Here is a 144,179-nt window from a genome sequence, read left to right on the forward strand (position 1 = left end):
GCATCAAAATAGGTATTACTATTTCTTTTACATTTAATTAGCATGATTTTCCCTCAGCGCGATAGGGAATAAAGCTCTCCGACCTTTCCAGCTTGAAAACTGCCCAGCTGGTCAAAGAACCTGCCGAACGCAATGTGCTGAAGAAAACGCCCTGGAGATGCTGGTGCCATTATTTGAAGAAACAAAAAGAAAAAAAACTACGTAAGAGCGTTGATATATACACGTCTTTGCAAAAAATAAATACCAGTAAAGCTACAAAACAATACAGAAGCGTTCGCGGGCTGGCTTGTTTCGCACGTGTCGTTCCCTCTTCAAGTACCGTCTTGTTTGTTACCATAGCAATGGCGTCCTTCTTATGCTGTAAATGATTCTTGAAAGAGCGAAAAAAACATAAAAGTGAGCTGCGTAAATGTCTGCATCACGTTGCGACACCAGTGACACCTTATAACGCAAGACGTATCAGGCAATATGTCATGCGAGCTTCCTGTACGGTAGAGCTTTCAGTTCATTTCATTGGGCAGCCTTCCGACGTCAAGAGGGCAAGAGAAACCCTGTAAGGTGAGCCCGTGAAAAGTGAGTTGATGGTAAGCAATCATTTTATTGTATTTCGATATCTCTATGCTGACTGGCTTTGCACTGCGTGGCCCTATCAATGCTGTTTTTGCGGCACTTATCTCTTAAGCAGTCAGTGTACGCAACCAGCTAGACAAACATGTAAAACTATGAAGCCATCGAAAGTGTTAGACAGCCCCTTTAACACAGTGAAAAGAACGTTTTTGAAAAACCTCAAGCAGTGTGATTGAAACGGTATGACTCTACGAACCTCGATGAGCTATGGCTCAACAAGCATCGCTGCGTCGCCATGTTTTTTCAACAACACATATTCCTCTTCCGTAACTTCTTGCAAACAATGCAGACTATATGCGTATCGCATGTTTGATGGCACGGTGCTGTTTAAGTGGGTTGGCGGTGGTATCAGATGGAATTTTTTTATGCCGTATGATGCAACATATTATTCTTTTATTCTTGACAAAGTACCGGCTGTGTTCTGCCTATTCCCCCTAGTTTCCAATGCCGTCTGCCTATTCATAAATTCTGCCTATTCCCCCTGGTTTCCACTGCATGCCGTCTGCCTATTCATAAATCTATCAAACACGCAAAATTTGGTTTAGTGAGCTGTCTGATGCTGCGCGACAAAAACAAGAGCAGAACCTTTTCTTCTCGCCCATTTGCCTATGCACAAGGACGCCTCTGTTTTGAATCATACGTTTAGAAAAAAGATGAATAGGGTGAATCGATACGTAGTACTGCATTTGAATATGTCACAATATAGCCAGCTTTCGACGTTACACGCTGGCATCGTATCAGCGAGCGGCCACATTCGACCGCAGAAGCGGCTGAGAACTACGTGCTTCGATCGCCAGGGCGGTGCTGTACGAACCACGATAAATATAGCGCTGAAGCTATGGCACACGTGCAAGGAAGAAGCAGACATTGGCTGAGCTCAGAGGTCAACCACATGCAAAATGTTGTTTTCTGTGCTGGTACTGCGAGGAGTAGAGTGGTCGCTCTACCATTCTCGCCCAAGGAGTGCTCGAATATCATGTGATCCGAATGAAAACACTGAAAGTGCATTTGACCAGAGAGAAAGATTTAATGGCGTATTGACAAAAGTTTTATTTGGATCAGGCTACTAAGAATAAGATGAAACATGCAATGTTGCTTGTAACGAATCCATGAGTATGGAAACGTAAAACTATTACGAGCAAATAGTAATGCACAGAACGTTCAGTACATAGGACGAGATAGCTATAAGTACTCAATATTTGAATGTTTATTTGTTCCAGGTGAATGCTTTCTTTTGCTCCATAAGCAAGAGACGTGTCGTGGATTTGATATTGTTCGAAAAAAAAGGCCTTTTTAAAGCACCGATACCTTAAAGCAATTGTGATCAATAATGCATGCTTCAACTTGCAACTGCTTTACTGTGTACGCTAGTCTACACTTGTGTTGATTAAGCCCCAAAACCAAAGAATGATTCATGACTGAATCGCTGTGTTGACTCGTCAAACACAATGTGCGACATAAAAAGCTTGTTATAGTAAAAAATGTCTTTTCGCACACAATTGATGGATTTTCTTGTTAAGGGTATATCGCTAAAGCATCGCCAGACAGAATGTGCTTTCCAATTCATTTGATGAATGCTGGGGAATCGCTGTCCGTAAAAGAAATTCAATTGCACTGTCTTGCAGTTCCTAATTGTCCCCTGCTATCTCTCGCCACTTAACTACACTGTAACACCGATTATTCAAATTGGCTAATGATTCTCACATATTTTATTAAGAATACTGATGGACACTGTAAATTTCAAAATGAGTTCGGTGAAAGCCTCTGGCTATTCAACTGACTATTCCACCTCTTTTTTGTTTTTATTTGTTATATTTCTTGTTTTTGTTTCTCTTCCTCTATTACACTCTCAACAACAACGTAACTGCTGAAAGAGTGTGATGGTGAGAGGCCACAACTAGCACCGTTCCAGGGCATGGACGGACGGACACCGCCAGTATGAGACATTAAAGGCTTTCGCCTTAAAACCACGTTATTTGAGTATGGTCTGCTCGACTGCTGAAACTTGCGCGCACTTTTGGGGATGGCTAGAGCTATTCAATGCTGCATATAGAGGAAGGTTGTCAGACACGCTATCTAGATAGTGGGCTCCTTAAATAGGCTATTTTCTGAGGCATTTGAGACTAAGGCCGAGTAGGAAAACCTGGCACTGCGTAAGTGTTCAGAAAACATATTGAAGAAACAATTTTTGCATAGGCTTCCTCGAAGGGTCTTTACGACTGCCTTAGTTTCTCTTCAGATTTTGCCAGCATATATTACTGGGAATGATACCCGCCACATCATGAATCGCTACTCATAAGATCCTTTGGGTGTCGTTATCACCCTTTAAACTAACGTCAACAAATGGAAAGTTTCAAATTCGAATCCTTTAGGTGAGGTGGTAGAAAAATCTGAAGCTAAGACAGGATGCCGTTTGGTAGATTCTAGCTCGCGATAAGCAGAGAAATCGCACGTTTCGATTTCACTGATTAACCATACTGGGCTGTAATTCTTATTTAGTGACGTTCTGGAGTTTGGAATAGGTAATATTTGTTGCTGCGTTGACATGTTTCTAGTCTACAAAAGAATTAAATAACTCGCTGACGCACAGTATTTTATCCAGCACATCAATGATGTTCTGAGTTAAGAAAACGCAAGCTGAAGTGCCTAATAAGTATGCCACTCACCTAAAACGACGCCATCGAGATCGAAAATGACGTTCGTAACAGGCTTGAAGTTTGGTTGCTTGCTTGTCACCATGGTTGGTCGGTGAGTTCATCCTGGTAATGATGATGACGATTACCGGAAGGATGGCGCAACCCATCACAGGAAATCGGCCACCAGCCGTGTAGAAAAGTGGGACCTGTGACACAAGGAAAATAAGACAAAAGGAAAATAAAAACAGGAGAAGAGTGTGAGAGTGCAGGTAGGTTTGTGCTTCATGTTGAGCTAGCCAGGACGCTGGTTTCGTAGTGTTGTTTCTAAGCGCGTGCGCACCGCGACTGCACAGAAGCCGCACCTGATGTTTATTAAAGTGCACAAACGCAATGCTAATAATAATCAGAAATGCCCCAGTGATCACTCAAGCCTAATAAACTACTCTATCAGGAAGGCATGAATAGCTCAATAGCTAAAGTTAAATCACTGCTTAAAAAGCAGTGGTCCAGTTTTAATATCGACAATATAAGACCTATAACATTAACAACAAATGTAGTGACACTTGTTGAAAAAGCCTCTTGTGGTTATACAATAACATTTGTTAATGAACAACAGCTGCTGAGCCCCAGTCAAATTGGCTTTAGATCTGGATATTCAATATGGCATGCGCACGTAGACCACGAAAGTAAGCTACGCAATGTTCAGCATAAAAACAACAGTATGTCACTTTAGTTATATTATATATATGTAGAGCATACAATAGTGTCAACACAATCTATGTTAATAAATCATGGCACCACGGATTCCCTAGTTCTATTGAAGCATAGCTGACAGAATTTTTAAAAGAAAAAAACTTCACCGCATTGAAGATGACTTTCCTTCCTGCAAGCACAAACAGAGGCGAGGAGTGTCTGAGAGGTCAGTATATTCACCATCATTATTTAACACCTTGATGTGTACTATTCCTATTCGATCAGAGCTGCAGGCTTATATTTATGTGGATGACATTGCTTTTTTTTGCTATGGTTACGAACAAAACATCTTCACAGTATTTTGCAGTCGTACTTGAGTGTGCTAGAGAGTTGGCTTGATGGTCTACCGTTCAGTCTTAATACCAATAAGTGTGCTATTCTTGTTCTTTCCGTTAGCGACACGGTGAGACTATCTGTTACTTACAAGCTGCAGGACATCCAGCAAGTGGATTTCTTAAGTTACATCGGAGTTATATATAATAAACATACAAAGTGGCAATCTCATATTGTAACAAATGTAGCAGCCTCACAACAAAAATGTTCTATTTACACAGTTTATTAAGAGCGAACTTGTGCCCAAAGTGAACGACGCACAGCAATCAGGAAGATCCGAAGGTCGGTAGTCATCGTGATACCCTGCCTCGACCATCCTCGTTCTTCTTCTTCACGCGCGTTGGCTGTTCGGTGGAGTAACGTGCGCATGCAGGGCCTGCTCGTGCGTTGCGTCTGGCTTCATCACTCGTAGTCGTGCCGTTAGCGTTTCTCTTCGTTCCCGACGTCCGCATTGCACGGAGCAATGGCAATTTCTTGCGGCAATATTGAATATATCACAACAAACGGAGTGCAGGCAATGGTTGCCTTGCGCAGGCTGAGCAGCCAGGTGAGTGGCTCAGGTTCCCTCGGCATGGTTTGTCGACGACTGCGCCAGCTGGACGACGTATGCAACGTGATTGCGTTGGTTGGTTTGTTGTTTCTCAGAGTCCTGGCGCAACCCAATAAGGGGGATAGGCCGTAGAACGGACGGTACCTCATCTTTGAGATTTAATGTGTTACCAGCCGGGATGTTTAGATAGGTACGTTTTAACAAAAAAACAAATTGATAAACAATGAATTGGAAATAGAATAAAAAAGGCAATAAAAAAGAAACCCAGCAAGCTGTTATGGTTGAAAATAAAGTGAATTTATGCCTCAGCATAGCATTCTATTCATTTTGTTTCCTTTAAAAAATCAAACACAGCCTCGCAACCGTTCCTCTGGATAAATCCTTTTTGCGTTGCTCCGAGGGAAAGGTCAACCGGAAGGGATAAATTTAAAGCCAACCTACGGAGAGGTCTTTCATACAGTCATTTTCTTTGGTTCGTAAATAACCTGTATGTTAAGAAGAAATAATGCAGAGATTCACTCTCGTTGCAGTGGAGCCATAGGGGAGACTGTGCCAGACCAGACCTGTGTTGATAAAAATTTAGTGAGAGAGGGGGGGGGACTCGGCATCGTAGTCTTGTTATTGATATCTCCGCCATTCTAGAAGAGCACCTTCGATTTTTCCAAGGGTGGCACTTCAGATGAAAAAAATCAGATGTTGCCAAGTGAGATTTTTCGAAATTATCGAATATGATAATTTTTTCAAAGCGTGCCACGGGGATGAATGCCAGCGTCGGCAATATAGAAATCATGAAACAATTATGTGAGGCCACTGCGAGTTCATCTGCATATTCGTTGAGCGTCAAACCTTTAAGCCATGGTATCGACACCAACCGAATGACTCGTAAAAGTGTCGGGGCAAGGGCGTAAATCACTTCTTAAGCACTGTAGATATTAGCCGCCGTGAAGGACACGCACACAGGCAGTCTGTAAGAATGACAGCATTTGTTATAGATTGAAGCAATTTCTGTAATTCTAAGAAAACTGAAAATAATTCCGCTTGATAAATAGGTGTAAAATCAGGTAAACGAAATGAAAAAGACCAATCTAACACTGAAGATGCAATTCCGACTCCTGCCTTTTCTGAGAGATGCCATATGGGAGACGCCATAGTGGAGGGCTTCGAAAAATTTGACGATCTGATGTGCTTTATTGTCCAGTTTCATCGCACTGCACATGAGCCTCCAGCAATTCGCCTTCATCGAAATGCGACCGCTGCCGCCGGGATCGAACCTGCGACCTTCGGGTCAGCAGTCGAGCGCCCAGGTCTCTACATCACCGCGGTGTACGTGGTAATAAAAAAGTGTACTGATAATCACATATGTGTGCTATTGCAAAATGTTTCCTTGAGTAACATCCTTGTGAATATTGAAGGACCATTGTGAACCAGGTCATCCAAAGTGGTACCAACATATGATTAGCAGGTCAGGTTTTCTTGCCTATAAAGACTCTTATCTATGAAACTCAAAGCTGCCTTATTGTGTAAAAGCTGCAAGACTAACATGGCAACTTTGCTTATGCCTTAAACTCGCGCTATATGGCTGAGCAAGACGAATTGGCGGCTTCTTCCACAAATCGATGAGGCTCACTTTAGTTGTTGAATTTTAAACACGCAGTTTTAATACTGTGTGATCACCTGTTATATTGATCGACCTCACGTAGCAAAATTGTTCAAGATTTTCTTTCAACAGCGCTGTGATTTTCATCGTAACCCCCAATTAAGCCTTTACATTTGGACAAGAAGAGCACCTCACGATTGCCAATGTTGCGTTTCGAGCCTCGAGGCAAAGGCAACAAAATATTAAAAACAAAAGATGATGATATGGCCGCATTCAAACCTGTCCAGTGATTTCTGCTGTCGCACAAGTCATTCTTTTAATAAAAATAAACATTGAATTTCACTTCAACTCGTCGCTATGAAAGTGTCATAAAGCACTTATCAACGCACATCATTCGCCCATGGAATTATAGGTACAGGTCCTGCTACAATAGAGTGAGCCTCCATTGAAGCAGTAGTGCCTGTGATTTCACAGCCATTACACAGCCCTCGACCAATAGACTGTTGGTAGATAAGCAAATATCGCTTCAAAGAAAATTGAAAGCCTAAGTTTCGCACAGTAACTCAGCAGGCTACCAGATTGAAGGCATGAATATCGTAAGCTGCACCTTGAATAATATAGCTTTCACTGTGGGGCAGCGGTACGCCCAGATATCTCTCTTACCCTCAGGAGTGTAATTTGTTTGTCGCTCAGTCCCACCAGCGCCTCTTTGAGTAATCTTTCAACAGCCGCCCTTGGAATAACTAAACGCAGCAGACATTTATCTAGGGAAATCCTTGATTTACCAGACCAACCTCGCTTACAGCTGATGCTCTGTCTAGATAAAAGAGACTACAATCATTTATAACCAAGAGGTGAGATTTTTTGTGTCAGTCATCTCACCATGTCGAATCGTCTTGCTGGTGGCATTTTATGGCTTGTTCTTCGTTCACGGACAAGACAAAGTGAAACTCGTGGATCCTCAGAAGCCCGTGATGCCAGAAAATGTCAATATTCACTTGCTTTGTGAAGCAAGACTATATCTTCCTAAGGGGTTTCCACTTCCATTACACACGACCTCACAAGGTTCTTCCATGGTGCATGAACTGGAACCAATACGTCGACGGTCTTGCAGTGACATGTCTCTATGAAAAAGATATTCTGGTAGTGGTACCAAACAACCGCTGGAAACGCATCTTAGAAGAAACTACCGGCTTGCACGAGGCTATCTGCCCTCACGTCAAGTGTCTGTAACTGCCGACAATGAATGGGAAGAATTCATCCGAAGTAATACGAATCAAACAAAAATGAACTTTGTATTAAACATTATTAAACACCCTGAATCCAAAATGACAGCGAGCTACGACTCTCCCCTTTCCACGCAAGCATTTTCAGGGGGAGCGAGGTCCTGGACTCAGCTGTCGCGAAAAAAAGTGACAATAGGCTGCGTTGAGTACAATCATACAGGAGCTGTAAACTCTTGTGAGTCAATTGACGGGAACTCTTTTACACAGGCTCTTAATCAACTGAATGTCTCTTCTCACATTACGCTGGTGCAAAGAGGAGCTTTTGCGGCAGCCTTCGGAAAGAATAAAGCCGACATTGTGGTCATCGCAATGGGGCCTACCGAAGACCGCTACAAAGATTTCGACTTTAGCGTCAACAAGTTCGGGAAAGCTGTCTACTACGTACAAAAGAACTGGAAGCACCACGCTGACTTCTTTTTCAGCATTCTACCATGGGCCTCTCTGTTGGCCTTGTCGACTCTCTTGTGTGTAGGATCCTTTGCTCTCCTGAACCTGCGCCGAGGCAAACGTCCGATGAGTGACTTGGGCCCCGTAGTCCTCGCCCTCACTGCAACCACGATGTCCTTCACGTCGCTCGTATACTATGACCATGCGCGCAGTTCTAGCGGACGAGTGGTAATAGCCTTCTTGATGCTCGCCTGCTTCTCCCTAGCCACTTACACCAGGAGCCTTCTCACAGCCAGCCTCACGGCTAAACCTACTTGGTAGGCTGATGACACCTTCGAAGAAATGTTGCCCAAGCTAAAGCAAGGACGCTTAGTGCCCTGCGCTGAGAAGATCTCCTTCTTTCACGTGTTGCTCTGCATGGCCCCTGGTAACAGTAGCGATGTCGTTGACGTCATGGCATCAGCTGCAAGGCGTGGCAAGAACACCAACCAGGGCTACACGGCAGCTTTTAGGCGTGTCTTGAGAGGACGAGGAGGGGCACGCATGTTTTTTTTCCGAGGGCATTGATTTTTGCCAGTTTTCAAGGTATGAGGAGAATGTTGTAATTGGAGAGCAGCCCATTCGTAGCCTGATCGGTGGTTTTCCGATTAGGAGGGGTTACCCACTGCGTGCGGAGCTCATCATGCTGGCTCACAGAATTTTCGAAACTGGTTGGAACATCAAATTTAGCAGGTTACTCACCTGAAATTGCTCTGGGGTGGTCAAAAAAGACGAGGCAGATTTTGGCACTTCACATTTCTTTTATCTTTATGGCGCATTTTGTGCTGTAAGCGCTCTTTCTCTACTTCTTGAACTTTCTTACAAACGGCTCTTTCATGAGAAGAAAGAAACCAGCAGTAGTAGATGGGTAATCTCAACCGTTCCCTTGCTATGGAAATGCGGCAGTTATTTGTCCTCGTCGGAGGCGGCGCATAGGCCAGCGTGTTCTGCTACGCAGAGTAGGAACCCTTGATCGAATAGTTGAACATTCTATAACCCGAATTCCTCCTGCGCTGCTATAAAAAGAGACCCCAGTCAGCCGTGTCACGACTTACCGTGTAATTTGACAGCTCCGTCACTCCTTTGTTATATTGTCACAAAGACACAGGCACGCAGGTACAAAATAGGGCGTTTACTTTCGCAACCCAAGGGCCAGAAACGCGAACACCAGAGCACGCGCACACAGATTCACTTCATTGTCCTCTTCAGATGCTGGCTACTATAGTTGCCAGCCTACCTTGCGTCAATTCCCCCCTTTCAAGAGAGACCGTCCCGGTCGATTGATTGAGATGCTAGAGGAGGCCATGAAAGAAAAAAAATGATCACGTCAATGAAAAAAAAAAGCCCACGCTGTTGTGGATAATAAGGAAAAAGTTCGAAGTGTTCATAAGTCGCGGGCATGGTACGGTTTCATCCGTACTACATGGACTACTTCTGGACGTGGACGTCTTCGGTTTAAACTGGTGTCGGAGCTTTGGGGAACTACCTCGTAATTCACGTCACTGAGGCAGCGCACAACTTCGTAAGGGCCAAAGTAGCGCCGCAATAGCTTCTCCGAAAGCCCACGATGTCGAACTGGTGTCCACACCCATACATAGTCACCTGGTTGATAGTGGACGCTCCTTCGGCCTTGGTTGTAACGGCGAGCGTCGATATCTTGCTGCGCGCGAATGCGGTTCCGTGCAAGCTGGCGGGCTCCCTCGGCTTTCTCAACGAAGTCGTCAACGCTATCATTTCCGCTGTTGTCCTGGTCTACAGGGAGCATAGCGTCTAACGGTGTTGTGACGCGACGGCCATAAACAAGCTCGAATGGTGTTAGGTCTGTGGTCTCTTGCACAGCGGTGTTATAGGCAAACGTGACGTACGGCAAAATTTCATCCCACGTTTTGTGCTCTTTGTCAACATACATAGATAGCATGTCGGCCAATGTTTTGTTTAACCTCTCCGTCAAACCGTTTGTTTGGGGATGATAAGCTGTTGTTTTCCGGTGGTTGGTGTGCGTCAGCTTGGTGACTTGTTGCAATAACTCTGCCGTAAATGCTGCTCCGCGATCGGTTATGAGAACAGCAGGTGCACCATGGCGCAAAACAATGTCGTGGACAAAGAATCTGGCGACTTCAACTGCAGTTCCCTTAGGCACAGCTTTGGTTTCTGCATAGCGAGTCAGATAGTCGGTCGCGACAATTATCCACTTATTTTCTGAGGATGACGTAGGGAAGGGACCAAGAAGATCCATTCCTACTTGCTGAAATGGTGCTCGAGGTGGATCTAAAGGTTGGAGGAAACCGGCGGGCTTTGCGGGTGGAACTTTACGCCTCTGACAGTCACGGCAGGTGCGGACATAGCGCTGAACGGACGAATACAGCTGTGGCCAGTAGTACTTCTGTCGGATGCGCGCTAATGTCCGAGCAAAGCCTAAGTGACCGGCCGAAGGATCGTCGTGGCACGCGTGCAAAACTTCCTCACGCAGTGCCATTGGAACGGCGAGGAGGAAAGTTTCCTGGCTGCTCTCAAGATTTCTCTTGTAGAGAACATTGTTCCGCAGGCAATACGTAGCCAAACCACGCGAGAGTCGGCGTGGGACGACAACGTCTTCTCCTTGAAGATGCTGGATGACAGGAAGTAGCTCAGTGTCCTCACGTTGAAGCTCAGCCATCCGCACCATATCGACGATGCCAAGAAACGGTAAATCTTGTTCAGTGTCAGATGACGTCGGGGAAATAGGAGCACGAGACAGGCAGTCAGCATCTGTATGCTTATGTCCTGATCGGTAGACCACCGTTATGTCGTACTCTTGAAGGCGGAGGCTACAGCGGGCGAGGCGGCCTGATGGATCCCGTAGATTGGCAAGCCAACAGAGCGAATTGTGGTCCCTGACCGCTCGAAATGGCCGGCCGTATAGGTAGGGTCGAAACTTGCTAATGGCCCAAACGACTGCTAGGCACTCTTTTTCGGTGGTAGAGTAATTAGCCTCTGCTTTTGTGAGACTGCGGCTCGCGTAAGCGATCACACGCTCTGCGCCGTTCTGCCATTGAACTAGAATGGCTCCGATTCCCACGTTGCTGGCGTCTGTGTGGATCTCGATGTCGGCAGTGTCGTCGAAATGCGCCAGCACTGGAGCTGTCTGCAGTCGATTGCGCAGCTCTACGAAGGCTTGTTGTTGTTCTTCCGTCCATACGAAAGGTACATCTGGCCGTGTCAGTCTTGTAAGAGGTTCCGCAATTTTCGAAAATCCTTCGACAAAACGGCGGTAGTACGCACAGAGTCCGAGGAATCGCTGAACAGCCTTTTTGTCTCCCGGACGAGGGAAATCGGCAACGGCAGCCAACTTCTCCGGATCTGGTCGAACACCCCCCGGGCTAACCACGTGGCCGAGAAACTTGAGTTCCTGATAGCCGAAGTTGCACTTTTCGGGCTTGATGGTAAGGTTCGCTCTCCTTATTGCAGTGAGGACACTTTTTAGCCTTGAAATATGCTCGTCAAATGTGGTTTAAAACACAACGACATCATCCAAGTATACAAGACACGTCTGCCACTTTAGTCCAGCTAGTACAGTATCCATCATGCGTTGGAACGTGGCGGGAGCGGAACAGAGACCGAAAGGCAGCACTTTAAATTCGTACAGCCCGTCAGGCGTCACGAACGCGGTTTTCTCACGGTCGCCTTCGTCAACTTCAATTTGCCAGTACCCTGACTTGAGATCTAGTGATGTGAAGAACTGGGCGTGGCGTAGACGGTCTAAGGCGACATCAATCCGTGGCAGGGGGTAAACGTCGCGTTTCGTGACTTTGTTAAGCCGTCGATAATCAACGCAGAAGCGTAGCGTGTTGTCTTTTTTCTTTACTTATTTGCCTCAGCAATATTTGCCTCAGCAATGCCTTCATAGTCGTTGAATTCGTCGTAAACGTCGCAGGCTACCAAGGTGAACACGCTACTCTTCGGCGGTAACGTGACGTCATCGTCAACCATTCTCAGAGCATTGACGTAACTGCCGTGAGGGTTGCGCGCTAAAGCGTGTGCCGTAGAAAACGTCACTTGCGACTGTTGCAAATCAATCACGGCTCCATTATCACGCAGAAAGTCCAGTCCGAGAATTAGGTCCCTCGAGCAACTCGGCAGTATTATAAAATCTCCGAGATACGTAAATCCGTGAATACTGACTCGCGCTGTGCACCGCCCCACCGGAGTAAGAAGATGGCCCTCTGCCGTACGTATCTGCGACCCAGCCCACTGGGTGGAAACCTTCTTCAGCCTGCAGGCAAGACCCATGCTCATAACAGAGGTGTCTGCTCCAGTGTCAATTAGCGCCATTACTTCTTCGTCGTCCACAGTTACCGCAATGTTTGATGTCACCACTCTTCGCATCCCGTTTGACTGCGTCTGTACATCTTTTTGCTGTTGTCGCTGTCGTCGTAGTGGAGGATCTTCCGTAGAGTCAGCGTCAGCGGCCTCACCTCCGGAGGTCGCTGAACTCAGTTTTCCCGACTTGCAGGACTGGGTGAACGGCGTCTTGGAGCGCCGCGGGAATAGGCTGGGCTCGGTGACCTGTAGCGAGCAGGCGACGACGAGCGAGGCTCTTGTGACCGATGTTCAATACTGCGACGATTCGAGATGAAACTCTCTATTTCCTGTGGTCGCTGGCCAGGTCGTGGACGAGGGGCATTAGGCGAAAATCTACGGAGACCCACACGACGGTATGGACATGTCCGGTAGACGTGTCCGGCTTCCCCGCAGTGGAAGCAAAGGGGCCTGTGGTCGGGTGTACGCCAGACGTCACTCTTTCTCGGTCTTGCTTCGGCGATCAACGGTGAGCTGCGAGGGCGGAAGGCTACCTCCATTTGTTGAGCGTGTCGCTCATTGGGGTAACATACGCTGGTGGAACTGCACGATGGACGACGTCGCACTGCTTCCACGTAGCTCATCTCGACGCAGTGCCTCTGTTGTGGCGCCTCGGATGGTTGGGGAGCGTGAACGGCTTGCCGTAGCTCGGCGCGTACCATCTCCGCAACGGAGAGCTGCTCTGCAGGTGAAGCAGTCACCTGCATCTTTTGTAGCTCTTCCTTAATGAGAGCTCTGATAAGCTCTCGCAACGCGCTGATGTCATTGCCGAGAGTGACAGAAGTGACCTCACTTGGGTTTACACCACGGTTATACTGTCTGGCACGCTGTTGAAGGGCCCTCTCCATGGCAGTGGCTTCCTCATGGAACTCCGCAAGTGTCGCAGGCGGGTTTCGAATCAGGCCGGCAAAAATCTCTTCTTTAACACCACGCATTAGGTGGCGAACTTTCTTGGATTCAGACATGGAGGGCTCCGCACGCTTGAAAAGCCGATCCATGTCCTCTACGTAGGTCGTCACCCTTTCGTTAGGGCCTTGAACCTTTGCCTCTGTAGCACGCTCCGCTGCCTCCTTCCTGGCCTCTCGGGAAAATGCCTTGAGGAACTGCCGTTGAAACTCCTCCCATGACGTAAGCGCTGCTTCATGGTTCTCAAACCACGTTTTCGCGGAGTCCTCCAGGAAGCAGTACACATAGCGTAGCTTACGCTCTGGTGTCCAATCGTTGATGACGGCGACCCGGTTGAAATGCTCGAGCCAGTCGTCGGCATCTTCAAAAGCAGCTCCATGAAATGTCTTCGGCGTCTTGGGCTGGTTGATAACCAGGTGCGCTGGTGCTGGCGCGGTGACGTTAGGCGGGGTTTGATTCATAGCCCTCTGACGTTCAGGCAGCAAACCGTGCTGCGGCTCGAGTCCCTGGAGACGACGGCTGGAACGTACGTGCACAGGGGTAAGTTCGGCTGAGCTACTCGATGGACTTGCGTCAAGGGTGCTCTTAGGGGACCGTATCATCTACCGTGCCCAGCACTTCCGCCAGAAAATGTCACAAAGACACAGGCACGCAGGTACAAAATAGGGCGTTTACTTTCGCAACCCAAGGGCCAGAAACGCGAACACCAGAGCACGCGCACACAGATCTACTTCGTTGTCCTCTTCAGATGCTGGCTACTATAGTTGCCAGCCTACCTTGCGTCAATATTATGTTTGACCACCAGTTGTTGCCTCCGAAGGAGAGCTGATTGTGGTGGCGGTTCTTGATTGCTCATATCATTTGATTCTATTGAGGATGCGTGTCGTGGTCGTTTCTTTCCCGTACCTGGTTCCTTGGCGTCGTGCCACTCCATGGCACCACCCTGGGCAGGTTGTGGACAGTTTGAGTAGATGATTCGCTCTCATCTCTTGCAGCGGTTGCATCGTTTAAAACATCAATCTCCATTGCGCTCGTCAGTGATTCGGCGGCCGCTTGCATACACGCAGGTTCACTTGTTTTTCCTGCTTCTTTCACATCCATCACGCCTCCTGTACTGAATGTTTTTTTCCGCAGAAGTCCCCTGTGATTTCGACGATGCATCGGCGATAGGTTGCACTCCCCCACTGTCAGTAGACCTTGGCGGTTGTTTCTGCAATCGTGTCATGCCTGCTGCACTAGGTGTTTTTCCTTCACAAGCCATTTTTTATTTCACCGATTCTTCGGCTTCGGCCTCGTCCATAGTGAGCTTGGATTTATCCATGCTCCCGGTGCTCAGTGTAGCTGCTGCATTCGTCTTCGTGCAGTTCCCAGGGGCGTGTCCAGAACGCTTGCAAGTGTCACACCGTGGGACTCGACAGTCCTTCCTAATGTGGCCAATCTGCTGGCAGCGCCAACACCGCGGCGCTCTTTCGGTTGTCACAATAAGTGGGAGCTCTCCTCCAACTCGTAACTGGTGAGGTATATCGTCCAGCGTAACGTTAGCCTTTAGCCGGAGCATCACGGTTCTCGTCATGGTATTCTGCTGGGTGTAGCCGTCAATTCGCCACTTATCTATTCCTACGTCAAGCACCGTCCCTCAGGGGGTTAGTGCATTTCGCACGTCCTCTTCTCGTACGTGGTAGAGCAACCAATGCAGCTTCAGACGGTCGTCGCGGTGGCTTGGGTGAATTATCATGCATTTGAGGCCTTTCACTGTGAATTGCGGATCAGCTAAAAGTTTCTTTACACTGTAGTGCCATCATCATCGCCATCATTTCTTGATCACTGCGCCGCGCCTCTCGCGCAGCTGATGCTAGCTCGAGCTGCGCGAGGATTAGAACGAGCTTCTGGCCTGGCGGTTTGGGACGTGGACAGCCACCGCGGCTCCGCTTCAGGCCTGGAATAAAGTGGCGAGATCGGCACGGCCCTATCGGCCGCCTTCGACGTCATGTCACGTCTCTTCTTCTCTTGTCGCTACATTGGTGACCCGGAGAACACGCCCTTCACTGAGTGACCCGCGGCCATGTTCCCGCAACTCTGCCCGGCAGTGCCGCCGTTCCAATCGACCTACCCCAAGGTATGGTTCATGCAGCTCGATGCCGTTCTGGCGTCGAATGGCATCACGGACCAGCTGCTGATGCACGCCATTCTTCTAGACGCCCTTCCGGTAAAGTTGCGCCATCTCGCTGCCACTTCAAGCACCAGCCCGCAGCCTTACGATGCCCTCTGCACTGCGGTGCTCGCCCGCAACGCCAACACATACCGTCCGCTTCCGTTTACCCGCACCAGGCAGGTTTCTCAGGCGTCGCAGAGCAAGGTACGAACCGGTCCGCTGCCCTCCATTGACCGCTACCTCGGTACCCCGGCTTCGACTACTTCACCTGATCCGGTCGCAGAAACATCCACTCCTGCACCTGATCACGACCGCGAGGTAGAAGACTCCCCCACTGCGACTGACCTTCCCTCCGAGAGGTACATTCCCTCAGAGCCCCCGTGCGGAGCTTCATCACAAGTACCTGCCACCTGCACGTTTTCCACAAAAGCGACGACACGTGACACCGTGGCCCCACCAGACTCCATGACGACCTCGGCTGGGCCAGCTGACCTTCCTGCAGACTCCGCGCCGGTCCCGGCGCCTGTGGAGGCCCGCGGCACCACTCGCACTGTGGACCCAGAGCCCGCTGTGACACTCCACGCCATCAGTTTCCCCTGCACACCGGTGCCTGCTGCTCAAGGCCTCGTGGACTGCCGGCGCCTATTGACATCATCCTCGATGTGTCCTGCGGGGGTTCGGGCCCCTGGGCATGCACGGCTGGACGTGCGTGATGCTGTGGCGATGTCAGGGGGTCCCGAGGGCCGCACGCCTGGCTCACCGCGGGTGCAGCACACCGTGCGTGCCCCAACGGATGCACAGTTGGGCCATCCGCCTGCCACTGCGTGCGCGTGCTTGAGCATTTCGGCGCCGTCGACGGCCCATGACGGCTGTGACGCCGCATGCCTGCCACTCGGTCTCGCATCACCGGACGTCGGGTTTGGCTCGAACAGCGCGACGACTCATCGGCATACGCCTACGCGTCGCACGTCGTCAGAGGTCGGGGAAAGCGGTCTGTCAGTGCCCTCTGGGCCGGCTCATTGTCACTGTAAACCATGTCGCACTTCGTCGGTCCTGCGCGCACCGTTTCAGACTTATCTGCACCCTGCTCGGCCGACCAGGCGGCGGCCGCGGCCAGTGATGTGCCACCGGAAGCGACGGTACCGGCCCGGTGGGCGCACTGCCAGGGTGGACCGCACTCCCTGTCGTCGTTCCCACCAGCTCCAACTTGGAGGTAACGCTGGACCCTCTGGACTGGCCGTGCTGCGCTCATGCTGCAGTTCATTTTTTGAGCATCAGTGTCCGAGTGCGCGCGACAATCGGCCGCGCCGGGGCGGCCCGTGTGTGTTCTCGGCCCTTGGCCATTTTTCACCTTGTTGGTGCTCGCTGTCGACAAGGGTGTCCCTTCATCACGACCCTCGCCCGCTCCTTCCAACAGCGTGCCTACCTGGCCACCCTCGTCCGCTGCGCCATTCCCAGTGTCGCCCGCCAGAGACCGCTGCTTACCGATGGCCCTTCAACGTTGACAACCTGGACTTTCCAAATGAACACTTTATGGATTGTCGTTCATGTATATAGCTTTTGTCACTAATTTTTTCTTTTTTTTCATATGCCTTCGAATCGCGCAAAGCGCTAGGAAGGAGCCCTGTAGTGCCATCATCATCGCCATCATTTCTTGATCACTGCGCCGCGCCTCTCGCGCAGCTGATGCTAGCTCGAGCTGCGCGAGGATTAGAACGAGCTTCTGGCCTGGCGGTTTGGGACGTGGACAGCCACCGCGGCTCCGCTTCAGGCCTGGAATAGAGTGGCGAGATCGGCACGGCCCTATCGGCCGCCTTCGACGTCATCTCACGTCTCTTCTCTCGTCGCTACAACACCTTCAGTGCTTCTGCATGGCACTGCCCACGCGTGATTCATTTGATAAGCGCTGAGCGCAAGAACCTCGGTGGGCTGAACACGTCGAAAAAGTGGCTCGCGAAAGTTTTCCGCGTGATAAGGTCTTCCTTTTACATCCGCATGCAGAAAAACAGTGTTCTGAACCACATACCCTATGGGCAGAGGGGGCAAAATAACAGCATTTTCCTGGGGCATTTCAATCCTGGAACGGTAGCTAAGCTGATAAAAATCCTGCTTTTCGAAATTCCCATTCGAAATTCAAGAAAGAAAAATCACACACTACGTAGCGTCCTTTATCGCTGCTTGCTACACTTCTTTCAACAAGGCCTATTGACCGTCGTATGAAGAGCGCACACCTTCCTGATAAGCCATCAACATGGGATACACAGATGTTATACATTGAGCGAAAAGGTAACGTCATATCATCGGTATCTTTCTCTGTCGCTATTTTAGTTTCCTGCACAGCAATCACATCCACGTCATGCTCCGAAAACAGCCTACTCAACTGGTACTGCCGCCTTCTTGAAGCTCATCCACGTATGTACATTTAAGCTGGCAAAACGCATTGCTCTTCCGAGTTTCGGGCTCATTTTTTAAAATACAAGTAGCTGCCCACCATATCGTATTAGTATAACTCCGCCTATTTAGTCGTCTGGTGCACCTTCTTGGTAGAAGACGACACATAATGTGTTGTCAAGAGGCCAGTTTTCTCGCCCTGTTTTCCCCTTCTGTTATATTATGTTTGACCACCAGTCGTTGCCTCCGAAGGAGAGCTGCTGTCGGTGGCGGTTCCTGATTGCTCATATCAATTGATTCTATTGAGGCTGCGTCTCGTGGTCGTTTCCCTCCCGTACCTGGTTCCTCGGCGTCGTGCCACTACATGGCACCACCCTCGGCAGGTTTCTGGACAGTTTGAGTAGATGATTGGCTCTCATCTGTTGTCGCGGTTGCATCGTTTAAAACATCAGTCTCCATTGCGCTCGTCAATGATTCGGCGGCCGCTTGCATACACGCAGGTTCACTTGTTTTTCCTGCTTCTTTCACATCCATCACACCTCCTGTACTGAATGTTTTTTTCCGCAGAAGTCACCTGTGATTTCGCCGATGCATCCGCGACAGGTTGCACTCGCCCACTGTCAGTAGACCTTGGCGGTTCTTTCTGCAATCGCGTCATGCCTGCTGCACTATGTGTTTTTCCTTCACAAGCCGTTTTTGATTTCACCGATTCTCCTGCTTCAGCCTCGTCCATAGTGAGCTTGGATCCCGGTGTTCAGTGTAGCTGCTGCATACGTCTTCGTTCAGTTCCCAGGGGCGTGTCTAAAACGCTTGCAAGTGTCACACCGCGGGACTCGACAGTCCCTTCTAATGTGGCCAATCTGCTGGCAGCGCAAACACCGCGGCGCTCTTCCGGTTGCCACAACAAGTGTGAGCTCTCCTCCAACTCGTAACTGGTGAGGTATATTGTCCAGCGTAGCGTTAGCTTTTAGCCGGAGCGTCACGGTTGTCGTCATGGTCTTCTGCTGGGTGTAGCCGTCAATTCGCCACTTATCCATTCCTACATCAAGCGCCGTCCCGTAGGGGGTCAGTTCATTTCGTACGTCCTCTTCTCTTACGTGGTAGAGCAACCAATGCAGCTTCAGACGGACGTTGTGGTGGCTTGGCTCAATTAGCATGCATTTGAGGCCTTTCACTGTCAATTGCGGATCAGTTAAAAGTTTCTTTACTACTTCGGTGCTTCTGCACGTCACTGCCCACACGTGGTTCATTTGATAAGCGCGGAGCGCAAGAACCTCGGTGGGCTGAACACGTCTAAAAAGTGGTTCACGAAAGTCTTACGCGTGATAATGTCTTCCTTTTACATCCGCATGCAGAAAAACAGTGTCCTGAACCACATACCCAATCGGCATTGGGGGCAAAATAACAGCATAATCCTGGGGCATTTCAATCCTGGAACGGCGGCTAAGCTGAGCCGCCGATGCCACTCCTACGGAGCTCATGATACGCACGTCCACGCGCTTTCGCGACCGGAAGTGGAATCGGGCCACTCCGGAGAACGTTTTTCACCGTTCAAAGGGCAAGCTATTTATATATACCACTAACCGCTGCTGTATTTTTGGCATTACAAGAAAAGTGGCGCAATGAGCGCACGTCGCCACATCGCGCAGGGGTGCCCGTTCGGATTTCTTACGCGTACTTTGCGCGGTAGGAGAAGGGGATCGACGCACCTTCGCGCGCCCTATCTCGCAGTGACGAGGAGGGGAGGATCGTATGCCTTGGCAGGCCTCGAGCTTCACGTGGGACAATTCTGCTGTAGTTACCGGGCTCACAAAGGTCACTGCATTCATTGCAGTATGGCATACCATGATTATATGACGAACATATTTGACTAGTCTTAACATTAAAATCATGACAATTATGTCATAAATGTCATGATTTACATTTCATGGTCTTTGCTCTTGCGGTGGTTTCGTTTCCATGTCATCCCCGCCGTGGTGGACGCCAGGCACCTGTCCTGCCATATACTCGCAGCGTGCGCTGCGTTGCTGTGACGCATGCGCGTTTCAGAGCGTCCGGCGTCCATACGTCTCGAAAAGAGGCAGACGCAGTGCTGTCATGGTAACGCATTGGTGCCATATGCAGCATGTCGCAATTCGCCCCGGTCGCTGTCGGGCTGCGCTGACGGATGCTGGTCGCGCTGGTCGCGCTTGGCGTCAGAGTATAGAGTGCTTGTGTTTTGATAACGTAGTGTTGCTGTGAACGTGACGTTAGAGTATATTGGGCCCTTCCTGATGCACTCGAGGCCGTTTCGCTAGCTCCACATGTGCCAAATTTGGTGTTACGTGACGTCAACGGATGACGAAGGTATATGACTGGTGCAAAGATGATAATCATCAGACGCGTGTCATGTAAACATGATGACATACCACACTCATAGCGTGCTCGTGGTCGCTTCGCTTGCTCCACATATACAAAATTTATCATCACGTGACGTGAAAAGATGACGAAAGAAAACGACACATCCGAACATGATAATCATGACACGGAAGTCGTTTACTGCATAATTCACCTCTAGCTAGTAACGTTGTGGTGATTTGAAAGTGGCATATCAACCTTCCTCATTCGGGCTTCGCATATCATTGATTCCGACTGTACGTTAGATCTGCCAATTTTTTACTTTTGAATCACCATTGACCGCAACAAAACGCCAATTTTCGTAAGCACATCAAGGGTATACTTTTTATACTGAAAGAAAATGCGGGAGGGCTGTGTAAAAAAAAAACAGGCGAAAGCTCTTCCGACCACTTTGTACCACGAGTGGTTAATTCCCGTCTGTGAGGTGGACCGGACGACATTCTGATAAGCGTAAAATTATCTATATTAGAAGTTCACGTGTGTCTTGACGTCTTCATGCACAAAATTTTATTTTGGGGAAACCCTTTGCAAAAAATTGTTCTCACAAGAAACGAAAAAGTGGCTATCTTAGTTAAAAATGTTTCAGGTGGTCACCTGAGGTGACCACCACGCAGTATGGGTCTACTGACCACTTTCAGTGAAATAATAGCTCTTCATTTGTATAGTCCTTAGCGTTAGCTACTGGTATATCGTGCTTTTCTGTACTATACCATCATAGCAGAAACAGCACATACCCAAATCTCTATAAAAGTATCTCAGTTTGACATTATAGCGCGCCTTGAAGACGTCGTGTCACATGGACGTGCTTAGAAGTGCAAAAAAAAGCGCCATCTTCGTCAGGCTGCCAAGTTCTTTAGAATATCGCCCATTTAAAAATACGACACTCGAGGCTCACGTCTTTCAACAGGAAACAATAAAAACGTGGTTGTCTGAGCTGACCACCGTGCGGAAAAAAGATGAAAGGAAGCCATTTAACTGGCAAACCAGGAGCTACAAATACCATGGTTGATTTCTCCGTCGCAGTAATTGGTATAACACGAAAGCAAAATTTGTTTTTATAAAACTTGTTGTATGTGTACTGCACTTTAATAATAGAACGCTTGCCCACTATCTCCTAAAGTTTCAGGGCTAATTATTAAACGGGAGTGCATCGACGTGGAAACTTAGTGATACATTTTCATTTTGACGACTAATATCGCTGATCAACGATCAAACAAGCCCTTCTGGTCGTAGATATCTGTGGATGCTGTATCAGTTAACGGCGATAGGGTAATGAGAGGAAGCGGCGAGACAGCCAGGAGAGCCATCACTTAGGGCCCACTGTACTGGAGCCAAGGTCAACTACTCGCAGCATCTCAGAGTATTGCGCGTTCTCGCCAATAGAGTTCCATGCAATATTACCTAGACAGAAATCTGGTGCTGACATTGTGTACCCAATAAGAGTTATGGGAAGCACAGGCTTCGGATTGAATTTCGTTAGCTAGGGAACTGTATATAATTTCTTTTTTACAGTTTTAGTTTCGTTGGTGGCAAAGCGTGGGTAGTGGAGTGCGCTGCAAAGCACTGAAGAAGCGCCTTTGTTGTTCAAACAGTCTGAAGACAACTCAGTCTGAAATTAAATAAGGCTTTGGAACATTACAATACGTATTTCACTATTAAGGTGAAGCGTCGTCCACTCACCACAGCGCATAGATATAGCCACCCGACAGTGGAGCAGAGGGCGTGACGAAGCTCTTTGGGCTGCCTCAGCATTGTTGGTACCGACCGCCAGGGATACTAAAAAAAAAAAACAGAACGCTCGCTGAACACAGCGACACGCTGAAGTGTCACTGCCCTTTTTGGCACGTTTTCAAAAAACGCTTCCCGGGCGCTTACATAATCAGCCGTTACCCCTTGCTCACAATTTCAAAAGAAGTATATGCACGTGCAAGTTCGGTTTTGCTGCATCTACTCGCTAGGCTACGCATCGGAAGACTCGGTTTTGCTGCACCTACTCGCTAGGCTGTGTGTTCTGGCGCTACCATCAGATCTCGTAAACTGCATTGCTGGGAGCCTATTGCGCATTATGCCAATGGAGAATATTACAGTCAGTTCACGTTTTTTTTGTTAACGCGTCTTGCCTAAACTCATTTGAATTGACTGCAAAATGACGGCGAAGCTTAATAGACGCACTATCATACTCCTCTGACTCGACTTACAACGAAACGGGAGCTGCGTTCAAGGCAGATCGCTTCGTCAGACGCACCTGGCACTGCAGCAGACTACACGTACAGTGTTGACATTGATTCATATGTAGAATTTATTGTTTCAAAACCACCATATGATCATGAGAGAAGCCGTGGTGGAGGACTCCGACAATTTGAACCACTTGGGGCTTTTCAACCACCACCTTAATTTGAGCAAACTGGCCTACCGCGTTTTCGCCTTTATCAAAAATGCAGCTGCTGCAACTGGGATTCGATCCCGTGACCGGCAGGTAAGCAGCCTAGTACCTTAGCCACGAGACCACCGCAGCAGGATAATCCGTCAAGTGTTTCTCCCTTAATGCTGTACTGTTACTCAAATAAATGAGTTGTGCGCACTTTGGAGGGATAACAAGAATGTTTATTTTTAAATGTTGTAAAAAATAATTCATTATATATAAATGCCAAACATGGAACGCGAAGACGGAGCAACGCTATGCCCTGGAGGTTAAATTTGTCCAAGTTTCACTTCTACCTTATGATCGCGGGAATGTTTTCGGGGTGAAACTCCCTGTGCCGTGGGTCGTGCAACCACGATGCCATGGGTCGTCGTAGTAGTAGGTAGCCACCTCCACGGCCGGACTAGAGGCGCGGCACGCACGCACCTTTTTCAATTGAAGAGGAAAACCGCGAACATTATTAATAAATAAAAGGGCACTTGTTTCTGATGAAACGACCTACAGAGAGAAGTATTCCGGACTTAATTTTCAATAAAATTTGCCTTGAATTTGATGCTTACTAAAAAATAGTATGAAAAGGATGCACTTTGAGCAATATCTGACCCCAAAGGGTCGCCACGCTAAACTTGCTGGGTGTAACGTTATTGGTTTTAGCAAGGTTTAGCAGAGGTTTGACCACAGTGTCATGAATATGGTGAACTGGTATATAGCCATACACTAGAGGCGGTGAAAGGTTCGAAGTAGACGTGAAGCGCAGGCCGTAAGAAAGTGCGTTATTGATTGATCAATTGATTGATTGAAACCTTTATGGTACTACTTAAAATGTGCTCTCGCTTGTTGATTTGAGCACCATGGTAAAAAAAAAGTCGGGTGACCTCAAACTGATCAGCTTGTTACTGCTCAGCAGGGAATGGCGATCACGTGCAAGGCAGCACACCACAGGTTCAGCCTGGCTCTGCGTGAGTGCCACCTCTCATTGAGTCCTTGGAATGTCCGCTCGATGGCGGTCCTTCTACATGCTGAATATATGATGAAAAGATGCGAGATGGTGAACTTGGAGTGTTCAATAGATGGACCGACGAATTGACGGATGGGGATACAGACGGATGTACGGATGGACGCATGCACGGATAGACAGTCGCATGGACGCACGCAGAAACGGACGTGCGGATAAACGCAGAGACAGACGCACGGATGGACGCACAGATGGACGGACGCACGGATGAATGCACAGACGGACGGATGGACGCTTCGCCCTCTCATGAGCATGTACTCCGTGAATATGTGATTTTATGTTGAAAAAGTATTCGCACAAAAGGAAGCAAGTTTTAATAAGATACTACTTTATATTAATTTGTTTTAAATGCAAGAATAAGCGTCATGAATCCCAAGAACAGTAACTATCACAAGCGAGGTCTTTGCGTCCCATAGTGGCCTTGGGGGTCCAAGCACGACTGAAAGAGCCCGCGTAGACACTAGCGCCAGATTTCTCTATGAGTAATAATGTATGAAACTCTATGACATAGAGTTTCCAGAAACTATGTGCTCTGTGCCGTTGGCAAACTGGTAGAGAGAAGCGCAGCACGCGTCGTATTTATGGTGTTTTCCGGCCGCCAGTTCTCACGGGGCGAGCGTAATGAGAGAACGCGAAGTTACAGCCAGGTAACGCAGAGATATTTTTGTTTGGATTGGCGCTATGAGCGAAGGCGACGCTTAGGATATTGTCGCAACCTGGCACTGTGATAATGCATCGAAAAAGTTGCGTTTTTCTCATTGGAAACGTCCTGAATTGCACTGACGTGTAGAAATGACGCATTCAAGAAACAAAAGTGGATGTCATGGTCCCGAATTATTACCTTACTTTTCAATGAGCCCTGTGGAAGGACAGCAGTAGATATAAAAGACACGTTTGCAAAGCTTTTTGAGTACGCGTGTACGGCGCGGTAGGTAGCGTGCCAGGCGCATGTTTTGAACCGAAAGGGCGTTGGTTGAACTCCCGTGACCGCAACTTTTTGTCTTGTCCGATCGTTCATATTTTCAGACTTCATTTCTGTGGGAAGATATGCGTCACTGAAGTTTTGGTGGACCACGGCATGAAACACTTTCGTGTTAAAAAGAAAGTGCCGTCCACGCGAACCGCTTACAATACACGCTGCGGTATATGTAGAACAAAACATGATTTTCTGTCGGCCATGTTGTTTTGTGATGCCATGGGACTAAGGTAGTGAGAGTGTCGAGAGCATGCTTGCAAATATCAGCACCATACGAATTTCAAAGAAAACAGCACCTTTTACATCCCAAGAAAACAATGTACAATGCTACCAAAGCATTGAAGGAAGCTCTGTAACAGCCGAGACTTATTCCGAAGTGCGGCCAAGAGGTTGGCTTTGTCGATTTCTCCTCCGCTCATGGCAACAAAAGAATCGTCTCTCAAAGACGAACTCCTGAATTCAAAATATAATGTACTTGGGCACAACACAATCCACTAATCTTGAAATCATTGTGTTACGATAGTGAAATCGATAGTGTTGTACACTATCGTAGGCTTTTGCAATCTCTAACGTGACTAATACAGAAAGCTCACCAGATACTTTTGCAAGTTGAATTAGGCTTTCCAAGTCAACATGAGCTGACTATATATAGCACCCCTGTCTAAGTCCCACTTGCCTTGGCGAAAGGGTGCCTTGACGAGTGATGAATTAAATGAGCCTGCCATGAAGAATTTTTTGAATAATTTTAACTAAGTTATAAATAAAGAAATTCGGCGAATATAATCCACGACATATCCGAGGCTTTGATTTTTTCGCAGCAACACAACTTTAGCAATTTTCCATGCGCTTGGAATCCATATGTGCTGTAAGGAGCAGTTAACAATAGTCAAACGCTCATCGGGATGGGAAATAAATATCAATTTATTCATTGAGTTTGGAATCTGAACTGGACCGGGAGGAGCTTGATTTACAGCTAGTATGACATCTGCCAGTTCCGCCATAGCAATTTCTCGAAATCCCAAAGTTGAGCTTTTGAAAGTCATAGGTCTCAAGCATGACGGAATGAAACACGCTTCAAGTCCTTTCGCGATGCCCTACAAGAAATCGGTTGCCTCTTCAGGAGAGAGCACTACTGAATGCGAATATGCTGGTACCTGTGTCGATTTTTTGTTCCATAGAAACTTGCACAGGGCCGATCTTTTTTCAGGTTTCGTTAATCGCGAATGTAAATTATATTTGTGTTTATCTTTAGCTATAGCAACTCTACGCTTAAACAGTGCTGCGTGGAATTTATAGTTAACCCAATTTTTCGGAGTATGGTTGTGGCGTAAATGTTTCCAAGCAGCTTTACGTCGTCTATACGCAAGCTTACAATCTTCATTCCACCAAGCCGAATTTGCCGGTGTGCTGCTATACTTGACAGAAAACTCTGCTGGCTGAACAGAGTCACTTAGACACGCTACCACTGAAGCAGCTCGTTGCTGTCCGACACGTTTTCTCATTGACGAAAGCGCAGAATTTAAAACAGTTTTATAAATTTTATAGGGGATGAACCGTTATTGCCGGATACCAGAGGTGAGGTGTGGTAGCAATATTTAATAGGTAATCATTACATGATCACTTCTCGTCCCATTATCAAACGTTTCCCACGATGAAATAGAGATTGGCCCCACAAAATGTCAGGTCTAATGTAGATGAGCTCATCCCGCGTAGAAAGGTAACTTGTCCTGACCTATGACAACAAAAATTATTATCCTGCAACCAATTCCACAATCGTTTGCCACAGTCATCTGTTTTAAACCCCCAAGAAGTGTGATGAGAGTTAAAATTCTCTGCCAATAAAATTGATTTTGGAGAAGAATTCTTGATGACACAATCTAGGTGATATGTGCGTCTCACTCCATTTATAAAGTACGCTATTACCACTGTAATCCTGTTGGAATCAGGTAACAAACAATCTATTCCTAGCAATACACAATCCGGACAAATACGTTCAAAAGAGACAGCAACGTGATGATACATTTTTGAAGATATTAGGCCCAATAATCCACCTCCCCTACTTGACCGATCCAGTCTAAAAGATCGAAAATTATTCAGAGTAAATGTTTGGTTTACTCAAAGCCAAGACTCTTGAATTAAAATTATATTAGGATTTGTTTACTGTATGAGATAAATGAGATCTGTATAAGCGGAAGATACAGAACGAATATTATACCGGAGAACTTTTACAGGCACTATGATGGACTTAATATAGTTGACTCAACAGCAGAACGCAAAACGACCTGCTCGTTGTTGCTATCAGTGGCACCATTTTTAGGTTTCAACGTTGGCGAACTGATTAGAGACAATGGAGCACTGCGTCGTTTATGAATGATATTACCAAGCCTCATTTCACTAGTTAATCCGCTGGGCCCCTCAGGGGGTGGTGACTAAGAGCTGACGATTGTTGATGATGATGATGATGACGATGATGATGATGATCCTTGACACTCTGGCGCACACCCACAAAGGGGGATCGGCCAAGAACCGGGCGGCAGGATCTTAACTAAAAGGCTAATGGTTTTTCAAACAAAACGTAATTTTGGGCTGAAAAAAAATATAGAAAGAAAAGCCGAAAATCGAAAAAAGAGTATATCTGAGCAGGGAGCGATGCAGGCTATCAAATGCAATTCTGACGGAACATCTTCTTGACACCGATTGTTTTCTTCATTGTCGAGGTGCCCAGCTTCACCCAAGAAGCGGCCCTATTGAAACTTCTTTGTTCTCTTTCCCGTGTCGTTCTCCCACGTGAAGCCATGCGACAATATACAGTGATGAAGAGAACCACGATTACGGCAACAATGACTGCTTGAGCTGTTCGTGCCTAAATCTATCACGGGAATGGCAGACGTTTGAGCACTCGCAATGGTGCACTGCAATAGGTCCTTTGAGCCATCGACTGAGTTATGCCATAACTTTCTGCAAGGTGCATTTTTTTAGTGCGCCATCTATCCAGCGTTTTTTTTTCATATAGAGTATCTACTGACGGTATTGCAGTCACCATTTTGTTTTACTGCCATTTTCATCCTGACCTGGTCATTTTTAGAATAGTGAAGCTTCTAATTGTGCGACAAAGAGGCGCACGTTGATGTCACGCAAATGCAACCTGTACAGTACTACCACTGTTTTCGTGTAGCAGTGGTGTAGCGAGTGCTGGGTTGAAGAAACGAAGCTTTCTCCAGAAATCTACAAATTTTGTCTTCGAGCACATACACGCGCACTTAAAACCACATACGAAAACTTACACAAGCCGCCATGGAACCCACTATCGTTAATTAAAATGCTGGCTGCTTTCATGAATGGGAAAACAAGATCTTCCCTAAAGACAAAACTAGGTCTTGCGTCAATACTTTCCAATTTATTTGGGAACACATGACCCAAAATGTGTGAACACGTGTAGCTTATTATCAAAGAAAACTAAGCTGGTTTCGGCTGATTGGCGTGCGTAGTAATGTGTCGTTGTTTCACCTTTTTTTGTTATCGCATTAGAACATTTTTAAATCGCAGTTTTCGGTACCGCGGCCGGAATAAGGGTCCATTGCTAGTAATGATGAGGTAGCACTTTATCCACTAGAAAGTTGTGACGAGTCTAGAAAGATACAGCCATGCACTGCGCTGATTTACAGAAAGCTAGAAAATAAATGCATTGCAAAGAGACCGTGCTCGGCATCTGCCTTAAAAATAAAATTTGACGAGCGGGTAAGTTGGTGATTCATGATACAGCTCATTAGAGAATAAGTATGGCATCCAAGCTTGCTTGTGATCCTTGTTCTCTATCGCGCTGTTCATATGCAACAGCGACCCTATTTACGTGCAGCTACGAAGGCGTTACTATGTGGTCTCGTTCACGTTTGAAAGAGTACTGAAGTCGCTTCCTGCTTGGTCGGCACCAGTTGTTGCGTCACAGAAACTTCAGCTAATGCAACTGCAATTCCTGCGGAATACGCATGAAGCAAACGCTACACAATGACCCTAATTTTGCGCGGCTATGAATATGTCCACTTAGTAGGTGGTTTTGTTGACGTATGGAACAGTACCGATGTCCCCCCACCTCCCCTGCTTTGTTAGCAGCAGTTGTTGCTTCACAAAAACTGGAGAAAATACAACTGTAATGTGCCAACCACTCACACGCGTACGCATGCGCCTGCGCGTCAGAAGCGTCTAGTTGCCCCTGTGGAGGAAAAGGGCGCGCAACTACTGGCATGCATCCGAGACTGATGCACAGTGTTGCTTCTATTTTGGCTCAAGACAGCCTAAGTTCAGCACAGAACGACGCATTCTCAACTGGAGCGGGTTCGTACATTTTCAAAGATAAGATAGCATGTTAAAATATTGATTGTGCCTCCTTCGCCACATTCTTCATTATTTTAGAATTACGTGACATCGCAGTGACCAAAGTAACTAATGCGGTATGCACCGTAAATCAACATTATAGCATGCGCCACTCTCACGAACAAAACTACGCGCCCAGGATACTGCACGTCTATCATAGGCGTGCGCAGGTCTGTGGGGGCACTCAACGGAAGTGAGGGCACTCAACGAGCCTTCCCCACCTTTTAAAGTGGAGGGGAAGGTTCCTTTAGCGCCGCCACATCCGTATTATTTCAATGTATGGGCTGCCCTATAGCCCCCTTTCAACTATGTTAGTCTATGAAGTTGACATTGCGCACCCCCCTATTAAGTGATCAAGGGGGTGACTGCTCTCCTAATCATATTTATTAATCACCAGGTTTCTAGACCTACACTACCAAACTTCTTAATATTATTGTGAATATGCTGGTACACTCAGCACATTTACACTAATGCCTGAAACTACCTGATGTGACAGATTTAGGTCATCAGGCTACATTTTAGCCCTAAGTAGAAGGCTCTCGTATGATGTCTGCGGCAGAAACATTCTCTAATGCAGCAAACCACACTTAGCTCTTAATGATACAATAGAAATTGGTCATTATGTAGGAACCAAGACCGCATTTTTGTAGGTAAAATACGCTCCAACGCAAACAACTGTGCTTTACACTTCATTACGCGGCAGAAATTGGTCATAGGACCGCAACCTTATCTTGTATGGAAGACTTCTTGACGTTGTCTGTAGTCAAAGTATTCTCTAAAGTGACAAACTGAACCCAACAATTCATGAAGTCATATATATCAGTCATAAGATTGCGAATGAACCCTTTATGAAAGGCTTTTCAACGTAGTCTGCAGCTTAAATACTCTCTGAAGCAACAACCCACAACTTACACTTCACGAGGCAACAGATATCGGTCATAAGACTCCAAAAAAGGCCTGTGTGAAATGCTTTTGGTTGTTTTTTTATTTATTTTCAAGTACTGCAGCCTAATGCGCGGATAGTGCAGAAGTCGCGTTCACAAATACAAGATCAAAGAATTTAGGCAGTAATATCACAATAGGTGTGCCAATAGAAGTGAACACGCTCTGAAAAACGGAGGAAGTGTCAAAGCATTGAAGTGGAAACTTGGGATAGGCAAAAGTCGGATGTATGCACTAAGGGACAAAGAAGGCAAAATAACTACCAATATGGATAGGATAGTTAAAATAGTGGAGGAGTTTTACAGAGATCTGTACAGTAGCCGAGACAACTACGACCTTAATACTCTAAGAACTAGCAGTAACCCAGATTACACCCCACCAGTAATGATAGAAGAAGTCAGAAAAGCTTTGGAGAGCATGCAAAGGGGCAAAGCTGCTGATGAGGATCAGGTAACATCAGATCTGCTGAAAGATGGAGGACAGATTGTGTTAGAAAAACTAGACACCCTGTTTACGAGGTGTCTCCTGACGAGAAGAGTACCAGAGTCTTGGAAGAACGCTAACATCATCTTAATACATGAGAAAGAACATGACAAGGACTTGAAGAATTACAGGCCGATCAGCTTGCTCTCTGTAGTATACAAGCTATTTACAAAGGTAATTGCTAACACAGTAAAGAAAACGTTAGAATTCAATCAACCAAAGGAACAAGCAGAATTTCGAACAGGCTACTCAACAATTGACCACATTCATACTATCAATGAGGTAATAGAGAAATGCTCAGAGTATAACCAACCACTATACATAGCCTTCATAGATTACGAGAAGGCGTTTGATTCAGTAGAAATATCAGCCGTCATGCAAACACTGCAGAATCAGGGCGTAGATGAAGTATATATAAACATTCTGGAAGAAATCTACAGGGGATCAACTGCTACCATAGCGCTTCATAAAGAAAGCAACAGAATACCAAACAAGAAGGGTGTAAGGCAGGGGGACACAATCTCCCTTAGGCTACTTACCGCGTGCTTAGAGGAGGTTTTCAGAAGCCTAGAATGGGAACAGTTAGGGATAAGAGTCAATGGTGAATACCTTAGTAACCTGCGCTTTGCCGATGACATTGCATTGCTGAGTAACTCGGGGGACGAATTGCAACTCATGATTACGGAGTTAGACAAGGAGAGCAGAAAGGTGGGTCTTAAAATTAATCTGCAGAAAACGAATGTAATGTACAACAACCTCGGCAAGGAGCAGCACTTTGGGATAGGTAATAGTGCACTTGAAGTTGTAGAAGACTATGTCTACTTAGGGCAGGTAATGACCGCAGAGCCAAACCACGAGATTGAAGTAACTAGAAGAATAAGAATGGGGTGGAGCACATTCGGCAAGCACTCTCAAATTATGACAGGTAGATTGCCACTATCCCTCAAGAGGAAGGTATATAACAGCTGTATCTTGCCGGTACTTAGCTACGGAGCAGAATCCTGGAGACTTACAAAGAGGGTTCAGCTTAAATTGAGGACGACGCAGCGAGCAATGGAAAGAAAAATGGTAGGTGTAATCTTAAAAGACAAGAAGAGAACAGAGTGGATTAGGGAACAAACGGGGGTTAACGATATCATAGCTGAAATCAAGAAGAAGAAATGGACATGGGCAAGGCATGTAGCGCGTAGACAGGATAGCCGCTGGTCATTAAGGGTAACTGACTGGATTCCCAGAGAAGGGAAGCGAGTTAGGGGGAGACAGAAGGTTAGCTGGGCAGATGAGATTAAGAAGTTTGCGGGTATAAATTGGCAGCAGCAAGCACAGGACCGCGTTAACTGGCGGAACATGGGAGAGGCCTTTGTCCTGCAGTGGACGTAGTCAGGCTGATGATGAGGTGTGCCAACAGAAAACATATATTGCTACCTCCTGAGTGCCGTCAGGTAAGTAACTCAGAGAAATAGAACAATATTATCAAACAAGTGCCCCCAAAAAGTCAGACTGCTATCACGAAGCAAACAACCAAACCAAGTAGATAATTCTAGTGTTTCATAACTCTATTTGAATGCGTTAAAGAGCACTAAATAGGGCTCCAGTTAGATTGCGATTGCAGATAAGTGCTGTGTTGAAGGATTTTGGACTTTGTGGGCGTTTATTATTCCTTAGCATCTACAAAATGCCTCTGAAACTTCTTGATGTGACAGATGTTGGTTTTAAAATTAAAGCGAAGCACCGCATAGAAGGCTTTCACAAGTCGTCAGTATTGAAAATACTATGTAACGTAATAAAGCGTGCCCTAACTTTTATTATGCAATAGATGTGAGTTATAAGATTGCACCAGAACACAGCATAGAAGTTTTTGGTAAGTTTTTGAACAAAGCAAACTGAATATTCATATTTGAAGTATGCTCAAGTTAATGCATAGTCAAAAATAATGCAATACAAAAAATTGAACAGAAATGGAACAGCCTTTGTAAATTCTTAGAAAGACTTCATGTTTAAAACCATCTAATTTTTTTTCTTCATCTCATATCAGTCTAGAGGAACAAATGAAAACATGCACTGTTCTGAATGGTCTCAAATTTAGATGAAGCACTGTTTGCATTTCTTCTAAACAAAGCGCAGTAAAGTACCAGTGCACTTTCATTCATTCTGTACATGCATGTGCTCACACGCTTTTCTTATCCTACGATCCTGCCATCGTGCCACTGATTTCAACTCAGGTGCTTCTTACTCTCAAGGTTTGTAGCTATTCATTCGCACGGTTGTAAATAAAACGTGGGTTATACTATAGTAAACTGCTAAACAACAGATACGTGTCATTAATTGCGTAGCTTTGAGTATCACAACGGACTAGAAAGTATACGTGTCTAAGAGCGCTGCGAAACAACGTATGTGCTACCGATTGTGGCAAAAAAGCAGAACAAGAATAAGAGGTGAAATAGCAAGTAACATCCGCCGCACTTAATCATGCAAATTTCTTTTTCGATCACAACTGCAACGCATGTTCAAATCTCTATCTTATACATGAGTTGAAATGAGATCACTGACAGCTGAATGTGTCAGCGTCGCTAGTACCCGGCACGAAATCACATCACACTGCTGCCAATCAGCGCACGCTTGTTGTTAGCTTGACAACACCCGCAAACGATCTGCACAGTTGCCAACGTATGTTTCTGCGTGGTACAATCCGCAAGCACACTTACGTAAGTTCGTACGTTTTCACATCACCAAAATGTTGCGAGGTTCACTTTATGCGATGATGAATACCGGTGCTGCAAACAAGTACAGAGAGGATGAAAACTCCTCCGTATGCACTATGCGATGTTCAAGGCGTCGTATATAGTGTCTACTTTGTGACGGAAACTACCGTCGACTTTTTTCAACCAATGTTCCTCACATGACATAGTTCATACGAACTCGGCGGTAGGGGCTTGGCTGAGTGCAGACGACATCGCTCTGAATGGACTTCGCCGTAGGCGAGGGCTCATGTTCAAAGCTTCAAACCTCCGAAGCATGTTCACGCTCGTTTTAGCAGAAAAAATTGCAGATAAAAGCACAGGAACACCCACACGCTCTAGTAGTTTGTACGATGTTTTCACTTGGCCGATGATTGCACTCAGCACTAGTGGAAGGAGAGCCGGCCAGCATAGGCGGATTTTGGCGGCACCGTCAAACTCCGCACAAAACCACGTCACTGTGGTAGCACTCGCATTCGTTTGTCGTGTCGTTGTCGTTCTCATTGTAGGTGATTAGGTGGCCATTCAGGTACGTTTGGAGTAAGTTCCGTGTTTGCGCCCAGCACTAGGCTCAAGTTTACTAGAAGTGTAACTAGGGCGTGCCTTCGAAGCGGCGGCCATTAGGCACAGCATTCGTAGGCATCATGGCCTCTGGTTGGTTGGCGCCATCGTATGCATGGTGACGTCGGCAAAATTATCGAGCCTCGCTTTCTCTACCGCGCCTCGTCACGTATGCCTCTCCGACGCCGACGTCGAGTTGTTCCTTCGTCGTTTATGAGGCGCAGGCATGAGCATGCGCGTGCCAGTGGTTGGCTTTTATTCCTCGTGGAGAACGCACCCGGTGAACGCCACGCGCTTCACATTGTTCCAACGCTACTTATCATCAGAGAAAATAATAAAACTGCGTTGTGGTTTTCTTCATTCAAAAGAATAGCGGGATGCGTTTAGCGTCTGTAAATATATTGGGCATAAGCATTCTTTTCCCCTATTCGCGGTATCACTTTCTGTCCACTCTGACCAAAGAGAACGAAGTCATCAGAAGATGCAAGTCATAATCAAGTTCGATGTAAAGCCAGCTACGAACAACTACGCATATGATACTGTTGCCAGAAACAAACTAGCAATAAGAGTACTAGCCTTGACTAGATGACAACGGGAGGAAAAATCCGTCTAAGAGAGTTGTTTTACCAACGGTCGATGCGGGAGATCGATACTACATCCAAGCAAGTATCTGAGCATGTTCAATCTCACTGTAAAAAGAAGCTAGAATCGAGAACCCCACCTCGTAGTGGCGACATGCACAGCTTCACAAAAAATGTACTACTCCACAGAGTTACTAAATTATCGAAGGGCAACTTCGGCACCAGTCATAAAACACCCCAGTGTTATTTCGTTTTCATTTTACGTCTCACAAGCCAGGTTTATTCTACTGAGGGGCAAGTACGCCTACTATAACGAAATTCCGCTGTGTTCATACTCCGGGGCCTCTGAAGTCAACCGGAAAGCCACTTACAATATGCAATTTCTGAGCTTCTGTGCGGGAAAAGATGAGTGGCCCCATGTTTCCCTATTACACTCCGGGTGGACATTTTAGCCACACGCCTACTATTACTTCGTGAGCAAGCGCACTCGAGAATCAAGCAAACTGAGCGAACAATGCAAAAACATAAATAAAGGGCAACTAATGTTTGCAGGCGCAACGATGCTTCCTTGACACTGCTGATCTTAATGATATTCCATTGCGTTATTCTCTCAATGTGTTCATTCCACCCCGTTTCAAAGATTCTGTTCACCACTGTACGAATTGCTGTGCGAAGTGGGTGGTTCTTTCTAATAGAGAACCCACCGATAAGGCTCAGTACCAGCCTCTTTTCTACTGCAAGTGAATTCACAAAGCTTGCCTTGTTGCATAACTCCACACTTTCTGTGAGAAATACGTGTGTGCCTCGACTGGCACGTTTGAGGCAAGCCTCTCTGCTTCCTGAAATATCGGCTTGCTTGTGACCCCATCTCCGTGTGGCCATCGCCATGAAATCTATGACGTCGCCACCTCTTCCATCGACTCTCACAAGTAGGACATTCAAGAATGAGGTATTTGCAGCGCAAGGGAGCAGCCGACCGTACTGCAGCTTGGGCAGCATCTTGTCTAAGCTGTCATCAGCTTCCCACGTCTGTTTAGCCATAAGGCTAGCGGTTAAGAAACTCTTAGTGGAGGCAGTGGAGAAAAGCATGCCAGCATTCAGCAGGCCCTGATTACACGGCCACTCCTGCTTCAGGCATGCTCAGTGCGATTTGGAGGTGTGAGTGAGAGCGTAGTGGCCATGAGCGCGAACAGCACTTCACCCAGTCCCTTCTGGGGTGGTCTCCCTCGTTGGATGTTGAACACCACAAAACAGCTCGCAGAAGCAATCATACACTGAGCCAGCCGAAACAGCCACGGAAACACACCGTGCAAGAAAGCAGCCTGGTGCTTCCGCCTTTTCTTCACGCAGTAGACGGCTTGTCCAAATCGGTTAACGGCAAAGTGGAAGTGCTGGTACCGGTCGGGTTTAAGCCCAATTGAATGGTACAGGATATCAATTTCACTGTTTTAGGAGCTGACGTGAACATTCCAGGTCTAACCGGTGTCATGGGAAGAGTACTGTTGAGCGCAGACAGTGCTTGCGCCAAAGTATTGTTGTAGGTTGACGTGCACTCTTGAAAGGCGCTTTTATCCTAAAGAGCAATGCAGCCCACTGATGCCATTTGGCCCGAAAACAGAGTCCACAGTCTCCAGTGCGTCCAGTGTCTGTCATCAACGTTTTCCTTTACCTGCTGTCGGTCCTTTTGATTGGCAAGCGGCAGAGAGCCAGGCATTTGTGCAAGCAACATTCGGAGCGACCGTTGGGCTGCATGTTCGCCTTCGATGCTGATCCTCGTAACTAAAGGATTGCAGTCCTTGCTTAGCTGAGAAACTCCAAGAGTCATATGATGCCACTTCTCATCTGACACGGCAACCACGATCTGTTTCTGGTGAAGACACGCCAATGAGATCACTGTGTGGTATTCGTTCCACTTCAGACACCAGTACAGCACCTTCACCAGACCTTCTATATACAACTTTCGTTGAAAGTGAGATCCATTTTGGCACAAAAATTGCATGTCCAAGTTCTTGCGCATCAAGGGCTTCTGCATGCAAAGAGCACAAAAAACACTGCCATGGTGAACAAAAAGTGGGCAGTAGCTCAGCGCTACAATGAAGGCAAGCAGCTGAGTCGCAGAAAAAGTTACAGGCATTATGGGGAGCTCCGAGGAAGGCTTGCTTCCGAAGTGTTTGGTACGATCAAGTGCCGAACTGAAGACAAGCGTTGAATACAAAAGGTGTTTTAGGTGAGACGAAAGATTCTACCTGAATTGTATCGACGTTATTTTTGGCCTATATTCGTACGCTGCACTTCAGTGAAAAAAAAATGGTGAGCTTACCGCTGCATCGTAACGCGGTCACCAAATGCGCGCCTTTTAAGCACGAAAAGAAAATCTCTAAGTCAACGGTAACTTACGCCACGTGTGAGAACGAGAACGTTTCGCACTACCAAAGCTCAATGAAATTGCACCTTCAGAACGCGAAGTTACATGAAAAGAATCTTACTTAAGGACACCAGCTTATTAAATTGACATCAATCCGCACCTCTATAGCTGCCCTGGGTGTCTTAAGCCTTTGTCTTTTACAGCAACCTATCGATCGAGACTGTCACAAAATAAGCAGCACACTTGCACCACACCCATTGCTGCGATTTCTTATAGTCTCATGAGCGTGAACTTTGTGCATAAAGCACCGATAGTTCTTATTTAATGACTACTAGAATATGTACAGTCTGCAGAAGTGATCGTTGATGAAAACAATAAACGCTGCTCATTTTGGAGTACGCATAAATTAAGCTTTGTCGAACAACACTATCGTAATGCATCATGTGTGCTTAAGTGCGTCACGCTTACTGCTGCCTTTCAAACGCGCCATTATGTAGTTGCAACAATACCAGTTGTAGAAGCGTCCAAGAGTGTAAGTACCCTCCACGGCCTTGCGTATCTAATTAGTCAAAAATTGTTAGATCCCACGTATATTGAAAATCAATGATATGCGAGGCACGAATGAGTAAGGTTGAATTTTCACCTTAAAATAAGCACAACGCCACGAGGTAGAAGTAAATTATGTCGTACAAAGCTTTTATATCATAATTAATAAGCTTGTGCCGGGAAAATGGGCTCGTCGTCCATTCACGTCATGTAATACCAGATTTCGCATATGTGAAGCTAGCGAAACGACCAGTAGCGCGTTGTGAAGGTAGCATGTAGTCTTGTATTGCACAACATAGATGTCATGGTTATCGTGTTTAAATGTGTCACTTACAATCGTCGTCTGTTCGCGTCACCTAATACGAAAATTGTTTCATGTGAAGCAAGCGAAATGGCCTCGAGTGCATCATGAGCATGGCTCGTTGTCATGTTCATACATGACAGGCATGTCAGTATTGTCATGTTTGCACTTGTCACATATCTTCATCATTCATGTACGTCACGTAACACCAAATTTGGTACATGAGATGCGAGCGAAATGGCCGCGAGTGGTCTGTGAGGGTAGCATGTAGTCGTGTTTCACATCACACGCATGCAACGATTATCACGATTGCGCCAGTCGTATACCTTGACCATCCATTCACGTCACGTAATACCAGACTTCATATGTGTGAAGCTTGGCGAAACAACCGCGATGGCATCATTAGCGTGGCATGTAGTATTCTTCTTACATAAAACGCATGTCATGATTATCATGTTTGCACCAGTCATACACTTTCGTCATCAATTCACATCACGTACGTAATACCAAACTTGTTATATGTGAAGCTATTAAAACGGCCGCGAGAGCATCATGAGCGTGGCATGTAGTGATGTTCTTACATGATGCGAATGTAATGAATATTATGCTTGTACCAGTTATTAACCTCCGTCATCCATTCACATCACGTAATACCGAATTTGGTTTGTGTGAAGCTAACGAAACGACCACTAGTGCACCATGAACATGGCGTGTAGTCATGAACTACATGCATGTCACGATTTACACGTGAGGGCCTGTCACTTATGCTCACCATGTGGTCATGCCATACTAAATCATTTTAACTACATGTCATGTGACCGAAATCACTGAAGCCGCAACACCATGATATGCAAATCTGAACATTCATGGTATTCATGTCATGATTTTCATGTTGTGTCTAGTCAGTTGTGCTCGTCATGCAGTTATGTTACGCAATACAAGTTTTGGTAGAAAAACGATATTTCAAACGGCCAAGAGAGGTAAACGTCCCTAGCAGCTAGATAGATAGATAGATAGATAGATAGATAGATAGATAGATAGATAGATAGATAGATAGATAGATAGATAGATAGATAGATAGATAGATAGACAGATAGATAGATAGATAGATAGATAGATAGATAGATAGACAGATAGATAGATAGATAGATAGATAGATAGATAGATAGATAGATAGATAGATAGATAGATAGATAGACAGACAGACAGACAGACAGACAGACAGACAGACAGACAGACAGACAGACAGACAGACAGGCAGACAGACAGACAGACAGACAGATAGATAGATAGATAGATAGATAGATAGATAGATAGATAGATAGATAGATATATAGATAGATAGATAGATAGATAGATAGATAGATAGATAGATAGATAGATAGATAGATAGATAGATAGTAAGATAGATAGATAGATAGATAGATAGATAGATAGATAGATAGATAGATAGATAGATAGATAGACAGACAGACAGACAGACAGACAGATAGACAGATAGATAGATAGATAGATAGATAGATAGATAGATAGATAGATAGATAGATAGATAGATAGATAGATAGATAGATAGATAGATAGATAGATAGATAGATAGATAGATAGATAGATAGATAGATGGATAGGATTCCACAGAGTTTTACTATCATTCAGTGTTCAGGGCTCGCTTGACTTCTATAAATATTCGTGTGATCAAAATTTTTGGCAACATGATCTTCTTAAATTAGCTAACATGCCATTCCACTTGGAAGGCGTCGTGCAGACATGGTAAGAGCTACGAGCGCCAACAACCGCAGGACACACTTTGCTGAAATGGAGGAAGAACTTTCTCTAAACTTTCTCTAAAAACAGGTTTTAAAGTTAGGGCCATGTATTATACATTTCTGGCTAGGCTATCCAATACTTTTTTGAAAAATGAAGGCTTCTGCATGCCGCACATCCTGGTTTGTCCGACTCATAACTTGTTTTTCCGATCAAAATGAGACTTCCTCAATGCATGCACAATATGTTCAGCTTGCGAAACCTCAAATGCCCGAAGATGTACTACACATTATCAAGCTGTTGCTTCAGCAGCCTCAATCAGCGGCCACAGAAGTGAGCATGGCTGAAACGATTCGAGCACGTGGATGTTGTGATAGCCCAGCGAAGCGCACTCATCTGCGAAACGCAACAGGAACAAAAAAGCATACATTATTTAGGTAACATCGAGGATATATTGTCTCAAACACAATAAAATATTTTTCTCTCTCAGGGCTCCAAACGGGGCTACATGTCTATGCAACCTAATGAAAAGGACGTGAAAGCTATCGTTTACAGTGGGGCATACAATATTGTAAATAACATGAGCGTGATTCCAGACACTATAGTAAAAAAATATTGTCCTGTCATTGTGCACAGCTGTGAAAAAGAAACTAGTGACAAATCAATGAGCAGACATCCTTCATGCGTGTCAACAAAAGAGAACTATAGTAAAAACATTAGTCACTCACGGAGAAAGAAGAGTGTCGGCTGTCCCGTCAATTTATGCAAGAACTACGTTTGAGTTTCTATTGGGATGGAAAAGCTACCACGCAAATAACCATCAGCTGGTCCTCTTCACAGTCGTCGGCGATCGTCCCAGTAAGCTCGCGGCCGCAGAAGACATTGTTTGCATGTATCCCGAGTTAATTTGAATATACAAATAGTCAAAAGCAACGTCAAACCTTCAAGTTTAAGTTGAGCTCCGAAACATCTCAGTAGTGAAGCGGAAAGCGTGTAACATCTTCAGAAAAAAAAGCTATCTTTGAAGCGAGAGCTAAAGAAAATATTTGACGCCGGCGTCACACGGCCTTCTACGTCTCGTTTTGCTTCGCCAATAACCATCATGTCTAAAGAGGAGGTAACATTTCGTCTTTGCACCCACTGCAGACTGACAAACACAAAATGACCTGTTCCAATTACCAATGCCGCATATTGACAAAATTGGTTTTCGAACCGGAAGCTCCAATGTTTTTTTCTCTATCTTCAGCCTTGCAAAGACTTCTAGAAGATGTCTCTCCAAGAGGAAACAAAGAGGTTGTCAACTCGCAGTACACTCTTTGCCTGAAAACTATAGACTTCCGATCGGCTTTCCAAGCAAAAGTGCTTTGTAATTTCATTGTACGTAATTGGTGCATCCCGATTGGTATCCAACCCAGCAAGATGAGGTTGCCCTGTGGCAGTGCGGTCGGTAAGTGCGCATTTTTCCACCCCCACATCCGAAACTTAACCGACCGCAGGCGTTAACCCTACGCCTATTACAGACACACACGTACCCAAACCTTGCCACGCTTCACGTTTATTATCCCGATGCATACCCCAGCGACACATGCCCATCATGTGGACACACAGCGACACTCGAACACATGCTCTGGAAGTGTAGAACAACTCCTCCCGACTCTACCTCAAGCAAGTGGGAGAGGTCCCTCAGGAGCTCACTTCTCGCCGACCAGCGATGGGCCGTCCAGCAGGCCCACGAAGCGGCCGCCAGGTACTCCCTGTCGGTCCCTACGTGGGAGACGCCCGCTACGCGCTAAGCGCGTCCTGCAGGACCGAAATAAAGTTTTTTCATTCCATTCCATTCCGATTGGCTCGTAAAATTCTCCAGCCTGGTTTAAGAAGATGATGAACAGTGCTTCGAAGCCACAATTGAGAATCGTCTGTAAGGTTTTCATTGATGATATTCAATTGTACTCACGCTCGGAGGAGGAGCACTTCGAACACCCTGACCAAGTGCTACAAGCCCTGGGGACATGAACCTAAAAATAATTGAGAAGAATGAACTTAAAGTCTAATGTCGTTGTTCTAGGGAGATTGCTAAAAAGAACTATGAAAGTTCTGCACAGGAGTTCGTCCAAGGGATAATGATGCTTACAAAGTTACATGGTGATGTTACGGGGAGAATAACTTTACTGGACGGACACACAGAATAAACTTGGTGGTGGTTAAAATGGTGCCCACCTGGCAAGCAGATTTTATCCACCTCGCCTTCCTCCCTGTCCTCTTCATCATTCTCACTCGTCCGTTGCATGATTTTCCCGCCGGCAGGAGCACCGACCCGGTGCTAAGAAGAAGGTACCCGTGTGGTATGGCTTGAGTCACGTAACATGTACTATGTCAGTGTGAGAGTGAATCATGGCGGGGTTCGTAGAATTGATTTTCTAGGTGATGTCAGTCACTTGACGTAAGATGTGGTAGGGACCTGAATAGCGCGGGAGCACCTTCTCTGAAAGTTCAACGTGGAGTGTTGGGGACCAAAGTAGAGCGAGATTGCCAAGTGTGAAGTAGACGTCACGATGGCGGGTGTCAGATACGCTCTTCTGATTGACTTGTAAGTCCAGTCGTCGTCATCGAGCAACTTTGTGTACCACTCAAACCTTCATTATTGCATCTCTAGCATACTGAGACGTGCCATTTTGTCTGGTTGGTAGAAGCGTGTCGAAAGCTAGCGCATAGTCATGGCCGAGCACCAGAAAAAGGAAGCGAACACAGCGGGATCGTCTCTAGAGGAATACTAGGCGAATGTAACAAACGCTAACGTAGTGTCCCAGTCACGGTGATCGATAGAGACATACATGGAGAGCGTGTCGGTAAGAGTGTGGTTGGGCCACTCTTTTACATCACTTATTTGTAGATGGTAACCGATTGAAAGCTTGTGTTTAGCGGCGCAAGAGTGGAGAAGGGCATCAACTACTTTAGAAAGGGAGTGGCTACTTCGGTCGGTAAGGAGTTACCAAGGGGCGCCATGGTGTAGGGTCACGTCCTCCAAAAGAAAATCAGCAACATCATTTGCACAGCTGGTCGGAAGGTCTTAATAATTCGCGGATCAGGTAGCATAATCGGTTTCTACTGAAATACACTGATTACTCACAGCTGACGCAGAGAAAGGGCCAAACAGACCCACGCCGACACGGTAGAATGGGTCTCGTGGGATGTCCAGTTGCTGAAGGCGACTGGACAGAAGGAATATTTGTTTTTGTTTTATCATTGTTGACAATAGTCACATGCTGCAACATATCGGCAGACATCGCGGTACATGCCAGGCCATTCAAAGCGCCATCGAACTGTGCGTATGTCCATGAAAAGCTGACATGTTTTGCTATTGGTGCATACTGGAGCTGGGCAAGAACATTCTGACGCAGTTGGAGGGGAACGACAAGTATTCTTTCGAAGCCATCAGGACGCATAGCGCAATGGTACTATACACCATCATGTAACTCAAACATTCGAATGAAAGGGTAAGGCGTCACCGATGTTAGCCTTCGGATAGTACCATCCAAAAAGGTATACTATCGGTGCTCGATTACAATGTCGGGAAAAGCGGATAGAGAAAGATTGTTGTAGCGGATAGCAAGGGTGATCGTAGAGAACTCGCCATCTGGTAGATTAACTGGATATTGCGACAAGCAGTCAGCATCTTGATTCAAGTGGCCGGTTTTTCACAAGATTTAGTAGTCAAATTTTTGAAGGCACAGCGCCCAACGACCAAGACGGCCTAAAGGGTCTTTCAGGTACAAAAGCCAGCCCAAGGCATGATAATCAGTGATGAGTGTGCATGGCCGGCTTTACGAATACGGACAGAGTTTCCCGAATGCCCAAACAAGTGCCAAACATGCGCGTTTAGTAGTTGAATATTTTTTCTCCGCAGGCGAGAGAAGGCGGCTGGCATAGGCAACAACACGGTCACGACCTTGTTATTTCTGGGCCAGGACTGCACCGAAGACATATAGCCAGTTGCGTCGGAACGAACTTTTGTTGGAGCTTAGACGTCGATTGAGCCAAGACAGGAGGAGAAGTAAGCAGCCACACTACAATTCCGACCGCATCTGCATCAACAAGATGCCTGAGCACAGATAATTCACGACGGCCGAAGTGGCATTTTGTCGAATGGATTAGCAGTCTCAACGCACGAAAGCCATAAGATTTTCAATGGCCTTGGAAGGCGTGTTGAAAATTAAGGAGATAAACGACGACGTCGTCCAGGTATACCACAGACAGATGTACCACTTGAAGCCGTGCAGGAGGGCGTCCATCAGACGTTCGAACGGGGCGGGCGCATTGCATAAACCGAATGACATCACTCTAAACTAGTAAAGGCTAGCGGGAGTACTAAACGCCGTTCTTCCTATCGTTCGTGTCATTAACAGCAATTTGCAAGTACCCGAAGTGAAGGTCAACAGAGGAAAAATATTTCGCACCATAAAGGGAATCCAGGGTATCGTCTATGCGTGGCAAATGGTAGATATCCTTTTTCGCGATCTTGTTTAAATGACGATAATCGACGCAAAATCTCTAGCTGTTGTCCTTATTCTCTACAAGTGCATCAGGGGACGCCCATCGACTGCATGCACTCACTATTTGCGCTTTATCGGTTGCCGAAGTCGTTGCCGCATTCGTCGCGCGAAACGCTAGGCACCGTAAACCAGAGACGCGCCATAGACACCACCTTGAGTGGCCACGTTTTGCAAGTTCTCCAGCAAAACTCCTGTTTCTGACTGCTTCAGTCGTTCAACGGCAACTTGAAAAAATGTGAAGCTTTCTACGGAATCAACCACATCGTCTGAAGTGATTTCAAGTAAGTGTTTTGCATTTCGCGCCCCCGAAGATCGACTTTTTGGCAGCGTTCGACTACCTCGGTGGGCCTACAGGCTAGGCCTACCAACATGGTCATCCACGATGCAGAGGAAGACGAGCTTTCGTCCACCGAAGCTCTCGACGATGATGAAGGCAGCTGGCGTAAAGTGTATGCCAGGGCCAGAAAGTCCTCTTCATCAACGAAGAAATCGACGCCTACCATCAGCACTTCGCAAGAACAGTCACGGAAAGCTCTCTCATCGACTCGTCGCAGTGCCCCCAGGCCCCCTTCACTTCCAGCGGACGACTGCAAAATAGTCCTGCGAATACGTGGAGGCCTCAGCTGTGCTGACACTCCACTTCCGAAGCACATACATGTCGTTCTAAAAGCGGCAGCGATCACAAGTTCCCCACATGACCAATACCACATCAAATCTGTAAGCAACATTTTGCTCATAAGCACACCGGACTCGGAACGCACCGAAGCACAACACCGTATCAAATTCATCAAGATGGACGAACGCAGCTTTGACGCCCCCACATTACTGATCCATCGAATACCTGCCAAGGGGTCATCCGTAATATTCCTATATAACACACACCTGAAACCATCTTGTCAACTCTATTGGACTATGACAGCCTAGGCCTCCTCCCTGACCGTACATCGCATGGGTTCTACGACGTCCATCTTGGTCACCTTCACAGGTACGCACGTGCCTTTCCGCATAAGCTATCAGGGTCGCATCACCAGATGCGTACCGTATCGTCATAAGACGGAAGCCTGTAATCTCTGCCGCAAACTTGGCCACAGACCAAACGTATGCCCAGGTGCACCTCAGTCTTTGTGTCCAATGTGTAGCATTCCGTACCCACTCCTTGATCACGAATGTACCCAAGTGTGTGGTGTGGAACAATGACCACCCCACCGGCTCGTTCTAGTGCCCACCGATCTACAAGCCCAAACCAAAGCACGCACCCTCAACTTTCGAGCAAGATGCACCTCCATTCCTCGACCCAAGTACATATTTCAAGAAGGCTTCTAGAGGCCGCTCACGCAGTATCACAAGACAACAAATCCGAAAAGCCGCAGCCACACCCGAAGCCGCAACAAAAGCATTTGTTCAAACCCCAGCTCCCAGACTGGCCCTGGACATGAGGTGAGCTGGGCTGATGTAACTTCCCCGGAAAGCTTCGTTTAAAAGCAGCTCAAACTTTTGCAAGATGAGATGGCTGAAGTGAGGAGAGAAAATGCAAAACTACGCCTAGAGCTTCAGTTCTTCAAACAAACATCTACTTTACACACCTCTGCACCTCATCTCTCACACCTATAGCAATCTCATCGCCACCAGCTCCTCCCACAACCCCTGCAATAGCTAGGGGCCCCGTTCAACCATAGAGTTTCCCAATATATACTAGAGGGAACTCTGGCACTAGTATCTATGGGAGCTGCAACGCACGGCGCTTCAGTGAGCATGGGAATGATGGGTAGTACACACATTTTTCTAGACTTTGTACTTCTGGCCTGGTTTTGGCTCCGTGTGTGTTCGTGTGGCTTAAAGCTGTTCTTTAACGAAACAAAAATTAGCAATTGTTTAGCAACTGCACTTCACCGCCCTAATTTTTTTAAATACCTTTACAAATTGGGTCCCGAAGTTCAAAAGGGTTGAATCTTTCAAAACGAAATCGAAACACAGCATTAAACGAAGCCGCAAGTACGATTCGCCTCCCGCAAGTACGAGGACTAGGCGAAAGTTGTACTACCCATCATTCCCATGGTCGCTGAACAATCGCAGCGCCATAGTGCCCTCTAGTTAATTTTGAGAAACTCTATGCGTTCAACCACTTGCGCAGAAACGAAAACTCTCAACTCCCACATTGTCGTTCGGCGTGCGAGTAGACCAAGTCGAAGCGAAACTAGTGAAGGTTGACACAGTAAAAGAAAAACTAACCAAAACTTGAACACAAACTAGACAATTTGATTACTTTCGCCACAGCTCCCTTGCAACACCTACATAAATGCGTGGCCTGATACAACAAGCTATGTTACCGATGCAACAAACCCTAGATAGAGTCACGCAGTGGATCGACACGGTCCATACTAACCATCCGGAGCTTGCTCAAACTAAGCCAAATCAACGTAGTGAAAATGGCTCCTCGTAACCGCACTGAACTTTGCATGTGGAAATAAAACAGCAGGAAGTTTCGCCGAAAATCGCGAACCTCCTGTAGTACATCAAATTACACCCTTCCCCTCCCCCAATCATTGCATTACAAGAAACAAATGGAGTAGTGCAGCTCCCAGGCTATAGAACGCATCAAAACCCGTCTGGTACTAAACCAAACACTGCTTTCTCAACTCATAAGCACCTTTCAGCTACCTATTTAAAATTTGCTGGCATCGAAATTGAGCACGACTTTCTCCAAATAATACCTGATAAACTTAACTTGCCATTCTTATACATTCTCAATGTATATGGTAGACCACAAGAGAAAAGCCACCGCTTCGATTCCCTATTCGCCCGAGCTACATCCTCAGCAGGCAAACACATCCTCCTCATAGTGGCGAATATTTAAGTACCTTCCACCCAGCGTGGGGTTACATCGCATCTACACCGAAAGGTAGAGGCCTCTGGTCTCATATCAAGGCGCATTGTTTTACACTGCACAACGACCCGGAGGAGCCTACTCATTTGGGGAACAGTGTCAACAAAGATAAGTCCCCCAATCTTACCCTCACTAACACTGCTCTCCCAATGGTTTGGACTAACACCCAAACAAATCTTGGCAGTGATCATTTCATTATTAGCATTACTTTACAGCTAAAACACAGACCCATTGCACCCAAACCACTGATGCTCACAGAATGGAACAAATTGAGAGAGACCCGCAACACCATCGCTCCCTCACGTATTGCAGACCTTACTTAGTGGACTCAACAGCTTCAAAAAGACGTTGAAACTCACGCCAGAACTCCACCCTCCAACACCTCGATAACTACTCTTGACTCCGAGATTCTTCATTGGTGGGAAGCAAGAAAGTCACTTCTACGACGGTGTAAACACCAGCGCCACAACAGAAAACTCCGCATCAGGATAGCGAAGCTATACCAACAAATCGAGCGATACACGACTCAAATGGCGGCACAACAATGGGATCAGCTTTGTGAAGAAATGCATGATCACCTCAGTAATGAACGAACGTGTCAATTTCTGAGACATCTGCTAGACCCCAGTACGTCTCACGCACGACACTGCCATGCTATCACTAAACTGTTACACGAGCACAGTGACGATTGAGGATAGCTATTCGATAATCTACAAATGTTGCATTTACCTCAAATACGAAAGGATTCTCTACCATCTTAAACAGAAAAACCGAATGAGTATATAGTTGCGCCGATAACGGAGGCGGAAGTTAGGCACACCATCCCAACCTTTCGTACCACGTCGGCTCCAGGCCCAGACTGCGTTAACAACAAATTACTTAGAAATCTTGACCATATTTCTGTTAAAGCTTTGACTGAGTTCTTTAACGATTGTTTTGACACGGGTACCCTTCCATTTTCATGAAAAGATGCCAGAGCCATATTTATACCTAAACTGAACAAAGCTCCCTTAGTAGAAAATCTGAGGCGCATTTCCTTAGCATGGTGTCTCGGAAAGACTATGGAGCATGCTGTGCTTGCACGCCGCCAGTGACACGTGAAGGATAATGAACTACTGCCCTCAGGAATGAATGGCTTTAGGGCCTCACTTTCGGTGCAAGATGCGATGCTTCAACTTACACGTCATTCCAAACCAGAGCGAGGATACACAGGCGATTCTTGGTCTGGAGATACATGGAGCATTCAATAACGTAGCCCACTCAGCTATATATGCTAGCCTCAATCGCATTTCCTGTGGCCTTAAAATGTACTCTTACATGAGAAGCTTCCTCAGAGACCGCACAACTACATTAATATTAAGTCCAGAACATTCCTCACCCTATACACTGAGCAGCTTCGGAACGCCTCAAAAGTCAGTGCTCTCTCCAAAATTTTTCATCTAGCTATGCCCCCAATACCCAACGCTCTTCAACCTATCCCCGACTTGAACTTCTCCATCTATGCTAATATCACCTTTTTGGTAAAAGGAGGCTCAAATGGACACATTCAAGACACCCTACAAACAGCTGCAGATATATTAGCAGGACAAACATCTCAAATTACTCTTTATGGCACACCCAGTAATTCAAGTTACTCCTTCTACCAACTCATCGTCGGAACAAACACGTTCCAACGATCCAAGTTGGCATAGATGGATACCTTATTCCTAGAGTATCGCGCATTCGTGTACTAGCTTTATTTATCAAAAACAACCGACTCAACACGCACATACTCGAAACTTTACGCAATACTCTTGAAAGCAGCCTTAAAATGATAGAAAGAATCTCATGGAAAATGAAGGGCTCCGAGAGTAAGAGCTACTTCGTGTAATACAACCTTTCGTGATTCGTGAAATCTCGTATACTCAGCTTTAAGTCACCCTAAAGTAGCAAAGCGGGAATCGGTCAGCACCCTCCTCTGCAGTGTTTACAAATACGCAAGAGGCACTGCAATAAATACCTCTAATGCGCGGCTGCACTAGACAGGAGTCATAAAAATCTATGTGAAGTCAATGAAGCCTATTTAATAGCTCAACACGCAAGGCTCGCGACCAGTAACGCAGGTCGCCACATTTCATCGTCTACCCGAATCAACTTCACCTCACTCACCAATGCTAAATACAACGTTCCCCACCACATACACAAACAATTACTTATACCGCCCCTTCCTAAAAACATGCAGCCAACATATCATACTAAGCATGGAATCCAAAGAGCAAAAGCTCTTCAGAAAAATTGCATGGAGCCATTGACGTGCTCTATATCGATGCGGCAGAATGCTGATCCTCCTCAAGCTATGCCCTGTCTGCTGTCGATTATAATGGCAAGGTGCTCACAACGGCATCTCTCACTGTCAGCTCTTCGGAGAAGGCAGAGGAGGCTGCCATCGCTTTAGGTCTATCTATACCCAATATCACTATGATTCTAAGTGACTCCAAAAGTACCATACGTAACTTCAGTGCAGGTTGCATCTTATCAACTGCCCTTTCTATTCTTAATAAACATCCTACCACGCAAGATGTTGCTCTCATATGGACGCCCGCGCATGCGGGGTTGAGTGGCAATGAGGCCGCTCATACCTGTGCTCGAGGAATGACTGGCCGAGCGCAGGCCTCTGATGGCGCCTTAGGCTGCGCGGCATTTTTAAGCGCGTGAGATCGTCTTTTGACCTTCCACGATATTACAAATCACTGCCGCCGACAGCGCACTCTAAACCCACCCTACACCATGGAGCTTCGCGCTACCAATAAATACTATGGCGCCAGTTACTGACGTGTACGTTTCCTACCCCATCTTTTCGTCATCTTATACACCCTGCGACATACCGCTCCCCTTGGCGCGTTTTCAGCCAACAAAGAGCTAACCTAGACCATATCTTGCGGGGGTGTACTCGAAACCCACCACCTCATTCTCTGCACATTATTAGTAAGGAGCAGTGGGAGGTTGCTATGTGCAGCTCGGTGTCCTAGGTCCAGGGTCAGATCTTGGATGGGGCCAAGAGGATTATGGAGATCTAAGCTGGGTAGGCTCCTCTGACACTCCACCATCGCACCTTTCCTTCTTGGAATAAATAAAATTTTTTCCTCCTCCTGCATAAACCACCTACAGATGCTCGCGTTCGCGACTTCCTTGGGTGGAAGATGTTCGAATTCTCGCGACTTCCTTGGGTGGAAGATGGTCGAATTCTCGCAACTTCACGTTGGTCGCCGGGGAAGGACATTTAGAGAGGTAGACAGACAAGACGACGAACGCATCCCCTGTAGACTCTTGTTGTCTTCCACAGTTGCAACACAACTAAATTTTGTGCGGGCTGCCAAGTAGTATTCGTTCTTCTCTTTTTTCACACGCGCAACCACGCTGAAACTCACTCAATATTTGCAAAAACAATTTCTCTATATTAACATAGAATGCGACAGATTTACTGTTCGCGCCCGTCCATACGTCTCTTTGTCTGTTGGTCCTGAATGGTGCAGTATATGTGCACTAAGCAAGTTGGTTGTTCGCCCATAACTCTAATATAGCTTATGTGCTGCATCGTTACTTTTGCCGTCCTCTGTTTATTTTATAACCAGTCACACAGATCTTTTGATATTGTAAATTCAGATTTCATTTAGTGCATGTAGAGAAAATGTGTATAGACTCTGTCGGCGCCATGTATGTCTTTTCGTCTTATTGCTTTATTGTAGGCTCACTGCGAGGACCGAAGCTTCCAGCAAAAGAGGCAGGACGGTTTGAAGAAATTAAGGCTAGATGCCGTTTGTATACTGTTTGCAATAAAATCTGATCTGAAAAAACTTAGTTTGTCCCTCGTTTTTCCCCTTAGCGTTCCTTCTAGCCTAATATACAGGCTTGGGGGGAGGGGGAAGTTCAGTGTAATATCATTGAGTGCGCTACTATTTTCGGGCAATGAATACAGCTTGTAAGGTTTCTAGCCTGTCCATTATACAGATTCGTTCGTAGGAGCTAAAATTGCTGCAAGAAAGTATATTACGGACAAAAATAATCTTTATGGTATGAAAAACAGGCTAGTGGAGTTACGGAGTTTACAGAGAACATCGCGAGCTACCCGGTTGTTAGATCTGCCTTCCCTGTCGTTATGGCTACCATCATATAAACAGCACGGTTTCGAGCCTTGCACTAGAAGGCCTTGCAGATGTCTGCAGTGCTAAGGTGAATTTGCTTTAGGAATGCCACGCAGACATTGAAGTCTGTTCACAGTGACATCAAGGTCACTGTGACCCCTCGCAAATATAAGCTCCCAAAATATCCTTACTCCGCCAATGAGGTGGGTCTACCATGTTGGAGATGCGAACTGTTTAAAAAGTTATAATACAAGCTCGAGCCACGAACATGTCTTTTCTGTTCTACCAAACCGCGGCTAAATTAAAAAAACAACACTTCAGCATTCAAGACTTCCTACCTAAAAAAACTGCCCCCTTCTTTTTTAACCACACGCTTCTTTCAATATGTATGAGTGACCACTCAAAACCAACAAGGCGGCCCGTCAAGTATGGTGGCCGTTTTAGGCAGTTGTAAGCAACCATGATCGAAGTTATCACCACCTAAAACACGGAAATGCGCGTACATAAAGGCTCCCTAGGTGCAATCAACTTGGTTAAGACCGTTTGGTCTGATGAAGGACTTGTATATACATAGGCCGAAGTTCACTAGCGGTAGTAGGAACGTATTGGCTCTTCTAGTGACAACAGTGTGAGAAAATTCAACGTTTTGTGAAAGCAGGACGTCAACAGTATCAACATCGTCTGGGAGAGAGGAGACGCCTATATAAGCAACTGTTCGTTAAAGGAGGCGCAGCTGTTTTGTGGAACAGAGCTGACATGGAGGGCGACCGAAAGGTTCAACAACAGCCGGTAGAGCGAATTGCGCTATACCGGTAGAACAATATATCAAGGCCGAATGTTCCAACAAAAAGTCATGGCCGAAAATTATGTCAGCAGGGCAATGTTTAAAACATAAAACAGAACTTATCTATGATGTCCGGTGATGCCCACTTGAGCTGAGCACACACCAATCACGGCGACTGTTCCCACAACGACACTTCGGAACACAGGAGTTGGGCCAAGGGTGAGGACTTCATTCAATCGTGTTCTAAGTTAGGAGTGTGGCAGTTTGGGCTACTCGGTATGACATGGTGATAGTTATAGCGCGGAAACAGAATTACGACAAAGGGATGAGAGTGCTCGTGTTCTTCTTTTCTCTTTCTCGTCGTTCTGTCCTCGCGCTATAACTATCGTTGTGTTCTAAGGTCAGCGTTCATATTAGACACATGTGCGCCGTGTCAATGAGGGTCGTAGTTGGTACAACGTCCACGTCAACATTGATAAGGTGCTGTTGTGTGGGCAGGGTCAGTAGCATCGAGTTGGTAGAAAATTTTGGCGTCGGCATGAGCATCGGACAGATAACACAGCGGCTCTTGGCTTCTTCAAAGCGCCGGCATTCAGAAATGATGTGCTAGACCATAGATAAACTATTGAACATGAGAATGAGAAAGACGTCATCTGCAATGCCCTTAATAACACGGCCAACCTCATCAACGTTTGACACCGGTGAGCTCACCTTGAGGCACAAGGCGAGCACGTCCTTAATGTACTATCAGCGTCCAAGAGATCCGAACAGCGGCAAGCCCTAGCGATGCTATAGTGGCTGCCGTTCACTTGTCAACACGGACAGGCATGCATAATGAGCAGAGCTGACGAACAGGATGCATGCCTCTGTCAATGGCGATAGCTGGACGGCACGCAATAAACTATCGCGAAGGCTTACCGCAATTCAGACCTCATTTGACACCAATAGTACGAGAAGTAGGATTCGGTGCACGTCTGAACCCGACGTGCGAGCTCGTTTTTCATGGTGCGTCCACTTTCCAGAGGCCTGTCTAATAGCTCGCAAAGCTTTTGCTTGCATAACTTCTCGCTGGTCAGCTTTTTCTCGTGCGTTACATACCAGACCATTGCGGTGCCTCGGAGAGAGAAGATCACGTTGGCCAGTATGAGCGTTGGTTACCATCGCAAACGTACGCCCACTAGCTCGTATGATTTCAGTCAGACTTCTACGTCAACGACATCGGCGCCAGAACAGGTACCTGGATCTCCCGAGGGCTCCAAGATGAGGGTTGATGGGCCGGTTAGAGAAAGTACGGAAGTGGTTGGGGAATTGTGGGGACGGTTATACTTCCTTCAGAGCGAACTACTACGTAAAATACATTCACTTGTGTTCAGGTAGCTTCTACGAGCAAGTATTACGGATAGGTGACCAAGACATTTAAACCAATTTTCATTTTGTACTTCTCTAGCCCAACTAAAAGATGTGTGTAAACAAATCTGGAAGATCATGACATGAAACTTGTCGCTTTTAATGCAGTGTTTAAATTATTTGCTTTTATTGTTACTAGAAACAAGTCAACTCTGCTAATGGTAAAAGCAAACGTGAAACCTATGAGTGTGAAAGTAAAAATTTCAGTAAAGAACAATGAAAGAAAAATGTGTGCGCGGGAAAACGGGTGTGCGTTACACCTAAAAGGTGAGCAACTATGAGGACAGAGGAACGTGAAGCGTGTGAGCTTGGGAACGTCAATGGGCAGAGTGTGCATGGTCACCGAAAAGAAGCTGCTTGAGCGACCCGAGGAGCTGGGGCTATCAGACCAGGCGGTATGAGACTGGCGTTTCCCGCGGCAAGCTGGGTGTCTAAGATCAGGCATTGCGGCTCGTTTCTGCGATGGATGCCACCAGGCCAGGCCAAGCTACTGATCGTGAGCGTAGGTGACAAGCTAAGAATAAAAAGTAATGTTTATCACTGTTCATTTGTACTATGCGCATCACACAGTGGCCGCTCTTTACTGCGACGTAACAGTCTCGATGTACCAACGAAAAATTCAGCATAGCGCCGTTCGCGACGAGAGGCGACGTGCCGCTGCACCGAGACCAGCAGGCATGCATTCGATTTTTAAGAGGATAGTCTTTCTTCGGGACCATCGACGCAAAACGTTTGGTTGTCTGTCTGTCTTTCAGTCTGTTGGCGGACTTGTCTGTTTGTCTGCCGAAACAACACACAAAACGGCCAAAATACAACCCCATTCGCAGCGCCCACCAATATTGCTCAAGTTTCAGGGTTCATACTTGTGCGATTGTCGATAAATAGCAACCCCGCCACGGTTGTCTAAAGGCTAAGGTACTCGGCTGCCGACCAGCAGGTCACGAATTTGATTCTCGGCTGCAGCGGCTGCATTTCCGATGCAGGCAGAATTGCTGTATGTCCATGTGCTCAGATTTGGGCACACGTGAAAGAACCCAAGGTGGTCGAAATTTCCGGAGCCCTTCACTACGGCGCCTCTCATAATCATATGGGGGTTTTAGAACGTTCAACCCTACGTATCAATCAATCAATTGATAAAAAGGAATTATTGCACATATATGAAGAGTAAATTGCGAATGTTTCCAAAACTTTGCTAAAACGACATTTTGGTGGCACCTACCCGTAGCCTTGCGTTGTACAACTTATCGCCTCTGAGACGGGTGCCACGCCACGCGCTTCGTTTTCCAAGGTAAATGCTAGATAGTGCTCATGTCTCACGCTTGACGTGCCTGGATGCGCTCGTTCGCCTCCGCTGAGTGCATCGAGCCACTCTAGCAGCGCCTGCAGCGTACCAGTCACCGTTTTTCTTGTGCTGACCATCAAATAAACGTTTTCTTCATTCTCTCCAGAAGCAAGACCATCGTCTTTCGACGGCGTTTGCAGTGAAACATAAATACACGGGGCCATCTTTTTCTGTAGTATTTGTGGTGACGCAAGTCCGGTTTGCTACGCTGCACTGGGGAAGAGATGGAGGGGAGAAAAGAGGTTGCAGAGAGATGAGAAGGTACACACAATCACGAGCACACTCGGGGAGCACACACAGTCCACAGGCGGTCGCTCAGGTTTGTTGACTGCTACTTTACTTAAAGTCAACAAACCTGAGCGACCGCCTGTAGACTGTGTGTGCTCCGCGAGTGTGCTCGTGATTGTGTGTACCTTCTCATCTCTCTGTAACCTCTATTTTCCCCTTCATCTCTTCCCCAGTTCAGGGTAGCAAACCGGATGTGCGTCTGGTTAACCTCCCTGCCTTTCCTTGCATTTTTATCTCTCTCTCTCTCTTATTTGTCAAGATGAAGCTATTTCTTCTACTCACCCTCAGCATCATCTTCGTTGGCCGTCATTCAATACTGGCGTTTAAAATTCTGTAGCGTTTAAAGTACACCGAAGTGGCAAAGCTTCATCTTCTTCCTCCGGTTCGGCAGCGTGAAGCAGCAACATGGTGTATACTCACTGCGTCGCTAAGATTACCACGTTCGACGATTGTCTTCGTGATCCAAGACCACACCAACGGATCCTAATAAGCCTCAGAAGCGGCAGGCAAACCAGAGTCGACTAACCAAACCAGACAAACCGAAACTGCCCATTACTCTTGCTCCAGAACCGGTTTTCAGCTTTGCCAGATTCCACACCGGACCCACAACCTGAACCTCGACCCAGGTCACACAGTCTGCCAGGCTACAAAACGAAACGAACGATGCCACCACTACCACCACCCACACCACAAACCCGCAGCTATCTACAGGCCCTCTGCTTCTAGATGCCGCCTACGCCTTCCGAAGGACCACCACGCAAGAAGCCAAAGCAGTCTCCGTCGGACAAGGTGAGCACGCCCTTCACTCCACTGGGTCGCAGTGCCACCAAACAACGTAGCACTTCATATTCTGTTGTTTTGCATGAAGCAGCACCAAAATATTTTCTGGCGTATAAGACCGAGAACAATATGCGGTTAGAAACAATACAAGGACAACTTGATCTTCTGCAGAAGCAGCCCCACGAGATACAGACTCAACAATAATATATCCTCATGCAACAAGCATCACTCGCGCAGACGCTTGAACTACTCAGAAATGCAGCGACAACGCTCTAGTGTGGTACAGCACGGAACGATGCACACCCGTATAAATTCGCCAACCATAATAATTGAGAAGTCGAGTGATTCGGGACCCGTTTCGTCACAGCCAAGTACGGGAATAATTGCGTGGCAGTGGAACTGTCGAGGTATTCACGGGAAACGTAGCGCCCTTTTACATTTCATTGCGCAATCTCCACATAAAGCGGATGCCATAGTTTTCCAGGAGCCATAAGCAGTAATCTCCTTAGCAGGTATACAGCCTATAGTGCTCCTAGCATTCCGCGAAAACATAGGTATGGAACTGCACAAGTTAAGTACCGAAGCTTGGCCTTAACGCTGGTGTCGGGTTAACATCTATGACCATTCCTTGCGCTCATCCTCATCCGGTATTAGCTGACAACACCTCCTCAGATCTCGACCAACCTTTCTCAATGGGAAAGCGGCGGCTGGCTATTGACGCCTGTAAAAAGCAGACAGCGCCAGGCCCACAAGGCATTAGCAATAAGATGTTAAAAAACTTGCCCGCAACGCAACTGACGTTTTTTCTGGACACCATCAACCAAGCCTGGGAAACAGGCTATATACCCGCAGAGTGGAAATTGGCCACTGTAATTCCCATTCCCAAGCCCAATAAGGCACAAAAGCGTTCTATCCTGTCTACCTGTTTCCTGTGTCCCGTCCTAATTTGCGCTCTACTTTTAATTTTAGACATGCTCCAACTCGCCCCGCAACGCATTTTAATACGAAATTCAGAATTTTCGTCCGATTTCTCTGACATCTTGTTCAGGTAAACCTATGAAGCCCATGGCACTAACGTGACTACTCTAGCCGGTTGACCTGTTCGGTTGGCCCACGCGTCATTGGTTTTTGAAAACACATGTGTTTGCAAGATGCGATGCTTGCTTTGCAAGATCTGTATACCGTGCACAGCATCTCTTGACTGTGCTATGCAGATCTATACCAGACCTTCAGTTTACAATATATGTGGATGACATCACCCTCTTGGCCGGAAGGGGTTCCCCTTCAGAAATACAGCCCACGCTACAATCGGCCATTGACACGGCTGCTCGATACCTTGAAGAAAGGGGGCTCACTCTATCCACTGTCAAATCTTATGCTATTGTCGCCAAAAACGGGTAGCTTCCAAAAACTCAGGAAGACCAGCAACTCGTTACACTCTTCACACAGAATTGTTATATTCCCAGGAAGCCCTGTATCAAAGTGGTAAGCTTCTGGTTGCAACATGACGGCAAGTCGAAGAAGTGGCTCCGACATACAACAGTTGTAGCAAGTACACCATCTTTTGAAACACACAATGCGAAAGTTGAGAGGCATCAAAGAACACCTATTCAGGCGTATGACCCTAGCTTTAGCCATTCCCCGCATCATGTATCAATATTCATATATTGACATCACCACGACCCAAAAATCTAAGTTGGAAACCCTGCTTCATCAGATTTCTCGCACGATACTGGGTTCTCCTCATTATGCAAAGTCTGAAAGGGTTCAAGGAACTGCGATGCTACCAAACCTCTACAAGATGTCTCAATTTACCGCCAAGCACTATGCATGCACCTTAAACTTTCTACACAAGAATATGCCCTGCTTCGTGAATTAGGCTACGAAATATTTCAACCTGTCGCATTTGAATCAACCCGGCCCCCATGGGCGACGCTCGACCAGATCACCGTCAAACCAGCACCGTGGCACATGAATCGACATACACAATCAGGACGCCGTGAATCACTAGTGAAACATCTCCAATTAGCCACCGGAGAGTGGATATTATACACGGATCCATCTCCGTCTCATACCGGTGAGGGCTTTCGAGCGGGAATCACTGTCATGGGGCTTCCATTACAGCCTTAGTACGCACTGCCTTGCAGAAATCACGGCCATAATAGAAGCAGTTGCCATGAGCAACCCAAATGCGCGTAATTTACTGATACGCACAGATAGCCAAGCAGCCTGTCGAGCCCTCACACCATTCCAGACGGGCATTAGAGCGAACTTACGAACCACTTAGCTAACCATCCTTCGTTACGTGTTCGTGTATAGTGGATACTTGGTCACTCAGAGGGAATGAAGTGGCACGCGCCATGTCCTGCGTAAGTTTCCTAGGCGCTCCTTTGTGGTGGCCGGATTCATTAAAGCGTACCGAATCACTTGCTATGGCACATTTAGACTGGCGCGAACGATCAGATGAGGTGTGCGAAAAATCGCAGGGGTTATCGCGATCTTCCTCGCTCCATGACGACATGTGATGCAGCCCGGATAAGGAGAGTCCGAACCCACTATTCATTGAGACCACACAATCAGAGAGAGAGAGAGAGAGGTTTATTTACAGAAAGGCTGAGAGGTTGGCCAGAGAGGTTGGCCAGAGCCGTAGCTTGCACTAGCCTGCTACTCTACACAGCGGGAGGGGAAAGGCGAAAAAAGATTAGTGGATGACGATGGTGAGATAGAGAGGTGAGTATGTAGTATTCTTTCTAGCTGAGACAAATATTAAAGACGGGCGTGAAGTCCAATTGTTTCCAAAAAGGTTATAACCACTCATATGACCACAATTGCACTGTTGATGTTTGGCCAATGGCCCAACACGGTCTCATCAGTTAATGACCTACTGCGATATCGTTCAGTAGAAGAAATCAGTGTTTTTCATTCACGTGCGTATGCTGGGCGGACGCGAAGTATGTGCTCAAGTCTTTCTGGCACAACACAGTGTTCACAATTAGCACCGGTGTCACTGCGACCGATTTCATGTGCGTAAGGTCCGGTGTACGCCACACCAAGCCGAATGAGGCGAATCATACTTGTGAGTTGCCGTTTCAATTTAGGGGGCATGCTGACCTCATTTCCGGGAACCATTTGTGAAGTCGCCGGTGTCGCCGTTCCGGTTTGGTCCAGTGCTGAAGTGTGTTGCTGCGCATGACGCAGCGAAGCAGGGCGTTTTAGTCAGCTCGTGAAAACGCAATGCGTACTTCAGTGGCACTGCTTAAGCAATCAGTAAATAAAAGTTAAGGACTGGTCTCCTGCTTGCATGGCCTGTGGTGGCTTTCCGGATAGTGTTCACGTTCTGTGGGATGATGATGATGATGATGATGATGTTGATGTTGATATATGGTGTTTTTTGGCGGAAGGGCCACTTGTTGGCCAAAGAGCGCCAGTTCATCTCACTAAAAATATGGACAATCAATGATTGTGATCAGCGGCTGTATAAGGGCCATAAAATTCCTCGCGATAAGGCGGGTAAGAACATACAAGTATTAAAATGATGACCATGCCGTGAAAGATGTGCGTGGTGTGAATAGATGACAAAAGTTGGTGATAATAAACACGATGTTGGATTTGTATGGCATTAGCAAGAGTGTCTCACTCGTTCATACCCTTGCGTCCAAGGGCCGTGAGGCAAGTGCTTTCTTGTGTAACCTCCGCAGCAAAAACCTCTCTAGAGAGGTCGTGCTACGAAATGCCCGGGTATATGATACGAAAATTATGAATTTCTTTTAAAAACGCTAACAATGATTTATGACTAAAAAGCGGTTCCCTACCGACGAACATTGCAGGGTGTAAAGGTATATGTTGTCGGTAGGGTAATGGAAAATGTCGTTTTGTTAGAGTTTCTAAGTGTTTGCACTGGATTAACATGTGAAGGACTGTCAATGCTTCACCACATCTGTCACACAATGGTAGATCGCCACCAGACAAAAGATATGCGTGTGTCGTGTACGTGTGTCCTATCCTGAGTCTCGTTAGTATTACCTCTGTATGACGCGATTTTGATACGGGCAGCCAATGACCAAGGTGTGGCTTAATAACGTGTAGTTTGTTTTGTGTGTGTGTATCCCACTTGCTCTGCCAGTATACCCTGAGGTTTCGCTTGAGAGACGGCTTAAGATCAAGGGCCGGGATTGATATGGGTGTAGGGGCAGTGCTTTTGTGGACGGATGCATCGAGCTGATCCGCCCTCACGTTGCCTTGAATCTCACGGTGCCCTGGCACCCAGCACACTACAACATGTTGGTTGAGTGTGTAAAGTGTGCATAAAATGGAGTAAAGTGAAACGAGGACAGGGTTTTTTTAGACTGTGCAGAGCCGTTACCACACTGAGGGAGTCTGTATAAATTACTGCTTTTTGTATTTGTAATTGTTTGATGGTTTTAGCTGCCACAAGTATCGCGTAAGCTTCCGCTGTGAAGATACTTGTGCCTGGATGTAGAGGGCCAGCATCCGAAAAGGAAGGGCCAACAGCAGCGTAGGACACAGAGGAGTTAGACTTAGAGGCATCTGTAAAGAACTCAGGACGTGTGTATTGTGTTGAAGTTCCAGGAAGTATGTTCGAATATGGGCAATATGCGCATGTTTAGTAATTTCTAAAAAAGACACATCGCAATCTATAGTCTACCACTGCCACGGTGGAAGGTATGCTACAGGAGCCACTAAACTGTGTTCGAGTGACACTCCAGTGTCCTCAGCTAGACCCTTCAAACAAACTGAGAAGGGCTGCCTCATTGAAGGCCTGTTTTGAAACAGAATGGAGCTCGACAAATCATTAATAGTAGAGTATGAGGGGTGCCTCTTGTCTGCTTTCACCTTCAGGAAATATACAAAGGACATGTAGGGTCTTTGCAGATGAAGCGACCACTCATTCGACTCTACGTAAAGGCTTTCTACGGGGCTGGTGCGAAAAGCATCCGTAGAAAGGCGGATGCCTAAATGATGCACGGGATCCAGCATCTTCAAAGCGCTTTGAGTCACAGACTGATAAACAATCGCCCCATAATCTAAGCGGGTGCGAATGAGGCTTCTATACAGGTTCATGGGGCATTTCCTGTCACTACACTACGTAGTACGTGACAACACTTTTATAACATTCATGGCTTTTGAACATTTTGTTTTTAAATACTTTATATGTGGTACGAAGGTCAACTTGTTGTCCAAGATTAAGCCTAGGAATTTATGCTCCGCATTCACAGACAGACGTTGGCCGTTCAGTTCAATGTCGGGTTCTGAGTGCATGCCTCTCTTTCGGGAGAATAAGACACACGTGCTTTTTCCTGGGCTCAGCCGGAATCCGTTTTCCTGTGCCCTTTTGGAGACCTTGTTTAAACCTAACTGAACCTGCCGCTCACACATTGCTAGGTTGCATGACTTAAAGCCAAGCTGGACGTCATCGACATATGCGGAATAGAACATGTTGCGGGGGATGGACAGGTGCAAGGAATTCATTTTAATAATAAAAAGTGTACAACTAAGTACACCACCTTTCGGTACTCCCGTTTCTTGCACAAATGTTTGCGAGAGAATACTGCCCACACGGACACGAAATTTCCGATTGGACAAGTAACTCTCGATTATGAAAAGCATTCTACCGCGCACACCCAGGTGAGACAAGTCTCTTAATATGCCAAAACGCCATGTTGTGTCGCAGGCCTTCTCGATATCGAGAAACACTGAGAGGAAGTATTGTTTGTGAACGAAAGCGTCTCGGATCTGTGCCTCGATACGCACCAGATGGTCGGTGGTGGATCTACCCTCTCGAATCCCACACTGAAATTGGTCGAGCAGATTGTGTGTTTCAAGAAATTGTAAAAGTCGGCGGTTTATCATTTTTTCAAAAAGTTTACAAAGGCAGCTAGTTAGTGCAATGGGCCTATAACTTGAAATTGAGGAAGGGTCCTTGCCCCGTTTCAAAATAGAGATAACAATAGCCTCTTTCCAGGAAGCAGGGATGGTGCCTGAATGCCAGATAGCATTGTATAGAGAGAGTAAAGTTTTTCGCGTTTTGAGCGGCAGGTTTTTCAACATTTCATATGTGACACGGTCGTAGCCTGGAGCGGAATTATTGCAAGAGTTTAGTGATGTTTGTAGCTCAGCTAAGTTGAAAGGTTGGTTGTATGCCTCGTAATTTGTGCACTTGAATTCTAGTTTCTGCTTTTCTATCTTTGCTTTGTGTCTTTGGAAAGCTTCAGTGTAGTGTGACAAGCTGGACACCACCTCGTAGTGTGCACCGAGGAAGTTCGCTTGATCTTCCAGGCTATCACCCTGTGTGTTTACGAGTGGGAGTGAGTGTACTTGTCTTCCTGCTACCCTACGAACCATGTTCCAGACTTTAGCCTCTTGTGTATATGAATTTATCCCTGATTAAAACTTGTGCCAGCTTTCTTTTCTGGCCTGCCAACGCGTTCTCCTGCCTCGAGATTTTATTTTCTTAAAGCTCTCAAGGTTTTCCGCTGTCGGCGAGTTCCGCAGCAACCTCCATGCCCTGTTTTGTTCCTTTCGCGCATTCTGACACTCAGTGTTCTACCACGGAACGTGTCGTTTGCCGGGCAGTCCCGATGTTTGTGGAATGCACTTGGTTGCTGCGTCAGTAAGAAAAGCCGTGAAGTACTGCACAGCTTCATCTATGCCTAATACGCATATGTGAGTCGAATTTAGGTGAGTAAGCTTTTGAATTTGTTCCCAGTTGGCTTTGTTTACCAGCCATTTGGGAAGATGTGGAAGACAATCATTTATTATTGGTGTACTCAAAACTAAAGGGGAATGGTCACTTCCGTATGGATTATTTATGACTTTCCACTGAAGTAACGAAACAAGTGAAGGAGATGCGATACTGAGGTCTATGGAAGAGTAAGTTTTGTTGGCAAGATTATAGTATGTTGCCTCTTTCCTATTCAACAGACAAGCACCCGATGAAATGAGGAATTGTTCAATGAGACGACCTCGTGCATCACAGCGAGAGTCACCCCCACAGACCATTATGTGCGTTCAGGTAGGTCCCCAAGGACCAGATAAGGTCCAAGTAGTTCGTCTATTAAAGACTAGAATTGAAGTTTTTTAAGACGGTAGTGCGGAGGTATGTACAAAGAGCAGACTGTGACAAGTTTGTTTAGGATAACTGCTCGGACAGCCACCGCCTCGAGGGAAGTTTGAAGGGGTAATTGCGTACATGCTATAACCTTGACTAACTATAACTGCTACACCACCAGATGGTGGCATGGCATCATATCTATCCTTTCGGAAGATTACGTAGTTACGTAAAAAGTTTGAGTTGGCTCGTTTTAAGTGTGTCTCTTGTACACACAGCACTCTTGGATTGTGTTCATGGAGGAGTTCTTGTAAGTCATCGAGGTTTCGAAAAAGGCCTCGGATGTTCCACTGTAATATTTCTGTCTGCATATTTAAACAAGAGAGATGCTGCTGTGTGTACAAAGAGTATCCTGTGTTAGAGTGAGCTTGTTATTTCAGGTGGCAGGACGGTTGTCCGGCCCCGTTATTGGTTTTTTGTTTTTCTTGGCGCGCTCCGAGGAGGCGCGCCGCTCTTTCGGTTAAAGGTACCGTTGTATCCATTGCCTTTTCAGAGGCACTGGATGCCCGCACAAGCGAGCTGGTGGTTCGGATTTTAGGCCTCGCCTGGTGAGGTGAGGCCTTGAGACCAGAGGACCCTGGAGTCTCCGGCCTCAATTTGCTTGGAGGCGGAGTAGACTGAACTACTGCCGTCTTGGGGGCAGGCGCCACAGCCGATGGCTCGCTCTGCGCTGGCCGAAGGGGTGGCGAGGGCTGGTGCGGCGTTGCCCCCTGACGCGCCGCATCAGCATATGTTGCGCCGTAAAATGGCGACATTCTTCGTCTTGCTTCTTTGAATGTGATGTTTTCTTTGACTTTAAGAGTGATTATTTCTTTTTCTTTCATCCAGTTAGGAGACGAACGCGAATATGCGGCGTGTTTCCCGTCACAATTCACGCAGTGAGGCGTAGTAACACAGTTATTAGATGGGTGGCCGTGGCTACCACATCTTGCACAAGTTTCCTGACCCCGGCAGTTCTGCGAGCCATGACCAAATCGTTGACATTTATAACACTTCTTGGATTGTAACCATCTTTGTAACCTTGTATCCTGGGCCAAAGACCTCAGTCAGAGATTTAGCAACAAGAAATGCAGATATGGCTCTGGCTTGTTTTGTTGAGTTTTCGCTGTGCACAACATGGAATTTGGGAAAGCATTGTCTGGGTTGGCTGAAAATTGATATGTCATCGGTGTGTCCCCTCTTAGGCGGAAGACGATCTAGGAGACGGGGAAATGCAGGTGTTCCCATAGTAGTGTACTTTTTTTCGGCAGCAATGGCGACCACCCACTATGGAGTCCAACCAGGGGACGCTGAAGCACTTATTAGCATAAGGCTGCAGACGCCAGCCGTACATTGCCACTATAACCAAATATAACTACTCAAGGTTGAGTAATTACACAAGGTTAACCCTTGCCGCCAGGAAAAATCGGAAGTAAATGGAAGGGAGAAGAAGACAGGGCAGATTTAAAGACGAGAAAGACTAAGATGTAGGAAGAGAGAGATAGGAAAAGGCGACTGCCGATTTCCCCTGGGTGGGTCAGCCCAGGGGTGCCGTCTACGTGAAGCCGAGGCCAAAGGGGTGTGTTGCCTCTGCCGGGGGGCCTTAAAGGTCCAATTACCCAGCATTGGCTCAACCCCCAGTATCCCCTTTTCCCCGGACACGGCAAAGCCACGCACGGCTAGGCGTGAGAGGGAGCCGAAACTCCCCCGTTAGCTCGGGTCCGTGCTGTCGCTACACACCAAACGCCTACTTGCGCAGGCGCTCCCGCGGGGCACGTTCTGTGGGAATGTCCGGATGGTCACGATGCCATAGGCAAAAGCCTTAAACACATACCTATAAACCTAAGACCTGCGACGCTGGAGGAGTGGCTGGCGGACTCCTCCTCAGACGTCATGAAGACACTGCTCCAACATTTGTAACTTCTAAGCCTATATGATGAATAGCCCTTTTTTAGTTTTGTTTTCGGCGCTGTGCTCTGCGCCCATATGAGGGCAGGCGAGGTGCGACAAAAAACGGCAGCATATCCACGGAATGAATGATGGAGAGTGAGGTGAAAGATCCGTCTGTGCTTCCATCCGTCTATGCATCCTTCTGTGTGACCATCTGTGTATCAATCCGCCCATCCGTGCGTCTGTCCCTGCGTTCGTCCATGCATCCGCACCTGCGTCCGTCCATGCATTCATCCGTCTGTGCAGCCATCCTTGCGTCCGTTCATGCATCTGTCTGTGGGTCCGTTCGTCCATCTAGTCAACACTCCAAGTACCACCATCTCGCATCTTTTCATCATATATTCCGCATGTAGAAGCACCAGCATCCAGCGGACACTACAAGGACTAAACGAGAGGTTGCACATGCACACTTTCTTACGGCTTGCGCCTTGATCTACTTCCCACCTTTAACCACCTCGAGTTCATGGTATATACTAGTTCACTGTGTAAAGGAAAACTACCGATTGGCGCAGAAACCACACCGATCGCCCTTTCTTCTTTCCAACTTCTTCTTCTTTTGCAGTAATAGCCTGCACGCGTTTATTCTTTTTCTTTTTCAACATACTCCCGCACACCAGTAGCGTCACTCAATTCCAGTCTGTAAAATTTCTGTATTCTGTACTGGTTTTCTGAAAAACTTCCCGCCTTTAGCTTTCACTCGACAAGCTCGTATTATTCCATCTTGTCCAGGGTAAACGTCTGTGATTCGCCCAAGGGGCCAAACTTCTCTGTAAATGCCAGGCTCTTCAATTATCACCACGTCATTTACTCAGAGGCAGTTGCTGGGATCAGCTGGGTATAAGTGACGTGCCCGTAGTTCTAATAAATACTCTTTTTCCATCGCATTCACATATGATCCATCATCTTCTGTCAGTATCTCAACTTTTTTCTGATGTCTCTTCGACTAGCTTGAGCACTGATGGCTTCGTAGTCATTGTTACTCTGATCCGGAGGCGCTAGCAATGAACGTCGAACAAGAAAATGCACTGGGCATATCGAAGAGGGCTCTTTGGCGTCCGTATACGTGTAGGTCAGCGGTCTTGAATTAACAACCGCTTCTACCTCTAGTGACATCGTTTCAGCTTGTTCGCTGCTGAGCTTGCTTCTTGACATCACCTTGCGCAACGATGACTTGACAGTACGAACATGCCTCTCCCACCAACCGCCCCACCAAGGTGCACCTGGCACAATAAACTTCCACTCTATGTGGTAGTTCAGCAGAAAAGATGCGAATGAAGGGCTCTTCATGACACTCCAGATGTTCCTGAGGTCCCGTGATGCTCTCTTTAAGGCGAGAGCGTTAATCGAGTACATTGTTGCGGGTACTCCTCTGTGAGCAACAAACTTCCGGAACGCTAGCTAGAAGGCGCTGGTCAAGATCGCGCTCGTCAGTTCAAGGTCTAGTCGTCACACAGGTGAACAGCAGTGTATAAGCTTTTGGTTTGTCACCATGTAGCTTATGTTGTTTTATATATAGTAGACCTGCAAAGTCCAATCCTACTACATGAAATGGCCGTGACGATAGAAGACGGTCTTCAGGCATCGGCACACATTGCTCGTTCCCAGGTTTCACATTGCATCTTCCGCAGAGAAATAATTTGCTGATGATTCGCTTGACTTCTTGTCGAGCGCGGATGATCCAATAACGCTGTCGTATTTACATCGAATTGCTTGTCACACCATCATGCAAAGCTCTGCAGTGAGCCTCAATCACTACCAGAACGCGTGAAAGGATGTTTCTGTGGCAGTATGAGCAGATGTTTTTTGTCATATGTGGACCATTCTCTCGAGTCGTCTGCCAAGCCGAAGCTGTCTGTTTTGGTTCAAGAAAGGATGAAGATCGATCAGCCTACACTGTTTGGGGAGTGGGTGTCCAAGCTGCACTTCTTCGACGTCGTTCGCGAACACTTCCAGCTGAACATATCGGACATAAAACATTTCAGACTTGTCTAGCTCCCGTGTCGAAATTGATTCGCTGAGTGAAGTTTGAAGTCCACGGCATCGATCCACGAAGCGAAAGACCCAGGCGGTGACGCGCAAGAGCTTCTGCAGGTCACTATGCGTCCTTATATCAGTCACCAGGTGTAAGTTCCTGGATGACGCTTGGAAAAATACATGTTGCATCTCAATCTCTGCATCTTCGTTTATTGGTTTGTACTGGTTAGGTTCTGAAGGCCAGCTTGATTTTGGCTAGGACAATCATTCAGGTGCATACCACCAATAGCCACATGCACGTAGAGTCCTTATCGGTATGCCTCTAGTCGTTACATCCACCGGATGGTCTTCGCCCGGGCAGTAGCGCCATAACGCTCTTTCAGTAATTTGCGTTATTTCCGTCGTCGCATATAACTAACCGTCGTCGCATATATTATATGGTGTGATCCCGGTCCGAAGGAGTATCCTTCGGCACCACTTCCGCGTGACCCAACTCCAGATATGGCCGGATTACTGTGTCATATCGTTGCAACATTCCTTCCATCGTTGATAGCCTGTGTGTTATTCTTTGTAGACGTGATTGTGCAATTTCCCGGTTGTTCCCTAGAAGCGTTTTTTATCTTCCTTCCAAGACAACGCCACAGTGTATCTGTCGCTTTTCTTGCTAAAGGTTTCGTGTAATCGTGTAACGGACTCGTGGGAGGAAGGTTTCGTTGGATCTGCGATGCTCATTGCTTTAGTTGCCAAAAAGATTGCAAGATCTGCGAGGTTGATTCATCATCAATTGCTTGCACTTTCAGAATGCAGACTATTAGGCTAGAGCTGCAGTCAAGAAAGGCTTTTTTGGTGACTGGGTTTTTGTAGTGTCCATCCAAAAGCTGTATCGATGACTACCAGTGCTGGAACTTTTGCACTTTTGACGATACGTCCCGACCTGATTTGCCAGAGGTGGTCAGCACCAATCAACAAGCTGAGGCTATTCTCCGTTTCCGCATCAAACTCCTTCTGGTCCGCAATGACCTTGCCTTCAATACGCAGGTTCTGAACGAAATGGCTGTCAGCTATCGGGGAAGCAATATTGTGGAAGATAAATGGAACAATGATTGCGTGCAACGTGCAGCTGTCAGAACCGTGTTGGCTACGCAGAGAAACTTCTACCACTTGCCCTCTTTCCACGGTACTTGTTGATGAACAGCCAAACGTATTCAGTGCAATTTGTGTTTCTCCCAGCACCTGTAGGTGTGATGTCTTGGCGAGATCTTCCGTGACGAAGAATCGCTGGCTCTCTCTAACGAGAATCTCTTGGACATAACTTGTTTTGTCGTTTTTGATGACAAAGGCGCGAAAAGTTTGCAGATATACTTCACTGTGATTTGTTGCGCCCCAAATCAGTGAATCCTTGCCACACAGCATAACTGATTGCGACGACATCATTTCTACTCTGCTGCCGGAGGAGTCAACTGGAGGAGAGGGTGTCGTTAGTTGGTTCGATGTATAATGCGGGTCGCACATACTTAATGCGTGCCTCCCGTGGCAACTCGAGCAGGTGAGTTTGACGTGGCACAAACGTGCCTGATGTTTCCAGGACGTGCATCGATAGCAGCGGTTGTCTTTCACAAGCATTCCTTTCTTCGAATCGATGGCAAGGTTCTCGTCACAAGCGCGGGTGCCATGTGTCTTCGACTTGCAGAAAAAACACTCACCCCAGCTGCTCGATGTGTTTTGTAGTACGGAAGCCATGCTGGTGCTTCCGCTTCGAGTTCTCTGTGCACCGTCATTCACCAGTCGGTCATTAAAGGGTTTGCACTGCTCCTGACTTTCTAGCTCTATACGTATATAGGTCAGCAGCTCCTTTAACTCCGCATAAGATGTAGCAGCTGCCACGCTTGGCTCAAAATCATTGGCAGCAGACCCGTTTTCTCTTAGTGCCTGACTGCAGTTTGCGCGTGTGTAGGCGAAAATGATGTCGTACGGCAGGGCTTTCTGTAAATTTCAATCAGCATAGCGGCAAATCAAAGCGTAGGAACATTTAACGCAGTTAGACAACGAATATTCAGCTGCACAGCATTGTAAAGTCGCCTAAGGCCGCGGATGTCGCTTCCCGACTTGATGTGAGGTAGATTGCGAAGCGCTGATAGGTGGTGTTGCTCGATTCGTTTTTGATCTCCGAAGCGTTCCTTCAATAACTCGATGGCGTCGCATAACAGGCTTCGGAAGTCGGAAAACCACATATCACAGCTGCCACTTCACCCGCAAGATAATGACGTATATAGAAGAACTTCGTCATTGTTGACAAAGCATTGTTCAGATGGACAGTTTGCTCAAACTGCTCCCAGAAAGCCGACCATTCATGTATATCACCTTTAAATGTTGGAATGCCAAGGTTCGGCAGCCTTGGGCCAATTGCGGTCGGCACGTCAGAAGGTGATGTGTTTTCGTTCTGAGGAGCAGCCGCTGCTGTACTGTCTCCATGTCGCAAACCGTCTATCTTGCAGCGGATCTCAGCGAGCATGCTTATAGCTTTGTCCTTATACTCTGCTGCTGCAACATACTCAGCTTCGAGCTCCTCATCCGCTACGTGCTCCTCGAGTGCATCATTGATTTTCGAGAGCTCGTTGTTGCTCGCTGACAAATGGTCATAAATACCTGTGAGCTTGGGCTTGTCCGTGGTAGGGTAACTTAGTAGTGACCTTGCTTCTTGCAGGAGCTTAGTGTCCTGGGCTCGTCGAGCGGAGCGCTTGGTCTTGACGCGATCCATCGGATCCGGTGTTGGAGTCGGGTCCGGTCTACACCGATCAGGAACGATCCGTTGCAGTCCTCGCCACGCACGAAACGAAGTGGTCGAGTAGAAGGTCCCCTCGAGTTGTGCAATGAAGGGGACGTGTCCGCACGAGGGTTTTCGGCACCACGATGTAAAAGAAAACTACTGATCGGCGAAGAAACCAGACCAAACGCCCGTTCTTGTTTCCAACTTCTTCTTCTTCTTCTTCTTTTTTTGCAGTACAAGCCTGCACACGTTTATTTCTTTTCTTTTTCAACAACTGTACTCATGGCACTGCGGCCCAACGCTCGCTGAACCTTTCTAAAACCAAGGAGGTTACACCCAGCAAGTATAACGTAGAACCTTCTACTTTCATTTCATTTCATTTCACTTTATTTTCAATTTCAAAATGATAGACCAAAAAACTGTTTGGGCCCATAGCCAAAGGCTAGAATAGGGTCCAATGATGCGATACAAAATGGCACAGTATGCAAATGATAACACAAGGCAACAAAATCACATGTAGCAAAACAATATAACAACGCACTGAACGAGGATACAAGATGCTAAACATTGCGGATATAGTAAAGAAGGTTTCTTGTCAGATAGTGCTCATTGTACACGCAAATGGCTGTTATTAAAAAAGGAGAGACAGGATAAAGCGGCTTTCAGTTAACGCGCACGCTGGGAATTTTTTATTGTTCAACAACGCACAGGAGAAATATCCAAAGGCACCACCTTGCAGGTGAAAGCGTAAGACATGTTACGTACTACGACGAGGGACGAACGTGTGTCGCTTTGAGGAGCTTCGCCCCTAAAAAGCGACCAAGAGGTCCTGCTAGCGTTACACAATACGAGAGTAAACAAAATAGTGGGAACAATATACATTGGTCTATACATTATAAAGTGATTTGTGGTCATCGGGTGTGTGTGGTTATATTAAAATTTGTAAATAGGCCAAACTGCGCCTTTTTAACGAAATTTCCACTGCCTCAATAATACCTGCCAGAGTGTAGTGTCTATTGCGTAAACGCTTTTCTCACGATTGAATTACAAATGCCTTGCATGAGAAACACCTTGCGAGGTTCTTCAAACCGTGAAATTACGTGACCTATGTAATATCGCTGCACCGTTTATGATCGACGTAGCAATCACAATCAATCACGACCAGTTAAATTGATCGTGATCGTCACTGAAGCGATGCCACTAAAACTATTATTGAGCGAAAAAGAAAAGAGAAAAATTCTGTTTTTCGAAGGAATTGTATCATCCGTAACAATATTTTTTTGAATTGCTACTTCTTGTATATATTATAAAGGGAGATTCATTGAGCAGAAAGCTTGATGATTAGAAGGCTTGCAAGGCGATGCACCAGCCGCAATTTCCGAGCTCGTGCCGCTGCTGCACGCTCGATGCCGCTGCGTCTGCGCCGGAGTACTTCCTCTTCTTTACAAGGGCGGAAAAAAAAGGAGCCATCCTGGCGACTTAGTCCTGTGCAGGCAGCGTTGAACCGTGGTACTGCTTGAGCCTCTGGACGTGTATAACCTCGCGGTTGCGACGTCGCAAGTCTGATGGTGGTGTAAGAGGCTCAATGAGTTAATATACTGGCGAAGTTTGTTCGAGAATACGATATGACCCATCGTACTTTGGCAGAAGTTTGAAAGAGAGCCCGGGTGTGCGATGCGGCCCTGACAGCCACACAACAGCACCCGTAAGAAAAACGGGAGTTGAGGTGTGGGCATCATGAATTGCTCTTTGCCGGTTTCGGTCATTGCAGGTAAAACGAAGAGCTGGCTGGCGACATTCTTCTGCGTGTCTGGCGGCGTCCAAGATCGGTAGGCACTCGGATGCGTCCGGGCGATAGGGCAGAATGGTGTCAATGGTGTGGGAGGATCGATGGCCGTAGAGGAGGTAAAAAGGGGAGAAGCCTGTGGTCGCTTGCGTTGCCGTATTATAGGCGTATGTAATGAATGGGAGAACTAAGTCCCAGTTAGAGTGATCAGATGTCACATACATAGATAGCATGACAATGAGAGTACGATTGAAGCGCTCGGTAGCCCCATTGGTTTGAGGTCGGTAAGCGGTACATGTGCGATGTACAATAGCACACTCAGCGAGCAGTTTTTCAATGACCTCAGACAAGAAGGCACGGCCAAGGTCACTGAGGAATTCTTGAGGGCCTCCATGACGCAGCACGAAATGACGAAGTAGGAAAGTGGCAACCTCCTGTGCTGTAGCTGTTTGAAGAGCAGCGGTCTCACCATAGCGCGTTAGGTGGTCGATAGCAACTATTATTCACCTGTTGCCAGTTGGAGTCAATGAAAGTGGCCCATAAATATTGTTACACAAGGCAAGGTAACTTAATGGGGGTTTTTAATCGGCCCTGAGTCCGCGATCACAGTATAATGATGATATGATCTCCACCGCCTTGGCTCGTACCCACTCAGAGGGATCGCAGTGGAGGCACTGTCGTCTTCATTGTCTATCCGCGCTTCCCTTGTTTTTCCTGGTAGTGATACTTCTTATCATTCCTTCGGTCTCAGACGAAGCCCTCTGGGCGAGTCATTCTTGCATTCTTCGTATAAACGGCTTTAGGCGGGCAACATGCGTCAACTCTGTATTGCATGAACGTCGGCCACTAGTGGTGACACGTGCAATTTCATAATTGACCTCGCTGAGACGATGGAGTTTCACGAAAGGACCGGCGTAGTGTGTCAGTAGCTTTTGCCTTAAGTCACGTCTGCGTATTGGGTCCACACCCACACTAGATCACCGGGGGCATAGGTTATATGCCTGTGTTGACTATTGTAGCGAGTTTTGGAGGACTCTTGCACTGCCAGTGTACGTAAGCAGGCGAGTCGACGTGTCTCTTCCGCACGACACAAAGTTTCCGCAGTTGTTAAATCGTCATTGACGACAAAAGGAAACATAGTGTCCAGCGTATGTCGAGGCGAGCGAGTGTAGAGCAGATAGAAAGGGCTGTAGCCCGTCGTTTCGTGTTTCGACGTGTTGAAGGCGTACGTGATTAATGGTAAAACTTCATCCCAGTTTTTGTGGTCGGAGGCGACGTACATTGACAACATGTTGATCAACGTTCGGTGTGTGCCCTCGGTGAGGCCGTTAGTTTGTGGATGATATGCAGTTGAATGTCGGAACTTGGAGGCACACAAACGAAGTAATGATTCGACAATATCTGCGGTAAGTTGTCGTCCACGGTCACTTAATATCACGCGAGGAGGTCCGTGTCGGAGGATGACTGAATGCAACAAGAACTACGAAACCTGGACTGCCGTGGCGGAGCATAAGGCAGCCGTCTCGCAGTACCACGTCAGGTAGTCTGCGCATACAATTATCCACCGGTTACCTTTTAAGGAACGTGGAAATGGTCCCATCAAATCAATGCCGACCTTTTCAAAAGGGGAACCGGGATTTACAGGTTGCAGGTGACCAACAGGACCCGAGGAGGGCCGCTTGTGGCTCTGGCACTGTGTACAGCTGGCCTCGTAGTTCTGAATTGTCTTGCTCATTTTCGGCCAATAGAACCGCTCTTTCGTGCGGTGCCTAGATGACCAGAGGCGGGGTCATCATGCGTGAGACGCAGAACAGACGTTTCGAGGGACGCAGGAACAACTAGCAGAAAGCGGGCAACCGTCGTGGACAAGTTTCTCTGGTAAAGAAGACCATTTCGAACGCAGAATCGGCCTTCGCTTAATGAATTTCTTGCTTCAGGGAAGAGAGCTTTCAAGCTTGGGTCATTACGCTTCTCAGTTGCGAAAGTCACGGCATCAGGAAAGCCAGAAGATAGAGATGCGATAAGGTGGTCGAAGTTATCGCCTTCACAATCTGTCGATAATAGCGGCATTGTGGAGAGACAATCCGCATCAGCGTGCAGACGGCCAGTCTTGCATGAAATGGTGAAGACATGTTCTTGCAAACGAATGGCCCATCGTGCGAGACGGCCGGATGGGTCACGAAGGTTGACCAGCCAACACAGGGAATGGTGATCTGTGACGATAGTGAAGGGGCGACCATAGATGTATGAGCGAAACAGTTGCACGGCAAAGACTACCGCTAGGCATTCCTGTTCGGTCACTGTGTAGTTGCGTTCAGGCTTGCTTAAAGAACGACTTGCGTACGCCACAACGTGTTCCTTCTTGCCAGAACGCTGAACGAGAACAGCACCGATACCGATGCCACTTGCGTCTGTGTGAAGTTCTGTGGGCGACGAAGGATTGAAGTGCCGAAGTATTGGCTGCGAAGTTAACAAACACTTCCGCTTGTGAAAAGCGCTAGCACACTCGGAGGTCCACTGAAACGGGCTGTTCTTGCGTAGAAGGCTCGTCAGGGGGTGAACGACATCTGCAAACTTGGGTACGAACCGGCGGAAATACGAGCTGAGCGCGATGAAGCTACGCAGTTGTTTCACAGATTTAGGACGCTTGAACGATTCAACGGCCGCTGTCTTTTGTTAGTCGGGTCTAATGCCATCTTTGTCAACGAGATGTCTTAACACCAATGTCTGTCGCTCGCCAAAGTGGCACTTTTTTGAATTCAATACAAGGCCAGCTTTTTCAATGCAGCTGAGCACGAGGTCTAGGCGAGTTTTGTGCTCCTCAAACGTACGTCCAAAAATTACGACATCTTCGAGGTAACACATGCATATATGCCATTTTAAACCACGCAATATAGAGTCCATCAATCTTTCGAATGTCGCAGAAGCATACCCCGAATTGCATAACGTTGAACTCGTACAGTCCGTTGGTCGTAACGAATTCCGTCTTTTCTTTGTCAGCTGCGTGCATCGCAATTTGCCAGGAACCTGATATCAGGTCTACAGATGAGAAGTAGGACGCGGAATGCAGGCAGTCTAGAGCGTCATCGATGCATGGCAGTAGATAGACGTCTTTCTTGGTAACAGAATTCAGTCGGCGGTAGTCAACGCAAAATGCCCACGTACAATCCTTCTTCCTCACGAAAACGACGGGAGCAGCCCACGGACTTGCCGATTTCTGTATTATTCCCTTCTCCAGCATTTCTTGGACTTGCTCGTTGATGATCTTGCGCTCCGATGGCGCCACTCAGTAAGGTTTCTGCCTAATGGGATGCGCCGACTCGGTGTGAATCTGATGACGTATCCGAGACGCTGGGAATAAGGGCCTTTGGCTGTATTTAGAAAAATCGAACACTTTCGAGTGCTTAGATAGAACATCGAGCAGTGTATGACGTTCGCTTTCATCAAGTGACTTGCTGACCATTTGTAGCGATTGGGCGTCTTCTCAACCTTCTAATCCTAGATGTTCATTTTAGCTTGTAGCATCAACAAGCGCAACCAGCGTCGTACATGACTCGGGTCTAAATACTTCAAGTTTCATGCCGCCTGGCAGAATTGCAGGCTCCATGGAACTGTTCATTGTCCACACCTGTCCGTCCATCAACGACTGACACTATACAATGGAGAATGAGAATGTTCTTTTTCAGGCATGCCAGGGAATCGGTTCGAGCGTAGCGTCAAACGTGTCACAGTTGTTACTGGAACATGTCACGGGAACACACACAGCAGAAAATACACGAACGACTGTATCCACGGAGACGAAAAAGATGCACTCCTCCGGACAGGAATTTTCTATGAGCGCCGTTGGGAAAGTACCGTGTATAGAAAGATGCCCCCTTCTGCAGTCTACAGTTGCCCCCCACTCACACAAGAAGTCAATACCCAAGATAACGTCATGTGTAGACCGCGGAATACCCGCAAACTCTGTGCAAAACATCTTGCCACACAGCGAGACGTCCACAGTACAATATCCCACCGGACACAACACGTCACCACTCACACCACGAAATGTCACCCCACGATTCAGGCAAAACATCACTTTTGGTTCTGGCAGGTTCTTAAAATTTACACTCATCACCGAGACTGTTGCGCCTGTATCCACGAGTGCCATAGTAGCCACTCCATCGACAACTACACGAACTTCGTTCTTCATTATAAACGCTCACGGGGGTATATCTGTAGATAGCACCTGTGATCTTGCGGCTTCACCCCCACTGGCCGCACCGACTAGTTTTCCGGTGGCGGTGTACGTGCGCATCGCCGTGGTGACGGCGATCGTGGAGCACAGGGAGCTGGTGGTGGCGTCAAACTTTGATCAGAAGCCGGTGAGGGGTAGCGTCACCCAGTAGGTGCGCGTGGTTTCTGGAACGTGGAGTGCGGATGGTCGAAATATTGGTGAGACATGTGCCAAGACAGTCGCTGATGCGGGTGGTGGTAAGAAAAACGTGCAATATGACCCGGAACGCCACAGTTGTAGCATACCGGAATCGGTCGAGGGGCACCTGGCTGCTCAAAGTAACGACTCCTCTCGGAAGGCATGGGATAGTGGTGCCGCCCTTCAGGGGCACTGTAGGCAAGCGATGTTGGGTAAACAGGCGGGCGAAAACTTCGTTCGTAGTTGGGAGTTGGATGATGGGGAATCCAGCCTGCTGTGTGCCTTGATATTCATAAGCGTCTGCTGCGTTGATCGATGGTTGCCACGGTGGAAGAGAAACAGGAGTCTGCACACGTTCTGGTTCGTTTACGTACACATCCTGAAAATCCCTGGGGCAATGCTAGGTCTGCTGACATCGAAGCAGTTCTTTTCTGACAATCTGCCGTATGGCCAAAGCTAAGTCGTTAGGCGGCACTGTTTCAACAGTAGTCACAGTGGGGACGTTGGACAGGCGGACGAATTTCGGAGAAATTCGTCGTATCTTGAGGCATTCAAATGTATGACAGTGCTTCATCACGTCGGACACGGAGTTCAAGCAGTCTTTCCCAACTAAGAAATTGTACACGTCTTCGGCTATACCCTTGAGAACGTGTCCAACCTTGTCTTCTTCAGACATCCTCCCATTCACAATCTTGCACAGCTTCAATATGTCTTCAATGTTTGTCGTACATGTTTGAAGCTGTGCCCTCTGAGACAATGTCTGCTCCGCGCATTTCTTTTTGCGTCCGAATCACCGAAACACTTCTGGACTTCTTCAACAAAACGTTCCCAAGTCGTGAACATGTCCTCGTGGTTCTCGTATCACATGAGGGCGGTGTCAGTTAACGAGAACACGACATGATTGAGCTGTTCGTTCGAGTCCCAGCCATTGCTTCTGCTCACCGCTTGTAGTTCTTGAGCCACGCGTCGACGTCTTTTCTGAGGTCCCGCCGAAGTTTGGTGGCGCTCTGTGGTACGGCACGGAACCCATTGAAGTTGGCATCGAAGCGTTTTATGGCTGCTCTTGGGCCATTACGATCGGCGAAGGTGGAAGTATGGCGAGGCGGCAGCTGCGACGAAGTCCTGGTAGTGAAGCTCCCGTCTTTGAGTTTGTCCTACCCAGCACCTCCACCAAATTGTTACACAAGGCAAGGTAACTTAATGGGGGTTTTTAATGGGCCCTGAGTCCGCAATCACAGTATCTTGATGATGATCACAACCGCCATGGCTCGTACCCACTAAGAGGGATCACAGTGGAGGCACTGTCATCTACATTCTGTACCCGCGCTTCCCTTGTTTTTCCTGGTAGTTATACTTCTTATCAATATCTATTCCAACACTTTCGAAGGGTTGGGAAGGGTACGGTAAAGGCTGCAGTTCACCGGCGGAGGCGTGTGGTGGAGATTTTCGGCACTGACATTCGGCACAAGAGCGGACGAAGTTGCGGACGAAGGAATACATACCAAGCCAGTAGTAACGATGTCAACGCCTTTCGTAGGTTTTGAAGACTCCTTCGTGGCCCCATTGTGGATCAGTGTGGAAAGAGGAACAAATCTGCGACTTCAGGGTTCGTGGAACGACGAGCAGCCACTTGCGTCTCTCTGGTGCGTAGCTGCGTCGATAGAGAAGCGTGTCACGTATAGAGAAGTATGGAACTTGGCGCCGGAGCGTTCGCGTCTTTAGGAGTTTGGAAGTGTCGGAGAGAGATGATTGAGAAGAGACGCAGTCCACGGGTCATTGCGTTGTTCGATAGCAATGGTGTCAAAGTCAAGAGTTGACAATGTGGAATCGCAAGCGGAGTCAGCTTTGGCATTCTGGGACAAGGGAGAACGGGAAAGAGCGTTGGCGTCAGCATGCTTCCGTCCCGACCGATAGACTACGCGTATGTCATAATCTTGAATTTTCAACGCCCAGCGAGCGAGGCGGCCAGATGGGTCTTTTAACGTCAAAAGCCAGCACAGCGCGTGGTGGTCGGTCACGACGTCAAAAGAACGACTGTATAGATATGGGCGAAACTTTCTAAGGGCCCACACAATGGCCAAGCACTCCTTTTTTGTGACACTGTAGTTGCTCCCAGCCTTGGTAAGTGTGCGACTAGCATAGGCCACGACGTATTTCTGATGCTCCGGTTTACGCTTTGCGAGCACAGCACCCAGCCCTACACCACTGGCGTCTGTGTGGATTTCAGTTGGAGCTTCAGGATCGAAATGGCGCGCAGCAGCGGCGTAGTGAGAGGAGCAGCCACAAGATAATGCTCGCGAGCAGCTGGTAAGGCCTCGGCAACCTCTCCTTAAATGACGCCAAGAAGAGACGACGGTAGAGTTGTGGTAGGTTCTGGTGTGAAGGGCACCAAGGAAAGCTGTCGTGCGACTTCTTCGCGGACAAATGCTTTTATTTCGGCTATTAGTGACACTTGGCCATGACCATTGATCACACTAGACAGTGATGACAAATCGTGCACTAGAGGACGTTTTGTCAGAGCTTGCTGCTTCCGAAATTCATCGTAGCTTTGGCAGAGGCTAATTACGTCGTAACCAGTGGTTGGGCTTTTCGCCAAGAGCATTTGAAAAGCGTCGTCGTCAATCTCTTTGAGGGTGTGCTTACATTTTTCAGCTTCCGTCATTGCGACGTTCACGCGTCTGCACAAATCGATGACGTCTTCTATGTAACTAGGGATGGTTTCACTCGTTTCTTGTGCGCGTGTGCGTAAACATTGCTCTGCACGAAGTTTTCGGGCGGCAGGTCGATCCAAGACTGCTACAATCGACGTTTTAAATTGCGCCCACGTTTGGACGTCTGCCTCTTGGTTTCTAAGCCAAAGAATGGCGACACCCGCGAGGTAGAACGACAAGCGTGTCAACTTGTCCGCGTCCGTCCATCTGTTCAAAGCGCTACTCGTTCAAAAGTCGAGAGCCAATCTTCAACGTCGTTGTCATCTGTTCCACTGAAGATTGGAGGCTCCCGCTGAGAAACACTGCCTGGGCAGGTGGCCGGAAGAGATGGAAGCGTCTGCTGATCGGCGTCTGACATAGCAGAAGGTAACCGTCGAGAACGGAGTTCCAGGATGGTAGCGGGAATGTATAAGGGAGGGCACCCCGCACCTCCACCAATTATAGAGGTAGATTTATTGAGCAGAAAGCTTCATGCTTGGAAGGCTTGGAAGGCGATGCATCAGCCGCAATTCCCGAGCCCAACCCGCTGCTGCAATCTCGGTGCTGCTGCCTCTGAGCCGGAGTACTTCCTCTTCTTTGCAATATATTTTTCATTTTTCCCGCACTTCGTGCATGTATTACGCATAGAGATAAGTTGTTTATTTAAGTCATGGTCTCATAAAGTAAAAAAATAGAGTCATTGCGCTCCCCCGTGAAAGCAAAGTCTGGCACGCAATTCAGTGAAAGATGGCTGGTGGAAGCAGGTTTCTGCGTCTGTGAAGACGACGGTGCAAGTAGCTGGCCGTCCCTGTTCTAGGGATTTGGCCTAAGTTTGTGTAGTTGCTGAGGTGTCATTGTCTTTGTTGGGTGTTCTTAAAGTGTTTTTACAGTTAAGTAAGCACTTTTAGAGCTAGAAAGAGCACTCCGATTTCATTTTATTCACCTGGACTAGGGGCTTTCCTCTGGTCTGCTTCTCTTCTGCCACAGCAGATACCAGTGGATCAGTTTTTGCGCAACGAAATCCCCGCAGTTCCTGTGGCCCTCGTCTGAAGCAATGATGGCTTCATTCAGATGAAGAATCTGAAAATGGTCCAGGTGGAGCTTAGAGCTGCTAGATCTCACTTCCACAGCACCACAGAGGTTCACCAGTTCAGCAGAGGTGGTATTCTGTGTTTTTCATCTGATCAGCTGTGTGTCCAACACCTAACAAATTGCTCGAGTTTCGCGACCAATCCGGTGAGCGCCTGTATTCCCACGCATCTGCATGTGCGAAAGGTATTGTTCGCGACGTTGATGTTACGTTGACCCCACCCGAGGTATTAGAATCGTTTGCCATGACTGGTGCAATCTACGTTTATATGTGTTCACGAATGGTAGAGAAGTGATGATCCCGACTGAATCGGTAATTGTAACCTTTGCTGGAGCGAATCTTCCATGCGAGATCAAGGCGTGGCCACTAATATAGAGAGTGGAACCACTATCACTGCAACCACTCCAATGTTCGAAGTGCTGGCGATACAGTCACACTTTTAATAGATGCAGGTCAGCACTCCGATGCCGGGTGTGTGGTGACATCCACAAAGTGAATGACTGCAAAAATAAAGAAGAGAAATGTTGTCTCTGGAACGAACAACACTGTGCAGATAGTCCTGATTGCTCAGCTAAGGCTCGAAAAATACATATTCTTGAAATTATAGGGTGTAGGCGCTTTTCGCGACAAGAAGGCATAGAGGAAATAGAGACCAGAACTCAGGGGTATGCCAGTGTTGCTGCGCGACGTAGCTCTGAAATGAATGGGTCGATTTCCTTGAATATCGCGGAGGTTGTAAAAAAGGCTCTAGAAAAGGCCATGAAACGACTGGCTTCTAACCTTGGTGATTTCTTATCCCAAATTCTGGCCAACCAGATCGCTCGCATATTTTGTATACCGGGAGAGTCAGGTCTGTTATCCCCACATGTCGAGAGTTACGACGAATAAATGATGTTGAATCTGAAACTGCGCCATCGTATTATCCGTCTGCAGGACCCTCTGCAGAAGGCATCCAGAGCAAGAATGAGGAATTTGAAACCGCACCATTGTATTCTCCGTCTGCAGCACCCTCTGCAGTAGATATACAGAGCCAACGTGAGGAGAAAAATGCAGATACAATAGATTGAGACGACATGGATTTCGACCCTAGGTCACCGAAGTGATCTTGATCCCCTCTGTCAAGGAAAACTAACTCACCAAAACAGACAAAGAACAAAATGTATCGGAAGGAAAAGGAGAGCCTTCGAAAGAGAGATTTTTTTGAAAGAAAGCATTGTGGATAAAGCTTTAGCAGAAGCATTCATTTCGAAACCATAGGGCCCCGCCGCGGTGGTCTAGTGGCTAAGGTACTCGGCTGCTGACCCGCATGGCGCGGCTTCGAATCCCGGCTGCGGCGGCTGCATTTCTGATGGAGGCGGAAATATTGTAGGCCCGTGTGCTCAGATTTGGGTGCACGTTAAAGAACCCCAGGTGGTCGAAATTTCCGGAGCCCTCCACTACGGCGTCTCTCATAATCATGAAGTGGTTTTGGGACGTTAAACCCCACATATCTATCAATCTATCAATCGAAACCATAGGGTCGCTTAAGATTCTTCATTGGAATTGCCGATTGATTTATTCCGCATCTACGAATTTCGCATACTTGACTTCTAAATTCGCTCCTGATGTTATAGCATTACAAGAGACATAGTTATCTGTACAAAATTTGTTTCAGGTAAATAACTTCTGGTCTTTTCGACTACACCACCCATCGAGAAGTCGGGGTTTAGCTTTCTTTATTATTAATAGAATGTGTATGAAAGCAAAATGTTCATACAAACAAATGTCGCCAGATTGCGAAATTTGGGCAGTAGACATTACATTACCCAACTGCAGTCCTTTCACCCTAGTTAATATTTATTTTCCGGATGGAGTTCAAGACACAAGGAGTTTCGATCTAGCTACAAAGTCGTGGTGCAAGGGCAAAGTTTTAGTTGAAGACTTTAATTTTCACCACACGATTTGGGGTTTCAGAACTAATCTGAGTAGAAAACGTTTGTGGGAGTGGACAAATGACCTGACGTACCTCAACGTGAAAACCCCCACATTTTTCGTAATCACTCTAGGTTGGTCTTATACTTCAGTTTTGTCAGTTCGGCTAATACTACTTCTTCTTGGAAAGCACTGGACTGTCGCAGATACAGTGAACACTTACCGATAAGTTTTGACATTTCTTGCCCAACAATTCTACCATGTTCAAATGTGGGAGTATTTTAAATTACAATAAATTTAAGAAAGATCTGAACCCAGCGTTGGCTTTTCACTCGGCATAAAGCGGTAGTACAAAAGCACTGAAGACAAATGCCGTCATAAAGAGCCTCCAAAAAAGCGGAATCGACTATTGAATCCACAAAAAAGGGCATATAGACGTTGGTGGAATGATGAATGTACAAGAGAGCACCGACGATGTCAGGCAGCTTGGAAGCAGCTCTTACATAATCAGTCTCCCCAAAACTGGGCAGATTATACATTCATATCAGTGGGATTTAAGAGAACGGAAGCTGAAGCTAAACAAGACAATGACAGAAGACAATATAAATACCTGTCAAAGCCTAAACATATGAAAGCACCGTTCTAATATATGAGAGCTTGGAAAATCTTTCCATCACCAGTAAATGCAGCTTATGATAATCTCTCGGCGAAAGAAATGACCTCAACCTTAGAGGCATTGGTAAAGGTTTGGAAAACAGATTTAGCTCAGTCGTGCCAAACAACTGGTACAAGTGTACGACAAAGTCTAAATTTGACGAGGTGACAAAGACGGAAGTATCCAACGTAATTAAACATTTACCTCCTGCGGCTCCTGGTCCAGATGGTCTCACCGTACCCATGATTAAAATTCTGTTCAATTCATCGCCCAGTGACGTCTCCAATGTTATAAACTACTGCTTCAAAACTCATGGGTGCCGCAAGATTGGAGGCCAGCAAAGGTCATTCATATAATAAAAAAGGGCAGGGGTAGGATAAACAGTCGATAATAACAGACCCATCTATCTTACATCTAACATGGTCAAACTAGTAGAGAGGATCCTTATCGGCAAGTAATATCTCGATGGCAGACAACTTAGTGATGAAACTGAACCATATCGGCTTTCGTAGTAAGGGATGCAATACGCTGCTTTAGTAACGCTTGACATAGCCAAGGCATATGACAGTGTGGAGCACTTCATTTTGTTAAGTACGCTCAAGAGAATAAATTTCCCACGACATTTTATCAAGTGGGTGGCATAATTTTCGAAATCAAGAGAATTCTACTGCGTCAAGGATTGAAGTTCCTCATCTAGATTTAAACAAACGTGTGGAGTTCCCCAAGGAGCCGTCTTATCTCCAGTGTTATTTATTGTTTTGATGAGCAGGAATCCTACAAAACAAGAAGTTACTCTCTACATTCATGCTGAAGACATCGCATTCTTTTCTGCTGTGATAATTACTCCCTACAATAAAGATATGTTACTGTGCTAGAAGTTTGGTTGCAGTCGATTTTATTATCGTTAAATGTCAGCAAACGTGCACTCTTGGTGTTTCCGCTTGCAGATTCAATTTCAATTTCAATTCTGTATAAACAGGAACCCATCCAGCAAGTAGACTTTATAAAATATTTGGGAATCATTTATAATGAAAAGCTTAACTGGAGTCCAAACATAGAGTATATAGTTACCAAGGCACAATGGGCCTCAGGCTTACTGCACAAGCTATGTAACTGTAAATGTGAGTTACGGAGGCACACCTTGATAATGTTGTACAAGGTGTACATGCGCTCCATCATAGAATTCAGATGCATACTATTCTCGGGTGGCCCTGCTTATGAAACAAAACCTTTGGTTGTCTTGGAGCGAGAAGCTCTGCGAGTGTGTCTAGGACTACCTAGGTTTGTGGCTATCAATGCACTGTACCTGGAAGCATGCCTGCCTACACTACTTTGTCCATTTCACATTTTGACAGTACAAGCATTTTTTTTAATTTTATAGCTCACCGGCAAGAAGATCTCAATATGCTTTTATCGCATACCCAGGTGCCTTCTTTCTTGCTCATGGCCACGGTTTCACACACCCCAGATAATGTTTGTACAAAAGAATCTACAAAGTATAAATGTGACCATTAGCAATGTAATTGAGACTAATGGCTGGAGTTGTAATATTATATTTGAATATGATAATATTTTCCCCCAAAACGCCAAGTTACTTTCTCTCAAATTTTAAAATAACATATTACTACATGACTTGGAGCACGAATCCAATTTTATCCGTACTGCCATATGTTGAATATGTTACAGCAATAAGATATCTAAAATCAGCAATCTGCACTCATATGATAGAAAATGTAAATACATGAACAGAATATAACCCCTTCAAGTTTCCATGGCGACACCACTGGGATCAGGCCAGAAAGCTCGATGTTTTAATTACAAAGTTTCACTGTCATGCCCATCCCCCTAAACCTGTATCTAAACATAGCTGGTCAGACGATATTACCCCTCTGCGCATTCTGCGGAGAACTGGAATCTATTAATAGAATGCCCACGCTCCTATTAAAGAATATTTTTTGTATTTTCGACGATACGCTATACTCAAAAAAGAATTCTAGTTATTCCATTTCTGAAAATAGGCGTTACATTGACGGTGGAAACTGCACTGAGCTTTAGTGCCTCAGTTTTGGGACATTGCCACAGGGATGTTTTCAATGCCGTTTGCGATTATATTCAGGCATCCAAACGTATCCCATTGCGATCTACAATCAAATATTGTGAGCGCAGTAACCGACTCTTCTTTATCAATTGGACGTGTCATCATTACATTTGTATAATTTCCTCTACTGTATATATCATCATCAGTGTGTGCCAGCTCGGGCTCGCCTCGAGTAAATCTCTTCCTCATAAGTGGTGGACGGTGCTTCTCAATCCCCAACTCCTCCCACACGTTACCACTGGAGCTCCGCTCGGGTCGTCGTCTACTACCACCTGCCATGGCAGCGCAAGACAATCCTGGTCCATCCAACAGCACCAGCCCAGTGCAGCCTCCGCCGTCGACCCTGGCCATTCACAGCCACCAGCGTGATGCGCCAGTATTCTCGGGTCTCAAAGGGGATGACGTTGACGAATGGCTACACACCTACGACCTCGTCAGCAAGTTGAACAGGTGGGATATGCTACACAAGTTGCGTACGGTTCCTTTACACCTAAGTGATGTTGCCAAAACCTGGTTTTGGAACCACCTCCTAGATCTTCCCGACTGGGACACATTCGCAAGGCAGCCCCGTCAGATTTTCGGTTCCCTCAGTGTTCGCGCCGAAGCAGCAACAAAGAAGCTTGCTGAACGCATTCAGCTAGCGGGTGAATCATACAAGTTGTACATTGAGGACATTCTTGCCTTGTGCAAGCGTGTAAATTCAGCTATGCCTCAAAGCGAACAAATAAGCCATATTATCAAAGGCATAAATACCATCGCATTCAACGCCCTTGCGTCGCAAAACCCTGCCATGACTCAAGATGTTGTCACCATTTGCCAGAGACTAGAAGAACTTCAGTCTCTTCGTCTTTGCCATGATGCCTTGGACATTCGTCTTCCTGCGGTCCTCGACATCTGTGCCCTGGTTCGCGACACCATTCGTGAGGAGCTTCATGGACGCTGCTCTTCCTGCACCTCACCGTCTACTTTAGCCTCAGCTCCAACCAACTTGCGGGACATCATTATGCAAGTGTTTGCATCTGCGTCACATTCACCTTGTTCCGCCGAATCCAGACCTCGTCAGGTATCAACGTACGCAGACGTCGCGGCGCTCTCAGCACCCACCACTATCCCAGCGGCTACACCAGGTGGCCATGTACCTGTGGTGTCAGTGTCACTACCGATGCGCCCACACTCGTATTACGCCATGCCGCGTCCTCAACGCCCAATCTGTTATTATTGCGGCTAATAGGGGTCATATATCTCGCTTTTGTCGAAGGAGTCAACAGGACGAGCAACGTGGCTACGCTCCAGAGGAACGCGGACGCTTCAGTCCACTCACGAACTACCAGCGCACGCCTTACCGGTCTTCTTTTCAGCGTTCGCCTTCTCCCCTTTACAGTAATGGTCTGCCTGTGAGCTCCCGTGAGTCTCGCCGCCGCTCACCATCTCCCAATCGCCGCTTCGTGTCACCTCTGCGACCGGCCTCCAATGTTCTGAATGCCCACTCGGAGAACTCCTCTATGCAGTTTGAGGGGAGAAAACTTCATCAATCGGACGGCCAGCAATTCCTCCAGACAGATCATCGAACCTTTTAACAGTGTTAGTCGAAGGTATTCCCGTCGAAGCTCTAGTGGATACTGGCGCTGCTATTTCCATTATTTGCTCTGACTTTTGCTCCCGTCTCTGCAAAGTAACAACACCTTACTCGGGCCCGTCTCTCCGTGCTGCGACGAACGCCATTTGTCGTCCACTCGCCCAGTGTACAGTTCATGTTTGCATAGACAGTATTCGTCATCATATTGCTGTTGCAGTTCTCCGTGAGGGCACCCACGAACTCATTTTTGGGTGGGATTTTCTGTCGTCTGCCCACGCTTCTACATCTTGTCGTCAGCGCCTCATCCACCTCAATCCCACCGACTTTTCTGTATCGGAACCCGAACAGCGCTATCGTCTCGTCACCACTTCAGATTATGTTCTTTGTTCATCCCGAGAAGAAGTAATTTGCGTTGATTGCAGCAACATTGTGGATGGCGACGTGATTCTACTACCTTATGGTCACACGGTACATCGAGGCATTCTGATCATTCCAGGCCTTGTTGGGTTTTCTGAAGGGTCTGCTTTTATTACTGCGTTAAATCAGACCCCCGAACCCTTAATGTTGCCCTGTGGATCAACAGTCACATATGCTATTGACCTGCATCCTGTTGCAATTCTTGCCCTTCCAAGTCAAGAAGACCTAGCAGAGCCAAGCACGCCACCACTCAACTCTCCCACGCCTTTATCGGTGAAGATAAGCCCTGATTTGACAGCAGCCCAGAGTAAAGAATTGCTGAATTTATTGAACAGACATCGCCCTTTGTTTGACGTTCATTCCGCTGTCCTTGGTATGACAACTTCTGCGACTCACCGAATTCAGACAGGCGGCTCCCGAATAATTCACTGACGCCCATACCGCGTGTCCCTCGCAGAAAGGATGATAATCGAGGAAAACGTATCAGACATGCTTGGACGAATTATCATACGTCTTTCCTCGAGTCCCTGGTCTTCGCCAGTTGTGTTGGTACAAAAGAAAGGCGGAACGGTACGTTTTTGGGTTGATTACAGGGCACTGAACAAAATAACGCGCAAAGATGTTTACCCTCTCCCTCGAACTGATGACGCACTAGATTCGTTGCATGGCGCAGAGTATTTTTTGAGCTTTGACCTGCGATTGGGCTACTGGCAAATACCAGTGTCCGAGTCTGACAAAGAGAAGATGGGTTTTACCACCCCAGATGGGCTATATGATTCTAACGTAATGCCTTTCGGACTTTGCAACGCGCCTGCTACCTTCGAACGTATGATCGACAGAGTACTGCGTGGCCTGAAGTGGAAAACCTGCTTACGCTACCTAGACGACATTATAGTGTTTTCGTCTACCTTTTCGCAACATCTACAACGTCTCGCAGAAGTCCTAGGTTGCCTTGCAAAAGCTGGTCTACAGCTGAATACGAAAAAATGCACCTTGGCAAGCAAGACGATCAAGGTTTCAGGGCACTAAGTCAGCAAAGATGGTATTCGACCAGATCCTGAAAAGCTTGCCACCGTCCTCGAGTTTCGCCGTCCATTGCTTCAAAAAGACCTGCGCAGTTTTCTCGGCTTGGCATCCTACTTTCGGCGCTTCATACGCAATTTCGCAAGGCTTTCCTCTCTGCTCCATCAACTGCTCGCAAGTAACGTGGCATTTGTCTGGTCCGAAGACTGTGAAAAAGCTTTCCTGGCGTTGAAGCAAGCCCTGACATCCGACCCGGTACTATGTCACTTCGATCCAGGTGCACACACAATTCTTCACACTGACGCTTGTGGTCATTGTCTCGGTGCCGTTCTACTGCAGCGTGACAACACCACACGCGAACGTGTCATCGCTTACGCCAGTCGTACTTTGAGTGCTGCCGAGAAAAATTATACAATAACCGAACAAGAGTGTCTTGCTGTTTTACGGGCGGTACAAAAATTCCTTCCATACCTCCACGGCCGCCACTTCACAGTCATCACCGACCACAACGCATTGTGCTGGCTTTCGTTGCTAAAGAACTTATCGGGTCGTCGGCCGCTGGGTGGTTCGTTTACAAGAGAACAACTTTGATGTCGTCTACAGGTCTGGTAAGAAGCACCAAGATGCTGATGCTCTCTCTCGAAGCCCTCTACCCAACCGTAATAGCCCAGCATCACCAATTTCCACTGCAGCATTACCCATCGAAGGTCTTATTTGGCTAAGATCCAGCCGCCCTTCTACTCTTGTGTCGCATAAACGCATTGACCCTTGCTGCAGCTTCATAATAGCATGATTAAAAGGTACATCCACTCCTCCAAACGGCTGACTTCGCCAACAACTGAAACAATTCAAGCTTATCGATGGTGTTTTACATCGCTATATTTACCACGTTGAAGGAAACAAATGGGTCCCCGTTATGCCACGTTGTCTACAACGTCAGGCTCTTAAGACATTCCACGATGATCCTGCTGCTGGGCATCTCGGCTATCACAAACGTACGACGAAATACGCAGTCGGTTCACCTGGCCTGGCCTCTCATCCGCAATTGCCAAATATGTTTCTTCGTGTGCTATATGTCAACGGCGAAACGACCCACTACTGCTCCTTCTGGCTTTCTCCAACCTCTTCCTTGCCCCGCTTTGCCATTCGATGCCGTCGGGATAGACTTGTACGGCCCCATTCCCGTGACATCGAATGGAAATCGTTGGATTGTAACGCCTGTTGACCACCTCACTCGTTACGCGGAAACCGCCTCACTTCACGCTGGTACAGCCACTGAAGTAGCTGATTTTTTTCTGCGTAACATATGTTTACGCCATAAACCTTCACGTGTTCTGCTCAGTGACCGCGGCAAGGTCTTTCTTTACTCTACTGTTGCTGAGGTTTTACGTGCCGCCAACACCATCAACAACACAACTTCTACTTATCATCCTCAAACAAATGGCTTGACGGAACGCTTTCATCGTATTTTCTCGGACATCATTGCCATGTACGTTAACCCTGATCACAGAAACTGGGATGCTATTTTGCCATTCGTAACGTTCGCCTACAATACAGCTACGCAACGCACCACCGGCTTTTCTCCCTATTTTCTGGTCAATGGCCGCTCTCCAAGTGTAACTCTGGACGTCTCCTTCCTTTCGGCTCCTGCTACCTCAGCAAGCCCTTTATCCACACAATTTTTGTCGTGCCTCGAGAACTACCGTCATCTGGCCCGAATCAACACCGGCATCTCTCAGGAAGCTCGCAAGTCTCGCTACGACTCAACACACCGTGCTTTCACCTTTTCCCCAGAAGACGAAGTTCTTCTGTGGATCCTGTGTGTGTGTCCGGCTTATGTGAAAAATTCCTCAGTCGTTATATAGAAGCTTATACAGTGATTGAACAAACGTCCCCCGTTAAGTACCGTATCTCACCACGTAACGCTCCCTCCGACCACCGTTGCCGTGGGACAGAAATTGTGCACGCTTCTCGGCTGAAACTGTACACCCGACGCAATTCCTAATATTGTCTCTCGCGCGGCCAGGAGGCGGCTTCCAGCATGACGGGGAATTATTGTGAGCGCAGTCACCTACTCTTCTTTATCAATTGGACGTGTCATCATGATTTGTATAATTTCCTCATCTGTAGATATCATCATCAGTGTGTGCCAGCTCGAGCCCACCACGAATAAAGCTCTTCCTCATAATGTTTATAATTTAGTATCCAAAAAAAGAAAATTCTAAATGATGAGGTGAATAAATGCAGCTGTGTGGTAATCACAGCATATGAAATCTCAAAATTTCTCTGATTGAATCCTAATTGTTTGTTGGCTCTTATTTTTGTACGTTTTCTTTACATTAGTCATAATATAATACAAATACTTTAAATACAATACACATAGAATGCTGACAGAAGAACATGCACTACGCTTTCTTGGCCAATCCCCCTGAGTGGCTGTGAGCCATGAGTCTAGGTGAAACGAACAAACTATATTCTCTTTCCCTGGAAAGAGAAAGCCCCCTTGCTTGCACAGACACACCTATTCAGACACATTCAACGATGACAGTGGCCCCTGTTACAGCAAAACTGGGCCCCAATTTAAAAAAGTTTAATAATCAAGGACTGATGGTGTGATGGCAACACCGTGAAGTGAAATTCGTCGAAGCCAGAAAAAAATCACCTACAGCTTTTAGTCACTGTCTGTTTTAGTCGCGTACATCTCTTCGGCATTAACTTAACCACAACGTATGCAATGATCCACACTATAAGGCACAATGAAAGTTACGGGCTTTTATTTCGATGAAACAAGACGTCGAATAAAACAATGACGTTTACCTCAAACACGTTGACAAACACGGTGACGCGAGACGCACATTTGCTATTTGCGGCCGTACAAGACTAAAAATTTACGAAGTCAATTTCAGATCACTTCTCCATTTTTCACTTTGAGTCCTAGTTGCCGTAGTTTAAGAAGACAACGAAGAAACCTGGCAGCGGAAGTTTCGTAAAAAGAAATTGCAAAAGACCTAATGAACTGTGAATAATGCTTGTTTCATTTCGTTAAACCGCAAAAGAACCATTTCTTGATTTTAAAGAATACGTTAAATGTGGCATTGCTTGTTTTGTACAACGACGGGTGCTGCGCATACTCGTCGCCTTCGAGAGATGTACATCGTTTCTTCATGAACTCCGAGATTAGCACAGTGGGGTGTGCGATATAAATAACTGGTATATTGCTAAGCTAACACGGGAGTCCGCGCCTTCTCAAGGTAATTTATTGAGTTTCGGATTTTTTCTTTCAATAGCAAATAGAGTATTGTAAGGTAATGATTGTATGGGTGAAAATAATGGCCGCTGTTTGGGAACTAATTACTTTGTTGAATAAGGGCAACGAGGCCTCGGGGGTGGAGCTTATGTTTATTCTTAGGTTGTCACCGACCTATAGATAGCGTGTCCGAGGCCAATCAGCCACCGAGTCCGGCCATGGGGCTGAGGCTGCTTGGCTTGGGCTAAAGCGACTGCTGAGGGCATCGGTCTGGGCCGTACGTACCAGTCCGGCATAGACATAATACTCTGCTCAGGCAGCACTGCAAAAAATTCCACCACCAAAGACCCCATCACCGCACCGGCCTTACATGGTTAGAGCACAGAGAACCAGCCACAAGTGAACGTGCATAGGCCCTCCTTTGTCGTTGGTCTTTAGACGAGGTTTCCTGAAAAAAATCAAGGTCCTGACACGCTTTTCCTTTAATACAACCTCGATTCGTAAAAATAGGAAGCTCATCAAAATGAAGCGCGGGCAAGATGCAAAAAATTGTTATTTCAGCGTTCTGCAACTGGAAATTTAGGTGCTATCGAGCATCACAGGACATCGAGTTATAAGCAAGCACTCCGACGTGCGTTCTGTACACTGTAAGTCGGGTCCTGGTTAAGTGCTGGCTATATCTAGGAAACTATGAACGAAAAATGTCCTGTTTCCTGACTATATCTAGCACTTAAAGCGAGACCTGATTAAGAGTACAACGTCTAAATACGTTAAACTTGGGCATAGTTCCAAAAGGATGAAATGCATGCACAAGCTATTTATGCGAGCAGTGGTACGAAGCTCCCTTGATTCGGCATGAATGGCCTTGCTGATATACGCTTTGCAGTTGCATTCTCCACAGATTTCTCGCTTCCTGTGCATTGACCTGTTTTATTACGCATGCTCGAATGCACTGTTCGTTGTCTTCTGTTTGTATATACTGCAAACGAAAGTACATGCTTGTTCACTTTTTAAGTGTTCAACAAAAGGCAAAACTGATGCCTTCGAGATAGCTCCGGTAAGCGCGGAGACGAACGGCAAAAAAACTGATCGTGGTCGCAATCAATCTGCGATTTACCTGTATGGCACACATGTTCGCATTTCCTAGGTAAATCCGGGACCTATACAGCCTTCAAAGCCCTACGTGCGTGATGCCGTGTGGTGGCGACAACTTGAGATCATTGGTGGTCGCGTCGTCTGCGAAGTTTATCGAGGGTGTCACCTGTCTACTGTGGCATCTCGATGCATCGGTGATACGACGCACTGGTGCAGCATGCAGAGGATTCACCTGCAGTTTGGCATCTGCCAATGCGTTTTTGGGCAGCTTGAAAGGACGATTCAGCGTCAGGCGTCCACGTCAGGGGGTATGACGGAGCTTTGGTAGTCTTGAGTAGGTTGGTGAGCGGTATGATTAGGCGGACGATATTGGGAAGAAACCGGCAGTAGAAGTTGAGCAGTCCAAGGATCTCGTCTAGCTTTCACATAGATGTCGGGCGAGGGCAGTCGCTTAGGGCTTCAACTTTCTTATCTAACGGTCTGAGGTTCTCGTTAGTCAAGCGAAGTCCGAGGAAATCGCTGTCTTCGACACCAAAGACACACTTCGCAGGGTTGACGGGAAGGCCGTGTTTCTGGAGCTGAGAAAATACCAGGCGCAAATTGTTGCAATGCTCTTCGGGAGAAGCGTTAGCTACCAGGAGGTCGTGAAGATAGGCAAATACGAAGTATAATCCACGGGTTACTTTGTTGATCAAGCTCAGGAACGTCTGGGCAGCATTTCTCAACACGAATGGCATGCGAACGTACTCGGAAAGCCTGAATGGTGTTACAATTGCAGACTTCGGCATGTCCACTGGCTCAACCAAAATCTTGTGGTAGGCCTTTATCAAGTCAACTTTGGTGAATATCAGTGCTCCCGCGATCACGGCAGAGAACTCACGAATGTGAGGGAGGGGATAGCGATCAGGAATGGTGTGCGCGTTGAGAGCACGGTATTCGCCGCACGAGTGCCAATTGCCTAGGTTATGCTTTAGTACCATGTGCAGAGCTGACGACCAACTGGTCAACGAAGCACAGATGATGCCCAGTTGCAGCATGTGGTCAAATTCACGTTTCGCGATGGCAAGGTAATTACCATCGAGGCGTCTGGGTCAGCACACCGAAGGGCCCGTAGCGACTACTTGATGCGTGACATCGCGGCGGACTGATAGCTCAAGGTTAAGAGGTTTTGTGATGGCTCGACAGCCCGCACCTCCTATACCAACCACATTAGTGGACAACAACATGACTGTCCCAGCGATGACGGTTACGCCATCAAGCCCCCCAGAAGAAGTCACGTTTTCTGGACTTCACAACCATCCCCCGGAGCCTTTGACGCCGGACGGCGACCACCAGACGCGTGTCCAGAATGCCGGCTCATAGGTAACAATGACAACGACACGCGGTCCTGCTGCTTTTCTACCACCCGTGATAGTACGCTTACGAAAACATCGTGTTCGACGTCAAAAAAAATTTTAAAGCGTCCTGCTATGCAGCCGCGCGTCCCAGTCATGTTCTTCAGGACTGCACAATCGCCTACAATGTCTGCCCAATGCAATGGCCAAACACTTGCTCAGCATATGACTACGAGCATTGAACAGGACGCCGTTATTCGGGTACGGCATTTCCGTGTTCATCGCCTCGGCCAAACGTACCGGCATGCCAGCCGCTGCACTAAGCTGAGATCGGTGTTCCATCGATGGCGACATTTGCACCAGCATGACCAGCCCGCTGTTCCTTGTTGACAGCTTGCTCGGCGCCCTGTGCGCTGTTGGAGACTCCGCCGCACTTGCGACACTTCAGTTATCGGTCTTCTTGGGTGCGCTTCGACCATTCACACCGTTCCGCACACATCGCCGGCGCGGCTCTTTAAAGCCAGAGAGTTTTCATGTGCGCGCATCTCCATGTTTAGCTTGGTGTCAGTCTTTGACCGACAACTTGCCGCCACCCGCTTTAACACAAGATCGACAGTCCCTTTCCCTGACAACAAGCGCCATGTTGGTTCTTGCGGCCAGGTGTTCCAGCACCTCCGCACTGCATTACCTGTATGTTCGATCGGGTGTGCAAGCTGCGGTATGAGCTGCGTTTGACTACCCCGTAGACGTAGCTTCCGCTATGACACCGTCCTAACGCTGCGCGCAACAACAAGAATTTCGAAGTGTAAATGTCAGGGTGATTCGTGCCGCAATGCAAGACCATCAGGAGACTTTCCCGCTTCTCGACTTGCTGTAGTCAACGAAAACACTAGATTGCACGAGTGAAGTGAGACTGCTTGGATCCGACTAGATTTCTCCATGTGTGAGGCGACTACCCGTTGTATTACGAGTGGGTAGAGCATATTGTAACACACGGTTCAATGAACATTTTTAATTAGTTAACGTAAGCAGGGCAAACTTGTGCCCGAGAATAATAACACAGCTAGAACGAAATGTATCTACACGGTATCTACAAAACAGAGATAACAAAAATTTTCACTCTAGACACGTCGCATTCGCGGACAAAGCACACCAAATACATTAAACCTCGGAAGCGTAACGCAAAATTCTTTTAGAATTCTTTTATTGTATCCGCTATTGACACATGGAATAAGTTACGGAATGACGTTGTACGGTGTAACAATGTTAAAGATTTTGAAAGTGCGTTTGAAATGTTGAACTGAGCTGTGATAAGGCACTCCTTTGCTCACCTGCGTTCTGCCGAGTTATGCTGCAGTGTGCGCATTGAATGTTGGTATATTTATTTATTTTTTATTTATTTTTTTGCGTTGCTTTTGCTTTCTTTCGTCAAACTGTGAGATGTTCTATTTTTGCATTGTCTTTTGAAATGTGTGTGCCCAGATGAGCAACTCCTGTTTTGGCATGTATGCTAACAGTATGAATAAATAAATAAATAAATGTCCTGCTTGTCTCGAGGATTCAGTCCTGCTTCTTCCTCCACGTTCTTTTTTCAAACACGGGTCGCGCGCAGCTGGACCATGCAGGCTGGTGCGTGGCAAACCATCTGTAGGGCACAAGTATCAGCTAGCGCCCGTAATTTGAAGTCACATTGTGTCATTGCCCCCCTTTTCAGAGTGCATCGTCCCGATGCTTGTGTCGAACTGGTCGCATGGCGGTCATTCACAACACCTCGTTGTGGATGTCGTTAACGTCATACAACGTTGTGTCCACGGCGTTTCATTGTCTTTCGTAATATGGCTTCATCCTGACGACATGCACAGTTTCCGTGCAATGCCGCCGTCGGAATGAAATATCCTGGCCTTCTGGCATAACTTCGTAGTTGAGCGAGCCGACGCAGCGGAGCACTCTGTACGAATTGAAATAGCGGGGAAGCACTTTTTCTGACAGGCCACGTGTTCGTACAGGAATCGACACCCATACTGTCCTGGTGCGCACAGGATGTCCCTTTTTCGCAGATTGTATCCATGCGTGTCAGTTTTCTGCTGTTGGAGAATGCGATATTGTGCCAGCTGTCTGGCTTCTTCTTCTCTTTGTATGTAGTCGTGAACATCATAGTCATTCTCGGGCGTCTCGTCAATATAGGTAACATTGCATCTGAAGGTGTCGTTACTGTTCGGCCAAAAACAAGTTGAAATGGCGTCACCCGTGTTGTCTTTACCATCGCAGTGTTATAGGCGAATGTTGCATAGGGCAATATTTTATCCAAAGTACGGTGTTCTTTATCAACGTACATTGACAACATATCAGCCACCGTTCTGTTCAGTCGTTCGGTAAGACCATTAACCTGAGGATGATATGCCGTCGTTTTCCTATGACTGGTGTGCGTCAATTTCATAATACATTTCATCAGGTCGGCCGTAAATGCAGTTCATCGGTCCGTGATCAACGCTCTTGGAGCTCCGTGCCACAGTACGATGTTTGAGACGATGAATTCGGCTACTTCAACGGCTGATCCTTTAACAAGAGTCGCTGTCTCGGCATATCTGGTTAAATAGTCGGTCAAAACTATTATCCACCGTTTTCCCGATGACAACACAGGAAATGGGCCCAGTAAGTCCATTTCCACTTGTGTGAATGGGGCCTCTGGTAGCTCTATTGGTTTAAGGAGACCTGCTGGTGTTAGAAGTGAGGTTTTACGTCTTTGGTAGTCCCGGCACGTTCTGACAGAATGTCGTACAGAGCTAAGCAACTTCGGCCAGTAGTATTTAGTGCGGATGCGTGCTAGCGTTCTGCTTACTCCTAAATGTCCAGCTCCACGACTTTCCTAAACGTCCAGGATAGTCGTGGCAAGCCTCCAAAATCTCTGGTCGGTGAAGTGAAGGGACGACAAGCAGTAATGTCACTGTATTGTTGTCAAAGTTCTTTTTATACAGGATGTTGTTTCGTAGGACGAACGCTGACAAGCCGGGAACAAAAGGTCGGGGAACATCGACTGATGGTCCTTGTAGGTACTTGATTAAGAGGAGTATCTCAGGGTCAGATTGCTGATGATGTGCCATCTCTGACGGTGTCAAAGCTCCTAAGAAAACAAAATCTTCACTGCCCTCGGGGGAACCCAAAGCACCAGGTTGAATAGAAGCACGTGACACGCAGTCCACATCACTGTTCTTGCGACCTGACTTCTACACAAGCGTCATATTGTACTCCTGTAATTGCAGGCTCTATCGTGCAAGCCGCTCACGTGGGTCCTTGAGATTAGCCAGCATAGCGAATGATGGTCTCTTTTAGCTCGAAAAGACCTGCCATATAAATGTGGTCAAAATTTGGTGATAGTTCATACCGCGACAAGGCATTCTTTCTCTGTCGCTGAGTAGTTCACCTCAGCTTTCGAAAGAGTGCAACTGGCATACGCAATGACTCGTTCTTCTCCCTTTTACCATTGGATCAGCACGGCCCCAAGACATAAATTGCTTGCATCCGTGTGGATATCGGTTTCCGCTTCCTTGTCAAAATGCGCCAGAACAGGATGGCTTTGAAGACACTTTCGTAGTTCATTGAAGGCATCCTCTTGTTCTGCAAGCCATACGAAAGGCATTTTCCGTTATGTCAGCTGTGTCAGTGGTTCAGAAATTTGTGAAAAAGTTTCACGAACTGTTGATAATAGGCGCAGAGACCTAAAAATCGCCTAACAGCCTTTTTGTCCGTTGGCTTCGGAAATTTTGCTACGGCCTCAGTTTTTGCAGGGTCTTGGCGGATGCCTTCTGCACTTATGACAGGGCCAAGAAAAAGGAGCTCACGGAAGCCGAAATGACATTTCTGCGGTTTTCACATAATGTACGCTGACTTGATCGCAGTGAGCACGGCCCGGAGCCTTTCCAAATGTTGCTCGAAGGTAGCAGAGAAGACTACAACATCGTCGAGTTAAACTAAGCACGACTGCCATTTCAGACTGTCATTTCGACTGCCATTTCACAGATTCAAAAACTTCAAAATTTTTCTCTTTGTCTTTAGTTTTTGATTGATTTTTCTTACCAGGCAAACATATACGTAGACAGTCGAATATAAACTTCGTTTTTACCACTGAAAATAATGAATGATCTACGCACGTACTAGGTTATTTTCGCCAAATGTTTTAGGTTATATGAGACCGTAAACATCTTATCAATAAAGTTGCCACGTATCTGCCTGCTTCACTGAAATGTAAAAAAATGATAGTCTGTCCCGCCGCGTGGTCTAATGGCTAAGGTACTCGGCTGCTGACCCGCAGGTCGTGGGATTGAAGCCCGGCTGCGGTGGCGGAATTTTCGATAGCGGCGGAAATGTTGTAGGCCCATGTGCTCAGATTCCCGTGCACGTTAAAGAACCCCAGGTGATGATGATGATGATGATGATGATGATGATGATGAGTAGGTTTTTAGTGGCGCAAGGGCCAATTGATGGCCAAAGAGCGCCATTTCAATTGACTACAGATATGAACAATGATATAGTGCGTGGCTGTAAAGGGGCCTTAAAATTCCTCGCTCTAACGCGGGTTAAAACATGAAAGTAATAAAATCATGACAGTGGCGTGACATATGTGTAGTGATAGTGGATGGCAAAATGTCATGATAATAAAACCATGATGAAGATGTAGTCACCGCAGCCACAACCACTCTATAGGGGTCGTGCTACAGATGACCTCGAAATATCGGGTGAAAGCTTTGCACATCTTTCAAAAACGTAAAAAGTGCTTGCAGTTTAAAAAGCGGATCCCTACCGATGAGCATCCCAGGGTGTAGAGGGAGTAAAAAAGTGCTTTTTTCTTAGAGCATCTAGCTCATTGCACTGGACGAGAATGTGGAGAACCGTCAGGGGCTCTCCACATCTCTCACAATATGGTGGATCGCCGGTAGACAGAAGAAATGAATGTGTGGAATGCGTATGTCCTGTTCTAAGCCTTGTTAATATTACTTCTGTGTGTCGTGATTTTGATAGTGGCGGCCAATAACTTAGTTGCGGCTTAATAGCATGGAGTTTATTATCTGTGTGTTTATCCCACATGCTCTGCCAATACGCCCTGAGCTTTCGTTTTATAAAAGGTTTTAAGTGAAGTGCAGGGACTGGTGTTGATGCATTGTCAGTAATTACATTGGTGCAAGCAGCCAGATTGTCGTCCAAAACATTCCCTTGTATTTCACGGTGCCCTGGAACCCAGCAGACAACGACATGCTGTTGTGATGTGTAGAGTGTGCACAGAAGTGAGTAAAGTGACACCAGCACGGGGTTCTTGTGTTTTTCAGGAGTTTTCAGGGCTTTGACCACGCTTAGGGAATCTGTGTATATTACCGCCTTTTGTAATTTTATCTGTTTAATGTGTTTTACGACCGCCAGTATTGCGTAAGCTTCTCCTGTGAAAATGCTTGCATTAGGATGAAGGACGCCGGCCTCGGAAAAGGATTGGCCTACCGCAGCACATGACACTGAAGTGTTTGACTTTGACGCATCGGTAAAGAACTCAGGGCATGTGTATTTATGTTGTAGTTCTAGGAAGTGTGTATGTATGTGTGCAAATGGTGCGTGCTTTGTGACATCAACAAAAGAGACATCACAGTCTATAAGCTGCCACTGCCACGGTGGCAGATATATTGCAGGAGCCATCAGAGTGTGTTCAAGAGGCACGCCTGTTTCTTCGGCCAGGCTCCTTACACGCAGTGCGTAGGGCTGCCTAAACGAAGGACGGTTCTCGAACAAGCTAGAACAAGACAAATCATTAATTGTGAAATGGGAAGGGTGTTTCTTGTCTGCCTTCACCTTCAAAAATTACAAAAAGGACAGGGAACATCTTTGTAGGTGGAGCGACCATTCATTCGAATCCACGTACAGGCTCTCCACAGGGCTGGTGCGGAAAGCACCTGTAGAGAGGCGAATGCCTAGATGGTGGACAGGGTCGAGAATTTTCAAAGCTGATGGCGTTGCCGACTGATAGATTATAGCACCGTAATCTAGGCGTGTGCGTACGAGGATTTGATATAAGTTAAATAAACATTTCCTGTCACTACCCCATGTAGTGCGTGACAACACTTTTAAAACATTCATGGCTTTTAAACATTTTGTTTTTAAATACTTGATGTGAGGTACGAAGGTCAACTTGTTGTCCAAGATTAGGCCTAACAATTTATGCTCCGCATTTACGGACAGACGTTGACCGTTCAGTTCAATGTCGGGTTCTGAGCGCATGCTTCTCTTTCGGGAGAACAAGACACACGTGGTTTTTTGTGGGTTCAGTCGGAATCCGTTTTCCTCTGCCCATTTGGAGACCTTGTTTAAACCTAACTGAACCTGCCGCTTACACATTGCCAAGTTGCATGACTTGAAGCCAAGCTGAACGTCGTCGACATATGTACAATAGAACATATCGCGGGGGATGGATAGGTGCAAGGAATTCATTTTGATAAGAAAAAGTGTACAACTAAGTACACCCCCTTGCGGCACGCCTGTTTCCTGGACAAATGTTTGGGAGAGAACACTGCCTACACGGACACGGAATGTACGATTGGACAAGTAGCTTTCGATAAACATCCTGCCACGCACACCAAGATTGGACAGGTCTCTTAATATTCCGAATCTCCATGTCGCATCATAGGCTTTTTCAATGTCAAGGAACACAAAAAGAAAGTATTGTTTGTGGACAAAGGCATCTCGGATCTGTACCTCGATACGCACGAGGTGGTCAGTGGTGGATCTACTCTCTCGAAACCCGCATTGGAATGGGTCGAGCAGATTGTTCGTTTCAAGGTAATGTACAAGTCTGCGATTTATCATTTTTTCAAAAAGTTTACACATGCAACTTGTAAGTGCGATTGGCCTGTAACTACTAACGGAAGATGGATCCTTGCTTTGCTTTAAAATCGGAATAATAATGGCTTCTTTCCACGTAAAAGGGATTTCACCGAAAAACCAGATAGAGTTATACAGGGAAAGCAGGGTTTTTTGTGTTTCAGAATTCAGTTGTTTTAATATTTCGTATACTATACTGTCCGAACCTGGAGCTGATTTATTGCAAACATGTAGCGATGCTTGTAACTCGGCCAAACTGAAAGGGTTGTTGTACGACCCATGTTTAGAGGATTTTCGCTGAAGTTTCTTTTTTTTATTTATATTTTGTGTCGTTGAAAAGCTGCAGTATAATGCGACGAGCTAGACACCTCTTCGAAGTGGGCACCGAGGAAGTTCGCCTGGTCTTCCAAGGTGTCCCCTTGTGTGTCTACGAGAGGTAGTGAAAATGCGTGTCGTCCTGTTACCTTGCGAACAATGTTCCAGACTTTAGTTTCTTGTGCATATGAAGTGATTCCTGATAAAAACTTAAGCCAGCTTTCTCTCCTAGGCTGCCGGCGCGTTCTCCTGCTTTTGGACTTGATTTTCTTAAAACTTTCAAGATTCTCTGCCGTCGGTGAGTCCCGTAGCAATCTCCACGCTTTGTTTTGTTGTTTGCGTGCATTGCGACATTCTGTATTCCACCATGGGACACGTCGCTTGCCAGGCAGTCCAGAAGTTTGCGGGATGCATTTCATCGCAGCGTCGGTCAGAAAAGTAGAAAAGTATTGTACAGCTGCATCTATGTTTAAACTATATAGGTCAGTCCAACTTAAGTGACTAATCTGCGAGAACTGTTCCCAATCAGCTTTGTCAGTGATCCATCTGGGGACCTGTGGGTGATATTCATTTGATATGGGTGTGCTTAGCGTTACGAGAAAGTGGTCACTTCTGTAAGGATTATTGATGACATTCCATGTCAGTAAAGGAAGGAGGGATGGTGAGACAATGCTAAGGTCTATTGACGAGTAGGTATTGCTGGCAAGGCAGTAATATGTGGGCTCTTTCCGATTCAAAAGGCACGCGCCAGAAGTAAAAAGGAACTGTTCGATCAGGCGACCTCGAGCATCGCAGCGAGAGTCACCCCATAGATTGCTATGTGCGTTGAAATCTCCAAGGAGGATATAAGGTTCTGGAAGTTTATCTATTAGGGACTGGAATTCACGTTTTTCAAGATGGTAGTGTGGAGGTATGTAGACAGAGCAGATGGTCACGAGTTTGTTCAGGAGGACTACACGTATAGCCACTGCTGCAAGAGATGTTTCGAGTGGTAGATGAGTACATGCAATCCCTTGATTTACTATAATAGCCACACCACCAGATGACGTGACGGCTTCATTCCTGTCCTTTCGAAAAATGATATACTGGCGTAGAAAATTAGTGATCTTTGGTTTTAGGTGTGTTTCTTGTACACACAGCACTTTTGGTGACTGTTTATGTAAAAGTTCTTGAATATCGTCAAGGTTTCTCAGTAGTTCTCTGACGTTCCACTGTAAGATTTGTGTCTCCATTTTTAATGTAGTTTAGTGCTGTGTGTACAGAAACGTTGCCTTAAGTTACAGGGCCTGTTGGGGCCCTGTAATACGGGTTTTCTCTTTCTTGCTTCGCTCCAAAGAACTGCGTCTTTCCTTCGGCGCGTGGGGCGCCGAAGGAGTATGGCTTGTGTCCATGACCTCTTCTGAGGTGGTAGATTGTGCCTGCTTGGCAGGCACGTTTATGGCAGTTTCGGACCTGACTGTACTTGCAGTGGTTCGTGGTCCAGCAGTATCTGAAGCCTGCTGGGCTTTTTGAATCGGAGGCGGAGCAGTACAGACTGCTCCAGCCGGAGGCGCTTCTGGCACAACCGCAGTCACACTTGGTGTGAATCTCGCGGGTGCCGAAAGACGTGGCACGGCGCCTCGACGCGCCACGTCAGCAAAGGAAGGTTCAGAATTATTGTGTGTAAAAAAACGTTGACGTGCCTCTTGAAATGACAGGTTAAACTTTACTTTAGGCTCTAATATTTGTTTCTCTTTTTTTCATGCAGGGCATGATCGGGAGTAGGCAGCGTGATCTCCTTCACAGTTAGCGCAACAGGCTTCTGAAGTGCACTTTTCGGATACATGTTCACAAGATTCGCACTTCGCGCACCTAGCGCGCCCTCTGCACGTTTGGGATCCGTGTCCGAAGCGCTGACACTTCAAACATCGGCGAGGATTCGGTATATAAGGTCTGACGGGAAGCTTGCAGTAACCAGTTTCAATAGAGTCAGGAAGGTTGCTTGTACCGAAGGTAACTATGATGTGCTTTGTTGGGATCTGTTTATTATCTCGCCTGATTATTATTCTTTGTACTTTCACTACATTTTGTTCTTGCCAGCCTTCGAGCAATTCACTTTCAGGCAGCTCGAGGAGGTCATCATCAGATATGACACCACGCACTGTGTTCATCGACCTATGTGGGCCCCCTGATATTGGTATGTTATCAAATGAAACGAGTTTTGTGAGCTTGTCGTACTGAGTCTTGTCGCGGACTTCTAGAAGGAGATCGCCATTCCCCATCTTAGTTACTTTATAGCCAGGGCCAATTGCATCTGTGAGCGTTTTCGAGACAATAAATGGTGAAATAGATCGAACTGTTTTCTTTTCATTTTGGCTGTGAATTACATGGTACTTGGGGAAGGTCTCTTCAGGCTGTGCAGTAAAGAAGCTGTCATCGGTGCACCACCTTTTCAGGCGGCGATCAGGGAGTGCAGGAAAAGGGTTTTCCATAAGAAGCATTTCAGATTCGGCGGCGATGGTGGCCACCCACCACCGAGTCCAACAAGGGGACGCTACAAGGTTGAATAGTGAACACTTGGCGACGCCAGCCATGCATCGCCGCTCTAACCGAACATAACTACCCCAGGTTGGGTAACTACACAGGGTTAACCCTTGCCGCCAGGAAAATTGGAAGTAAACAGAAGAGAGTAGAAGAAAGGACAGATAGATAGCGAGAGATAAAGACGAAGATGTAGGCAGAGAGAGATAGGAAAAGGCGACTGCCGATTTCCCCTGGGTGGGTCAGCCCAGGGGTGCCGTCTACGTGAAGCCGGGGCCAAAGGGGTGTGTTGCCTCTGCCGGGGGGCCTTAAAGGTCCAATCACCCAGCGTCGGCTCAACCCCCAGGATTCCCTTTTCCCCGGACACGGCAAAGCCACGCACGGCAAGGCGTTGGAGGGAGTAGAAACTCCCCCGTTAGAACCCCAGGTGGTCGAAATTTTCGGAGCCCTTCAATACGGCGTCTCTCATAATCATATCGTGGTTTTGGGACGTTAAACCCCACAAATTGATCAATCAATTAAAAAACGATAGTCTTCTGTCGGCAGTAATGCATGAATCGTGGTCTCCTCCACGCCCACCCGTGAGGCTGTTGTCATAGCATTTTGGTCCCGCCAGGTTGCAGCTCGTTATCTTCGGGAGAGAATATTTTTCGTATATAGCGTCGCATACTCAGCGCAGCGTAACCACTTAAATATGTTGCCCCTCAGATACGCGTGATATTTGTTTTTGGATCGACAATGGTCAGTTCAATATCACCACTTCAAGATTGTTGGGCGATCAGCAAGCACTCAAACATTTACGGGGTGGCTGAATCGTCTGACACACGTACAGGCAGACCAAAATTTCTGCGTTCTAGTATCCCAAAAAAGACTCTCGTTTTTAAAACGCTAATTAATGAAAACGTGGACACTAGTCGTTGTACTGAACGTAGACGTCATAGACCTGAGAAGAAAGCTTTTTCATTGACTCTTTATTTTACTTCATGTCATTCACTTTACATTACTAAGGCAATGTTCGAGTGACGTATCGCTACTCCAGCATACGATGCTCAAAGCTTCGTCTATTCGTCAAGATTGCCGTGGTGCAGATGCGTGGATCTTATGATAGTCGTATTTCTGTTGTTAACCCTTCGAGACGCTATGTACACTATTGTGTAAGTCACCCGTTTTTGCTAATTTCAGCAAGCATATATTAAGGAGGAGCAAGATATGTTGTACTTTAGATGAATCATACGTCCTGTATAATAAATTTTCTTATTTACCTTCATTTTGCAGTGTACTGATACTTATGATTACTTTTCTGAGGGCACTGCTATGTTTGACAAATAGTGCAACAGGCTGCTTCCTGCAACCAATGTGAAAAGCAGTTTTTTTTTCTCAAAGGTAACACAACCAAAAACTGATTTTCCATAACTTTCCTGCTTTAGATTTTATTCTGTTGATACTGAAAGTAAGCACCAAATACTTCAGGGTAAAAATATATTTATTACAGCCAAATTAGGATGAGTCACTATAACACGTAAACGCTATGACTATCTCACTATTTCTGCTGCAATATAATACTGTGTCTCTTGAGGTATTGTTGTAGTGATTTGAAACAATTACAGATAGTGTTTAATATGTCAGGTGTGAAACGGTTAAAATGTATGGGTAATTTCAATCAGGTATCTTTTATATCAATACGCACCTTTTTTTCACTTTTTTTTTCTGTATAACACGTTGCGGTCGTTGGGCTTTCGGGAATCTTTAAAATGAGGGCTGTGAGCTGTTGAAGGTATAAAAGGCAGCTTTTCATCACCGATTATTTTCTGCTTTTGAACTGCGTATAAATATTTTTAATCTATTAGTTAACAAAGCGCAGGGACTGCAGGCATCTGAAAAGGACATGGACTAGGTCACACTTACTTCTTTCCATAACGAAATTATTGCAGTGGTCCCTGTTATGAGACAACTTTTATACGTGTTGCAGGCCTGCCACGCCCGCAGGGACAAAACACGGGTGAGGATATAATTTTCCTGAGAATTAGCATTCTTAAGCTCTCAAGTGGCACCTGTAGGTGAAGAAATGCCTTCTTCAGTCAAGGAAGCTTTCTTAAGCACGGCTCGTGCAGGTCCGTGATTGTGAAATATTCAGGCTGATGATGGTATTGAACATTCCCTAAACTTACGCATTAAATAAATGACAAGTGCGCATCCCTTTCTGAAATAGGTCGATTGGCTAGAAGCCTGAGAATGAATTCTCTACGCAAGCTTTGAAGAAGAAAGAAAAAACTGTGCCTCAACGATGCGAGGTGGTGTTTTTAAAGTTTAAAGAAGAGAAACTCATAATGAGCAGAAGCATTTTCTAATATACTGGTACCATTGTAAGAGCTTTTTTATACGCTTCTTAGTTAGCAGGGTTCTTAAGTTCTGCCCATTGCAAGCGTTAAAAAACGCGTTATTACAGAAAACGCTGTTATGGGATGACAACTCGGATCACGCGAAGTTCCGTAGTTGTCCGCAGCCGCCGCCGCTGGTGTCCGTAATCAGTTCACACGAAATAAGAAAAAAAGGTGTATTTTCAAAGATGCACTGAGGCATGAACGTGGGTCCGCTGGATGCCAGCCCAACATTCTACGACGGAGCCACCCGGTTCTTGGGATTTAATCAAAAACTTGCCTTAGGCAGGCTTGATGTCGGAGAAAGAATCGCGTTAATATGAGCAATAAAATGTTTTAGAGCAGCAATAGCACAACCAGGAGTCCTCAACGCGAATAGCGTAATGAGTGAGTAGTCCAACGCTTGAACTCATTACAAAAGTATGTTATTGATCGCCCAAAAACTGTAGCGTATACCCATTTCAGGCATAATTTCTCATCGTCGTCAGCCACTGCATTAACGATTGACACAGAATTCCTTGGTAATGTTCAACGGATACCACATTTATCAGAAGAATGACGAAGTAAAGCATAGCGAATGCCGCCCTACTACCCAGAAATTACTATAATAATGTCGCAGTGGGTTCCGAGCAAGTGTGCTTGCAGCAGTTACCCGGTGAGTGTTGGATGGATGGATGCATGGAAGTAACTTTATTTATACGTCCTGTAGAGGGTGTAGCCACCTGCCTGGCTAATCTCACGTTGGGACTGGGAGGTCAAGCCTCCTAGCCCTGTCACGGTCGTACTGGACAGCCAGGACTTGGGGGATACGGTCATGAGACTTTATCATTCCTGTAAACTGTTCCCGGGAAATGCCACGGCCAAGCGACCCACATTCCCAGAGCATATGCTCAAGCGTGCATACTTCTTTTTTACGTGCCTTGCAAACAACATCTATATCTTTTATATTTTACCATTCTTTAGCTGTGCCGGTGAGTAAAAGAACTGTGTCTGTAATTGTCTAAGTGTGACCGCTTGTGCTCTGTTTACTTTACTCTGAGAGGGTGCAAACTCTCTCCTCCCCAGGTAGTAATATTTAATAATTTCATTATATGTCATGGGTGTATCCCGTTGTAGATATTTGAATCCAGCAGAATCAAAGCCATGTGTAAAAGCGTTCCGGTCCGTAGGTTCGCGAACAATGCATTTGGCCGATTCATTTGGATTCATAAGAATGTCATCGACTGATCCAAGGTGCGCCGGGAACCAATATATGTAATGTGTATCAATGGGCTGTTTACTATTAATATTTCGAACTGCATGTGGTGTGATCCTGCCCCTGCTGAAGGCTCTGATGGCTGGTTTTGGGTCACTGTATATCTCGGTGCATCGATCATCCATCAGGGCCAACGCGATAGCAACCTGTTCAGCGACTTCCGGTTTGGAAGTGTAAACTGTGGCGCAGTTCGTACATCTGCCCTGGTGGTCACCTACTACCGCGGCGAACTTATTTCGGTCTTTATATGAGGCTGAGCCGACAAATCAAGCCCTGCTGCCTCCTTTATCAAACTTCTTCAATAAAGCCTTAGCCCGGGCTACTCTTGTGGTGACGTTGAAGGTTGGGTGCATATTTCTTGGCAACGGGGCAAGGATGATGCTCTCAGCAAAGTCCTGTGGTATCTTGGTGTACGTCTTCTGGTCGATGACAGGGTTGATCATGAATCTACCGAAGATCGATCTCCCTGTACAAGTTGTAGAGAGCCTTGCTATTTGTGACCTTTCTTGAGCCTCCACAACTTCTCTAGTTCTGTTGTGTACTCCTAACTTGAGCCATTTTTGAGTGCTGGTGTGAAGCGGAAGACCTTGTGCACCCTTGATGACTTTCTTGATTAACGCGTCCAGCTTCTTTATTGGCTTTGTGTCCAGTTATACTTAGAAGCCGAATATGAAATATGACATAGCATGAAAGAGTTGAATAACCTGATAAGATTGTCCTCTTTTATGCCTTTTTGTCTCCCTGCAAGTCGTCTTATCATCCGGTATGCATTTTCAGTCTTGAAGATAAATTTCTTAGGCGCCATGTGATTCCTTCCATTTGCATCTATAAAAAACCCCAGTACCCTCATCGTGTCGACTCTGGGTACATTTACCCCGTTTTCGGTCAATATATGTATGTCACTTTCGGATAGTGGTTTCCAGCCCTTAGGTCTCCCCCCTTTTTTTCTTTAAAGTAATAACTCCGATTTTTGTGGAGAGCACCTGAAACTAGTGAGCCTCAATTATTCCTCCACTGATTGCACCGCTTCTGTGACTGCATCTTGTACCTGCCCTTCACTACCACCAGCACACTATATGGTAAGGTCATCAGCATAGATGGTGTGGTGAATGTTGCTCATATTGCTCAGTTTCCTGAACAGGACGATCATGCTCAGGTTGAAGAAGACGGTAGAGATCACCAAGCCTTGCGGGGTTCCACGATCACCGAGTTTAACCACGTCTGAGTTGGTGTCTCCTACCCTTAACCTCGCCGTAGGTGCCCCCGAGAAAGATTTTATGTAACTATAAATTTTCGATCCAAGTCTAATTTCCTCAATCGTTTGAAGGATGTATTTATTCCTAATGTTGTCGAGTGCTTTCTCCATGTCTAGTTCAAGGATGGCTTTGGTATCGCTAGAGTATCCATCTAGAATGTACTGTTTAATCTGCTTCACACCATCCCGAGTAGATAGTGAGGACCTGAAGCCCAACATATTGTTGGTGTATATGTTGTTCTCCTCCGAGAAATCCTTAAGCCTGTTGAGTATTGCATGCTCGGCCACTTTTCCTACACATGCTGTTAGCGATATAGGTGGCAAGTTCTCGAGAATTGGAGGTTTAACCGATTTCGGTATTGGTATGACTCTAGAAAGTTTCCAATCATCTGGAACTTCACCCGAATTTTATGCTTCGGTAATAAAATCAGTCAGCGATTCAATAGAGGGTTCGTCGAGATTCCTGAGTGACTTGTTGGTGGCGCCATCTGGGAAGGGGGCAGACTTTCTGTTTAACTCACTCAACACCCTTCTAATTTCAGATAAAGTGAAGGGTCAATCCAGCTCCGGCGGAGGTGCTCCCCAGTATTCCGATCGTGGTATCATTCTGGCCCTTTAGCGAATGGCAGGTATCTGTCTATGAGTTGTTTGTAACTGTTTCAATGTGTTGATTTTTGAGTGTATGACCCGGGTGTCACAGGTCCCGTAATTACGGAGGCGATCGCCAGGCTAATTCCAAGAACCGAAGTATCGGCCCCCCAAACCGCACCACGAAAGCGTGGACAATTTAGAAGTGGTCCTATTTGGCGCGCCAGCGGACGCCGGCTGTGGCCCAAAGAACAAGTCAGAGCCGAGAGTTGATAAACAAAACAAAATTATATTTTCAGTTGTGGCAGATGAAAACGATACACAAGTATGCACACTTGGCAATAGTTGAATACAATATGTCACCAATCAAACGATGTACTACACAGTACAATCAGCCACACCCGAAACAACGGACACAGACAACAATACGCACTACAATTCAGTCGCATGCATTGAACAATCAAGACACTTAAAGACCAAAGAGTTAGAAAACTTATTCAGTCCAAAGTTCTTGGAACAAAAGTCTGAACGATACTCTTCCGAGAATCACTCACTGAAAGTCTAGCGTTGCTGTCGTTTTGCTGCCCCCGAAGTTTCTCTTCCAGGAAACCTCGCGTCGTCAATTGACCGCTCTCCAGGCTCCCAACTTCTTCGCCGGAAGCACGTCGGCTTCACACACGCAGCTGTTGCCACGCGTCTTCGCTCGATAGCGGTAGACACACACTCTTGCCTGTATGTAGCTCGAGTCTTCACCCTTCAGTAAGAAATTCTCTTCTTCTCCTCCTTTGTCATAGAAGACAAAAGGCTTCGCCCACAAGGCGGAACACCCTACGCACTCTGGTGCATACTTTCTTCTTCTCCTGCTTTGTCACTAAGGACAAAACCTTCACCGACAGAAGCAGCGGAATAACCCCACGCCCACTGGCACTAACTTCCTTCTTCTCCTGATCTCCCATCTCGGCTGCTCGAATAAATACATTCTGCGCGAGATTCCAAAAAGTTCTCATCATTTTGTCGGCGCGATACGCAGCGAAGGCTGGGGAAAGGGCGAGACGGTACGAGCGCAGTCCGCGAAAGATGACGCAACCCTGCATCACCACGCCCCTTTCCACCGAGAACTCTTTAGGGCTTGCTCGGCCGCTGATGCGAGGAGGTTCGTTGGCGAACCTACGCTTCCGAGGGGAGAGGGACGCGCGCCCGGGGATTCTTTGGATGTTTGTTTGCTTTTTTTATCGTTGACCTCTCGGCGCTTCGTCGCAAGAATTTAGCGGCGCGTCCTTTTTTAAGCGCTCGTTTTGTGACACTGCCCCCCACTTTAAGAATATTATCTCATAATATTCAAAACCACACAAACGAGCGCGAACAGTCCCCACAATGTAACATAGTCCGTCGCTCATGACACGTCACATTCACAACAGATCACTGAATACAACCGTACGTTGTATTTCAATCTCACAGCACATGAAATATAACCACAGGTGCATGAGTACTACACTCCATCACATATTCCAGACAATACAAATGTACAAAGTTCTCTCATTACAACAATTGTACAATCACATCATCGTAACAAACATTTTGACTCACTCGACATACAGTTGTGACACAGGATAACAACCACATTAACTTAACATATAGCACTGTCAAACACAATCCGAATTGACCTCGACACCTATCCTGTGCAGTGGGAGCAGCGCTTGCGCCCTTTCTTGCGGTGCTCTCTTGATCTCTTCTTATTGTTTTTCCTCGTTTTGTTCTGGCGAGCCCCTTTCGACGACGGTATCTGAGGCGGCGTCTCAGCCATCGTTGTCACTTCCGACATTGTGAACGGGTCATGACGCTCAACCAATCCTGCTCGGTTATTCACCCGCTTGTTCATGTCACGACATTTGGCCTTGCTGGCCCACTCCATGACCTTTACACTGTCGGTCGGTTGAGGTCATGCCGACGTAAGTCTAGCTGCCCAGCTCGTGAACTCCTTCAACACGATCATCTTCTCATTCACTGTCTCTTGCACCACGGCTTCACCTTGGGCTCGAGTGAGATCCGTCACGGGATGCTCCTCCACTGTATCTCGTGGTCGCTGGGTTGGCGAGGGCTCTATCTTAGGGTCTTCTCCAAATCGTTCCAAATCATTCGGCCTTCGCGCCCCGTCGATGTTTCCGATGATGAGGTCGTACAGGAGGGTCGTCATGCATAGAGCAGTAACCTTCCCGCTGAAGTACGAGGTTTCAATCACTATTTCTGCTTCGGGAAGTATCCGAACCGTACTGTCAATTAGGCAAACTGGTTTCGTTTTGCCTGTTAACTCACTTTCCTGTACCAAGTTTCTCCGCACGATAACGGTGGAGCTACCGGTGTCTCTTTACACCGTAATCTTCTTGCCCGCAACTTTTCCAGGCAGCGTTGGCATTCCCTTCGTAACACCGGTCGGCTGTTTTGTCATTACAGCACCCACAATAGGAAGTTTCTCCCCAGTTTTCAACTCTACGAATCCGTCAGTGACGGCATTATCATCGGATTTCGGTGCTGCTAGCACACAGGATACCTGGTGAGTTTGACTCGCTCCGTTACTACATGCGTCTGCTTTGTGCCCAGTATGACCACACTTGATACATTTTAATACCGTAGGGCTCGTAGAGATCGCTCGACAGTTGTTCGCGCGATGACCCACTCGGTTACACAGAAAACATCGCGGAACACACTCCGGTGCAGGCTTCTTTTGTTCGGGTGCCAAATTTGTCGAATCTTCGGGACACTCCTTCTTGACTTTGGCCAAAGTAGTTCCACCTTGCACTTCCAAGAATTGATCAGCCAATTCAAGCATGCCTTCAAGTGACTCAGCCTTCCTGTCTTTCAAGTTCAGCGACAGGCTTGGGTAGCAACTAGTAAGAAATTGCTCTCTAATAAGGAGCTCCCTAAGCTCATCGTACTCTTGCGCTGCCCCTGAATGTTCAACTCATATGTCGAAATAATGGCAAAGTCGAGCGGCATACTGCATAGCCGTCTCACCATCAGCTGGCTTTCCTGTCCGAAATCTGTCCCGGAATCCTTCCACAGTAAATCTAAATCGCTTCAGCAAAGCAGCTTTCACCTTTGCATAGTTGGCTGCATCGGTCGGCGTCAGCCTGTCGTACACACTGAGCGCTTCTTCACTCAAGCAAGTACTCAAAGCAGTTGCCCATTGATGTTCCGGTTAATTCTGGCTCCTTGCAATCGTCTCAAATCTCTGAAGGTACGCGTCAAGGTCGTCCTTTCTTTCATCAAACGCTACGAGCAGCTTGTTTGGGTTCAAGCGAAAGCCATGATCTTCCCGTTCGCTGTTTTCAACTCTAGCTTGCACCGGAGTTTCACTTCGCTGTTGCAAACGGAGCCGCTCGAGTTCCATCTCGTGCTGCCGCTGCCGTTCCCTTTCAGCCATCTCCCCTTCTCTTTCTTCTTTCGCCGTCTCAGCTGCCAGTCTTTCTCTCTGCAGCTTCAATTTCTATTGTTGCTCTCTTTCTTCCTTCAGCTGTTGCTGCTTTGCTTCTCTTTCTTCTTTCGCCATCTCAGCGACCAGTCTTTCTCTTTCAAACTCAGTTGCTTTTTTTCCTTGGCCCTTTCAGCTGCCTACCACTCTCTCTCCAACTCAGCTGCTTTTTCTTCCTTGGCTCTCTCAGCTGCCAACCTCTATCTCTCCAACTCAGCAGCTTTTTCTTTCTTGGCTCTCTCAGCCGCCAACCTCTCTCTCTCCACCGCCTCTTTCTCCTTTTGGCTTACCCACCTCCGTAGTTCGGCGCCAGAAAGACCCATCTTCTCACCAAGAGCTATTAACTTTTCGAGATCCATTGTGTCTCGCAAATGAAGTCTTGCCGCGTGTAAAAAGTATCTGCCTAAATCAGTCTATCGGCACACTCTCCTGCACTCGTTAACGAGAACACTGCGCAACACACAAAATCGTTCCGATAGCAATATCAACAACTCGAAGCTCTTTCTCACTACTTTGGACACACTGTGCACCAAAAGGTCCTTGTCGCGGACGCCAGAATTATTGTCACAGGTCCCCTTAATTAGGGAGGCGATCGCCGGGCTAATTCCAAGGGCCGAAGTATCAGCCCCTCGAACCACACCACGAAAGCGTGGACAATTTAGAAGTGGTCCTTTTTGGCGCGCCAGCGGAACCCTGCTGTGGACCAAAGAACAAGTCAGAGCCGAGAGTTGATAAACAAAGCAAAATTATATTCTCAGTTATGGCAGATCAAAGCGATACACAAGTATGCACACTCCACAATAGTTGAATACAATATGTCACCAATCAAACAATGTACTACACAGTACAATCAGACACACTCGAAACAACAGACACAGACAACAATACGCACTACAATGCAGTCGCATGCATTGAACAACCAAGACCCTTAAAGACTAAAGAGTTAGAAAACTTATTCAGTCCAAAGTTCTTGGAACAAAAGTCTGAATGATACTCTTCCAAAAATGACTCACTCAAAGTCCAGCGTTGTTGTCGTTCCGCTGCCCCCGAAGTTTCTCTTGCTGGAAACCTCGCGTCTTCAATTGACAGCTCTCCAGGCTCCCAACTTCTTCGCCGGAAACCCGTCGGCTTCACACATGCAGCTGTTGCCACGCGTCTTCGCTCGATAGCGGTAGACACACACTCTTGTTTGTAGCTCGAGTCCTCAACCCTCAGGTGTAAATTCTCTTCTTCTCCTCCTTTGTCACGGACGACAAAAGGCTTCGCCCACAAGGCGGAACACCCTACGCACTCTAGCGCATACTTTCTTTTTCTTCTGCTTTGTCACTAAGGACAAAACCTTCACCGACAGACGCGGCGGAATAACCCCACGCAGACTGGCGCTAACGTCCTTCTTGTCCTGATCTCCCATCTCGGCTGCTCGATTAAATACCTTCCGCGCGACATTTCAAAAAGTTCTCATCATTTCGTCAGCGCGATACACAGCGAAGGCTGGGGAAAGGGCGAGACGGTACGAGGGCCGTCCGCGAAAGATGACGCAACCCAGCATCACCACGCCCCTTTCCCTCGAGAACTCTCTAAGGCTTTCTCGGCCGCCGATGCGAGAAGGTTTGTTGGCGAACCTATGCTTCCGAGGGAAGAGGGACGCACGCCCAGGGATTCTTTGGATGCTTGTTTTCTTTTTCTTTATCGTTGACCTCTCGGCGCTTCGTCACGAGAATTTGGCGGTGCGCCCTTTTCTGAGCGCTCGTTTTGTGACACCGGGCAAGACAGTGTCTCCGGTTGGACCTGGTGCCTTGCTCGTCTAGGAGGTGCTTAATGAGTTTTCAATCTTTGTCGTTCCTGATCTGCCCATCAATCGTTTCACAAAATTCATCCCACTGCTGCTTACATAGGTTGGTGCAGCGCAGTTCGATTTGTTTATTCAGTTGTGCGATTTTCTTCCTTAGTTTACGATTCAGTCTTTGGGTCCGCCGTTTTTTAGTAATGATATGCTTTGCTTCAATTATTAGGCTAGTTTAGAATCCATGGTCTTCACGTTAGCTTCAGTGAGAAGCTTTCTGGTGGGTGATTTGATATCATTCCTGATGGATTCGCACCACTCTTTGAGGCTTGGTTTGGTAGCATTTGGTTAGCTTTGCGTTCTAACTCTGCGAAAGACATCCCAATCAACAACATCGAATTCTCGAGTGCGGCCTTTCTCAACCTCCAGCCTAACCTCGAGAACATAGTGATCACTGCTGAAGTTATTACCGGTATTTGTCCATATGGGATGCTCTACGTTCTTGACAAAGGTTAGATCGGGTGTGGTGTCTCTACAGACAAAATTGCCGATTATTGTGGGATACCCTTTATTCGTAATCAATACCAGGTCTTGCTCGTCACCATGAAGCTATAGATTCCTGCCTTTGGGGTTTGTCGCAGTATATCCCCGAAGTTCATGAGCAGCATTGAAGTCCCCTAATAAGATTTGATGCCTATCTTCCGCAAGTTTCGTAGCTTTCTCGAAAATTATCCTGAACTGTTGCTTGTAGTGCTTCGGGTTAGTGTAAATATTGAGGAAAAATAAGCTGTTGCATCTTTGATTTTTGTATGAGACCGGCACTAATACCTCCACCATGAGATACTCTAAGTTGTCCCGAATGCCCAGATCGTGAGAGATTTGTGTAAGCTGCCTATTTACAAACACATATAAGCCTCTACCATAGTTTTCGCACGCTATAGCTCTATACCCAGTGAGCATGGCGTATACGTACCCAGTTTCTTGGAGTGCTATTATATTCGGCTTAAATTGTAGTGATCTTAGATATTGCTGGAGTGTGGCACGTTTGTTGTACCCCTCGCAATTCCATTGCCACACTCGAAATTTTCTTTTAGTGTGGGCCATATTGGATATTCGTATCCCCTGCCTGGGGAATAATGGGAGCTTTGAGGACCGATGGTCCACGCTGCGCTCTGTAGTTGCCGGACATACTCAATATTTCAAGAGTTTTCACTCTTTCGCTAAATGCCTTAAGCCCTTCCCTAGACTCATTTATTGAACTCTGCATTCTTCCCACACTCATCGTCAACTGTGAGACGATGTCCATGATCATTTTCATTTTATCTGCAAATGAGGCTAGTGTTAGTTTCATTTCCTCAGTGTGCGTTTCAGTATTCTTGAGCTTACTTTCGACGGCTCTCTGCTTGGCCGACATGGCCACATCACCCACAGGCGCCAGAACTGGCGTTTCCTTTGGCATGTTTTTGTTCTCGGTTTGCTTGGTTTCACTTAAAAGTTTTTTATTGCTGCTAATTCTGTAAGCAAATTTCTGTTCATTTCCCTTACTTCTTCATTTTCTTTCTTGAGCCTCTCTATTTTTTCCAATTTGCTCTGAGGATATCGCAAAGCATTTCACTTACCGGTTCGGTTCGCGCACCATCGGCCCAGGCAAGTCGTCTGTTGTTGGAAGATTGTCCTCTGGTAGTTGGCGTCTTGTCCGTCATTGTCAATCTCTTGACTTTGTCGGCCTACGTGGAACCAATGCCTTCTTCGGATTCTGGGTTGATCCATAGACTCCGATTCCCAGACCTCACCACGTATTTGGACCTGGATGCACTCCTTCTTGTCGATCTAGATACACTTCTTCCTCTGGATCGGGAGCGATTCTAAGACCAGGACCTGCCGCGAGATGTTGCTGTTGGCTTCGAGTCATCCATTGGAGCTGATGCCATGGAGTGCCGCTCGGATGAGTGCAGGTTCAGCAGATTTTCGACTTGTTCCTTTTCAGCATTGGCTGCCATTGCTCTTTCACTTCTTCTTCTGGCAACGTATGGAATCGTGTAACGCTGTCTGCACATCTTGTCCGCCGTGGGGTGTGGACCACAGCAAAGTTCCCATCTGGGTTGGCACTTGTGTTCCTTAATCACGTTTATTTCGCCACATCCTATACACACGGTCTCTTCCGGGGTGAGGCACACGTCAGCTCTGTGACCGTGCCGGCCACAAGCACAACATGTCTCAATTTTTTTCTTCTAGAGTGAACACTTCACCAGGGTCGGACCATTCCTGACGAAATTTGGAACCTTGCAACCGCCGAAGGCGATGATCACCGTGCCGGTATTCTTAATTCTTTTAGCCGCGAGCGCCAAGGGGTTTCTTGGGTTGACAAGATTTCTCTCAAGCTCCACCGACCCGTCGGTGATGTCGATGTTTCTTATCACTCTTTTGCACGTATCGTCTGGTGCAGCATCATAGGCGTTGATCTCATAATTTCAACCGCCCAGGTCTATTGATCTTATTCTCACGTACGTCTCAGCATTTTCCCGCTCCGGTGTACTCGCCACCGTTATGTTCTGGCTTACGTTGGGACAGATGATGTCTGACGCCATCTGATCCGGGCCCAATCCTGCAGCTTTTCTGATGGCTTTGACTACCTTGGTGAAATCAATCTTGCTAATATTGACGCCGCCACGTGGTCGTAGGATGATCTTGAAGTGATCCTTAGGCATGTAGGGCATGCGGGACGACCTGGTGACTCTGTTCTTGACCTAATTGCCTTTCTCAAACGTTCCAGACGCCGCGTCCGGGTTAGTCCCAGCTCCGGCTGAGTCTCCGCTAACAGCGAATTTGGTCGACATTCACTTGGAAACTGCTGCTTGCCACCCGTACTCTTCGGTACACTCATCCGGAGATATGCTCTCCCCATCCATCATTACTTGCATGTCGAACGCGCGGCCACTCACCCCCGACGAACGCCACTTGGCATGCGTCCGTGCGGCGTTGACCCGGCTCGGCGTAGGCCTACCTCAAGAACGGCGGAGTCGGCACAAAAAGTCTCTTGAAATGACGAAAAGTTCACCTACCGCAGAAAATTGATGTAGCCTTGTTCCTCTCAATGTTATGCGTCGATCGATGTAATCCATTAAATGGCACACATTGATTAACTGGCGGAAACGAATGTTGAGAACGGGAGCCGATATTCTCCTTCCTCACTGTTCGGCGCCTGCGGCGTCTCTCCCAGTGAGTGTTAAGAAAAGGCTCTGAAATGCCACTTTTCTAGCTTTCGTTGCGACTTTGCTGCGTCTTTCGAGCAGGCCTGGAATTTTTTTCTAATAACACCCCAATAAAACCAACCATGGTTATTTAAAAAGGCTTTCTTTGGGTTTTTCATCTCAGTCACAGGAAATTACAACCATTAGTGAGCGCTATGTGCTCGAAACTCATTCGCAAAAACATTTTTTTGCGAAATCGAGAACAAATTGTGTTATCTCATGTATTATAGCTTGATATTAAAGTGAAATAACACCCAGGTGTTACAAAATAAGGTATGTTCACGGTTCATTTGGGCTGCCAGAAACTTGACTAATTGACCAGAGAAAAGACAGAAAAGACAGGTTGATGTGCGAATCTTGAGGGGATGTGAGGTACAACTGACAGATAGTTGTATTTACAGCGTAGGCGCGCGTGCCAGAATCCCAATGCCCGCCAAGAGAGCTCAATAAAGATGTTTAAATGATTTGTATGCACAGGCGAAGTTGATAAAATAAACAGCTGGCGATCACCCCCTCCCCCCTTATTGAGAGCGTTCAGCAAGACGTCCGTTTAGTGAGGCTACGGACGCTGAACATTGGGCTTCAGGCGAGACACATGGGTGATCTCGGTACCGCTACGACGGCGGTAAGAAGCCAAATAACAGGAACGACTTGATAATTCATGGTTGATGTTCGATCAAGTAAGGTGTAAAGAACTAGATATCTGTCAACTAATTTTTTACACAGTTCGAGTGTAAGAACGGGTATCAAGAGGAGCACTTTGTCGCCCGGGTAGAATGACAAAACTCGAAATGTTGAATCAAAACGATCTTTTATCTTGGCCTTAATGGTAGAGGTGTTGGCACGGACAACTGCACGGCAGCGGCCGACGCGGGCAGCGAACTCTTTCGTAAGGAACGCGCATGAAAAGGGGGCGTCGACAAGAAGCTGGTGTCCAGAAGAAGAGATCGTGCATGAAAATACACACACACAAAACGGATGGTAAATTGCAGTGCATTGATTGGCAGTGTTGTATGGAAACGTGACGCAGGGTAGTAGTGTGTCCCAGCTCTTCTGATTGGGCTGGACACAGATATCCTGTCTGACAAAGTTTATGAAAACGCTCGGTGAGACAATTTGTCTGCGGATAATATGCCGAGGTGGTCTTATAGATCGTGTCAGAGGTATGTAGGGCGTCAGTGAGGACATGAGAGAGGAATGCCTCGCCACAATCACTAACGAGAATCAGAACACGAAGAACGCCGCGAAGTAAAATAATGGAACGCAGGACAAAGTAAGTGACTTCGGAGGCAGGGTCAGAAGGACGAGCTGTGGTCTCAGCGTAGCGGGTGAGATAGTTTACGAACTATCAATCCAGCGGTCACCAGTGGGTGTAAGCGGAAGGCCTAAGTTATCGGCACAAGTCCATGCCGGTGAACTTGAGGGCAGCGGACGGGCACGGCAGAGGTTTTAAAGGAGCAGCACAAGAAATATGTCAAACGTTTTCGGTGCTGGTATGACGAACAGGAATCAACGTAGTTGGAAATACTAGTGAATAGGCCAGGCAAGAAGCAGCGACTCTTGATGTGGTCGTAGGTTCTGCGAAAACCTGAGCGGCTTGACTGCCTAGTTGATCATTATACGGCAGTATGTGCCTGCCCATTGAAATGATGTGAGGTCTGTGGACTGAAGGAAGTTATCCAGTGCAGTGAACTCGACTGGACTAAGACTGGTCGTCTGCGAGGTCCTTTGGCTGAGAGGTGCCACACAGCACGTAGATGCGTCGTGGTTATTTTGCAACAGCGGATAATGTGACAGAGCGTCAGCATGTGTTTCTTATCCAACCCTTAAGGTACGCTGAGGTATTTTGAAGGGAAATGCCTAAGCTTCGGCAAAGATGAATGGTGGCTTTCTTCAAATGAGATATTCTTTGCACCTATGCAAAGAAGGCATGCCACTATGAGAGAAGCCTTCAACAGAAGCCCAAGGAATACTTCATAATCGTAAAAGTTCAGGAAATAATAGAAAAATGACATATTGCCTAGTATATATTAAGTGTTTCTTAAGAAATATTGGTGTTTTAACAGAGGGTCGGCATGCAAAAATTTAGAAAAAGTAGAAGTAGGCGGGCCACAAACAGTAGCCAAGACAAAGAACTAAAATAATTTCGCCAGAAATTGTATTTGCAAAATGCTTGCCTCCCATGCCAAGAACATGCTTTGCTACTGAGTGACGCTGCAGTATAGAGAAAACCATGGCAAGGGGTGTTTACAATGATTGACCAAGCATGGCCTTTCTTTGCTTCGCAAATGGGAGTCGTCACTTTTGCCAAGCATATACAGTTCATTCCTGGCACAAACGAGTCCACTTAAACAAAATTCCCTCCTTTTTCATTTCCCTGTCGATGTCCCATGGGATTAAATGCTTTAGGCTCCCCCAAATACGAACGACTTCACAGTTGAATTTTCATGTTTACAATTTTATTTCCTGAACGACCACGAGCAAACATGATTCAAGTTACAGCTTTCTAAAATTTTTGCGAAGGAGTTTAGTGCTTTTACAGACTATCGACGTTAATATTATAAGAAAAAATCCCACGCGAAGCTGCTCGGAACAAGCATACGAGGTGCGATGGAGCCTTGTCACGCAATGTAAACAAAACAAAGCCGCCACGCCACGCTACTGATGGCCATGCAATGCACCTTCCTACTCGTTTAGGTTAGGAGAAAACATTTTCAATAGCGCCTGCGTACAAGCAACACCCAATTTGATTTTTATAGTAGCTATAATTGTTTTTTAAGAAACTTTTGATAATCTTCATTGCCAAAAATTGCTGATTAATGTACGTACAGAATTAGAATTGCAAGGAAAATCCCAGCAGGGTGTGGCCAGGCGTTTGGGGCAACGGTTTTCTGCTTGACTAGGGCTAGAGTCACATGTTCACAACTGGCATGGATTTTTTCTGGAAGCTGCGGTAACGCGAACAGTCATGTCGCAGCCGGCAAAAAAGTGGAAGTGTTTGCCGTTTGAAGGCCCACATTATCGCATATGGTGAAGCCAGTAAAAAAAGGCATTCACTGCTGAATAGTTCAGAATTGCGGCGAGCTCTTTCTCCACTACAGTGCAGACCACTTATAACGTAACCTCTTTTAGCACGAGACCAGTCATTACGCGGGGTTTTTTGACCACCGATATGTCACCCATGCATCGTTTTCTGAAGCTGCGGTATCGCGAACAGTCATGTCATGTTTGTCTCTTGAAGACAAAGGCCTACATTATTGCAGGTGCTGAAGCCGGCAAGAAGGCGCTTATCGCTGAAGAGTTTGAGACTGCAGCGAGCTACTGTCAACTATATTCAAGAGCAAGGACGCTATAAACAAAGTTCTAGCTGCCGCGTTGTCGACAAAGCATAATAAGTTGACCCAGTCAGTGCCTGAAGCGTTGGACAAGGCAGTCTACACCTGGTTCGTGGAGACGCGGGCCAAGAAAATAGCCCTTAGCAATTATACTGTGCGGCACTAAGCGGTGGATTTCGCTTCTGTGCTCGGCATAGGCAATTTTAAGCCAGCATGGGCTGGCTCAACCGATTCAAGTCCCACCACAGTATCAACGAAAAGTGTTGTGTGGTGAAGCCGCTTCGGCTGATAAGGACGGTGCCACCACGTGGATGTCGGCCAGCCTAAGAAGCCTACTGAAGGACTATGCACCATCGGATACATACAATGCGGATGAGACTGGTTTGTTTACACGATGGTTACGCAAAACACTCTAATAAACGACTGCTGTTGATCATCGGCAAAAGTGCAAAACCGCGCTGCTTCAAAGAAAATCGGCGCCTTCTAGTGAGGTACGTGGCAAACAGCCTCTCGTGAAAGACACGTGAAATTTTCGCAGACTAGGTCCAGGAATTTGACTGGAATATAGGCAGGCAAAAACGAAAGGTTTGTCTGCTTTTGGACAATTGCTCCGCAGACATAGTTGAGAATGCGGAGCTCGAGAACGTAGAGCTCAAGTTTATGCCACCGATTAGCACTTCTATTACTCAACCATTCAACAAAGGGGTCATCCAAGGCATGCACTGTGTGTATCGTAAGCACCTTTTTGAAAGGCTGCTTTTAAACACCCCGTTGAGTCGCAAAACAAAAATCGAGATGTTTATGGGGCTCTAACTGATTGCTGCTTCGTGGGGCGCGACAGGAAGTGCCGCTATCACGAACTGTTTTCACCATGCTGGATTTTATTTGGAGTGTGCAGAGACTTCAGATTCTACGATAGACGCTCTAGATGACGACGCAGATCACGATGAAAATGAATTGATGGACGAAGAAGTCGCACTCGCATTGGCAGACCTGCAGGAAAGTGATGTGCCGGCCAATGTCCATATCAGCGAGTTCATGAAAGCAGACTACTGCTTGGCGGTGCGTGAGGAAAATGAAAAACAAAAAAAATCACAAAAAGCGTACAGAACGATGGTGTTTCATCGGACGAAGATGATACATCTGTGCAAAGTCATTCCGCGCTGCCTCCAACTTCATAAATGCTGGACGTATTTGACGTCATCTGACGTTGCATCGGGGCACAAGATGACGACGAAGCGATGGCTCTGTTGGCGGCATCTGAACGTCGTGTTGTATATCGCTTGGCAAGAAGCAAAAAGAAGCAAAAACAGCCCAAACTGACCGATTTTTGGCATTAAATCTTGTTTTTGTTTTTTGCATCAGTGAAGTCACATGACCCGCATATTCCTCCCCCTCGTCAAATCTCTACAACAAATTACCGCAAAAACTAATTGTTTCAACCGCCCCGTGAATTTCGTTGCCGAGGGATTGAACAGTACCTTCCTTAGCCTCGAATAACTTTCCAAGCACCAACAGCTCGGCCACTGATTGCTGGTAGGACATCTGCTGGTAGGACATCTGCCAGCCAAAATTTTGCTGGTAGGACCTCTGCCAGCCGAAATTGCGGGTGGGGACGCGCATCTCTCATGACGGTGGAGATATCGGCCGGCCATGATTGAAGGATTCTGGAGACTGTGGTGAAAATAGTACTTATTGGAGGACACATCCGCCCACATGTTAACTCAACGACATTAAGCGACATAAAAACAGACAATTTGGTGCTTTTAAAAGAAGATAATGTGAAATGTCGTACGTGGAAGATCCCATTAAGAAACGTCAAAGAAAGTTCCAAGGACAAAAACGACGGGGTGCGGACGTGCAGGTTGAAACTAACAAAACGAATTGAAACGACCAATACAGCTGCTTTATCCCCTAGAAGTCAACGGACAATCAGCTCAAGAGTTTTCTCATAGAGAGAGGTTGTATTTATCACGAAATGGGAAGCAACCACCACTACGAAGGAACATTGATTGAAATACCCGCCGCGAGAAGGCTGAAAAGGGGCAACTTGGGGAGGACCCGTTTCCGGAGGTGCAACCGCAATGGCTCGCTATTCAAATGCAGCGAGTGGTCCACGTGACGGATCATACTGGACAAGTGGAGAGCATCCTTGACGTCATCTCTTTTACAAACTACAGCACCAATTAAGAAAGCAAATTGAAAGAAGCAGGGGCCGACACCCAACACAGGCACAGCGCTTTCTTCCTCTGTTTCTTAAAGGTTCGCACGTGTTCTTTTGAATGTAGTAGTGCTTCTCTGTTTTCTATTTTCTTTTCTCTTCTTTCTCTACGACAATGCTTCACATAGTGTAGAAGCAAACCAGTCTTCGTGATGCATTCAAACTGAAAAGACGTGTTGACTCTCTGTCATAGTCTCGCTAAAGGAAACTTTTGTCTCCCTGCTTTTCTGCCACAACAATCAGGACAATACTGATTGTTGGGTGGAATACTGAGTGTTTATTTACTGTGTGTGTGTATTATTTGCGGCTAAATCATGTCAGTAAACAATCAGGACACTGAGGATTCTGTTACTACCGGTTCAATAATTCTGAATATTTTATGGCAAATTCCAAGTGACGACCCTCTAGTTTTGCTTAAATGCGGGTGTTTCCCTACCCGTAGTCACCCGATACGCAGAAGCAGCGTGCAATGCTACGGTGTTAAATAAAATGCTAATATTTTTGTCCAAAATAAATATTTAGTTTGGTAGTGGGGCTAAATTGCTATAAGGCAAATACGAGAGCAAGTTAGACTCGTTTTATTCACTTATGGAACCCCAAGATGTCCTTCACTGAATCCCTTGGTTTCGTGGAACCCAGTTGGAGAACCTATATGCCTGAAGACGAACCTATACGATGTTGCTGAGCTTTCAACGATTGTTAAACAACCTAAAACAATTACCCAATATTAAACCATTAAACAATGTAGGAAAGAAGTGTAAAATGAAAGGCCCATTTTCTTAGACACAATAATAATGAGATAATAACATTTTTGTTAGTTGTCATTAGCCCTCTATTGCATGGCATCCCATATTAGGCACATACCACTTACTTTTTTTGTGGGTGTGGGCTGCCCACTTGATAATATGATACTGTCGGGGTAATTCTCATAGTTTTGTGCATTTATGATGGGCAAGTAATTTCATATCTGTTGAGCGATAAGCAGAACAGAGGCAAGTGCATTTTGGGATGCAACGTGCTACTCGGAGGGGGTAAACACGAGAAATCGACATTTTTTTTCTATGAACGTTTTTTCCTGATAGGCGTAGAAAATACATTTTCGCATACGTTATGATCTCACAAATTAAAGTTTATTATTATTTTTCAGTAGTTCTATCGTAACTACACCAAAGAACCTGAAAATTATTGTGTGCCAAATTTTGTCCTGTATGAACTTGAAAGACAAATTTGGAATCGTGGTGCCATCTGTTCCGCAAATTGCAGAACAAATATATGTAATGCGATGCCTTCGAGCTTCGGTTGTTCGAATTCCTCCGTGGCTGCAGCACAGCACTATAAATCAGCATTTACCATATTGCAGATAGTAGGAAATTGCGTAGGAGGGGATATAGGTGTAATATGTTAAAGATATAGAGCGGCAGTGCAATGAATGCATCCTTTTTATACGAGGTCACTATCACAAGATGGTATTTTGTCGCTCAGAATGGTGAGGGGGAATCGTCTACCAAACTGCAGTCTGAAAAGCGAAAGGAACTGAAATATAAAGGACGTGGTGCTTCAGAAGAACTCACAACCGTCATAGATGACATGGAATTATCGTGTGTGCGTTGGTACGATAACCGCGGCGTGACATTTGTGTCGAGCTTTGTTGGGAGGAATCCAGTCAAAGCGACTAAGCGCTGGTTTACCTTAACCAAGGAGTTTGATTGGAATGATTGCCCTAGCGTATCAAAGGTTTAGAACCGACATATGGGTGGAGTCGACCTGCTGGACTCACTGCTTGGACTTTACCGCATTGAAATCAGGTCGAAGAAGTGGCCCTTTCGAGTTTTCAGGCATATGCTATCGGTAGTAGCAGCATGGCTACTGTACAGGAGGGTGCAGGAGCAGTTTGGGAAAAAAGAAGTACTACCGCTGGCTCAATTCAAACAGCAATTGCAGAATGACTTATCTCTCACAACAAGTGCCTACCCAAAAAGCGACCAGAAAGGCCTTCTAGAGAAAGCTTTAAATTTCAAGTTCGAGTCAAAAACCACGGGGACCGGCTGCACAAGTGCCCGCTGTGATGAGTGAAGTGGTTGTGCGTGATCGTGGAGATATAATTGTGTTTGAAGTGCGCGCCACAGAGACAGTCGAAGAAGATGACGCAGAAAAATCAGGGCAGTGGGGGGTGTGAACCAGGGCGTGGGAGCAGGGCGTGGGAGCAAGAACCAGGGCGTGGGAGCAAGAACCAGGGCGTGGGAGCAGTGACCCGTCGGGTTGCGGACTCGAGGTCTCAGCAGGCTCCCACCTGGGGCCATACCAGCCGTCCTTGCAGTTCGGGCCTGGCGTGGTCGAAACGTCGCCAGGACGTTTCCGCCAGGCGAGTCTGGCACCTACGGCAGCGAGCGCCAGCCAGCGTTCAAGATAGGCATGGCAAACGCCATGCGTGCTCCAGGTCAACGACCTCCGCAGTGAGCCGCGTTCTTGGCCGCGGCTGTCATTGGACTTACCAGGCTACCCAAGCGTCGGCCGTCCCTTCCCAGCGTGGAGTTTGCCGCCGGGAATTGACCACCGCCTTCCTCTCCCGTGAACTCTTCCTGTTTTTATGCCCTTATGACTCTCACACCAGCATTCCAAGCATGTTATATTTTTTCCCTTACTTCATTTATTACTAGACCTTTCATGTCTTTTGTAAGTACATTTTTTGTGTTATTGCATACACGGCCTCGTTAATGCCCGATGACGATTGAGTCATCGCAGGTTTCCGTACAGAAACACGAGCGTCTCGTCTAGAGCTTTGTCTCTCTATACAGCTCGTTACATTGGCGTCCGAGGCAACAGGACGAAGCCGTTTATTGCATTAATAGTTACTGTTCCCTGGTTACACTTTGCTAAAAAAAAGACAGATCAAAGATGAGTTCGGATTTAACGGCACTGGTGTTGCGCATGGGGCTAGAGGGAGCTGAGTTAAGGGCTTGGATAGAAGAACGGGAGTCTCGAGCTCGAGAAGAGAGGGCTGCAGAACGTGAAGCAAGGAAAGAGAAGATGGAGCAGATGGAGTTAGAACGGCGACTTCAGGAGGAATACCAGAAGATTATACAGTTGCGTCTTCAACTCGCTCAGGCTCAAGGCGTTAGAGAGTCAGTGGTGGCTGATCAAGGCCGACTAGTTCGGGCATCTCCTACCTATAATCCTCACAATTTCATGCCAAGGTTTAACGAGAACCGGGACGCCTTAGACGCATACCTAAAAAGGTTTGAGAATGTTGCTACCGGTCAAGAATGGCCAAAAGACAAGTGGGCCACGGCCCTAAGTTTGTGTTTGAGCGGGGAGGCTCTCAAGGTCTTTGGTCGTCTGTCGCCAGAAGAGGCTCTCGATTATGACAAAACCAAATTGGCGCTACTGCAACGGTTTCGTTTCACGGCGGAGGGCTACCGTGAAACATTCCGACACAGCAAGCCACAAGATGGTGAAACGGGCGTGCAGTACGCAACGAGGCTAACAAGATTCTTCGACAGATGGGTTGAGATGTCGAAAACGGAAAAGGAATACTCATCAGTTCAGAATCTCATAGTAGCGGAGCAATTTATAAACAACTGCCATGATAAGGTGGCGTTATTTTTGCGAGAGAAAAACTGCCGTAAGCTTGAAGAGATGGCGGAAGCGGCCGACAATTTCTTAGAAGCTCAGTGACAGTCAAACTTGTTTTTTTCCGTGACAAAGGGGAGAACAATCCTGCAGGAACAGGCGGTAATTCAACTTGAAAGGCTTCCACTCGATGTTTTGTGTGTGACAAGGCCGGTCACAGAGTTGCAGAATGCCGTGCTCGGACGAGGCAACCATACTGTGGGTATTGTCGTAAAACTGGGCACGACACCCAAGCGTGTACCAAGATACCCAGATCTACACGGAAAGCCTCATGTATATGGTCGCAAAAAGAAAGCCTTAACGAAGTCGAGCAGGTGGAGGACGAAAAAAGCGAAGAGAGTATGGCTAGTGCAGTGAATACCGAACCAAGGGTGATGAAGCATCAGATGCCCGTGTTGCAGGGCATAATATTCGGCAAGACTGCCTCAGTATTACGGGACACAGGAAGTAATGCGGTGGTTGTGCGGCAGTCCTTCGTGCCAGACTGAGCACTTACGGCAACCACGGCAACATTGTTCTTGGCGGATGAAAGTAGAATTAAGCTTCCAGAGGCAAAGGTGGAAATTTTTTCACCATACATTTCAGGCGTATGCATCGTAACTTGCATTATTTCCCCGTTATACGACATTATGTGGGAAATGTGCCTGGATCACGTCAGGCTAACGAGCCTGATACAACATGGAAAGAGAAGCTTGCTGTACCAAAATCAGAGACGGACAGCGTAGCACGTAAACTATACAAGGAGGAAAGTCATCACTTGAACCATTTGCTGAGCGGCATCAAGAGCACAAGGTCTAAGCCGGATTCAGCCACACTCAAGGTCGACAGTTTGAAAATGACCAGACAGGATCTCAAAACTGCGCAAGCAGAAGACAAGACCTTGGATACCTGCAGAAACAAAGTCGGACAAGTATATTATCGAAGGGTATCAACCCATTATTCGTTTACCATAAAAAGGGGGATAGTCTACCGCCATTACCGGTTATCCTCTGGCAAAATGATAAAACAGGTGGTGGTTCCCTGCCAATTGCGCAGCCAAGTGCTTGAGAGGCACACAAAAGTCTGATGTCAGGACATCAAGGTACGAAAAGAACCATTGATCGGATACTAGGACCGTTCTATTGGCCTGAAGTACACGAAGAAGCTAAAAGAAATGTTCGATCTTGTGATACGTGCCAAAGAACGTACCCGAGAAACAAAGTAGGGAAAGCACCATTTGGCCAAATGCCGTTGATTGAGACACCATTCGAGCGAGTGGCAGTTGACATTATCGGACCCTTCAAACCAGTGTCTAACAAGGGTAACCGATACCTTCTGACAATGGTTGACTTTGCGACACGTTATCCGGACGCAGTGGCCCTGCCCGTGATTGATTTGGCGACTGTGACAGAGGGCCTGTTGGAAATGTTTTCACGCACTGGATTTCCCCGTGAGATTCTGTGCGATCAGGCATCTTGCTTCACGTCCGAGTTGATGAGAGAAGTCAACGCATTGTTATCCATCAAACATCTAAGTTCGACACCCTACCACCCTACGTGCAACGGGATGGTTGAACGGTTTAATGGCACGCTGAAACAGATGCTGCGAAAACTATGTCAAGAGGATCCGAAATTTGGGATCGGCTGCTCGCTCCACTCCTTTTTGCATACCGAGAGGTACCCCAAACCAGCATGGGATTCTCACCATTTGAACTTATCTATGAGAGATACGTTAGAGGAGCTCTCAGTATATTGAAGGAGATATGAACGGGAGAACACATCAGTGATGAAGTAAAAACAACGTATGGCTACGTCTTGGATCTTCAAGATCGTCTTGAGAAGACGTTGCAACTAGCCCATGAGTACTTGTCACAAGCGAGAAAAACTCAAAAGCAGTACCATGATCGGGGAAGCAAGAACCGTCTGTTCGAAGTGGGAGATCTTGCTTTGATCCTACTCCCTACCACGGAGAACAAGTTATTGATGCAATGGAAAGGACCTTTTCGAGTCGTTGGAAAGAAAGATAACCACGACTATTTATTGGACCTGGTATATGGCAACAAACTGTTTCACATAAATATGCTGAAGGGCTATGAAAATTGGCAGCCGAGGACAACCCCTCAAACAGCATCTTTCGTGGTCATGGAGGAGGACGACACAGACACGCCATTACCAGTCTTCAAGACTACCCGAAGCGTTGGCGTGGAAGCAATTCCTATAGCTGAGGGACTAGAAGAAGAGAAGCGTGTTGCGCTTAAAAAGATTCTAGCCGCTTATGACGATGTCTTTTGCGACATCCCCGGAAAGACAAACATTTTGGAGTGCCGCCTTCAGTTGACAACATCTTAACCTATTAACACTCCACAGTACCCTTTGCCGATAGCAATGAAGGAAGTCGTCGAGAAGGAAGTTCAAGACATACTGAAGCTTGGCGTCATCGAGAGATCGAATTCTCCTTATAATTCACCACTGGTTCTCGTCAAGAAGCCGGATAACACTTATCGTACGTGTGTGGACTTTCGGCGTATCAATTAGATTCTAATCTCCGATGCTGAACCCATACCACGAACGGACATAATGTTCACCGAGGTCAGCACCAAGAGATATTTTTCCAAGTTCGATCTGACGAAAGGCTATTGGCAAGTCCCACTCCATCGGGCTTCAAGACCAGTCACTGCTTTCTCGACGCAGTCAGGACATTACCAATTCATATATATGCCTTTCGGCACCAAGACGGCTTCCGCAGTGTTCACAAGATTAATGAGGACTCTTCTTTAGCGTGTGGAAACGTAGTCAATTACGTTGACGACGTTCTCGCAGCTACAGCGACCTGGGAGGAGCACTTGGAGACTTTACAGCACTTGTTGCAGCGAGTCCGTGAAGCAGGACTAACCATGAAGCCTCAGAATTGTGAAATCGCCGTGGAATCCATCATCTTCTTGGGTCATAGGTTGGGAGGCGGAACTATTCAACCAGTAGAAAGTACAGTGGCGAAGATTGCTAACGCAACTCGACCCGAGACCAAGAGGAAGCTGCGATCGTTCCTGGGATTAGCAGGATACTACCGCGATTTAATACCCCGACATGCCGAAAAGGCCCAGCCTCTAACGGAAATAACCAAGAAAAGAGAGAAGAACAAGATCTGCTGAAACCAAGAAAGAGAAACGGCTTTTGAGACACTGAAGCAAGCCCTCTCTTCAGGACCAATAGTACGAGCTCCTGATCCGAAACGCACATTTGTGCTGCGTTCGGATGCGTCTGATACCTGTATCGGGGCAGTTCTCATGCAGGACCACGATGGGGTGTTACATCCTGTGTCATACGCCAGCCGACAGCTATTGCCGCGAGAACAGAATTACTCCACCATAGAACGAGAATGTCTGGCACAAGTGTGGGCAATAGAAAAGTTTAACATCTTTGTGTACGGAATGCAGTTCGTTGTGCAAACTGATCACCAACCATTACAATATCTAGCTAAGGCCAAACACCTGAACAGCAGAGTACTGAGATGGAGTCTTGTATTACAAGAGTATTCTTTTGTTATTCAACATATTAGAGGCTCAGATAATTCACGTGCCGATTTCTAGAGTAGGCTGTAACCTAAGCTTTCACGGAAGTGTATTGTAACTGGTTTACAGTTTGTCTACAATGTATATTTCTGAACCACGTGGTGTATTCACCAGAAGAAAACAGTCATCATGCCATGGCTGACTACATGTTTTTTTCTTGTTTTTTTATGTGTGAGGTTGTGTGAACATTTATTGTGAACATATATCACCTGTATTCACTGGTGCGGTGCAGTGGTCTTGTGCGGACACGTGGTGATTGCGACTAAGACGTGGCTAGAAAGTTTTTTTTAGAAAGAAAAGAAAACTTTTTCCGAAGGAGGGGCATGTGTGATGAGTGAAGTGGCCGTGCATGATCGTGAAGATAGAAGGTGGAGCCCCCACCGACACAGGGACCGCGAGATACAGCGGAAGAAAATTCCGTGAAGGATTTCAAACAAGTACTAAGGTGAAGCCTGGGTGCAAGAGACGGTGAATGAGGAGATAATCGTGTTGAATGAGTTCATGTGCTGGACAGCTGTACTTAGGTCGGCACGACCTCAACCGACCGACACTAAAGGTGACGGAGTCGGCCAGCCCGGCCCAATGTCGCGACGTGAACAAGTGGGTGAATAACCAGACAGGATCGGTTCAACGTTATAACACGTTAACAATGTCGGAAGTGACAATGATGGCTGAGATGCCACCTCAGATACCGTCCTTGGAAAGGGCTCGCCAGAACAAAACAAGGAAAAACAAGAAGAGATCGAGCGAGCACAGCAAGAAAGGTCGTAAGCGCAGCTCGAAGTACACGGGATGGGTGTGGAGGTTGAATCGGAATGCGTTTGACAGTGCTGAGTGCAATATGTTGTGTTAATGTGGTTGTTATCCTGTGTCATAACTGTATGTCGAGCAAGTCAAAATGTTTGTTACGGTGATGTCATGTATAGTATTGTACAATTGTGGTAATGACAGACCTTTGTACATTTGTATTGCTTGAAGTATGTGGTGAAGTGTTGTATTCATCTACCTGTGGCTGTATTTTATGTGTTGTGGGATGGAATTGCAATATACAGTTGTATTGAGTGATCTATTGTGAATGTGACGTGTTATGAGCGACGGACTATGTTAGAGTCTTTGAGAGTGTGGGGACTGTCCGCACTCGTTTGTGTGGTTTCGAATATTATGAGATAATATTCTTAAAGTAGGGGGCAGTGTCACAACACGAGCGCTCGTAAAATGGCACGCCGCCAAATTCTCGCGACGAAGCACCGGAGAGACGCCTCGAGGTCAACGATAAAGAAGAAAACATGCATCCAAAGACACCCCGGGCACGCGTCTCTCTCCCCTCGGAAGCGTAGGTTCGCTGACGAACCTCCTCACATCGGCGGCCGAGCAAGCCCTGGAAAGTTCTCGATGGAAAGGGGCGTGGTGATGCCGGGTTGCTTTTGTCGTGGACGGCCCTCGAACCGTCTCGCGCTTTTCCCAGCCTTTGCTGCGTATCGCGCCGACTGAACGATGAGAATTTTCTGGAACCTATCGCGAAGGGTATTTAACCGAGAGTAGAGGTAGGAGATCAAAAGATGAAGTAATTTTGCGCCAGTATGCGTAGGGTGTTCCACCTTGTCGGCGAAGCATTTTTTCCTCATTGACAAAGGAGAAGAAGGAATTGTGCGCCAGAGTGCGTAGGGTGTTACCGCCGTGTCGTCGGCGAAGCCTTTGGTCCTCAGTGACAAAGGAGGAGAAGAAGAAAGTTTCAAGCAAATGTGCGTACGGTCTTTCCGCTGTGTGGGTGAAGCCTTTTGTTCTCAGTGACAAAAGAGGAGAAGAAGAGGATTTCCACCTGAGGGGTGAAGACTCGTGCTACAGGCAGGAGTGTGTGTCTACCGCCAGCGAGCGAAGACGCGTGGCGGCAGCTGCGTGTGGGAAGTCGACGTGTTACCGGCGAAAAAGTTTGGCGCTTGGAGAGCGGCCAATTGAAGACGCGAGATTTCCTGGAAGAGAAACTTCGGGGGCAGCGGAACGACAACAGCGCTGGACTTTGAGTGAGTGATTCTCGGAAGAGTATCATTCAGACTTTTGTTCCAAGGACTTCTGACTGAATTAGTTTTTGAAATCTTTAGTCTTCAAGTGTCTTGGTTGTTCGAAACCTGCGACTGCATTGAAGTGCGTATTGTTTTTTGTGTCCGTTGTTTCGAGTGTGGCTGATTGTACTGTGTAGTACGTTGTTTTATTGGTGACATATTGTATTCAACTATTGCCGAGTGTGCATATTTGTTTATCGTTGTTATCTGCCATAAAGGAGAATATAATTTTGTTTTGTTTATCAACTCTCGGCTCTGACTTGTTCTTTGCGCCACAGCCAGCATCCGCTGGCGCACCAAATAGGACCACTTTTCAATTGTCCACGCTTTCGTGGTGCACTTCGGGGGGCCCATACTTCGGCCCTTGGAATTAGCCCGGCGATCACCTCCCTAATTTACGGGATCTGTGACACCTGACGGCAACCACTGTCGGCTGCATGAATTTTTAACGGCTCTTTTTAGAGCCACCCCACTGATGGTTTGGCAGAGTTCCGGAAGTCTGGTACTTCGACCTCGACCCTCTTGATCCGAGAAATATCAATGAAATGGTGCGTTTTTGTATGCATTCAAAATTGTTAGCAAAATGGTGCGATTTTTTTGCTTGAATTGAAAATCATCAGTAAAATAATGCGTTGTTTTTGCTTGCATTCATTTTTTCGGACTGCCCGAATTTTCGGACTGTTTTCCACTCCCTAGAGGGTGCGAAAAACCGGCAGTTGACTGTATTAGTTTGACATCACTCAAGATGGCATCACGTGGTGATATCGTCACAGGAAACTACCAAGTAGAGGAAAGTGCCCTCATGGTAAAACAAGTGCAACCCCGAGCTTTCAATAAGGTGGTAGCACTGACTGAGAATCAACTAAGAATAAAAAGATCACAAGTTTTCCAGTACAGTCAGAATGAGTTCTACTCTAGGACATCTCCCAAGTCGTAGCGTCGCGTTAGACTTTCTGTGGTTGAGAAACTGCCACAGATACAAAAATGACTAGTGTGAGGAGCCTGTTTACTACGTGCACTGCATTGGCCCAAAGAAGTAGAGGCAAGCTGATCTGCAGCTGTTTATAAAAGTGTACAAGACTATCGGGCAAACAACTCCCTCGATGTGTAGAGGAACAGAACAATAAACTTTGTCTCAACGCAACCTTTACGACGCTTGGTGCAGCTTGATGCTGATTGTACCAAAATGAGACAGTTTCAGCAACAATGTACCTGGGTCGATGCCAAGCCACCAGATGTCACTGACAGGAACAGAGTGCAGCCCCTTGCAGAGCCGTCTGTGTAGCACTCGGTGATGTCGTCCGTCCGAGTCACCTGGAAAGACAGCCACAGGATGTATGTTTTCAATTTATTTATTTATTTCAACATACTGCAGCCCCACAGGGCTATCGCAGGAGTACGCAAATACATACATAGAATAGCATAACAAGTGCGCTGTACATCAATGGTTAGTAATATACAATAAATATTCATCCAGTGATAAAGATCGAACGTAACCAGGCAAGGAATTCCACAATTCAATAGAATGAACAAAAAAACTGTATTTAAACGCCATCGTACGATGAGCAAAGGTAGACATGTTTACCACATGGTAATTTCGGGTGGTCGTTGGTCTAGTGTGTGCTCTATAATTGCTGAGTAAAGGAAACCGTGGGGAATTAATTAAAGTATGAAGAAATTTCAAACATTCAACGTGTCGACGGGAAGATAGACTGGTAAGCTGTAAGATAGGAAGATGGGAGCTTGGTGAAAAATACCTGTCAAAGCGACGATAAATGAAGCGTACAGCTTTCTTCTGAACAGATTCAATTCTGTTTACGTCCGAAATTTTGTGTGGGTTCCACACAACAGATGCATATTCCAATATTTGACGAACCAGTGTTTCCTAAGTGAGGTGACGTATGCTGAGAGGTGCTGAACGTAAAGTGCGTTGTAGGTAGCGTAATTTTTTAAGCACACGGTTGCACATGAGATCGATGTGTTGAGACCAAGATAAATCCTGAGTGAAAAGGAGACCGAGGTATTTGTATTGTGAAACAATTCCGAGAGGGCAACCATTAGGCGAATAGGTAAATGGAGAGGGGGAAGAACGCTTGGAAAACGATATGGATACCGTTTTTCGGAAGTTAATTTGCATTTGCCAAGTGCCACACCATGATTGAAATGAAGCAAAAGAATTGTTAAGGATGATGTGATCATGAGCAGTTTTAATCGTATGATACAAAACACAATCATCAGCATACATGCGGATATTAACAGGAACATTACTTGGCAGATCGTTAATAAAAATTAGAAATAAAAGAGGGCCTAATATTGAACCTTGTGGGACGCCAGACGTTAAAGTGGAAGTGGAGGAATGAGAAGACTTGAATTGTACGTACTGAGACCTATTGGATAGGAAAGAAGAAATCCAGTTTACTAATGCTTGAGTTTTTAAGTATAGCAGTGAGCTTTTTTAGCAGTTTGCAATGTGAAACAGTGTCAAGAGCTTTGGAAAAGTCGATGAATATTGCGTCGATTTGATCACCAGCATCAAGAACCTGGAGGATGTCATGAGCGAATTCACTGAGCTGGGTTATGGTACTAAAGCCGCGTCGAAAACCATGCTGGGCATCAGATAAAACATTATTGCACTCCAAAAATTCTAAGATTTGCTTGAAAATTATGTGTTGGAGTATTTTACAAGAATGGAATGTGATAGAGATTGATTGATTGATTGATTGATTGATTTGTGGGATTTAATGTCCCAAAACCACCATATGATTATGAGAGACGCCGTAGTGGAGGGCTCCGGAAATTTCGACCACCTGGGGTTCTTTAACGTGCACCCAAATCTGAGCGCACGGGCCTACAACATTTCCGCCTCCATCGGAAATGCAGCCGCCGCAGCCGGGATTCGAACCCGCGACCTGCGGGTCAGCAGCCGAGTACCTTAGCCACTAGACCACCGCGGCGAGGTGATGTGATAGAGATGGGTCTGTAGTTCAATAAGGACTGTTTTTTTCCGGATTTGTATAACGGAAGAATTTTAGCTGATTTCCACGTTTTAAGGACAACAGACGTCGAGAGAGATTTCTGAACGATAATGGTTAAATACCGACTAGTCCATAAGGAGTACCTAATGAGGAATTCGTTGTCTGTATTATCAGGACTGCCTTTCTTCTTCGTATCGTGTTTTAAAATGAGATTCAGCACACCCTGGTTTGAAACAACAATATCGTCAACAGAACTGCGAGTATTCCCTATAAAAGGAGGAACAACGGAGTTATCAAGTGTAAAAACAGATTGAAAGTAATCGTTGCATGCATCTGCAATAAGAGCAGTATCGCCTGTAACTGTGCCATTTATTTCAAATGTGTTAGTGTCAGAATCCATTGGTAGGACAGATTTCCAAAACTTGCGTGGACTATTTCGAAGCAAACCAGGCAGTGTCACTCGATAGTAAAAATCACGAGGCGCATTTGTTTTGCTTCGAAGTTCCTCCTTCAGAGCAATGAATTGTGCGGCAAGAGTAACATCACCAGCGCGTTTAGCACGCCGCAAACGCCCAAGTCGGCGCGACAGGTGCAAAATTTCCCGTGTGATCCAAGGCAACTCTGAATTCGTCTTTTTTGTTTTTAACGGTACGAAACGTATATTGCACTTTGAAACAAGATCACTGAAGAATTTTGTTAAAGCACACCCAGGAGTCGTGCAGGATGTGGAAGTGGTTGGCAAGGTAAGATGCAGTGACCATAGAATGGTACGGGCTTGAATCCGCCTAGACTTGAAGAAGGAATGACAGAAACTGATACGCAAGAAGCCAATCAATGAGCTAGCACTGAGAGGGAAAGTACAGGAATTCAGAGTGTCACTGCAGAACAGGTACTCTGCTCTTAGCGAGGAAACCAACCTTAGCGTAGATACAATGAATGATAATCTGACGAGTATCATCACGGAGTGTGCAGTGGAAGTTGGAGGCAGGGTAGCTAGACAGGACACCGGCAAGCTTTCCCAGGAAACGAAGAACCTAATTAAGAAGCGTCAAATCATGAAAGTGTCAAGTACAACAGACAAAATAGAACTGGTAGAGCTTTCGAAGTTGATTAATAGGCGTAAAGTATGCGATGTATGAAGGTATAACATGGAGAGAATTGAGCACGCTCTGAAAAACGGAGGAAGCGTCAAAGCAGTGAAGAGGAAACTTGGGATAGGCAAAGGCAGATGTATGCACTAAGGGACAAAGAAGGCAAAATAACTACCAATATGGATAGGATAGTTAAAATAGCGGAGGAGTTTTACAGAGATCTGTAGAGTAGCCGAGACAACCACGACCTTAATACTATAAGAACTAGCAGTAACCCAGACGACACCCCACCGGTAATGATAGAAGAAGTCAGAAAAGCTTTGGAGAGCATGCACAGAGGCAAAGCTGCTGCTGAGGATCGGGTAACAACAGATCTGCTGAAAGATGGAGGTCAGATTGTGTTAGAAAAACTAGCCACTCTATTTACGAGGTGTCTCCTGACGGGAAAAGTACCAGAGTCTTGGAAGAACGCTAACATCATCTTAATACATAAGAAAGGATATGACAAGGACTTCAAGAATTACAGGCCGATCAGCTTGCTCTCTGTAGTATACAAGCTATTTACAAAGGTAATTGCTAGCAGAGCAAAGAAAACATTAGAATTCAATCAACCAAAGGAACAAGCAGGATTTAGAACAGGCTACTCAACAATTGACCACATTCATACTATCAATCAGGTAATAGAGAAATGCTCAGAGTATAACCAACCACTATACATAGCCTTCATAGATTACGAGAAGGCGTTTCATTCAGTAGAAATATCAGCCGTCATGCAGACACTGCGGAATCAGGGCGTAGATGAAATATATATAAACATTCTGGAAGAAATCTACAGGGGATCAACTGCTACCATAGTGCTTCATAAAGAAAGCAACAGAATACCAATAAAGAAGGGTGTAAGGCAGGGGGACACAATCTCCCCAATGCTATTCACTGCGCGCTTACAGGACGTTTTCAGAAGCCTAGAATGGGAACAGTTAGGGATAAGAGTTAATGGAGAGTACCTCAGTAACCTGCGCTTCGCCGATGACATTGCATTGCTGAGTAACTCAGGGGACGAATTGCAACTCATGATTACGGAGTTATACAAGGAGAGCAGAAAGGTGGGTCTTAAAATTAATCTGCAGAAAACGAAAGTAATGTACAACAACCTCGGAGAGGAGCAGCGCTTTGTGATAGGTAATAGTGCACTTGAAGTTGTAAAAGACTATGTCTACTTAGGGCAGGTAATAACCGCAGAGCCTAACCACGAGATTGAAGTAACTAGAAGAATAAGAATGGGGTGGAGCACATTCGGCAGGCACTCTCAAATTATGACAAGTAGATTGCCACTGTCTCTCAAGAGGAAGGCATATAACAGCTGTATCTTGCCGGTACTTAGCTACGGAGCAGAAACCTGGAGACTCACAAAGAGGGTTCAGCTTAAATTGAGGACGACGCAGCGAGCAATGGAAAGAAAAATGGTAGGTGTAACCTTAATAGACAAGAAGAGAGCAGAGTGGATTAGGGAACAAACGGGAGTTAAGGATATCATAGCTGAAATCAAGAAGAAGAAATGGACATGGGCAGGGCATGTAGCGCGTAGACAGGATAACCGCTGGTCATTAAGGGTAACTGACTGGATTCCCAGAGAAGGGAAGCGGGGTAGGGGGAGACAGAAGGTTAGGTGGACAGATGAGATTAAGAAGTTGTCGGGTATAAATTGGCAACAGCAAGCACAGGACCGGGTTAACTGGCGGAACTTGGGAGAGGCCTTTGTCCTGCAGTGGACGTAGACAGGCTGATTATGATGATGATGATGATGATGATGATGATGATGATCAACATCTTCGGAAATACTAATCGCTTCAAACTGGAAAAAAGAAGTGCTAAGTTTATCAATAATACCAATATCGTCAGCAAGGCTCATATTGCGGAAAGTAGAATAGATGAATCGGGCTTTCGGCACAGGACATGAAATAGATGCAAAAACAGCTTTTTGATCCGATATGCCATCCACAACAGTGCACACATAACCATAATCGCAGACTCTAGGCCTGACGAATACAAGATCTAAAATCGCCATGCCTCTTGTGGCGTCACTATTTGCTTCAGGCCGGAAGTTAGTGAAAAGTTCAATGTTTCTTTTTGAGGTTGGGAAGCATGACTAGCAGAGATAAGGACGTCCACTTTATATCATTTGGCACGGAGGCTCTGCTAGTAAGGCGTCTAATCGGTTCGTCTTCCTACTGCAGATGTTCGTGGGACCAGCGCTTCTCGGCACCGCTAGAAGCGCCGAACTACATGGATTGCCCTGGACTGCACTAGACCATGGCGTCACCAGCTGCCACGCGCTTCCAAATGCGACCTGCCACATAGATAATCTACAGTATCTGCCACTGCATCACCGGACCTCAACGTGCGCCGACCACTTGGTGCATCACTTCATACCAGTGCCACCGCCCACCAAGCTTATAAATTGCCTACCCACCAGCACCACAGCTATTGGGCACGGCGGCTCTGCCAGTATGGCGTCTAATCCGTTCGTCTTCCTACTGCAGATGTTCGTGGGACCGGCGCTTCTCGGCACCGCTAGAAGCGCCGAACTACATGGATTGCCCTGTACTGCACAAGACCATGACATCACCAGCTGCCACGCGCTACCAAATGCGACCTGCCACATGGATAATCTACAGTATCTGCCACTGCATCACCGGACCTCAACGTGCGCCGACCACATGGCGCATCACTTCATATCAGCGCCGCCGCCCACCAAGCTTATAAATTGCCTACCCGCCAGCACCGCAGCTATTGGGCACTGCGGCTCTATATGATTATGAGACTCGCCGTAGTGGAGGGCTCCAGATTTTTCGACCTCCTGAGGTTCTTTAACGTGCACCCAAATCACTTTTCAAGAGAAGCTTGCAGTAACTGATTTAGAAGGCTGGTGAGAAAAACTAAAACTCGCCTCACCTACAGCTGGCAAGCACAAAACAAAGCTTAGAGAGAGGTCATGATAAGGCATAGATATCAGAAACCAGCCCTGCCCAGGTGGCGCGCCTAAAATTGACACTTTGCGCCACCTGACAAGCTGGCTAAGAAGCACACAGTAGTACAATTACTCGCCGCGCGACTTGGAGGAGCCAGTGGAGCAGTGGAAACGCGCTGAACAGCAGTGCGTTATCAGCATTGAGCATCGTTTCCAGCATTAGCATTGAGAGCATTATACAGCGTGAAGACTTAGATGTGAATAAATTGTACAATATATACTAGCCGCACAGTGAGATTACTGCGACATCACCCAAACAAGAACCAAAGATAAAAGTAAAATCCATTGGCAAGACTCCACCGTGGAGTTAAACAAAAACTTCTGCTTGCTGCCTGTGTTCATGAATGTCGCTGAAAATGAAGCCACTTACTTTCCAGCAGTTTGAATTATTGAACTTTGCAGATTTGTCAAAACACAGGACATATGAAAAATGTCACTCTTGGCAGGAATAAAACTGATAGGAACACGGTTTACCGAAATTCTTTGTGTGTTTATGCGCTGAATAACTCGTTCCACATGGACACGTACTTTCGCAACATTGTACGTTTGTCGCAGTTCCTGAGGTGTGAAAGGCCGATTGCCTGTAGAGAAGAGGGGCATGGTCAATACAGCACTTTTGCCTACCACACCTACCAGTATTCCTGGGAAACCTTTGTCAGCAAGAATAATATCATTCTGACAAATTATGTCGAGAAATCCTGACTCCAGCACAATTTGTGTGTCTGAACAGCGTCAACCATAGGATTTGACTTAAACACAATAAAGCCAGAGGGGGCGGTTGCTACCAAAAATTTCAACGTGAAGCTATTTTTGTACGTGGAGAATAAAGCATGTTGTTGTCTGACCTCTGATGGCGTTTCTGTACGCACTTCGGTGCAGTCAACGATGACTGTGCAGTCTGGATAATTTAATTTAAAGCACTCTGGACGTGTGTCTTTTATAGCGTGCATATGTGGCTTATAAATCCACTTTCGTGTCGCAGTTGCCAGCTTGCCCAAAATTGCATGAAAAATTCGTGATGCTGTTGTCTCATGAATGCCAAAAAGCACTGCGATAACACTGAAAGGCAGTCCATGTTTCATCTTGAATAAAAATAATAAAAGTTTGTTAGGAAGGCTGACAGCAGTTGTCATATCGCTCACTTCAGACAGGAGACTTATTAGCAGTGTGAAAACATTGTCACAAACACCGCAAAGGTCCTTCACTGCCCCAGGTGTCAAGGACACTGCGTCGAAACCCCCAAAAACACACTCTAGCACTTGGCCTCACAGCACGGTGTAGCAGAGATGGAAATTTCTTCGCGGATATGGTAGAACATGATGTGGCTGCGTCTTTGTGCTGGCACTCTTCTTCCACAGTAGCACGCAACAATTTACCTTGCTCATCATCAGTGGACTCATCCTGAAAGTCACAAGTTACAAATGAGGACCAAAAATGAACAAACCTCCACGAAAAAGTGAACATACCAGCTCCAAGCTAATACTCTCATTCATCAGGTTATGACATAGTTGCAGCTGATGAGAGCCTCCAGCCGAACTAGGGGTGTCCTTGACCTGTATATAATGAGGTAATTCTGTACCGTAAAACCTCTGCACTACGACAACCATAACTACCAACTTGCCTTTCCTTCTGAGGGCGACTTTGTTTGGTCCCGTGGTCTCTTTTGCCATCTGGTAGGGGAAAACATTGAAATTACACAGCATTTAGCCGTATTGCAAGTGTGACTAGAGTGCTGAAACCAATGAACTATGAATTGCGTTTTCCTAAAGCCAAAGCACAGCGAAACGAAAAAGAGGTAAGTGAAAGGGGCACGGGAAGAAGTAGCAGTGGTGTTTTGAGAGCTTGACACGTATACGGTAGGCAATGTTTAAAGGAAACATCTCGTCAGTATTCAAAACCTCATATCAGCTGTTCTTTAGATATAAAACTGGAAAATGCATTCCGTCATTTATTTACCACAATATTATCTGTCATACGGTACACACATTTCCCATGAGGGACTTATGCCGACTTGAATTCGAATGACGCACTCTCCTAAGACATTGTGCACAATTTTTAGCGCAACAGCTTTTGTATTCAATGCTGACCTACGGATTTATTCAGGCAGCGATTTTGCTCGCGGCCAGAGTGAGGCCCCGCTTATGATAGGGCAATACCAGAGGGCCGTGAAGGATGCATGATGACTGTATATAATTGGTAGTTTGTCAACGCCCGTTAACCGGATAAATTAACGCGCCTCGAGCAAATTTCCATCTGCCTCAGGATTGACGGAGAGGACTCCGCGCGGCGCGATATCTCTAAGTAATATCACTACATTTAAGCACAAACCTCAACGACGACACGAAATTTAAAGAAAAACTCACCGCTGAAAACGCTCTGTTGAGGCCCAAGTGTCGCAAGGAACCATGCGGCGGTATGCTGACGGGAAAATAGTCGGCACGTATGCAGGGTGGTGCATGATATTGCTCCTTGCATTCCCTGAGAAGTGCCAGCTGCAAATTCTGGTGTTTGAATTTGCTTGCCCAGACTATCCGTCAGGCCTGTCGAATGAATAAAGTGCGAATGTTGAAGCCTCACCTTCCCTTTTCCTTGCCGAACCTTAGAGTAAACAGCGCACTTACCCGGCGCGCCGAACAGCCTGTATCCAACGCTGCCGCCGCTCTCTTTTGTACGGTCGTGAAGGGAATGTATAAAAGGACACGCTGCTGTCAAAGCCTTCTTGGTTATGACATTTATAAACGCTGCAATATCGCTGGCTCTGAAGCTTCTTTTTCTTCGTTTTATCATCGCCTACTGCAGCGCGGTTCACGTTAGCAGCCATTTGTGCTTGTTTGTATGTCCGGCAGCTTCCGAGAGTGTCCGGTATCTCCGAGAGTGTCCGAGAGTACCTTTTGCGCAATGAAGGTTTGCTAAAGCCTTTGCAGCAACCATTTATTTACGACCATCCCCACATCTAATCGTGCATTACGCCCTAGCCCCGTCCCCAACTTACTTTTATAGAGGATAAGACTGGTGTGTGTCATAAATATTTTCTATTTTCTGTACTCTATGAGCAAAGGAGCACTGCAAAGTCGCGCTTCTTTTTTGCAACCGGCAGCTCAAGAACCACGGTCGGAAAGCTCGTTTGCTTGCTCGAACGGGAGATGTTGAAGTCTTGGTGTCACAGAACGCCGACCATTGAGTGAAGCGGCACCCTGAAAGGTTTTTTGCATAAAGCAAAGGAATCCTGAGTTTTCGAACAAAAGTAATTGGCTAGCTGGACACACAAAACCGCGTGCACGTGAATCACCATGTCGACACGTCTTTTCAAGGCCGCTGTGAGAGCTCAGTGGTTAGAGCATCGAACAAGTCTTTTCAACGAAGGCTTTGTGGGTGCTACTGTGATCTGCTCTCCGACGTTGTAAATATGTGTGATTCCTTCAAAAAGCACCGCTGAAGCTCGGAAACCAGTCTTTTTAACCCCGCAAAAGGCTGCCCCTCTATCCGTTGAAATGGTTCACCAGGAGAGAGCGGCAGCCAACAAAAAACTCGTGACGCAGGGGGTGGTTGGTTGTTCACCCGGATAACGAAGGCATATTTAGTATGGCGTAGGGCGCCATGCAATTCAAAATTGATTTTAAATACATTCTGGACGATAATATTTTGTAGTGAATGAAAAAGACGTTGATACCATCAGGTCAGCTATTATCAGCACAAGAAAAACGCACGAGATCGGTGATCAAGCACCGTCATCTGGGTCCGCCTACGTTCCTTTAGAGCTACAACCCGCTTGCTCAGTCCTTCAATAAACCCCATTTACATTTGGTGGATCGTGCTGGGTAACACATCACCAACACCCTGGAACTCCGATCCCGCACCCTGCCGTCGACCATGCCAGTTGACGCTGCCCAACAGACATCACATCTCGCGGCTGCTACTTGCCCCGGCCCGGTTCACCAGCGAGACCCCCCGATCTTTTCGGGCGCCGAAGACCAGGACGTCAAGGACTGGCTGTCGTCCTACGAAAAAGTCAGTGGACCAAATAGGTGGGATGTCGCTGCTAAGTTGAGCACCGTGAACTTTTACTTGGCTAATGTGGCGAAACTGTGGTACACAAACCACGAATCCGAGTTCGAGAACTGGGCCACTTTCAAGCAGACAATATCCTCGGTTTTCGGTCGCCCTGCCGTGCGGAAGTTGCGCGCCGAACAACGCCTGCGCTCATGGGCACAAGAACCTGGCGAAACGCTTACCGCCTATATCGAAAATATACTCGATCTATGCAAGCGCGTCGATGCCGCAATGAGCGAAAGTGCAAAGATCCAGCACATTATGAAAGGTGTTGATGACGACGTCTTTCAAATGCTCCTGGCGAAGTCTCCTGGCATGGTGTCTGAAGTGGTAACTCTGTGCCAGAACTACGACGAATTGCGACGGCAACGAGCTCTCACCCACCATCCATTTCAGCCTAACCAACCACTCGCTGCACTGGACGTCGTACCTGACCACTCCCGCCTTCTAGCACAAATGAAAGACTTTGTGCGTGAGGAGGTCGCACGTCAGCTTTCCCTCCTGCCATTTTGTCAGCGCCAAGAGCTCCCGCAGCAGCAGCAAGAGCAACCACCGACACCGTTAGCTCCCACGCTCCGACATGCACTTCAGGACCAGATTGCCGAGGCTATGCCAGTGCCCTTTCAGCAGCAAGTTGTCGCCGCGCCTCTTACTTATGCTGACGCAGTAAAGAGGCAGCAGCCACACCAGCCCTCGCCGTTCAATGGACAGCCGCATGTCACCGCTCCTACTCAGTCTTCCGTCGCATGGGCTCCTCCCCTCACTACCCAGCCTCAACTCAGCCGTATGCCGCGTGGGCGGCGCCCCTTCTGCAAATGCCTGGCGAACGCGCGATAACCGGCCGATCTGTTTTGCGTGCGGCGGCCCTGGCCATATCTCCCGGTACTGCCGTCGTCGCGTGCCCGCCTAGACAAACGTCCGACCACGAAGCAACTACATGGACCGACCACCTTTTGGTTATGAAAGTTCGGATCGTCAGTCAAACACGTCCTCCCGTGACTATCCGGCAACTTCGACTCGTCGTTCACCTTCACCCAATCGACGCTCCTTGTCACCCATGCGTCCACGACCAGCCCCTCAAAATGAGGGAAACTAGCCGTCGAAGTTCCAGGGGCAAGAACTGCGCTATCAAAATGTTCAAGTCCTCGCACCTTGCCGTCAAATATCGTCGAAGTTTTTGTAGACGGCGCCCATGCATACGCTTTTGTGGATACCGGTGCCACTGTGCCTGTTATAGACGCCAAACTTTGCCGCAAGCTATGAAAAGTGACCACGCCGCTTGATATGTCCTTACGTGCAGCAAATGGAGAACCTGTTCGACCTATAGCCGCCTGCACTGCCCGACTCAAAATTGCGGAGGACCACTACATTGTTGAGTTTATTGTCCTTTCCTCGTGCTCTCATGACATCATACTTGGCTGGGATTTCCTATCCCGTAATCGTGCCGTTATAGATTGTGCCCATTCCGAACTTGAACTGCTTCTGTTTTTCGACCAGCCCTACGACCACACTAATCAAGCCGCGCACAAGCTAGTTGTCAAAGAGGACACTGACATTCCATCGACAACAGCTGTTTGCTCCCTGTGGTCTTCGACGGCATGCGTGATGAAGTAGCATTTTTCGAGCCATCGAGCCTCTTTCTAAGTCGGAAACCACTTCTGCTCCCTTATTCAGCCCTCTCAATTTCTAATGGAGCCAGTGCTCTCTGCCTTACCAATCCCTTTCCGCATACCATCAAACTGTTTAAAGGCGAGTCTCTTGGATGCGTACAGCCCATTGATAACGGACAAATTTTTACCGTGCCGCAAGAATCATTTCAAAGTGA

This window comes from Rhipicephalus microplus, chromosome 7 (assembly GCF_043290135.1).
Source record: "Rhipicephalus microplus isolate Deutch F79 chromosome 7, USDA_Rmic, whole genome shotgun sequence".
Lineage (NCBI taxonomy): Eukaryota > Metazoa > Arthropoda > Arachnida > Ixodida > Ixodidae > Rhipicephalus > Rhipicephalus microplus.